General features: G+C 45.9%; 1 protein-coding gene across 3 annotated transcripts; it reads left to right on the top strand.

The window, feature by feature from the left end:
* Positions 1–17,935: 17,935 nt before the first annotated feature.
* CLMN (calmin) lies at positions 17,936–110,979 on the top strand. 3 transcript variants are annotated; one of them, XM_044271899.1, is made up of 13 exons: positions 17,936–18,135; positions 84,334–84,395; positions 91,775–91,870; positions 92,101–92,184; positions 93,791–93,883; positions 96,195–96,385; positions 99,349–99,542; positions 101,927–102,009; positions 103,442–104,629; positions 105,214–105,377; positions 107,181–107,241; positions 107,533–107,588; positions 110,780–110,979. In XM_044271899.1, the coding sequence occupies exons 1-13, from the start codon at positions 18,054–18,056 to the stop codon at positions 110,964–110,966; spliced, it is 2,541 nt and encodes an 846-aa protein (XP_044127834.1). In that variant the 5' UTR covers positions 17,936–18,053; the 3' UTR covers positions 110,967–110,979. The 3 variants fall into 3 exon arrangements, with proteins under 3 accessions (XP_044127834.1, XP_044127835.1, XP_044127836.1); XM_044271900.1 differs by lacking the exon at positions 17,936–18,135 and adding an exon at positions 48,597–48,680; XM_044271901.1 differs by lacking the exon at positions 17,936–18,135 and adding an exon at positions 74,017–74,068.
* The last annotated feature ends 8,997 nt before the right edge of the window (positions 110,980–119,976 follow it).

Raw genomic sequence — 119,976 nt, 5'->3', positions numbered from 1 at the left:
TTGACACAATATGGTGCAATTGCAAACGGATCCGCCCCCATTGACTTTCAATGTAAAGTCAGGAGTCCCTATTATACCATCGGATCGGAGTTTTCCATGGGAACGCCTCTATGTTAGAATATACCATCGGATTTGAGTTACATCGTGAAAACTCATATCCGACAGTATATTCTAACACAGAGGCGTTCCCATGGTGATGGGGACGCTTCAAGTTAGAATATACTACGAACTGTGTACATGACTGCCCCCTGCTGCCTGGCACCACCCGATCTCTTACAGGGGGCTGTGATCCACACAATTAACCCCTCAGGTGCCACATATTGGTGGCAGCGGAGAGTTCCGATCGGAGTCCCATTTTAATCGCTGGGGCTCCAATCGGTAACCATGGCAACCAGAACGCTACTGTAGTCCTGGTTGCCATGGTTACTTAGCAATATTAGAAGCATCATACTTACCTGCTGCGCTGTCTGTGACTGGCCGGGAGCTCCTCCTACTGGTAAGTGACAGATCATTAAGCAATGCGCCGCACAGACCTGTCACTTACCAGTAGGAGGAGCGCCCGGCCGGTCACAGACAGCGCAGCAGGTAAGTATGATGCTTCTAATATTGCTAAGTAACCATGGCAACCAGGACTACAGTAGCGTTCTGGTTGCCATGGTTACCGATTGGAGCCCCAGCGATTAAAATGGGACTCCGATCGGAACTCTCCGCTGCCACCAATATGTGGCACCTGAGGGGTTAATTGTGTGGATCACAGCCCCCTGTAAGAGATCGGGTGGTGCCAGGCAGCAGGGGGCAGTCATGTACACAGTTCGTAGTATATTCTAACTTGAAGCGTCCCCATCACCATGGGAACGCCTCTGTGTTAGAATATACTGTCGGATATGAGTTTTCACGATGTAACTCAAATCCGATGGTATATTCTAACATAGAGGCGTTCCCATGGAAAACTCCGATCCGATGGTATAATAGGGACTCCTGACTTTACATTGAAAGTCAATGGGGGCGGATCCGTTTGCAATTGCACCATATTGTGTCAATGTCAAACGGATCCGTCCCCATTGATTTGCATTGTAATTCAGGACGAATCCGTTTGGCTCCGCATGGCCAGGCAGACACCAAAACGACTTTTTCCTTCATGTCCGTGGATCCTCCAAAAATTAAGGAAGACCCACGGAAGGAAAAAACGGACACGGATCACAGAACTACGGAACCAGTTTTTGTGGACCGCAAAAAAAAAACGGTCGTGTGCATGAGGCCTTAAAATGATTAGCTAATTTTTCAGTTTGCATTATATATATTAGTGTTGATCGAGCATGCTCGGCCGAATACCGCGTGTGCTCGAGCGCGATGCTCAAGTCTACTCCCCGCACGTTTGTTGACTACAACGCAGCCAATAAACGTGAAGGTAAGTACTGCCATCACTGTAATGCCAGTAGCCATGTTGGCTGATGGTATTACAGTGATTGGCTGGCCGGAACGTGTCATCAGGTGCTATAAAGCACCCGATGACACGTGGTTCGGCCAGTCTTAGTCAGGGAGAGCTGTGCTGTAGGAGGAACAGATAGTGTAGGGAATTGAATTTTTTTTTTTTGTTAGGCAGAGTTGGTGTTAGAACCCAAAAGTCGTTTTAAGAACTATTGTTGTGTCCGGCAGCAATATATATTTTTAGCGCAACCTGCGCTAAATTGCATGCAATTGTTTGTCCAATGCAGACAGCGACATTATCTGCGCTACATCTCCAGTATAAAGTGTGCGCAGCCTAAAAATATCTGTGACATCCAGTGGACTTTTTCCGTAGACGGTGTCCGCTGTGGACGGTGACATTACCTGCGCTACATCTCCTGTATAACGTTTGCAAATCCTAAATATCAGTGACATTCAGTCTAATTTATTTGCACATACACTTACAAAACCTGCGCTTCTGTACATGTGACAGACTTGCAAGCATATATACCATTTAATATGAGGTAGGCGAGCAGTAAGGGACGGGGAAGTGGCCGTGCTGCTGATTGTGCACTCAGAGGCCGTAGTGAAACTGCCTGCTGTCAGAGCACAAGAAACACACTCATCCACGATACCTAGCTTCATGTCCCAGTTTGCAGGGCGGCACAGGACACCACTCTCAAAGTCAGACCAGTGCGACCAGGTGGTCGGTTGGATTGCAGAAGATAATGCTTCCAGTCGGTTAAGCACCACCCTGTCTTCCACAAAGTCCAGTGTCAGTAGCCAAGAGTCTGGTCAACAGAATCCTCACCCTGATCCTCCTTCCTCCCGCCATGGAGAGTCCTGCCAAACAAGTGATCCCACACTCGGATATTCCGAGGCGCTCTTTTCATCACCATTCCTTGATTTGGGCCTCTCGCCAAGCCCGCTTGAAGAGGGACATGAGGAGATGGTGTGCAGCGATGCCCAAACTCTTGAGCATCCACAGTCAGAAGAAGATGACGGTGGGAACGGCAATTAGTGTTTCACGAGGTGGATGATGATGATGAGACACAGTTGCCAATAAGTCAACATCAATTAGTGTCTCAAGAGGTTGATGATGAGGATGAGACACAGTTGTCAATAAGTGAGGTTGTTGTTAGGTCAACAAGTCAGGAGGATGACCAGAGTGAGGAAGTGGAAGAGGAGTTTTGTGGACGATGAAATCACTGACCCAACCTGGGAAGGGGACAAGCTGAGCGACGACAGCAGTAAAGATAGGGGGAATCTGAAGCACCTTAACAGGCTGTAAGAGGCAGTGGGGTGGCAAAAGGGAGAAGGCGGGCCACGCCAAACAGGCCCGCAATTGTTCCCCGGAGCACCCCCTTGCGGCAATCTCCCTTGCCACGGAGTAGGTGTTTCGCAATCTGGCTCTTTTTTGAGGAAAGTGCAGATGATAAAAAGAATTGTCATTTGCAACCTGTGCCGTACCAAAATGAGCAGGGGCGTGAACACTAGCAACCTCACCACCACCAGCATGATCCGCCACATGGCATCAAAGCACCGTGGGCCGAACGCCTGGGTCCACAATCAGTGTCTGCGGGTCACGCCATGTCCTCCTCTTCAACTGTGTTATGTGCTGGCCAATCCACTGTCCAAGACGCAGGCCCGGATGCCTCCTGCCCTGCACCTGGACCTTCGCAAGCACCACCAGCGACCACATCCACTTCTGTGTCCCAGCACAGCGTACAGATGTCCATACCCCAGGCCTTAGAACGAAAGCGCAAATACCCACCCACCCACAGGCCATAGCACTAAATGCGCACCTTTCCAAATTGCTGGCCCTGGAAATGTTGCCATTTAGTCTTGTGGACACTGAGGCTTTCTGCAGCCTAGTAGCGTTTGCTGTCCCGCTTTACTCAGTCCCCAGCCGCCACTATTTTTCCCGGTGTGCCGTCCCCGCCTTACACCAGCATGTGTCCTGTAACATCACCCGTGCCCTGACCAATGCAGTTATTGGGAAGGTTCACTTAACGACTGACACATGGACAAGTGCTTGTGGCCAGGGACGCTACATTTTCCTGACGGCACACTGGGTGAACATTGTGGAGGCCGGGAGCGAGTCTTACCCTGGGATGGCACAGGTGCTACCGACACCCAGGATTGCGGGCCCTACTTCCATCAGGGTTTCCGCCACCACCTACATTAGTGGCTGCAATCATTCCTGTGGTGGAGAGGACGAGCAAAATGGTGCAATACCAGAAGGTCCTTGTGGAAAAATTGCTCCAAAAATTTCCAGCTGACAACGCTGGCGGCAGAGTCCGTAGTTCCTTGGCCAACCGAGGAGGGGAGATGAGGGGAACACACAGCAGTTATTATTTTTACTATTATTTAATATTAAAGTACCATTCATTCCATAGCGCTGTACATATGATAAGCGGTGCACATACATAATACAGATAATTGCACTAATCATAAACAAGATGAGTTACAAACTGGTACAGAAGGAGAGAGGGCCCTGCCCGTGAGGGCTTACAATCTACATGGTATGGGAGAAGGACACAGTAGGTGCGGGTTGAGTTGGTCATGGCGGTATAGAGGCAGCAGGGTCACTGGTTGTAGGCTTGTCTGAAGAGGTGAGTTTTCAGGTTTCTTTTGAAGAATTCCACTGTAGGTGAGAGTCTGATATGTTGGGGTAGCAAGTTCCAGAGTATGGGGGATGCACGGGAGAAATCTTGGAGTCGATTTTGGGAAGAGGCAATAAGAGGAGAGGAGAGAAGGAGGTCTTGTGAGGATCGGAGAGTGCGTGTGGGGATGTATCGGGAAAGTAGCTCAGAGATGCAGGGAGGGGACAGGTTGTGGACGGCCTTGTATGTATTTGTTAGTACTTTGAAGTGAATTCTCTAGGCAATGGAAAGCCAGTGAAGGGATTGGCAGAGGGGAGAGGAAGAGGAGTAACGGGGGGAGAGGTGGATTAGTCGGGGAGCAGAGTTGAGGATACATTGGAGGGGTGCGAGAGTGCTAGATGGAAGGCCACAGAGGAGAATGTTGCAGTAGTTCTAGGCGGGAGATGATGAGGGCATGTACAAGCATGTTTGCAGCTTCAAAGTTAAGGAAAGCGCGGATGTGGGAGATGTTTTTGAGTTGGAGGCGGCAGATGGTGGAAAGGGCTTGGATGTGCGGTCGGAAGGAGAGGGCAGAATCCAAGGTCACTCCAAGGCAGTGGACTTTGTTGACTGGGGAGAGTGTGCAGCCATCAATCATGATAGATAGGTCTGTTGGGGGGGTTGAGCAAAATGGGGGAAAGATTATGAATTCTGTCTTATCCATGTTAAGTTTTAGAAAGTGAAAGGCGAAGAAGGATGATAAAGAAGATAGACATTGTGGGATTCTGGATCATAAGGTGGTGATGTCTGGACCAGAGAGGTAGATCTGTGTGTCGTCAGCGTAGGAGTGAAAGCCATGGGACTCTATGAGATGTCCTAGGCCGAAAGTGTAGATAGAGAAGAGCAGAGGTCCTAGGACAGAGCCTTGCGGGACACCAACAGAGAGGGAATGAGACGAGGAGGTGGTGCGGGAGTGGGAGACGCTAAACATCCGCTCTGTGAGGTATGGTGTGATCCAGGAGAGGGCCAGGTCAGTGATGCCAAGAGATGAGAGGGTTTGTAACAGAAGGGAGTGGTCGACAGTGTCGAAGGTAGAGGACAGGTCAAGGAGAAGGAGGACAGAGTAATGGAGAAGGAAGAGGACAGGTCAAGGAGAAGGAGGACAGAGTAATGGAGAAGGCAGAGGACAGGTCAAGGAGAAGGAGGACAGAGTAATGTTTTTTTGGTTTTGGCTGTTTGTAGGTCATTGGTGACAGTTCCAACAGAGGCAGGGCAACACTCTCCAAAGCCTGGGCCAGTTTCATGACACCCCGCCAGCACCCTCACCCTGATGTGCGGCCTAGTGTCACAAGGAGGGAAAAGTGGAATATGGTGAAGGAGTACATAGCAGACCGTGTCAGCGTCCTCAATGATCCCTCTGTGCCTTACAACTATTGGGTGTCCAAGCTGGACACGTGGCACGAACTGGCGCTCTACGCCTTGGAGGTGCTGGCCTGCCCTGCCGCTAGCGTTTTGTCTGAGCAGGTATTTAGTGCTGCTGGGGGCATAATAACTGATAAGCGCATCCGTCTGTCAACTGAAAATGCTGAGAGGTTGACTCTTATAAAAATGAACAAGGCCTGGATTGCCCCGACTTCTCTGCTCCACCAGAGGAAAGCGGCTGAACATAAAGGCAGTTTACATTTGTTGTTTATAATGTACTGAATACATTATAAACAAATTGTATGAGCTCTGAATGTGATTTCTGTTTTGAACTGATGGAGACATTTTGTTTCATTTATTTGTATTTGTTTTGTTTTTTTACAATAAAATTGCCTCCTATGTATAAGAATATAACTACTATAATACTGCTCCTATGTACAAGAATATAACTACTATAATACTGCCCCCTATGTACAAGAATATAACTACTATAATACTGCCTCCTATGTACAAGAATATAACTACTATAATACTGCTCCTATGTACAAGAATATAACTACTATAATACTGCTCCTATGTACAAGAATATAACTACTATAATACTGCCTCCTATGTACAAGAATATAACTACTATAATACTGCTCCTATGTACAGGAATATAACTACTATAATACTGCCTACTATGTACAAGAATATAACTACTATAATACTGCTCCTATGTACAAGAATATAACTACTATAATACTGCCCCTATGTACAAGAATATAACTACTATAATACTGCCCCTATGTACAAGAATATAACTACTATAATACTGCTCCTATGTACAAGAATATAACTACTATAATACTGCTCCTATGTACAAGAATATAACTACTATAATACTGCCTCCTATGTACAAGAATATAACTACTATAATACTGCCTCCTATGTACAAGAATATAACTACTATAATACTGCCTCCTATGTACAAGAATATAACTACTATAATACTGCTCCTATACACAAGAATATAACTACTATAATACTGCCTCCTATGTACAACAATCTAACTGCTATAATACTGCTCCTATGTACAAGATTATATTGTGAGGAACAGAAGTATTTGAACACCCTCCGACTCCCACTTAGAAATCATGGAAGGATCTGAAATTCACATTGTAGGCGCATTCCTACTTTGAGAGACAGAATTAAAAAAAACATTTTTTAGGAAATCACATTGTATGATTTTTAAAGAATGTATTTGTCTTGCACGGCTGAACAGAAATATTTGAACAGCTGAGAAAATCTGTGCTAATATTTGGTCCAGAAGCCTTTGTTTGCAATTACAGAGGTCAAACGTTTCCTGTAGTTCTTGACCAGGTTTGCACACACTGCGGCAGGGATTGTGGCCGAGTCCTCCACACAGATCTCCTCTACGTCTGTCAGGTTTCGGGGCTGTCGCGTAGCCCTTTCCAGCCTTGTGGAGGTCCACAATTTTGTCTATAGTGTCTTTTGACAGCTCTTGGTCTTGCCCATGGTAGTAGTTGGTGTCTGACTGACTGTGGGGTGGACAGGGGTCTGTAAAGAGCTCAGACAGGTGCTACTAAGTTAGATTAATGAGTGGAGTAGAGGTGGACTTTTTAAAGGCGCAGTAACAGGTCTTTGAGAGCCAGAATTCTTGCTGTTTCTCAGGTGTTCAAATACTTCTGTTCAGCCGCGCAAGACAAAGAAATTCTTTAAAAATCATACAATGGGATTTCCTGATTTTATTTTTTGATTCTGTCTCTCAAAGTGGGAATTTTAGACCCCTCCATGATTCCTAAGTGGGAGAACTTGCAAAATCGCAGGGTCTACAAATACTTCTGTTCCTCACTGTAAATACTATAATACTGCTCCTATGTACAATAATTTAACTACTATAATACTGCCTCCTATGTACAAGAATATAACTACTATAATACTGCTCCTATGTACAAGAATATAACTACTATAATACTGCTCCTATGTACAAGAATATAACTACTATAATACTGCCTCTTATGTACAAGAATATAACTACTATAATACTGCTCCTATGTACAAGAATATAACTACTATAATACTGCCCCTATGTACAAGAATATAACTACTATAATACTGCTCCTATGTACAAGAATATAACTGCTATAATACTGCCTCCTATGTACAAGAATATAACTACTATAATACTGCCCCTATGTACAAGAATATAACTACTATAATACTGCCTCCTATGTACAAGAATAATTACTATAATACTGCTCCTATGTACAAGAATATAACTACTATAATACTGCTCCTATATACAAGAATATAACTACTATAATACTGCTCCTATGTATGAGAATATAACCACTATAATACTGCTCCTATGTACAAGAATATAACTACTATAATACTGATCCTATGTACAAGAATATAACTACTATATTACTGCCTCCGATGTACAAGAATATAACTACTATAATACTGCTCCTATATACAAGAATATAACCACTATAATACTGCTCCTATGTACAAGAATATAACTACTATAATACTTCCTCCTATATACAAGAATATAACTACTATAATACTGCTCCTATGTACAAGAATATAACTACTATAATACTGCCTCCTATGTACAAGAATATAACTACTATAATACTGCTCCTATGTACAAGAATATAACTACTATAATACTGCTCCTATGTACAAGAATATAACTACTATAATACTGCTCCTATGTACAAGAATATAACTACTATAATACTGCTCCTATGTACAAGAATATAACTACTATAATACTGCTCCTATGTACAAGAATATAACTACTATAATACTGCTCCTATGTACAAGAATATAACTACTATAATACTGCTCCTATGTACAAGAATATAACTACTATAATACTGCTCCTATGTACAAGAATATAACTACTATAATACTGCTCCTATATACAAGAATATAACTACTATAATACTGCACCTGTGTACAAGAATATAACTACTATAATACTGCTCCTATGTACGAGAATATAACTACTATAATACTGCTCCTATGTACGAGAATATAACCACTATAATACTGCCTCCTATGGATTTGTATATAATTATGTTATCTTCCAGTCATTCTGTTTGTATTATATTACAGATTATTAATTTCTTTTTAATTAGTTGTTATTTTTGTGTTTGCGGCAGGAACATAGAGTTATTTCTGTGCAGAACAAGAAGGAAATTGCTCTCATCCATCAGTCGGATTCTTTTGGAGTTGTGGTGGTTTTTTGTAGCTTCTTTCTTTTGCGTTGTTTGGTTGTTGCTGTTTTGCATCTTCTCTTTGCATTGAGCCTGTAAGAAAATAAGGAGCCAGGAATAGACACATCGTCGCAGTCACATCTCCTCTTAATGGGAGCCTTACTAAGAGATGGTGCGCCTAATATTTAGCAAGTCCTTCATTTATTTTCATAGAGGCTCCTCTTCCAGCTTGCTTTAGGAATTGGGACTCTTAAAGTGGGTGTACCTGGAGGTTTGGGGGGCATAACTAAAATAATCATGAGACCCCATCACTGTATCTCTGCTACCCAGAATGGAAGGTCCAAGACTCGCCATTTTCCATTTGTTTTTGTATTGCAGTGTTTTTTGGTAACAGGGAGGAGCTCTATAAATATTAGCACCGCCCATGAGGAACATAACCTAAACTGTAACCTCTTTTTTTCTGAGGACCCTACACCATTCATAATGATATGCCCACGGTCAGCGCACTGCCTTACAGGATGGTACTGACACATAATGGTCACCTCCTACTAGTGACAAATTAAGCTCCGCCCACCTTTTAAAGGAACTTTAAAGCTTGAGTGTCTCTCCACAGTTGAATATGACCTATCGCTCCCTGTTAGCATTCATTTTAGGCTGCGGAGGGGCCTCTATGGTTAGATCCTCCAGAGACATATTTATCCATACGTGTTCATTTTATGGTAGGTAAGTGGCCCTTTAAGCCCCAGGCAGTCATCATGCCTGTCTGCCTATCTTATAATGCTTTCATTACTGTCACTATCACTCCGCCTGCTCAGAGATTTAGCGGGTCGGGGTGCTACAGAGGAGTGACCAGGGGGTATGATGGACATTGGGTACATACCTGTTGTAAATACTTATTCCTTGGCTCTTATGATAATTCCAGCTCCTCCACTGACGGCCGGTCTGTGTTACTTTGTTTCAGATTTCTATGCCAGAAATGTCACCACAAAAAGTTGCATCTTAGGCCACACCCATTCACGATAAGCCACACCCATTCCCATTTAAGCCACACCCTCTTTAGAAGTAGCAAAAAGATAAATAAATAAATTGAATAAATAGATATTCAGAGTCAATAGTAAAACTGAGACAATGTATCCAGGACGTGAGAAAGATGCTGAAATTACCAGGTTTAGATACACACGTGATAGGTTGAGATACACCAGCACAGTATGACATCAGATGCTTAGATACATCAAGACAGTATAGGGCATTATCAGGGTTATATACAATGGGATAATATTATTAATAAGCTTAGATACACCAGTACATTATTACACATAATCTTATATACAGCAGGACAGTATCACACATCATAAGCTTAGATACACCAGGCCAGTATTACACATAATCTTATATACACCAGGCCAGTATCACACATCATAAGCTTAGATACACCAGGCCAGTATCACACATCATAAGCTTAGATACACCAGGCCAGTATCACACATCATAAGCTTAGATACACCAAAACACAATCCCACATTGCAAGCTTATATCAGGCAAGACAGTGTCACACATCATATGCTTATGTACACAGTATTACACATTATAGGCTGAGATACAGCAGGACAGTATCACACATCATAAGCTTAGATACACCAGGCCAGTATCACACATCATAAGCTTAGATACACCAGGCCAGTATCACACATCATAAGCTTAGATACACCAGGCCAGTATCACACATCATAAGCTTAGATACACCAAAACACAATCCCACATTGCAAGCTTATATCAGGCAAGACAGTGTCACACATCATATGCGTAATATACACAGTATTACACATTATAGGCTGAGATACAGCAGGACAGTATCACACATTATAGGCTTAGGTACACCAGGACAGTATCACACGTCATAAGCTTAGATACACCAGTATTACATTTGATAGACTTATATTTACCATGACAGTATCACACATCATAGATAGACCAGGAACCTATCACAAGTCCTATCCTTATATACATTTGGACAGTATCACACATCATAGGTTTAGAGCAGGCGTGCTCAACATGAGGCCCTCCAGCTCTTGTAAAACTACAACTCCCACAATGCCCTGCTGTAGGCTGATAGCTGTAGGCTGTTTGGGCATGTTGGGAGTTGTAGTTTTGCAACAGCTGGAGGGCCGCAGGTTGAGCATGCCTGGTTTAGATACACCAGGTCAGTACCACACATGACAGATGTAGCCACACCATAAATTATTCTATAATGCGGTATATAGCGGTGTAATGTGCACCGTCCTCACAGCTCTCCATTACACCTGGCGCCATGAAACCTTCCACGTGTGATGGATTTATTAGAAATAATAACCTGTATAGAAGCCGTATTAAAGGACACTGCCCGGCCCCGGGATTAATAGGGAGAGGCCGCATCGGGCTGCAACCTGCTTGTTACATGATAACTCACTGCAGCCTCTATATACGGTATATACAGTACACATGGCCTCTATATACGGTATATACAGTACACATGGCCTCTATATACGGTATATACAGTACACATGGCCTCTATATAGAGCATACACTATATACACATGGTCTCTATATACGGCATACACTATATACACGTCCTCTGTATACGGTATATACACATGTCCTCTATATACGGTATATACAGTACACATGGCCACTATATACGGTATATACAGTACACATGTCCTCTGTATACGGTATATACACATGTCCTCTATATACGGTATATACAGTACACATGTCCTCTGTATACGGTATATACACATGTCCTCTATATACGGTATATACAGTACACATATCCTCTGTATACGGTATATACACATGGCCTCTATATACGGTATACACTATATACACATGTCCTCTATACGCAGGATACAATATATACAGCTTACTTCTATACACAGTATACAGTATATGCAACGGACCTCTACACTCAGTATACAGTATATACACCTGACCTCTATGCTCAGTATACAGTATATACACATGGTCTCTATACACAGTACACAGTATATACACCTGACCTCTATGCTCAGTATTCACTATATACATATGTCCTCTATACTCAGGATACAATATATACAGCTTACTTCTATACACAGTATATACACCTGGCCTCTATACACAGTATACAGTATTGGCCTCTATACACTCACCTATACCTGAACTGTATTCACCTGAACTACCCTCTGATCCACCGATTCTGCTGACTCCGCACTCCTCTCCACATCTGCATAAAAACGCAGAATAATATTCTGTCCGCGCGTCTCATCTCCCATCTCATCGCTCCCCGGAGTCAGGACGAGTCAAAGGATTCTTCTTGTTTACTTCTGTGTCTTCAGAAATGTGCATATATTTAAGGAAGATTAATGCATAAGCCTCATCTTCATATTCTATTATTACTGGTAGATGATGCTTATATTATACCAGCCGTACATATATAATTATATACAGGAGATACCCAGGTTATACCAGCACGCTCCATATCACTATATACAAGAAGATGTATAACTTATACCAGCTGTACATATACAATTATATACAGGAGATGCCCAGGTTATACCAGCATGCTCCATATCACTATATACAAGAAGATGTATAACTTATACCAGCTGCACATATATAATTATATACAGGAGATGCCCAGGTTATACCAGCTGTACATATACAATTATATACAGGAGATACCCGGGTTATACCAGCATGCTCCATATCACTATATACAAGAAGATGTATAACTTATACCAGCTGTACATATATAATTATATACAGGAGATGCCCAGGTTATACCAGCATGCTCCATATCACTATATACAGGAAGATGTATAACTTATACCAGCTGTGCATATATAATTATATACAGGAGATACCCAGGTTATACCAGCTGTACATATACAATTATATACAGGAGATACCCGGGTTATACCAGCATGGTCTATATCACTATATACAAGAAGATGTATAACTTATACCAGCTGTACATATATAATTATATACAGGAGATGCCCAGGTTATACCAGCATGCTCCATATCACTATATACAAGAAGATGTATAACTTATACCAGCTGTACATATATAATTATATACAGGAGATACCCAGGTTATACCAGCTGTACATATACAATTATATACAGGAGATACCCGGGTTATACCAGCATGCTCCATATCACTATATACAAGAAGATGTATAACTTATACCAGCTGTACATATATAATTATATACAGGAGATGCCCAGGTTATACCAGCATGCCCCATATCACTGTATACAAGAATATGTATAACTTATACCAGCTGTACATATATAATTATATACAGGAGATGCCCAGGTTATACCAGCATGGTCCTTATCACTATATACAAGAAGATGTATAAGTTATACCAGCTATACATATATAATCATATACAGGAGATGCCCAGGTTATACCAGCATGGTCCATATCACTATATACAAGAAGATGTATAACTTATACCAGCTGTACATATATAATTATATACAGGAGATGCCCAGGTTATACCAGCATGGTCCTTATCACTATATACAAGAAGATGTATAAGTTATACCAGCTGTACATATATAATCATATACAGGAGATACCCAGGTTATACCAGCATGGTCCATATCACTATATACAAGAAGATGTATAACTTATACCAGCTGTACATATATAATTATATACAGGAGATGCCCAGGTTATACCAGCTGTACATATATCATTATATACAGGATTTACCCAGGTTATACCAGCATGGTCCTTATCACTATATACAAGAAGATGTATAAGTTATACCAGCTGTACATATATAATCATATACAGGAGATACCCAGGTTATACCAGCATGGTCCATATCACTATATACAAGAAGATGTATAACTTATACCAGCTGTACATATATAATTATATACAGGAGATGCCCAGGTTATACCAGCTGTACATATATCATTATATACAGGATTTACCCAGGTTATACCAGCATGGTCCATATCACTATATACAAGAAGATGTATAACTTATACCAGCTGTACATATATACTTATATACAGGAGATGCCCAGGTTATACCAGCATGCTCCATATCACTATATACAAGAAGATGTATAACTTATACCAGCTGTACATATATAATTATATACAGGAGATGCCCAGGTTATACCAGCATGGTCCATATCACTATATACAAGAAGATGTATAACTTATACCAGCGTTACATATATAATTATATACAGGAGATGCCCAGGTTATACCAGCATGGTCCATATGACTAAGAATGTACATATAACCTATGTTGTAGCGATGATGATGGTATAATAAGTGTTTTTTCACACCGTCTCTTATATAGGTCAGTACAGTAAGTTCTCCGTCTCTTAAGTAACCATGTGTTTCCCTCCTGACAATGTGACTGCAGATACCCCCGGGGGGGGGGGGGCAGCATCGGCAAGAGATGAAGAAATGCTGCACAACCTGTATCTCCGTAGACAGTATATCATGGTGGATTCCTCTTAAAGGGGTTGTCCGGGTTCAGAGCTGAACCCGGACATACCCTTATTTTCACCCCGGCAGCCCCCCCGAGGCTAGCATTAGAGCAGTTCATGCTCCGATGCGCTCCCTTGCCCTGCACTATATTGCGCAGGGCACGGGCTCTTTTGTTTATCATAACACACTGTCGGGGGAAACTTCCGCCCAGCAGTGTGTTCGGTGACGTCACCGGTTCTGATGGGCAGGCTTTAGCGCTGCCCTAGCCATTTAACTGGCTAGGGCAGCACTAAATCCCGCCCATCAGTGCCGGTGACGTCACCGGGCTTCCTGGCAGCCCTATGGAGAGCCCCGGTACGTCACAGGAACTCCAGAAAATGCCCTGCGCGATTTAGCGCAGGGCAAAGGAGCGCATCGGACCATGAACTGCTCCGATGCTCAAGTCAGGGGGGTGCTGGGGTGAAAATGGAGATATGTCCGGGTTCAGCTCTGAGCCCCGACAACCCCTTTAAAGGGGCTGTCCACAAAGTAGGAGCACTTCATTATAGCTGCCCAAAAGTAGGCCACCCATTTCAGGGGAGGGTAGCCACAACAATATTTTTTAAAGGGCTACTCCCCTCCGTAAGGCAGTTGCTGAGAATTTACTTGGACACCGTGGATCATTTGTCACATCAGGTCTTATACTCCAGTCACACTCAGAGCTGCAGGCACAATTGTGCTGGTTGTCATTGAAAACAGGCAGCAATTAGCCCCCACCCATAGAGAGATGTTACCTTGGAGTTTAACTGTGATCGGCGCTCCCACAATGCACCGCTCCCCGGTAATCTGGGGAGTTCTGAACGGAGCTTTGGATGTAACTGGAGTATAAGCATCGTATTATGGAGATTTAGACTTTAAAATAAGAAAATCATATCATAAGTTGGATTCTACTTTTCTATCGCTCTCAGTGTTTCGCCGGCTTCTCTATCCCAGGCTAATAAATTAATAATCTGATCGGATGGCGTCCAGCGACGTGCATGGAATTCTCTATTAGGCTGCGTAGCTATAACCACTGTGCGCAATGTATATACAGGCTGTATATAAGACTGCGCACACTCCGTGCCTAGGGTCAGCTGAGACTAGGTGACATCCCTTCTTAACAGTTATAACCCATAGGAACCTATTGATATAATTTCTAGCTTGCAGAGCTGCAGTGTAAAGCATGGTGGCATCAATCAGGCAGATTGCAAGTTTTAGATTTCAGATTACATTAGACTTAAAGGGGTATTCTAATTAGATTACATTATTCCCTACAGAGCTTAGCTATCTCCGGAGCTCCCTTAGACATGAATGGACCGGCCTCTCTGTTTATTTCGGGGATACAGGGCTCCCATTTTTGTGATTGGTGGGGGACCCAGTAGTAGTGCCCTCATCGATCTAATAGTTATCACCTATCCCGTGTAATATAACCGAAATACCCCTTTAAATAGAGAATGCAGTGGAGTCATCGATCACAGCTGTGTCCTAGTGGAGCTGCAGTGTAAAGCATGGAGGAAGGAAAGAGAAGCGGCTAATAATGAAGAAAAGAAATGGCAGCATTCTGGGTGATTCCCTTCAGAAGTGACCACACTGACCACAGGGGGCGCCATAAAACAATGGTCAAAGTAGGAGTTAGTGGGCAAAATTTTGGGGAAAGTTGGGTGGCTGCCATTACAGTTACAAAAATGGCTGTCACCCAGCTTTTCTAGAGCCCTGAAAAGCAAAGTTACTCAATTATGTAGTGATAAAAGCTGTAACCGCAGCGGAAATGGAATTCAGGACTCTAGGAAAGATGAGTGGCATCCGTTGTGGTCACCCATCTTTTCCGGTACTTATATAGAATTCTTGTTTTGGGCAAAGGTAGGTGACTCTGAGAGGGTAGAGGTGGGCAGAGTACAGGAGGACACATAGGACAGAGAGGGTTCGGCTAGAGCTCAGGTGTGGGTTTGGCGTAGCAGTGTCTGGCAGGGGGTATATGGGGAGTATAATATGGGCAAGGTCCAGATAGGTGGGCAGCATTATGGGCAGAGGGGTACAGTCAACACTCTCCAGATAAAATTACAGGATAGGTGAGTACAGGGTGTAGGGTGGGCTCTGCCTGGGTGGATGGACAGGATATATGGGCAGAGGTTTATGGGGGGCACTGTCAGGTAATTGGGCAGGATACATGGGCAGAGGTGTAGGTGGGCACTGTCAGGTAAGTGGGCAGGATATTTGGGCAGAGGTGTAGGTGGACACTGTCAGGTAATTGGGCAGGATACATGGGCAGAGTTGTATGGTGGGTACTCACCTGGTAAGTGGGCAGGATACATGGGCAGAGGTGTAGGTGGGCACTGTCAGGTAAGTGGGCAGGATGCATGGGCAGAGGTGTAGGTGGGCATTGTCTGGTAAGTGGGTAGGATACATGGGCAGAGGTGTAGGTGGGCACTGTCAGGTAAGTGGGCAGGATATTTGGGCAGAGGTGTAGGTGGACACTGTCAGGTAATTGGGCAGGATACATGGGCAGAGTTGTATGGTGGGTACTCACCTGGTAAGTGGGCAGGATACATGGGCAGAGGTGTAGGTGGGCACTGTCAGGTAAGTGGGCAGGATGCATGGGCAGAGGTGTAGGTGGGCATTGTCTGGTAAGTGGGTAGGATACATGGGCAGAGGTGTAGGTGGGCATTGTCAGGTAATTGGGCAGGATATATAGGCAGAGGTGTAGGTGGGCACTGTCAGGTAATTGGGCAGAGGTGTAGGTGGGCACTGTCAGGTAATTGGGCAGGATACATGGGCAGAGGTGTATGGTGGGTACTCACCTGGTAAGTGGGCAGGATACATGGGCAGAGGTGTAGATGGGCACTGTCAGGTAAGTTGGCAGGATACACAGGCAGAGGTGTAGGTGGGCACTGTCAGGTAAGTGGGCAGGATACATGGGCAGAGGTGTAGGTGGGCACTGTCAGGTAATTGGGCAGGATACATGGGCAGAGGTATAGGTGGGCACTGTCAGGTAATTGGGCAGAGATGTAGGTAGGCACTGTCAGGTAATTGGGCAGGATACATGGGCAGAGGTATAGGTGGGCACTGTCAGGTAATTGGGCAGAGGTGTAGGTGGGCACTGTCAGGTAATTGGGCAGAGGTGTAGGTGGGCACTGTCGGGTACTTGGGCAGAGGTGTAGGTGGGCACTGTCAGGTAAGTGGGCAGGATACATGGGCAGAGGTGTAGGTGGACACTGTGAGGTACTTGGGCAGAGGTGTAGGTGGGCACTGTCAGGTAATTGGGCAGAGGTGTAGGTGGGCACTGTCAGGTAAGTGGGCAGGATACATGGGCAGAGGTGTAGGTGGGCACTGTCAGATAATTGGGCAGAGGTGTAGGTGGGCACTGTCAGGTAATTGGGCAGAGGTGTAGGTGGGCACTGTCAGGTAAGTGGGCAGGATACATGGGCAGAGGTGTAGGTGGGCACTGTCAGATAATTGGGCAGAGGTGTAGGTGGGCACTGTCAGGTAATTGAGCAGAGGTGTAGGTAGGCACTGTCAGGTAAGTGGGCAGGATACATGGGCAGAGGTGTAGGTGGGCACTGTCAGGTACTTGGGCAGAGGTGTAGGTGGGCACTGTTGGGGTAGGTTTCTGGGCACGGTGATGCCAGGAGGGGCAGATTCCAGTGTCCGGGCGGGGTTCCTGGGCAGAGCCGCGGGCACAGCTGGCAGAGGAGGCCGGGCACACGTGGGTTCTCCCCTCCTCCTGCCCACTCAGGGCTCGGGAGGAGGAGCCGCTCTCCCTCCGCTCGTCTCTCCACTTCCTCGGTGAAGTTGTCGCCGCTGCTGCCGGGTGCGGTGCGGACCTCGGGGGGATCGTGAGCCCGGCGCCCCCGCTGCTGCCCCCGCCATGGCCGGACACGAGTGGGACTGGTTCCAGCGAGAGGAGCTGATAGGACAGATCAGTGACATCAGGGTGCAGAACCTGCAAGGTACAGACCCCCGGCTGCTGGAGGGAGGGGGACACAGCAGCCCGCCCCCCAATATACAATGCACACATCCCTGCCCTGGGCACAGCTGCTGCAGAACATCCTGCCTGTCATCATCAAGCTGCTTCTCTTCCCTTCTCTGGGGCTTTCTCCACGGTGCCTGGTTTACCTTGGCATTGTAGGGGTTAAGACATAATGACTAATCAATTGAAGAATTATAATTTGGCCATGCTGAGAGTTGTAGTACCCCAGAGGCTAGGGGAGGGGGTTATATATGCACATATTGGGCGCTGCTGCGGAAACTCTTTAGCCTCAGGTGGCTTCCTATCAGGATGGGGCTGTAGAACTTTTGCCCAACTCTGTTCCCCTCAATGGGTTTTATTGGGGCATGGAGGGTGAGAAGGTTGCCCATGCTGCGGAACTACAACCCCCAGCATGACCATGGAACAATGTGGCTGTCTGTTTCTAGCCTGGGGCCCCTTGCTGCCTCTTGTGACCCGGGGGCTGCCAACAACCAAGACGGCAAACCTACCTGCTGCCATATGTATATTGTGTTGTGTATCTGTGCCATGATGGGAGTTGTAGTCCCACAGAAGTGTGACAGCATATGGTTTCCTACCTGATTTATAAAGGCAGAGACCAAGGTCAGCCAGCCCCCTGGAAAGGTTCTGCCCCCGGGCACAGTGTTTTCACGGATCCGCTGCCAAGTGCATAATGAGGCGGAGAAGGATCCGTGAAGTTATTCCTGAGACACCAGGATGTGACTACAACTCCGCTCGTCTTCATGGGACCTGCAGGCTTCGTACTAAGTGCAGAGACGTCGCCTCTCCTGTCCAATATCCATTCAGTCACTACATGTATCTGTTTCTGGGAAAGCTGGGTGACAACCAGTATGACCGCCATTACAGTTACCTAAGGGGTGCTACTTTCTGATGCCCCTGAAGGGCAGAGCTGCCTTGGTATGTAGTGATTTGGGGGTGCCCGGTCTCACCACTGTATACTCAGTCAATTCTGCTGTGTCCAGAAAAGCTGGGTGACAACCTATCACACTTAGAACTGACGAAGGGGTTGTCACCCAGCTTTCCCAGACACCAGAGGAGTACATTTCCCTAGATATGAAGGGATGCGCCCTATTCTCTATGACTAGACAGTCTTGCTGTTCACATGGAAAAGCTGGGTGACAACCAACAGATACCTTTAGAGCTCACTAAGTGGTTGTCACCCAGCTTTCCCAGACACCGAAGAGCCCATCTCTAGATATGAAGGCATACACCCTATTCTATATGAGGAGCCTTCCTGTTCATATGGAAAAGCTGGGTGACAACCAATAAGCTCACTAAGTGGTTGTCACCCAGCTTTCCCAGACACCAGAACAGCACCTACATATGACACCAAAGAGCCCATCTCTCTACATATGAAATAATATCCCCTATTCTATATGAGGAGCCTCATATGGGGGTTGACAACCAATAACCCCAATCAGAGCTCCCTAAGAGGTTGTCACCCAGCTTTCCCAGACACCAAAGAGCCCATCTCTCTAGATATGAAGTCATACCCCCTATTCTATATGAGGAGTCTCATATGGGGGTTGACAACCAATAACCCCAATCAGAGCTCACTAGTTGGTTGTCACCCAGCTTTCCCAGACACCAAAGAGCCCATCTCTCTAGATATGAAGTCATACCCCCTATTCTATATGAGGAGCCTTTCAGTTCCCATGGAAAAGCTGGGTGACAACCAATAACCCCAATCGCAGCTCACTGTGGTTGTCACCCAGCTTTCCCAGACACCGAAGAGCCAATTTCTCTGGATTCTAAAGGCATACAGACTATTCTACATCACTAGGCAGTCTTGCTGTTCACATGGAAAAGCTGGGTGACAACCACTAACCACCCTTAGAACTCACTAATAGGTTGTCACCCAGCTTTTCCAGACACCATTGTCCTAGCATTGAAATGCTACACCCTATTCTATATCACCAGGCAGCCTTGCTGTTCACATACCTGGGAAAGTTGGGTGACAACTCCCATATAAGTGTTATTGGTGGCCCTGACTACCCCTCTTTCCATGGATGCTACCAATCTGCCCACCCCAAGCCTTCCCTGGACAAACGGGTGACACTGACAACCCCTACGGAAGTTGTACCGATGACCCAGCTTTCCCAGAAACAGCTAAACAACCTGAACGGAATTTGTATAAACCGTGCCTCCTCGTACCAGTTTCTTCCTACGGCTATGTTCACACTTATAGCAGCTTTGTTGCAGGAAATTCTGCGACGATTGACCTATTCATGAATGGAGCTTGCAAAAATCCATGCACCCGCTGCAGAAACGTCCCCGTCCTCACGCATGGAACGGATTCGTAATTGCAGGGATTACCGTCCGCAACAAATCTGCCGCATGTGAACAGAGCCGAGTAGTAACAGGAAAAGGACGGATACATTGTTGCACTGTGCTCCGCACCCGGCTGCGAAGGGTTAATCAGCCGGGGACCTGCTGCACCATCTGTCTTGTATGGGTTGTTCCTGGAGACATCAAAGGGCGGCCGTTTGTGGGTGAGAGCGTCGCAGGCTTGGGTGTATAGGGGCCGACAACCCACACCTAGCCGCGGCGGGAACGTCGTAAACCGCGTTTTATTAAGTTGCATAAGTATTAGTCCCCTTGTGTACTAAGGGACGCAGGATGGAAGGGTGATTCAACGAGACAACCCCAGGCAGTTAAAAAGCACCTGTTAGCATACTGCCTGGTAGGGGTGATCCTGCTGCTTAAACTGGTACCTATGAAAATTGGCTTCAAAGCTTCAAAGTCTTTCTTTTTTTCACGGGAATATGGCAATAGGTTTTCACAAGAGTTTAAGCAGCAGGATCAACCCTATCAGGCAGTGATCCTACTGACAGATGCCATGCCAAGGACAGCCCGGGAAGGTTTTGGTGGTGGTGACTGTTTCGCCCTCTGATACTTGGTGACATTGACGTAATTGTGCAGGGGGGGGAGGGGGGCTGTATAGGAAAAGGGAAAGGGCGCGCTAGGACGAGCGTCTCCGTTTTTTATGGTCCCCAAAGCATCTACATGCACGTGTATGGAGCAGCAGCCATCAGCCTTCATAAGAAGCAATATAGCAGCAAATCCCTAATATTAAAGCGATTGTACAGGAAGATTAGGAAATCAGGGCCACTTTCTTCCAAAAACAGCGCCACCTCTATCCACCGGTTATGGGCGGTGTTGCAGCTCGGCTCCATTCACTTCAATGGAGTGGAGCTGCAATACCAGAAACAACCTGTGAACAAGTGTGGCGCTGTTTCTGAAGGAAAGCAGCCACGTTTAGTAGGGTTTCTAATCCTGTACAACCCCTTTAAGAGTTGTTTTTCCCCTCCCTCTGTGAATGTGTCAGCTGGCGTGCGGGGCCTTCTCCTGGCTATGGTCACGTGGGATCGGCTCCTGGCAAAGGTCAGTGTTTTCTAGTGACGTCACTTGATGTCCTTGCTATTTTATCTTTACCTGAGCAGAGTTTTCTACAGGAAGCTCCATGAGATCTGATAACGTTTGGTGTGATTTCCAGACTACACCTCCCAGCAGGCTGCAGACTGGGGCTTGTAGTTATCTGGGTAGCCATGCACTGCTATAACTCCTTCTGTTGAGATGTGTAACCTGATCACTGTGGTTTGTCTCTCCTGGGCTGCCATAGTTTAGGTTCTGCAGAAGGGGGCAGATAATGAGAGTGGAAAGGGAGGAGAGGGCAGGGGCTGTGCGGTTCTGTGAGGCCTGGGTGACTCTGTGACTACAGCATAGCTCCACAGCTCATAGAAATGGCTGCTATAACTTAGTTACCTCCTGGACCATGCGCAGGATAAGGCCTCTTGCACATGACCGTATGGCTTTTTCAGTATTTTGCAGTCTGCAAAAAACGGATCCGCAAAAAATATGGATGATGTCCATGTGTATTCCGTTTTTTGCGAAACAGAACAGCTGGCCCCTGATAGAACAGTACTATGCTTGTCTGTTATGCGGACAATAATAGGACATGTTCTATCTTTGAACGGAACGGAAAACGGAAATACAGAGTACCTTCTGTATACTACAGTTCGTATACAGAACGCAAAAAACGGAAGGTAAACGGAAAAAAAACTTTGTGTGCAAGAGGCCTACAGTAAAGATTTCATAGTCAGACTACTGTCACCCCCTGCTGAGCATAGTACAAATTGTAAAGAGGAATGTGGGTTAGGAGGTAGCAACTTTTCTGAACATATACTTGTCAGAGATGGAATCTTGACCTCGCATGGAGGGGTCTAGGGGGGGGACCAAAGTGGAGGAGACAGAGGAGTCTGAAGGGGACAGAGAATTCAGGAGGGGACATAGGGGTCTGGGCAGCACGAAGAAGACTGGAAGGCATAGAGGAGTCCGGAGGAAACAAAGAGGTCTGGAGGGGGTAGAGGAGTCTGGAGGGAGCAGAGGAGTCCGAAGGGGGTAGGGGAGTCTATAGGGGGCAGAGGAGTCTGAAGAGGTAGAGGTGTCTGGAGGGGGTAGAGGTGACTGGAGGGGGCAGAGGTGTCTGGAGGGGGTAGAGGAGTCTGAAGGGGGTAGAGGTGTCTGGAGGGGGTAGAGGTGTCTGGAGGGGGCAGAGGAGTCTGGAGGGGGCAGAGGTTTCTGGAGGGGGTAGAGGAGTCTGGAGGGAGTAGAGGTGTCTGAAGGGGGTAGAGGTGTCTGGAGGGGGTAGAGGAGTCTGAAGGGGGTAGAGGAGTCTGGAGGGGGCAGAGGAGTCTGGAGGGGGTAGAGGTGTCTGGAGGGGGCAGAGGAGTCTGGAGTGGGTAGAGGTGTCTGGAGTGGGTAGAGGTGTCTGGAGGGGGCAGAGGTGTTTGGAGGGGACAGAGGAGTCTGGAGGGCAGAGGAGTCTGGAGGGGGTAGAGGAGTCTGGAGGGGGTAGAGGTGTCTGGAGGGGGTAGAGGTGTCTGGAGGGGGTAGAGGTGTCCGGAGGGGGTAGAGGAGTCTGAAGGGGGGTAGAGGTGTCCGGAGGGGGCATAGGAGTCTGAAGGGGGGTAGAGGTGTCTGGAGGGGCAGAGGAGTCTGGAGGGGGTAGAGGAGTCTTGAGGGGGTAGAGGTGTCTGAAGGGGGGTAGAGGTGTCTGGAGGGGGTAGAGGTGTCTGGAGGGGGTAGAGGAGTCTGGAGGAGGTAGAGGTGTCTGAGGGGGGTAGAAGTGTCTGGAGGGGGGTAGAGGAGTCTGGAGGGGGTAGAGGTGTCTGGAGGGGGTAGAGGAGTCTGGAGGGGGTTGAGGTGTCTGAAGGGGGGTAGAGGTGTCTGGAGGGGGCAGAGGAGTCTGGAGGGGGTAGAGGAGTCTGGAGGGGGTAGAGGTGTCTGAAGGGGGGTAGAGGTGTCTGGAGGGGGTAGAGAAGTCTGGAGGGGGTAGAGGTGTCTGGAGGGGGTAGAGGGGGCAGAGGAGTCTGGAGGGGGTAGAGGAGTCTGGAGGGGGTAGAGGTGTCTGAAGGGGGGTAGAGGTGTCTGGAGGGGGTAGAGAAGTCTGGAGGGGGTAGAGGTGTCTGGAGGGGGTAGAGGGGGCAGAGGAGTCTGGAGGGGGTAGAGGTGTCTGGAGGGGGCAGAGGAGTCTGAAAGGGGTAGAGGTGTCTGGAGAGGGCAGAGGTGTCTGGAGGGGGCAGAGGAGTCTAGAGGGGGTAGAGGTGTCTGGAGGGGGCAGAGGAGTCTGGAGGGGGTAGAGGTGTCTGGAGGGGGCAGAGGTGTCTGGAGGGGGCAGAGGAGTCTAGAGGGGGTAGAGGTGTCTGGAGGGGGGCAGAGGAGTCTGGAGGGGGTAGAGGTGTCTGGAGGGGCAGAGGTGTTTGGAGGGGTCAGAGGAGTCTGGAGGAGACAGAGGAGTCTGGAGGAGTCTGGAGGAGACAGAGAAGTCTGGAGGGGGTAGAGGTGTCTGAAGGGGGCAGAGGAGTCCGGAGGGGGTAGAGGAGTCCGGAGGGGGTAGAGGAGTCTGGAGGGGATAGAGGAGTCTGGAGGGGGCAGAGGTGTCTGGAGGGAATAGAGGAGTCTGGAGGGGGTAGAGGTGTCTGGAGGGAATAGAGGAGTCTGGAGGGGGCAGGGGGTTCTGGAAGCAGTTTTCTCCATTCTCCTTGTCCAGGACACGTGTACAGAGGGGTTCGGGGAGATATAACTATTGGTTGAACAAATGTGTGTATCCACTGTGGCATAACTGACCCTCAGAGTTTACAATCAGTAACAGACCAGGAACAGGTCAAATATGTGAACAAAATGACAAAATTCCCCCCTAAACCCCAAATGTCCTATGTCCCATTTCTACAGAGAGACATATATATCCAGGAGTTATTACTGAGATACCTGCAATGACGTTCCTATAAACTGCCATTAATCGGCTGATCGCTGCCGGATTATCGGATATTCTGGATTATCATGGACCCTGAAATGTTGTTCCAAAATCTGCTTCTGTCCCTGGGATTTATCTTTCTTGAGTCCTTCCTTCTGCTCAGTCTTCTGCCTCTGCTTTACATAGCAGGTCTCTGCCAGATTATCAGATTTCCTGGATTACTGGATGCCGGATTATAGACATTTTTCTGTAGTCACCAATATAAATGTGAAATAAACACCTGAGCAACAATCATTTCCAGGCTTAAAACATCGCTACAATGTATCAGTGCAGGTACAATGTATCGGTGCATGTACAATGTATCGGGCAGGTACAATGTATCGGTGCAGGTACAATGTATCGGAGCAGGTACAATGTATCGGAGCAGGTACAATGTATCAGTGCAGGTACAATGTATCGGAGCAGGTACAATGTTTCAGTGCAGGTACAATATATCAGAGCAGGTACAATTTATCAGTGCAGGTACAATGTATCAGTGTAGGTACAATATATCAGAGCAGGTACAATGTATCGGAGCAGGTATAATGTATCAGGGCAGGTACAATGTATCAGAGCAGGTACAATGTATCAGAACAGGTACAATGTATCGGGGCAGGTACAATGTATCAGGGCAGGTACAATGTATCAGTGTAGGTACAATGTATCAGATCAGGTACAATGTATCAGCGCAGGTACAATGTATCAGAGCAGGTACAATGTATCGGGGTAGGTACAATGTATCGGTGCAGGTACAATGTATCAGTGCAGGTACATTGTATCAGATCAGGTACAATGTATCAGCGCAGGTACAATGTATCAGAGCAGGTACAATGTATCGGGGTAGGTACAATGTATCGGTGCAGGTACAATGTATCAGTGCAGGTACATTGTATCAGATCAGGTACAATGTATCAGTGCAGGTACAATGTATCAGCGCAGGTACAATGTATCAGATCAGGTACAATGTATCAGTGCAGGTACAATGTATCAGCGCAGGTACAATGTATCAGAGCAGGTACAATGTATCAGTGCAGGTACAATGTATCAGGGCAGGTACAATGTATCAGAGCAGGTACAATGTATCAGAGCAGGTACAATGTATCAGTGCAGGTACAATGTATCAGTGCAGGTACAATGTATCAGAGCAGGTACAATGTATCGGGACAGGTACAATGTATCAGGGCAGGTACAATGTATCAGGGCAGGTACAATGTATCAGAACAGGTACAATGTATCAGTGCAGGTACAATGTATCAGTGCAGGTACAATGTATCAGGGCAGGTACAATGTATCAGGGCAGGTACAATGTATCAGAACAGGTACAATGTATCAGTGCAGGTACAATGTATCAGCGCAGGTACAATGTATCAGATCAGGTACAATGTATCAGTGCAGGTACAATGTATCAGAGCAGGTACAATGTATCAGGGCAGGTACAATGTATCAGTGCAGGTACAATGTATCAGAGGTCAATGTATCAGAGCAGGTACAATGTATCAGCACAGGTACAATGTATCAGCGCAGGTACAATGTATCAGCACAGGTACAATGTATCGGGCAGGTACAATGTATCAGCGCAGGTACAATGTATCGGAGCAGGTATAATGTATCAGGGCAGGTACAATGTATCAGAGCAGGTACAATGTATCAGAACAGGTACAATGTATCGGGGCAGGTACAATGTATCAGGGCAGGTACAATGTATCAGTGTAGGTACAATGTATCAGATCAGGTACAATGTATCAGCGCAGGTACAATGTATCAGAGCAGGTACAATGTATCAGGGCAGGTACAATGTATCGGGGCAGGTACAATGTATCAGTGCAGGTACAATGTATCAGTGCAGGTACATTGTATCAGATCAGGTACAATGTATCAGTGCAGGTACAATGTATCAGCGCAGGTACAATGTATCAGATCAGGTACAATGTATCAGTGCAAATACAATGTATCAGCGCAGGTACAATGTATCAGAGCAGGTACAATGTATCAGTGCAGGTACAATGTATCAGGGCAGGTACAATGTATCAGAGCAGGTACAATGTATCAGAGCAGGTACAATGTATCAGAGCAGGTACAATGTATCAGAGCAGGTACAATGTATCAGTGCAGGTACAATGTATCAGAGCAGGTACAATGTATCAGTGCAGGTACAATGTATCAGAGCAGGTACAATGTATCGGGACAGGTACAATGTATCAGGGCAGGTACAATGTATCAGGGCAGGTACAATGTATCAGAACAGGTACAATGTATCAGTGCAGGTACAATGTATCAGGGCAGGTACAATGTATCAGGGCAGGTACAATGTATCAGAACAGGTACAATGTATCAGTGCAGGTACAATGTATCAGCGCAGGTACAATGTATCAGATCAGGTACAATGTATCAGTGCAGGTACAATGTATCAGAGCAGGTACAATGTATCAGGGCAGGTACAATGTATCAGTGCAGGTACAATGTATCAGAGCAGGTACAATGTATCAGAGCAGGTACAATGTATCAGCACAGGTACAATGTATCAGAGCAGGTACAATGTATCAGAGCAGGTACAATGTATCAGCGCAGGTACAATGTATCGGGGCAGGTACAATGTATCGGGGCAGGTACAATGTATCAGGGCAGGTACAATGTATCAGAGCAGGTACAATGTATCAGAGCAGGTACAATGTATCAGGGCAGGTACAATGTATCAGAGCAGGTACAATGTATCAGAGCAGGTACAATGTATCAGGGCAGGTACAATGTATCAGAGCAGGTACAATGTATCAGGGCAGGTACAATGTATCAGGGCAGGTACAATGTATCAGAGCAGGTACAATGTATCAGAGCAGGTACAATGTATCAGAGCAGGTACAATGTATCGGGGCAGGTACAATGTATCAGGGCAGGTACAATGTATCAGGGCAGGTACAATGTATCAGAGCAGGTACAATGTATCAGGGCAGGTACAATGTATCAGAGCAGGTACAATGTATCAGGGCAGGTACAATGTATCAGAGCAGGTACAATGTATCAGGGCAGGTACAATGTATCAGGGCAGGTACAATGTATCAGAGCAGGTACAATGTATCAGAGCAGGTACAATGTATCAGGGCAGGTACAATGTATCAGAGCAGGTACAATGTATCAGCGCAGGTACAATGTATCGGGGCAGGTACAATGTATCAGGGCAGGTACAATGTATCAGAGCAGGTACAATGTATCAGGGCAGGTACAATGTATCAGAGCAGGTACAATGTATCAGGGCAGGTACAATGTATCAGAGCAGGTACAATGTATCAGGGCAGGTACAATGTATCAGGGCAGGTACAATGTATCAGAGCAGGTACAATGTATCAGAGCAGGTACAATGTATCAGGGCAGGTACAATGTATCAGAGCAGGTACAATGTATCAGAGCAGGTACAATGTATCAGAGCAGGTACAATGTATCAGGGCAGGTACAATGTATCGGGGCAGGTACAATGTATCAGGGCAGGTACAATGTATCAGGGCAGGTACAATGTATCAGAGCAGGTACAATGTATCAGGGCAGGTACAATGTATCAGAGCAGGTACAATGTATCAGGGCAGGTACAATGTATCGGGCAGGTACAATGTATCATTCTGGAGTCCAGGCTGTTTACAGTAGATTATGTAGACCGGATACAATTGTAGGAAAGTCTGAGATATGAAAATAGTTAGGTTGGTATGGGTTTTCCACCTCTAGATGCAAGCAAAAATGTCCCCATTCAGTGACAGCAAGCATATATGTTGTAAATGGTAAAGCATTTCAGTTAGAACTCTGCTAATCTTTTCATTATACCAAGATCCCCATAAATGTAATTATTTAGAAGCTGATACTTGTGCTGTCTCCGATAGAAACCAAGTGGTAGTCAGGACCACTGCTTGCTGACACCCTGCTTGCATCATGTTGTTATTCCAGCCTGTGTTCTTTCCTGGGTGGTTAGAGGGAATGTTTGTACAAGACGGAGTCTGGGCCTGGAGGTCACCGAGCAGTCAACAGGCGCCTCTAGAGAGGTGACCCTCCTCATCTGTAGCCCCCTGTGTTACCCCAAGGCTAGGGGCCTATTGATGAAATCAGTGACCTGTGACACCAGCATCTATGGGGGAGGGAAGAATGAGGGTAGGAGTAGGAATGTCCCCAGTAACAATGGAGTCTGTCTGTGATGAGGAGGAGCTGGTCCTAAATAGTTCACATTGTTCCAGGCATCATGGCTGCCATGTAACACGGTGACCCCCCAGGAAGGGAAATCTTGTCGTATCCATAAGACTGAGTTCACATCTGCATCGGAGCCTTAGTTAGGGGACTCCATCACAGATTCCACCAAAAGTACAGGGCAAAAAAGGGTAGCATGCTGCCAGACTACTGAACGGAAACTCGACGGACCCCATTATAGTCAATGGGCACCATACATGTCCGGTTCTGCCGGATTTGGCACTTTCATTATTTTCTTTGTTCTGTTCTTATATCGGAGCCCAACAATGAAAATCATTAGTGCTGATGTGAAGAATCCTAATCCAAAATGTATTCAGAGTTTGCAGGTAATACAGCGATCCGTACAGGCTGCTTCATGAGCGGACAAGCCACAAAGGGCTAACACAATATGACCAATGCACAATCAAGTGCGCTAAACATTATTCAATTTATCCATTACTAATCCTGATTAACAAGAATTATACTTCAGAGCTCAACTCACTATTCTGCTGGTGCTGTCACTGCGTACATACATTACTTATCCTGTACTGATCCTGAGTTACATCCTGTATTATACTCCAGAGCTGCACTCACTATTCTGCTGGTGCAGTCACTGTGTACATACATTACATTACTAATCCTGTACTGATCCTGAGTTACATCCTGTATTATACTACAGAGCTGCACTCACTATTCTGCTGGAGTCACTGTGTACATACATTACTTATCCTGTACTGATCCTGAGTTACATCCTGTATTATACTCCAGAGCTGCACTCACTGTTCTGCTGGTGCAGTCACTGTGTACATACATTACTTATCCTGTACTGATCCTGAGTTACATCCTGTATTATACTCCAGAGCTGCACTCACTATTCTGCTGGTGCAGTCACTGTGTACATACATTACTTATCCTGTACTGATCCTGAGTTACATCCTGTATTATACTCCAGAGCTGCACTCACTGTTCTGCTGGTGCAGTCACTGTGTACATACATTACTAATCCTGTACTGATCCTGAGTTACATCCTGTATTATACTCCAGAGCTGCACTCACTATTCTGCTGGTGGAGTCGCTGTGTACATACATTACTTATCCTGTACTGATCCTGAGTTTTAGAATCCCCTAAGCTGGCGGTGGATCTTCCGGAGTTATGAAGAGGTGTCGGACTCTCCATATCTTTGGTGGATCCTCAGCCACTTCTAAATGTAAGACAGCTTCCTGCCGGCCGCCCTCTTCCCCGCCAACACCACGGCCACTTTTTTAGACCTGGCGTGAGCGGGGAGAAATCGCAGATTGCGGCGCAACTAACCATCTGAAATACACCTAATTTTGCCGTATTTGAGCTTGATAAATGACCCCCTATGTGTGTATCGTAGTAGATGCGCACTTTGTGGTAGTGCTTTGTGTATGTGTTGTAGTATATTTATTGTATATTACGTGACTGTCGCTCTTTATGTTATATGTTATGTAGTGTATGTACATTACGTGTAGAGGTTATGAACCTGTGTATGTGCATATTTGTGCTATGTGTATTAGGGCCTATGCACACGAACGGCAGATGGATCCAGACCCATTCAACTTGAATGGGTCCGTGACCTGTCCGCACCGCAAAAAAATAGAACATGTTCTATTTTTTTTTTTTGCGGTGGGTGTGGAGGCACGGAGAGAAACACCATGAGAGCACTCCGTAGAGCTTCCGTGGGGTTCCGTGCCTCAGTTTTGCACCGCACCTTCAGGTGAATGGGTCTGCATCCGTGACATGGTGCGCACGCGGCCGGTGCCCGTATATATTGCAGACCTGCTGTTTGCGGGCAACAATACGTGCCCAGGCGGGCAGCATGAGCCCTTATGTTCGTGGCATGCTGCGCACGTGTGAATGTATGTGTATATTGTATATGTTATTATTATGTATGTGTGTATAGTGCATGCATATTATGTACGGCACATGTTTTATAGTGTCCATGTATATTACTGTATGTCACATATTTTGTAAATGCTATATACATGTGTGTGATGTATTTACGTTGTGCGTGTGTACAGTATATATTATGTGCGTGTGTTTTAGTGCCTATGTGTGTATGTACATTGTGTACAATATGTGCTTAGAACTGTGTATATTATGTATTTGCGTGCAGTGTATGTATGTTATATACAGTACATGTGTGTAATGTACTTGTGTAGTGTATGTATAGGTTATTGTACATGTGTGGTGTATGTATATGTTATTGTACATGTGTAGTGTATATGTTTGCAGTGTATGTATATGCTATGTACATGTGTTTGTAGTGTGTGTATATTCTATGCATGTGTTTAGTGTATGTATATGTAAGTAGTTTATGTATATGTTATGTACATGTGTGTTTAGTGTATGTATATGTGTGTAGGATCTGTATATATACGTTATGTACATGTGTAGTGTATATGCTATGTACATGTGTTTGTAGTGTGTGTATATTCTATGCATGTGTTTAGTGTATGTACATGTGAGTAGTGTTTGTATATGTTTTTGACATGTGTATAGTCTGTCCTGATAGATTGTAAGCTCTTGCGAGCAGGGACCTCTCTCCTCTAGTTGACTTGTTTGTTGCTCCGCTATTTATGATCGTGTTTGTACTTGAACCCCCGGATTGTACCGCGCTGCGGAATATGTGGATTGTTATTATTATGTGTGATGCACGTTTCCTGCAGAGCGAGTTCTGCTCAGCGATGTGGACGTGAGCGCAGTCCTTCAGGGAGCGGTTTATTTTTAGTCTGCCTTTGGATCAGTCGCTATCGCCCGGCGCCGCTCTCCTCTCTCCGCCATCGCTGTTCTCGGGGATCCTGGGGAGAGACAGGTTCGGAGGCAGCGCAGGCAGATCTGACAGCCCGGCGGACACCGATAATTAGAGGCTGAGCAACATTTAAAAACCGCAGAGAAACGATGAGCTGAGAGGCAGAGCCCACCGGGTGCGCAGGGTCGGTGCGCAGGGTATCCTCCGCCAGTCTGCCATTCAGTTGCTGTATCTGCGGCTGCTGAGCTGAATGCAGATTTTGCTCGGTTCTAGGGTGGTTTGGGCCATGCTGGGTGCAGGGCGGTGGGAGCCCCGGATCATGGAGCATTGGGGGAAATGCCTCTTTTATTTTATTATTATTATTATTATTGTTTTATTATTATTATTATTATTATTATTCTATTAATATTCTATTATTTTATTATTATTATTATTATTATTATTTTACCCATTTTACCTGGGCAGTCCTAAGGTCGGGATCAGCAGCCTCCATCACTACAACTCCCAGAATCCTTCTGTCACTTCTATGGGGGGTACAAGAACAGCCGAGTAAGGCCTAGGTCACACGAACGTTTTTTTTGCGAGTGTACGGGCCGTTTTTTTGTGTTCCGTATACGGAACCATTCATTTCAATGGTTCCGCAAAAAAAAACTGAATGTGTTCCGTATGCATTCCGTTTCCGTATTTCCGTTCCGTTGAAATTTATAGAGCTTGTCCTATATTTGGCCGTAAATCACGGGTCGTGGCTCTATTCAAGTCAATGGGTCCGCAAAAAAAAACTGAACACATACGGAAATGCATCCGTATGTCTTCCGTTTCCATTCCGTTTTTTCTGAACCATCTATTGAAAATGTTATGCCCAGCCCAATTTTTTCTATGTAATTACTGTATACTGTACATGGCATACGGAAAAACGGAAAGGAAACGGAAACACAACGGAACTCAAAAACGGAACAACAGATCCGTGAAAAACGGACCACAAAAAACAATAAAAGCCATACGGTCGTGTGAACTAGGCCTAAATGTGCATGCTGGGAGTTGTAGTTCACAGCTGCTGGAGTCCTGGAGGCTGCTGTTCCCTGCCTTAGGGTAAACTAACAAAACAAGATATCACTGCCTTGGGCCCTCGAAGATTATCGCTGCCTTGGGCCCCCCCAAAAATCAATGATCTCTAGCCTACAGCTCCCCAGTCCGCGGGTCTCACAGGGTGCCCCCCCCCCCCCACATATTTTCTATATTGTCTTTTTGCCTGGCTGGGCGTTAAAGCAAAGCCTTTAGTAAATGTTTTCTGTAGAACACAAGCGGCTCATTTTATGTTAAATGTATGCAGCTCCAGTGCAGACCTATTTGTCTCCATGGTTACAGACTACAAGCAGACCCAGTGTGTAGTCGGATCCTGCAGTCATGGGTTACTTCTGCCTCCTCTTCTTTATAATCTCCACATAGTAGAGCGGTGAGGGGACGACACAGGGTTTATTCGTAGTCTGTCACCATGGAGACGCCTGGTCTGCACAGGAGCTGTATACGCAAAACGGTAGCAGATTTTTTAATCAATACTAATTGCCAGTATGCTATAAAAGCCTGGTTACATAATGCTCTACCCCCGACACTATTACTCCTATCAGTGTTACTATGTTTCTTTAGGCATTAGTGTATCTTGTGCAGTTTCCTCCGCTCTTGTGCCACTTGGCTCCTTTCCCTTATAGTAAGTACTAGTGACACCTTGTCCCTTGCGATGCCAAAGATAGAAGCTGGCACGGAGTGGAGAGAACCCTTCTACACCCGTTTAATAAGCGGATAACACAGAGAGCGGGCAATATTCCGTGTCAGCAGTTCGTCCTCCAGAGCTGAAAGCAAAACTCCAAGTGTCCAGTGCTGAGGAGGGGGAGCGCGGCCAAAACTGTGCAGATAATAGAGGGGCACATGATGGATAAACCGGTAATGTCCGCCGTTATCCCCTCCTAAGGGGGTTCTCACCCAGCTTTCCCACTATCCTGAATGACAAATCACTATGAAATGAAGATTTCCTATTCAGCATGGTCCGATGGGTGTGGGCCCCGTAGGAGATGTATTAGGGGCCCTGCTAGATGTCACTCAGCTTTCCCACTATCCTGAAAGGCTACAAATACAGATTTCCTATTCAGTATGGTTTGATGGGTGTCACCACCCCCCCCCCCCCCATAGAAAGTGTATTGGGGAGGGGGGTCTTTGATGTCACTCAGCTTTCACATTATCCTGAACGGCAAATCACTATAAAATGATTTCCTATTCTTCAGTCCGGTTTGATGGGTGTCAGTCCTCGTAGGAGCCCTGCTAGATGTCACCCAGCTTTCCCTAAACTCTGAATGGCAAGTCTGCCTAATGATGGCTGAATTTTAGGGAATACTTCACTAGAACTTAGGCCTCTTGCACACGACTGTATGGCTTTTCCAGTGTTTTGCGGTCCGCAAAAATACGGATCTGCAAAAATTACGGATGACTTCCATGTGCATTCCGTTTTTTGGGGAACGGAACAACCGGCCCCTGATAGAACAGTCCTATCCTTGTCCGTTATGGGGACAATAATAGGACGTGTTCTATCTTAAAACGGAAATACGGAAACGGAATGCATACGGAGTACGGCTACATGCACACGACCGTATGTGTATTGCGGTCCGCAAATTGCGAGATCCGCCCCAAAAAAACGGATGATGTTCCGTATGGCATCCGTTTTTTTTTTTGCGGATCCATTGTAATAATGCCTATCCTTGTCCGCAAACTAGAAAAAAATAGGACATGCACAATTTTTTGGGCGGAGCAACGGAACGGACATACCGATGCGGACAGCAATGAAAGGGTCCGCATCCTATCACGTTCGTGTGCATGTAGCCTACATACCGTTTTTTTTTTTTTTGCTGACCCATTCAAATGAATGGTTCCGTATACGGACCTTATACAGAACGCAAAATACGGAACGGAAACGGAAAAAAAAACCCTGATCGTGTGCATGAGGACTAAGCCAGGATAAAACCCCCTGCTGTAATGGCAGCTGTAGTGGTTGTCACCCAGCTTTCCCAGACTCCCGCATGGCACATCTACTTAGTCTGAGGAGGAGCTATAATTGTGATCATATCGGTTGTCACCCAGCTTTCCCAGGACCCTGAATGGCAAGCTTGCCTAGTCATGGATCCATCACTGTAGAACTAGGCAGATATTCGGAAGCCGATGGATGATGACCCCCGGCCATATTGGTTTTCACCCAGATTTTTCTGCAAGAAATAAAATCTTGACCGTTTGGGGGGAGGCTCTTTGCTGGGGCTTGCTGGCTGTTGGGAGACTATAACTCTCAGCATGCTCTGAGACTGGACATTGCATTTGGCCTTGTTTCTTTTTTTTTTTTTTTTTTCTCCGACGCCAAAGACCAGCAGCGAACAATAAACTACTGAAAAGTCGCTGGAAGAAAGGAGGGTTTTTTTTTCTGGCACATTCCTGGTTAGTGGTTCAGCCAAGCAGAAAATGATCCAGGGCGCCTCCAAAGTCCACTCTGTAGAGGCCCTTTAAGGGTTAAGGTCGTCTCACTCCAGCACGTGGCATTTATCATGTAGAGAAAGTTAATACCAGACACGTACTAATGTATTGTGATTACCCATATTAGTTCCTTCGCTGGCTGGATTCATTTTTCCATCACATTATACACGGCTCGTTTCCATGGTTACGACCACCCTGCAATCCAGCAGCAGTGGTCGTGATTGCACACTAGAGGAAAAAGCACCGTCCTATGGGCGCTCCCACGCTCGCTTTTTCCTATAATGTGCAAGCACGACCACCATTGCTGGATTTGCAGGGTGGTCGTAACCACTGGAAAAATTAACCAAGCCAGCAAAGGAGACAATATGGACAATCACAATACATTAGTAAGTGCCTTGTATTTAACTTTCTCTACATGATAAATTATATTTGCTGAAGTGAGACGACAACCCCTTTAAGAGCAATAACTATTTAGATATATTGTGCACCCTAAGCTTATTGGAGCATGATCATGAATAGAATGCCAGAACTGCAGTGAAGACTGACACACTGGCATAGCGGTCTGGGAGAAGGAGCAGCAAGGAGGCGGTGTAAGGCAGGTTTATATGCTGGGTATCTGGGAGATTGGAGGAACACCACACCCTCCATTTTTCCTGCCGAAATGGGGCTGAATTTCAGTTCTCTGCAATAGATCAGAAAGGGAGCGCCGCTGCGTAGAGAAAATGGGGCTGCAGACCCTCCATTGCCATGATTAGTGGGGGACCCCCAACTATCAGCAAGGATTAGCATATGCTGAGAAATAGTAATTTGGTGGAATATCCCTTTAAATGCCCGTTTTGCCCTTGTGTCTGTCTTTGCCCGTTGTATGTGGACACTGTGCAGTTTTCAGGGCTCCTACAGTAAGTACATGACTTCAGCACTGCTATAGAGAACCTTGTATCTCAATGGCTGCAGCTAACAGTGACACCTGCAGGTGATGTGCGGTACTACACCCGTGGTCTTTACGCATAAGATCTGTAACATCAGACGTCCTAGGATTAGGCCTTATGCACACGGCCGTTGTTTTGGTCCGCATCCGAGCCGCAGTTTTGGCGGCTCGGATGCGGACCCATTCACTTCAATGGGGCCGCAAAAGATGTAGACAGCACTCCGTGTACTGTCCGCATCCGTGGCTCCGTTCCGTGGACTGCAAAAAAAATATATAACATGTCCTATTCTTGTCTGCGCTTTGCGGACAAGAATAGGCAGTTATATTAAAGGCTGTCCGTGCCGTTCCGCAAATTGCGGAACGCGCACGGACGCCATCCGTGTTTTGCGGATCCGCAATTTGCAGACCGCAAAACACACAACGGTCGTGTGCATGTGGCCTTAGGATGACATTTTCTGCACCTGTTGCTGTTCCTTTGTTATTTGCACATGTGACTTGTTTTATTTTGATGTTTGGAATCTGCAGAATTGGATTTTTACTACAAGATTCGTTACAATGTTGCGACGTCATGTGACCTTGTGTCAGCGCTCAGCGGACATGAACAAAAACAGGATTAGTGTGCAAAGCGTAAAATCTGATTATGTATTATTATGTTATTTTCAGATATTTCGTCTTGGGCGTACCCCATCCCCCACAGATGGTTTCATTTCCCTTTTTAAAGAGACACTAACCTTTAAACAAAAAAAAAAAGTGAGGATTTTTGAGTGCAAGAAGTTATGATGGATACAGGGTAGAAGCGATGAAATCTTTCCGGATTACTCAATATTGCAGATTAGCAGATGGACGCTGACGATGTCTTGGGCTATGCACTTCAGTGCTCCCTGTTATCAGCAGGGGAGAGGCTGAGAGTCGAACCATTTCAGGCTATGGAGAACTGACTGTAGGTCAGGGGATTGGATCTATTGCTCCCTGTTATCAGCCATTTAAAGGGCATCTGTCAGCAGTTTTGTACCTATGACACTGGCTGACCTGTTACATGTGCTCTTGGCAGCTGGAGGAATCTGTGTTGGTCCCATGTTCATATGTGTCCCCATTGGTAAGAAAAATAAAGTTTTTATATATGCAAATGAGCCTCTAGGAGCAACGGGGGCGTTACCATTACACCTAGAGGCTCAGCTCTCTCTGCAACTGCCGAGGAATAATAAAGATGTATCTTTTTAATGACGTCTGAAAGCAGCGTGCTAATTCGGGGAAAGCTGGGTGACAATACCTTTGCCATAACATATATACCCAGGCTCGGGTTGAGGTGAACCCCCCCAGTGGGCCCCTGAGCAAGGTGGGGCCCTAGTCCCTAAACAGGCAGCGTATGTTCATGTAGATTATTTAAAAAAACACCCAGTTTATTACTATAGACATAATCGGGTAGCTGACTTAAAGGGGTATTCCGGTATGTAAACATTATCTCCTGTCCACGGTAACTATCAGATCGGCGGGGGGGTCCTACTACGAGAATGGGGTCCCCGTACCCCCTGCAAGCCCACGGCTGCTCCCCTGAGATGACCGGAGCGGCTGGTCACACATGCGCGTCCACTCCATTGATTTCTATGGGAGTTCTGGAGATAGCTGAGCTCTGTACTCGCTGTGCTGTGAATAAGGCCTCATGCACACGACCGTACGCAAAAAAACTGATCTGCAAAAAATACGGGTGATGCGCTTTTTTTTTGCGGACTGTATACGGAACCATTCATTTCAATGGGTCCGCATGTCCGTATTTCAGTTCCGGAAAAAAATAGAACATCTCCAGACCAGGATAGTACTGTTCCATTAGGGGCCAGCTGTTACGTTCTGCAAAATAAGTCATCCGTAATTTTTGTAAATATAAGTTTTTTGCGAACTGCAAAACACACACTGTTGTGTGAATGAGCCCTTAGGGAAATGGAATACACATGGAGTAACTCCTGTTTTTTTTGCGGAACCATTAAAATGAATGGTTCCGTATACGGTCCGCAAAAAAAAACGGAACGCACACGGAAAGAAAATACGTTTGTGTGCATGAGGCCTAAGGAATAACTTTTACCTATCGGAGTCCCCCTTTAAAGGTACGGAGGCAGCACAGCCAATCTCCTGTTTTCCCCAGGACCTGCCATAAAATTCTCCGTTTTTTTTCCCTCTGATGTCAAAAATGTCAAAACTTTTAAAGGGATGGAGCCCACGACCGCAAACTCCGCTTCTTCCCAATAATTCCAGGAAATGTGTATTATTTTCCTTCCCAGGCTGGGTCAGGACCTTCATTCTGACTGTTTCCATGGCAACACATGCCTTCTGAGCGCAAAAAACGACAGTGCCAGCCTTCTAGGGACATCTGTCCGTAAATTTTTCCTTCTAAGCGCTTATAAATGGCAAGAGCCTCCTAAACCCCCCCCCCCCCCTTCCCCTGTCCTCATCGTCCGCCAGCCTCTACGGCCCTGGAATCCATTAGGACTCAGTTCCCACGAGTGCTAATTTGGCGCGCCTGATATAGAAGCACAGACTTACACAGAAGAAGCGTTCGAGGGTCTGTCGAACACTGATCACTATAAAATCCTCTTATAAGGGAGACTAAAAATGTGCTACTGTGACTTTAAGAGAACCATTAAAGGGTTAAATCTAAATACGTCTGACCGTGTTATCCTTTTAGAGCAAATAGCGCCTCAGTTCTAGTAAAACATCCGGCTACGGTTTGCAAACATGGGCCACAGCAAAGGATTCTGGGAGAGCAGTGTAAACAGCGGGATATCGGTTATGTAGCATCCAAGTGCCTGATGTTTACTAATTTAAAGGGGACACGCACATAAAATACAGACAGGTGGCGATTCGTGTTATTACTAGTGTGAACGTTTTTCTAGTTGTTAATACTCAACCTATATCAGGGATCAGCGACCTCCGGTGCTCCAGCTGTGGGGAAACTACAACTCCCAAGTGTGCACATTTGCTTGGCTGTTTTCATAGGAGCAGTATTATAGTAGTTATATTCTTGTACATAGAAGCAGTATTATAGTAGTTATATTCTTGTACATAGGAGGTAGTATTATAGTAGTTATATTCTTGTACATAGAAGGCAGTATTATAGTAGTTATATTCTTGTACATAGGAGCAGTATTATAGTAGTTATATTCTTGTACATAGGAGCAGTATTATAGCGTTATATTCTTGTACATAGGAGCAGTATTATAGTAGTTATATTCTTGTACATAGGAGGCAGTATTATAGTAGTTATATTTTTGTACATAGGAGCAGTATTATAGTAGTTATATTCTTGCACATAGGAGCAGTATTATAGTAGTTATATTCTTGTACATAGGAGCAGTATTATAGTAGTTATATTCTTGTACATAGGAGGCAGTATTATAGGAGTTATATTCTTGTACATAGGAGGCAGTATTATAGTAGTTATATTCTTGTACATAGAGGCAGTATTATAGTAGTTATATTCTTGTACATAGGAGCAGTATTATAGCAGTTATATTCTTGTACATAGGAGCAGTATTATAGTAGTTATATTCTTGTACATAGGAGGCAGTATTATAGTAGTTATATTCTTGTACATAGGAAGCAGTATTATAGTAGTTACATTCTTGTACATAGGAGGCAGTATTATAGTAGTTATATTCTTGTACATAGGAGCAGTATTATAGTAATTATATTCTTGTACATAGGAGCAGTATTATAGTAGTTATATTCTTGTACATAGGAGCAGTATTATAGTAGTTATATTCTTGTACATAGGAGGCAGTATTATAGTAGTTATATTCTTGTACATAGGAAGCAGTATTATAGTAGTTACATTCTTGTACATAGGAGGCAGTATTATAGTAGTTATATTCTTGTACATAGGAGCAGTATTATAGTAGTTATATTCTTGTACATAGAAGGCAGTATTATAGGAGTTATATTCTTGTACATAGGAGGCAGTATTATAGTAGTTATATTCTTGTACATAGAGGCAGTATTATAGTAGTTATATTCTTGTACATAGGAGCAGTATTATAGCAGTTATATTCTTGTACATAGGAGCAGTATTATAGTAGTTATATTCTTGTACATAGGAGCAGTATTATAGTAGTTATATTCTTGTACATAGGAGGCAGTTTTATAGTAGTTATATTCTTGTACATAGGAAGCAGTATTATAGTAGTTACATTCTTGTACATAGGAGGCAGTATTATAGTAGTTATATTCTTGTACATAGGAGCAGTATTATAGTAATTATATTCTTGTACATAGGAGCAGTATTATAGTAGTTATATTCTTGTACATAGGAGCAGTATTATAGTAGTTATATTCTTGTACATAGGAGGCAGTATTATAGTAGTTATATTCTTGTACATAGGAAGCAGTATTATAGTAGTTACATTCTTGTACATAGGAGGCAGTATTATAGTAGTTATATTCTTGTACATAGGAGCAGTATTATAGTAGTTATATTCTTGTACATAGGAGCAGTATTATAGTAGTTATATTCTTGTACATAGGAGCAGTATTATAGTAGTTATATTCTTGTACATAGGAGCAGTATTATAGTAGTTATATTCTTGTACATAGGAGCAGTATTATAGTAGTTATATTCTTGTACATAGGAGCAGTATTATAGTAGTTATATTCTTGTACATAGGAGGCAGTATTATAGTAGTTATATTCTTGTACATAGGAGCAGTATTATAGTAGTTATATTCTTGTACATAGGAGCAGTATTATAGTAGTTATATTCTTGTACATAGGAGCAGTATTATAGTAGTTATATTCTTGTACATATGAGCAGTATTATAGTAGTTATATTCTTGTACATAGGAGCAGTATTATAGTAGTTATATTCTTGTACATAGAAGGCAGTATTATAGTAGTTATATTCTTGTACACAGGAGGCAGTATTATAGTAGTTATATTCTTGTACATAGGAAGCAGTATTATAGTAGTTACATTCTTGTACATAGGAGGCAGTATTATAGTAGTTATATTCTTGTACATAGGAGCAGTATTATAGTAGTTATATTCTTGTACATAGGAGCAGTATTATAGTAGTTATATTCTTGTACATAGGAGCAGTATTATAGTAGTTATATTCTTGTACATAGGAGGCAGTATTATAGTAGTTATATTCTTGTACATAGGAGACAGTATTATAGTAGTTACATTCTTGTACATAGGAGCAGTATTATAGTAGTTATATTCTTGTACATAGGAGCAGTATTATTGTAGTTATATTGTTGTACATAGGAGGCAGTATTATAATCGTTATATTCTTGTATATAGTAGCAGTATTATAGTAGTAATATTACTGTACATAGGAGCAGTATTATAGCAGTTATATTCTTGTACATAGGAGGCAGTATTATAGTAGTTATATTCTTGTACATAGGAGCAGTATTATAGTAGTTGATTTCTTGTACATAGGAGCAGTGTTATAGTAGTTATATTCTTGTACATAGGACCAGTATTATAGTAGTTATATATCACGACCGGCGTGCCGATCACATACGTGACACAAAGGGAGGGAAAAATGGTGACCCCTAACTTACCTTGAGGCACCTGACTGCCCTGATGTCCCTAGACAGGTTTCTCACCCGTACGCCGATCGCGGCTTTGGTACCACCCAATGTCGGGATCCAACCCTATCCTGCGCCTGGGAAAATGTGTTAATAGTAGATGGTGAACCACAACAACCTGGGGCAGAGTCAGTGTTTCCCCGTTTGGTGGTTCATCAGGATATGTTGTATCGGGTAAACCAACTACGGGGTGAGCCTATTAAACAGTTGGTGGTCCCCAAGGCTGATCGCAAGCTTGTGTTAGATCTAGCCCACCAACACGTTCTCGGGGGTCACCTGGGGCTGCAGAAAACTCAGGATCGTATTCTACAGCGGTTTTACTGTCCCAGCATATTCAAAGAAGTGGAAGAGTTTTGTAAGTCTTGCCCGACCTGCCAGATAACTAGCCCCCAGCCACATTTCCGTAATCCCCTAGTACCTCTCCTGATTATCGAAGTACCGTTTGACCGAATAGCTATGGATCTCATAGGCCCAGTACCGAAGTCCGCCAGAGGGCATCAACACATCTTAGTCATTCTAGACTACGCCACTCGGTATCCTGAGCCGGTGCCACTGCGACATACCTCGGCCAAACTCATAGCTAAGGAGTTAATGGAGATGTTTTCCCGAGTAGGACTACCTAAAGAAGTTCTTACCAACCAAGGGACCCCTTTTATGTCCAAGGTGATGAGGGAACTCTGTAAGTTGCTGCACATAAAACAACTACAGATGTCCGTTTACTATCCGCAAACGGACATTCTGGTAGAACGGTTTAACCAAACATTAAAAAATCTGTTGAAAAAGGTAGTGTCTAAAGATGGGAAGGACTGGGACCTCCTTCTGCCCTATCTCATGTTCGCAGTGCGAGAGGTACCCCAGGCCTCTACTGGGTTCTCGCCCTTCGAACTGCTATATGGCAGACAACCTCGCGGTCTCTTGGATGTGGCCAAAGAGGCTTGGGAACAACAACCCACTCCACATTGAGTACGTTACCCAGATGCAAGATAGAGACAGTGTTGACTCTTGTTAGGGAGCATATGGAGGCAGCTCAGCGAGCCAAGAGTCTGGTCTATAATCGGCAGGCTCGGGTCCGGATCTTTAACTCGGGTGATCAGGTTTTGGTTCTGGTGCCGACCGTGTACGGGTACAAATTGCTGAAAGCCTTTCCTCTAAACAGACTCAGGAGGCCTGGGAGTTCGCTAGTCGGAACATGTATGTGTTCTCGGACCTCCCAGGACGCACTTTCATAATCCAGCATGACATTGTCACTGAGCCTCAGGCAAAAGTCAGATTAAAACCATACGGGGTGCCCGAGGCTCGGCGACAAGCCATATCAGAGGAGGTGCAGCTAATGTTGCAGCTAGACGTCATTGAGGAGTCAAAAAGTGAGTGGGCCAGTCCTATAGTATTGATACCCAAACCGGACGGAACGTTGCGGTTTTGTAACGACTTTCGAAAACTTAACGAGGTTTCCAAATTCAATACGTTTCCCATGCCCCGGGTGGATGAGCTCATCAAGAGATTAGGACAAGCCTGGTATTTTTCTGTTTTGGACCTCACGAAAGGGTACTGGCAGGTGCCCTTAATGGGGGCTTCCAAAGAGAAAACTGCCTTCATCACGCCTGAGGGGCTGTATCAATATAAGGTCTTACCTTTTGGTCTGCATGGCGCCCCTGCCACTTTTCACCGACTGATGGACATTGTGCTTCATCCACATCGTCGGTACGCTTCGGCTTACCTGGACGATATTGTCATCCACAGTACCGACTGGGAAAGTCACCTACCCAAAGTGCAGGCTGTAGTGTACTCCTTTTGGAAAGCTGGCCTAACTGCTAACCAAAATAAATGTGCGATAGGGTTAGAAGAGACTAAGTACCTGGGGTATGTTATTGGGCGCGGAGTCATCAAACCCCAGGTGAACAAAATAGAGGCGATACGTCAACGTGGAGGAGCATCCCGTTGTCTTCCTAAGCCTCAAGCTCACCCCAGCCGAAACCAGGTACAGTATAGTGGAGAGAGAGTGCCTGGCTATCAAGTGGGCACTCAAGTCTCTCCGCTACTATTTGTTGGGAAGAATGTTCTGCCTGGTGACCGACCACTACCCTCTCAAGTGGATGAGCCAGGCCAAAGACTGGAATGCCCGGGTCACCAGATGGTTTTTGTCTCTGCAGAACTAGTACTCGGTAGAACACAGAGCAGGCCCTGGTGCATTGTCTAGCATGTGTCCACCCCTTCAGGGTTGAACAAAAGGGGGGTATGTGACACAGTGAGGGGTTGTGGCTGGCAAGGCAGGTATTTTCGTCCCAGCACGTGCAGCTGGGCTGGTTTCCAGCCAGGTGAGGTCAAATACCGGACCGGAGTTAAAGTGCCGGTCTGGGTTTTGGCAGCACCAGGCTGTCCTTAAATAGGCAGCTGGGCTCAGCAGAGATGTCTCTGTTTTGGGGATCTGAGGCTTTGTGCCATGCTGGAGGGCAGAGAGCCGCACGCTGGGGAAACAGGCCCCCTAAAGCCTGCTGTGGACTACTGGACGCAGAACTGCCGGCAAGGGGACTTGTGTTATATGAACTTTCCATTGTGTGTGAATTAACACCAAGACTGCAAAGTTACATGCTGTTTTGCGCAGTTGCCTCAAGTGTGAATAAACACTGATGTTTTGAGTTAAGAACTTGTATTTTGCCTCTGTACTGCGCCCGCTTACCCTATATACCAGAGCGAAACCTCACAGTAGATATTGATTGATGCACTAAGTATTGTTGTGACATCACAGCACTATGTCTGTAGCATGTATGTATGCAGGGCCGGCCTTTGGGGTGTGCGAGCTGTGCGGCCGCACAGGGTGCCATGGCAACAGGGGCGCCCGGCGGCCGACACAGCTCGCAGTCGGTCACTCTCTACTCTCTCTTACACAGGCTACAGCAGCCAGCTGGCCCGACCCGAGATTGTGTTAGCGGTGAGGCGACTAGGTGAGCCTGGGCCTGGTGAGTGGCGAGCTGAGGCTGAGCCGCTGGTTCTGGGGTGTGGAGGAGGAGCTTAGGGGCGCAGACGCAGCGTCCAAGTGCTTCGCACCTTCACAGAGACTAGCCAAGAAGGATCCGCCGCTCAATGTCTGACTGCGGCCGGACCGGCGGTGCGCCTCTGAAGACAGGGGGCAGGGAGCAGTCGCAGAAGACAGACAGTGTCAGTGAGTACCTACCTGGCTGTTCTTATTGTTTGTCTGTTTCTAAACCAAATATCTTAAGACTTTCATTAAATGGGGCCTGGGGGCAGGGTCTAATTAAGGGGGGCAGCCGGGCAGGGGACTACTGGATAAGGGTGACAGACACTGCGGTATGATTAAGGGGGCAGGGGACTGGATCTGGATAAGGTGGGTGACAGTGACTGGGTATGATTAAGGGGGCAGAGGACTGGATAAGGCCTAAGGGTGACACTGGGTATGATTAAGGGGGCAGGGGAGTGGCTTTGGTTGACACCGGGTATGATTAAGGGGGGTAGGGGACTTGGTAAAGGTGACAGGGTATGATTAAGGCTCTTAATCATACCCAGTGTCACCCTTACCCAGTCCCCTGCCCCCCTAATCATACCCTGTCACCTTTACCCAGTCCCCTGCCATTCTGAATCATACCCAGTGTCAACCGAAGCCAGTCCCCTGCCCCTTAATCATACCCAGTGTCTGTCACCCCCCTTATCCAGACCCCTGCCCCCTCAATTAGACCCTTCACCCCCTAATCATACCTACCCAGTATCACCCATATAGCCAGTCCCCTGCGGCTTAATCATACCCAGTGTCACCCTTAGGCCTTTTCCAGTCCCCTGCCCCCTTAATCATACCGCAGTGTCTGTCACCCTTATCCAGTAGTCCCCTGCCCGGCTGCCCCCCTTAATTAGACCCTGCGGCAGGGGACTGGCTATATGGGTGACACTGAGTATGATTAGGGGGTGAAGGGTCTAATTGAGGGGGCAGGGGACTGGATAAGGTGGGTGACAGACACTGGGTATGATTAAGGGGGGCAGGGGACTGGGCAAAGGTGACAGGATATGATTAAGGGGGCAGGAGACTGGCTATAGGTGACACTGGGTATGATTAAGAAAGGCAGGGGACTGAGTAAGGGTGACAGGGTATGATTAAGGGGGCAGGGGACTGGCTCTGGTTGACACTGGGTACGATTAAGGGGGGCAGGGGACTGGGTATGGGTGACAGGGTATGATTAAGGGGAGCAGGGGTCTGATTAAGGGGTGCAAATGGTTGATGAAGGGGTGCAGCCTGGGGATTGATGAAGCGGACAAGGTCTGATGAATAGAGGCAGTATCTGTTGAAGGGGGGCCAGTGTCTGATGAAGGGGGCAGGGGTTTTATTGAAGGAGTGGCCAAGGGTTTTGGTGAAGGGGGTGAAGGCGGCATATGGTGTGCCTGAAATTGTCTAGAGGGGGCCAAACAAAGACTTGGGTTGAAGAAATGAGGGAGAGGCTATACATGCTTAGTGTTGAAAAATGGTTAAATATAGTGTACTGACAACATTGCTCTTGTTTCTACAATACATAAACTGACTTTGTGGATTAGATTATCTCGCACAGGGCGCCTGAACACCTAAGGCCGGCCCTGTATGTTTGGACAGCAGAGAAACAGTAATCCCTATCACACTACCTAACACCCTGCACTGGAACCTATCAGCTGCACTATATCACTATCTAACCTACACTGACTATCTGTATTATATATATGAGCTTACTAACTATCTAATGTAATTGGATAATGAATAGGATCCAGATGAAAGCACAGAGCACAGCAATGTCACTGATCCCTCTCAGAACTGCTGGGGAGGTTCTTATATAGGAAGGGGTAGGCTGCTTTCCTATTGGTTGCTAGGGATGTTGCTAAGCTCAGACAAAGACACTGCAGCCTTCTCATTGGCCCACAAGCAAGAAGGGAGGTTACTGATGAAAAAAAATCTTGAATGTTCACAATAACGAATATATAGCACTATATGCTACATTTTCGCAAAATTCTCAAAGTGCCGATATTCGCGATAAAAATTCACGATTAGAATATTCGCATTCAACACTACTTGCCACACCTTCTTTCCCCAGGTGTGGCTATTATAGTCATTTAACCTTCTCTATTTATTGTTGTTTCTCCCACTATGCTATGCCATTTATAGCTTCAGTTTGAGTTGTGGATAGCTGGTGTGTGGATCTCGGCTGAGTTTCTGGTGCTGCCATAGCCACTTGAAGTTAAGTCTTTCCTTTCCCTTTTGTATTTTGTTTGGGTTTTGTGTGTTGCATTTCCCTATTGTTTGTATTAGGCCTGAAGTAGACTCCATTCGTTCGTCCTTCCTTTTGGGGGAACAGGTAGTCTCGTCCCTGCCAGTAGTGCCAGGGTCCTATAAGGCTACATAGGATTCTAGGTATTCCTGCATATGAACTCACCTACTTCTGGGGTCTGTTCATACTGGTAGTTAGTCAGGACTTTGATTAGGGTTTTGCTATGAGGTATCCATCTCCCTTCCCTAGTTTCCAGGCCTTATTACCTCACCCTTTTCCTTCCTATGTTTAGTGTGGTGTTTCCCTCCCACACCCGAACGTGACAGTATTATAGCAGTTATATTCCTGTACATAGGAGGTAGTCTTATAGCAGTTATATTCTTGTACATAGGAGCAGTATTATAGTAGTTATATTCTTGTACATAGGAGGCAGTATTATAGGAGTTATATTCCTGTACATATGAGCAGTATTATAGTAGTTATTTTCTTGTACATAGGAAGCAGTATTATAGTAGTTATATTCTTGTACATAGGAGCAGTATTATAGTAGTTATATTCCTGTACATAGGAGCAGTATTATAGTAGTTATATTCTTGTACATAGGAGCAGTATTATAGTAGTTATATTCTTGTACATAGGAGCAGTATTATAGTAGTTATATTCTTGTACATAGGAGGCAGTATTATAGTAGTTATTTTCTTGTACATAGGAAGCAGTATTATAGTAGTTATATCCTTGTACAGGAGCAGTATTATAGTAGTTATATCCTTGTACATAGGAGCAGTATTATAGTAGTTATATCCTTGTACATAGGAGCAGTATTATAGTTGTTATATTTTTGTACATAAGGAGCAGTATTATAGTAGTTATATTCTTATATATAGAAGGCAGTATTATAGTAGTTATATTCTTGTACATAGGAGCAGTATTATAGTAGTTATATTCTTGTACATAGGGGCAGTATTATAGTAGTTATATTCTTGTACATAGGGGCAGTATTATAGTGGTTATATTTTTGTACATAGGAAGCAGTATTATAGTAGTTATATTCTTGTACATGGGGAAGTATTATAGTAGTTATATTCTTGTACATAGGAGGCAGTATTATAGTAGTTATATTCATGTACACAGGAGCAGTATTATAGTAGTTATATTCTTGTACATAGGAGCAGTATTATAGTAGTTATATTCTTGTACATAGGAGGCAGTATTATAGTAGTTATATTCCTGTACATAGGAGCAGTATTATAGTAGTTATATCCTTGTACATAGGAGGCAGTATTATAGTAGTTATATCCTTGTACATAGGAGGCAGTATTATAGTAGTTATATCCTTGTACAGGAGCAGAAGGTGTACAGTAGAAGGCCCCTTCCTGGGTGAAGTGAATATAAATTATGTGCAGTATCCTGAGGCATGATGTGAGGGTCATTCAGAATAGTACATTGACATGTAGTGAAGTTTTTATGATAGCGTCTGCTCAGGAATGATCTCTGCACTGTTCATGCCCTCTAATAGCCGGTTCAGCTCTGCTGTGTTATCTGTATAGCAGCCACTTGTTTCCTGCAGCAGTCTGGCAGCTACTGTCAGTCACTTTGTCCCCATTGCACTAATTACTATTATATAAGTGACAAGTTCCTGCGCCGTTTATAGAGGAGAGGATCCTGGGAGCTGCTCCACTTTATTAATGTGCAGTAGTAATTGTGTCTCTGCTCATTAACCCTTATAGGTAAGCAGTGGGGCCAGTTCCGGTAACTGGTGTCGCACACCTATGGTGTATCATAGGGTGTGGGTGCCTTGATTAAACACACATCTCCGTGGGCAGGGTTACTGCAGGTGTACATTAATGTATGGTATTCACCAGGCTGACAACACCTTAATTCCAGGCACATTACCTGTGCACTGTGACTTCACCTCTCGGATCTGCTGCCTGTCTGGCCATGGAGCTCGGGAAAACTTACTGGGGTAGGAAAACTCTGTTACTTTCCAGGCCTGCGTGAAGACCATGGGGGTTGTACTGCGGGTCAGGTATAAACGTGGAGGTGTTGTTCTGCTCAGCATCTTGAGGGTTATTCTTGGAACTTGAAGGCATAGCGTCCCAGCATAGGAGTTGTGGTTAGGACACCTAGCTAAGCATGAGAGTTGTAGTTCCGACACATACCTCTTAGCTGAGAATTTTGGGAATTGTAGTTCTAATATCTACAGAAGTAGCTGCCACCATAAGCTGATCACCATAGGGGTTGTAGTCAGATGTATCATGTGAGAGTCACGTGAGTCCTAGTTTTTACACATGTAATAGTAGTTACATGGCCTATGTAAACATGATAGGAGTTGTAGTATGGATATATGACACAGTAGGTGTATTGCGTCGGAGTTGTAGTTCTGATATATCTAATAGATACATGGCTGCTCTAAACATCATAGGAGTTGTAGTTCTGACACATGTATTAGTAGATACATGGCTGCTCTAAACATCATAGGAGTTGTAGTTCTGATATATCTAATAGATACATGGCTGCTCTAAACATCATAGGAGTTGTAGTTCTGATATATCTATTAGATACATGGCTGCTCTAAACATCATCAGAGTTGTAGTTCTGACACATGTATTAGTAGATACATGGCTGCTCTGAACATCATAGGAGTTGTAGTTCTGACACATGTATTAGTAGATACATGGCTGCTCTACGTATCATAGGAGTCGTAGTCTGGCACATGTAATAGCTAAACGCCTTGTCCAAACACCATGGGAGTGGTAGTCCGGGCACATAGAGCATTGTATGTATGAAGGCTATTGATCAATGAGAAATGTCTGCATAGTATTTGTGTAAGGCTTCTATTCATGGACAGAATGGCGTAAATGAGTAATGAAGTGTATAGAGTAACTCTCAGTGCGAGAGCAGCACAATATATTTATAGAAAAATGTTGTTTTTATATTATGCTGCATCAGAACCATTACTTCTCATGGGATCCCCAGGATCAGCCCTTTCTGTTTTTCGTGAACTATAATGATGTTTAGATAGAATTGTAAACAGAAGAATGAAGGTCACATGTTCTCCGTGCTACATTGTTTCATCCATAGTCCGCTTCTTAGGATCCAGCTACCAGTGGAGGCGTCATCTTCTTGGAGTATTCAGGAAAATTATAGAGGAGCAGGGATAAAGAAAAACTGGGAAAAGTATTAAATATTCATAAATATTAACGACAAATTGAAGAGCCTAAAAACTGGATAAACTAATAAATATCCACAAATATTAAAGTGTTTATTACTGTTAGCTTATCCTCAGGATAGGTCTTCAATACCTGAATGGTAGGCGTCCGACTCCCAGCCCCCCTGCTGATCAGCTGTTTGAAGAGACTGCAGCCCTCCATGAGCCCCACAGCTTACCCAGCGCGGCGCCATCAACTGGATAGCGGCTGCGCAGGATATTGCAGCCCAGGTCCATTCGTTTGAGCGGGACAGAGCTGCGCCTAGGACATGGTCAGAATAATGGGACTCGCACGTGTTTATATATATATCCAGCATGCTGACAGTTTCCTTTGCATTATAAGACACAACTTATTTAGACCGATACCTCCCAGCATGGCAGCTCCCATCCAGTCTGACTGGCGTGTCCCACACTGCATGACATCCCTCATAGTATGTGAGTCACAGCGCTCAGCACAGATCACAGGAGTGGAAATGTGGGTGTATCCGGAATATCTAATGATTTCTAAACTTAACTCGTCTATAAAAAAACAACTGTTACACAACAAGCCGGAACAGCGCCGCCAATTATCCGGGGTTCAGTCCGTGGCTCGCAAGGTGTCGTTACTATTTAGCTTCTTTGTTATTTTTTTCTCTATTGCTCGCTGTTATCCGCCATGACAGGCCGGCAGGGGGCTTGCTGTTATCCGCCATGACAGGCCGGCAGGGGGCTCGCTGTTATCCGCCATGACAGGCCGGCAGGGGGCTCGCTGTTATCCGCCATGACAGGCCGGCAGGGGGGCTCGCTGTTATCCGCCATGACAGGCCGGCAGGGGGCTCGCTGTTATCCGCCATGACAGGCTGGCGAGGGCTCGCTGTTATCCGCCATGACAGGCCAGGAGCGGGCTTGCTGTTATCCGCCATGACAGGCCGGGAGGGGGCTCGCTGTTATCCGCCATGACAGGCCGGGAGGGGGCTCGCTGTTATCCGCCATGACAGGCCGGCAGGGGGCTCGCTGTTATCCGCCATGACAGGCCGGCAGGGGGGTCGCTGTAGGACAGGTGAATGCAATCTGTTCTGTCATTTCAGGCTGGTGCAAGGCTGAGCGCGAGGGCTCATGCACTGTAGGTTTGGTCTGCGTCACTTGCGGATCGGATGCGGACCCATTCCTTCTGCGGCCCCTCAAAAAAGATAGAACATGTCCATTTTGCGGACAAGGATAGGACATTTCTATTGAAAATGGCAGCATGCACACGGCTGGGACCCATGTTGTGCGTATCCGTGATTTGGGGACCGCAGAACGGATAGCTGCACGCTATACTGAAAGGCAAATCTGCTGGGACATACATTCAGGACTGACAGCTGTCTGACAACCCCTCTGGAAGCTGTAATGACGGCTCTACTTGTTGTCAGTCACCCACACCCCATGTATTTGTGTGCCCTCTATTTCCAGTGCATCAGATGTGGACGGGGGCCATAGGGTCAGTGTGATGATTGACAGCCTCGCCGCCGCATCCACCTCTTGTCTCAGTTGGACATCCTGATAGTGACAGATCCTCTGCGCTGCTGTGGCCCCCAGCCATAGAAGCACAAGGCTCGGCTTTCATGTCGCCCGGGGGGACACTGACTGTATATACAACATTTACATTCCTGCTCTTTCAGCCGTCCGATGTACGTACATTCAGCCATTTTCACATGGACTATGGGATCTTCACTTGTGTGACCCGGTGACCCGCTCGCCCCAATAGACCTCCTGTCCCCATTAGGTCTACACGACCACATTTGTCGCACCAATGTCGCGCAACAATTTTATAATGATAGTCTATGGCGTCGCACTGCGACATGCTGCGACGCGACAATCTTAAAAAATCCATATATTTTTGCGGTGAGGAAGCACAGAACGGAACCCCAGAAAGCACTCTGTAGGCTTCTGTAGTGTTCCGTTCCGCACCTCCGGATTTGTGGACCCATTGCGGAATGGCCACGGAACGGTGCCTGTGTATTGCGGATCCGCAAATGCGGCCTGCAATACGGCAACGGGCATCACACGTTCATGTGAACGAGCCCTTAGGCTACATACACACGACCATATGTGTTTTGCAGTCCGCAAATTCCGTTTGCCATCCGTTTTTTTATTTTTTTGCGGATCCATTGTAACAATGCCATGGCCTATTTCACACGAACTTGTGTGCTCCGTGGCCGTATTGCGGACCGCATTTGCGGATCCGCAATTCACGGGCACCGTTCCGTTTGCATTCCGCATCGCGGATGTGGACCCATTCACCCATCCGTGGGGTTTCGTTCCGTACTTCCGTTCCACAAAAAGATAGAACATGTCCTATCTTTTTGCAGAACGGCCGGATCGCGGACCCATTAAAGTGAATGGGTCCGCAATCCGCTGCGGCTGCCCCGTGGTGGGTGTTCGTGCATTGCAGCCCGCAATTTTCGGGCCACAGGACGGCCACGGGGCACACACGTTCGTGTGCAAGAGGCCTGAGACTGCGGCTTCAAAAAAAAACGGACAAGAATAGGCCATGTTCTATTTTTTTTTTCTGGGGATACGGAATGGACATACTGATGCGGACAGCCCACTGTGTGCTGTCCGCATTTTGTGCGGACCCATTGAAATGAATGGGTCCGCATCCTATGCGCAAAAAAAACGAAACGGACACGGAAACAAACAACATTCATGTGCATGAGGCCTTATTTGGTGGTTTTTGTAACTCCTATAGAAGTGAAAGGAGGATTCTGGGAGTTGTAGTTTCAGATCAGCTGGAGTGCCGGAGGTTGCTGATGCCTGCACTAGGATACACCCCCACATCTGTGAGACCCGCACCTATCTTTACATGGGAGCCTTGGGCGCATTGGGCAAGCGCGGCCGCCCTCCATTCTTTCCTATGGGAGCGCCAATAATAGCTGAGCAGTGTGCTCGCCCATTTCCGTCAGCCCCATAGAAGTGAATGGAGCAGTGCCTGCGCTTGCACAGTGCACTTCCCATTCATTTCAACAGGACTTCCAAAAATGGCACCGTTCTGCTATTTTCGGCGCTCCCTTAGTAATAAATGGAGAGCGGACACGCATGCTTGACTTTGCGGGGTCTGCTCTAAAGATAGGTGCGGGTCCCACCATGTTTGTTGGTAATAGGCGGTTGTTAGCGCTGGAGCATTCTGGAAGCCATTTAATCTCATTCATAGGCAGCGACGCGGATGGTAGTTAAGGGGTTAAGCTGGTCATACACATTGGATAAATGCCGCTAAACTGACTTTCAGTGGAACCAGGCGACCATCTGTTTTGTGTGGCGGTATCTGAGGGGCCACAGACCTCATTGCTTATAACGGGGGTCTGTCGGGTTTCCACGACGGTGTCGTCCTTCTGCATTTTTGACGGAATCTGCAATGCAGACCCCCTGAAGGAACCACGGCTCAGATGTGAACAGGGCCGTATCCTGCATTTTTTTGTATATTTTTCATATTCACACTGGCGTTTTGGCTTTCCGTTTGCGAGATCCGTTCAGGGCTCTCACAAGCGGTTCCAAAACGGATCCGTTTTGCCCTAATGCATTCTGAATGGAAAAGGATCCGCTCAGAATGCATCCGTTTGCCTCCGATCCGTCTCCATTCCGCTCTGAAGGCCGCCTGCAGCGTTTTGATGTCCGTCTGACGAAACTGAGCCAAACGAATCCGTCCTGACACACAATGTAAGTCAATGGGGACGGATCCGTTTTCTCAGACACAGTCTGGCACAATAGAAAACGGATCAGTCCCCCGTTGACTTTCAATGGTGTTCAAGACGGATCCGTCTTGGCTATGTTAGGCCTCATGCACACGACCGTTGTTTGCTTCCGCGTCCGTTCCGCCGATTTTAGCGTTGCGGATGCGGACCCATTCATTTCTATGGAGCCGTGTAAAATGCCATCCGCGTCCGTGGTTCCAGTCCGTCAAAAAAATTGTCCTATTCTTGTCCGCGGAAAACGGTCAATGGGACCGCTAAAAAACGCGAAGGCACACAAGATTGTCATCCGCGTCCGTTTTTTTCCTATCATTTGCACGGCAAACCTGTCTTAGACATTTTTTTTTACCTTCCTTTATGTCTGGTGGTTCTCCAAAAATAAAGGAAGACACACGGAACCAAAAACGGACACGGATCACGGAACAACGGAACCCCATTTTGCAGAACGGAACACAACAACGGTCGTGTGCATGAGGCCTTACAGATAATGCAAACGGATGCAGACATTTGTATTATCTGAACGGATCCGTCTGTGCAGATCCATCACGGATCCGCACCAAACGCCAGTGTGAAAGTAATGGATGTCCTCGCCGTCCATCGGCCTCTGTGCACATTGTATCAGCAGATCGCTCCTCTCCCTCCTGACAAGGCGCTGCCTCAGACATGGAGCAGTGTCATTCATTTTTCGGGTCGGGGGGCGACAGGGGTCATTTTTTTTACCGTCTAGTACTTAAGAACTTGGCAAACACGAACCCTTTGCTGTCAAAATATGCCCGTCAGCCCGGGCCTCGCTCACCTCCCAAAGATGACATTATACAGTACTGTACCTTTAAATAAAACACGCCGCCTGCGTGCCAGCGGGAGCGAATTGTTCAGGCGCCCTATTAAAACCATCAATTGTGAGCGGCGCGGCAGACGGGGGTTTATTTTCTCTACAATTTAGTTGTTTAAATCTGCAGTCCTCCCTGGCACTTGTGAGACGGAGGAGAAATAAACGCCCCCCTCGTGTTTATTGTGCTAAGTCACAAGACTGAGGGGGGAAGACCCTCAAAACCTACTCCGCGCGATGTACCTACCCGGGGAGACGCGTATCTCGTATACGTGTCGCATTCCATGTCTGTGCAAAACAATGGGGATAAGCGTTAAATGCCTCCTGCGCCACTTATCCTGGACGTTCTGGTTTTATGTAAGTAAGGGCTCATGCACACGAACGTTCCGTTTTTTTAGTGTTTTTTTGGTGCCCCTATGCGGAACCATTCACTTCAATGGGTCCGCAAAAAAAAAAAAAATGGAAATGCGTGCATTCTATTTCCGTATGTCCACAAAAAAGATGCCCGTGGACATAGATAGGCATTGTTACAATGCATCCGCAAAAAAAATAAAAAACGGACGCAATATGGATATCACACGGACGTCTTCCCTATTTTTTGCGGACTGGAACATCCATACGGTCCTAGGACTAAGGCCTCATGCACACAAAAGTATTTTCTTTCTGTGTCCATTAAGTTTTTTTTGAGGACCGTATGCGGAACCATTCATTTCAATGAGTCTGCAACAAAAAAAACGGAAGTTACGCCGTGTGCATTCCGTTTCCGTATGTCCGTTCCGCCAAAAGATAGAACATGTCTGCATTACGGACAAGGATAGGACTGTTCTATCAGGGGCCAGCTGTTCCGTTCCGCAAAATATACGGAATGCACACGGACGTCATCCGTATTTTTTGCGGATCCGTGTTTTTTGGACCGCAAAATACAGACAGTCATGTGCATGAAGCCTTAATCATTGTGCAAGAAGAAGTTCTGCAAGTTTGTGTTGCCATTTCCAAGACCTCTGCTTATGGTCAGTGAATGTGGACGCTTACTGGCTGACAACTTGCAGTACGTCTCACAGCTGAGAGTTTGTTACAGTTGTATCCAGTCTGGACAATCCTCTGTGATGTACAACAGCCAGGACTCCAGATTGATACATTGTAACAAGCTAGGGAGACAGGGGAGAGATTTGTGCTGCTGATGGGTTTAGCTCAGGGAGGATTGTCTACGGGATACACTGTAACAGCCCATCAGCTGTGAGAAGCGTTAGGTCTGCACAGGTTGCGGCCGGTTTTAATAGTGCCACCTTGGAATGGGTGCGGGCACCGTGGGTGGCTTTATTGGAGAGGGCACTGTAAAGGACAGAAGTGGCTAAAACCAGTGACCCTTCCTGGCCTCTCAATTTTTTATTTCTTGGACATTCTTTTTGTTTTTTCCCTTCTTTACATTTTCCCGGGTCGCCTCCCAGCAGTCGCATTTTCTGCGCGTTGCTGCGGCTGTAAACTACAGCTAATGACATGCAGGAATCAATATTGTATGAGATTAGCGAGCGCCCGGCGTCTGTCCTGTTGTGTGTTTGGTGATATCATCGCGAATAACAACATAAGCAGCTGCAGCCGAGGAAGGTGACCGATCACGGAGAGCGCGCCCCCGCCCCTCACCCACCCACCCGCATCGAGGTGATTAAAGGGGCTCGGGCATAAAGCTTCTGGGCTCAATGCAAAATCTGTAACCGACCCCCTTCCCTCCCCCCTCTATGTGTGCCATATATACCAGAGGGGCCTTAGGCTACTGCAGGTTTACAAACAGAAAATATACACAGAGTTCCGTCTTAGGGCTCTTTCACAGCTGCGTTCTTTTCTTCCGGCATAGAGTTCCGTCGTCGGGGCTCTATGCCGGAAGAATCCTGATCAGTTTTATCCTAATGCATTCTGATAGGGAGAGAAATCCGTTCAGGATGCATCAGGATTAGGGATGAGCGAACTCGAACTGTATAGTTCGGGTTCGTACCGAATTTTGGGGTGTCCGTGACACGGACCCGAACCCGGACATTTTCGTAAAAGTCCGGGTTCGGGTTCGGTGTTCGTCGCTTTCTTCGCGCTTTTGTGACGCTTTCTTGGCGCTTTTTGAAAGGCTGCAAAGCAGCCAATCAACAAGCGTCATACTACTTGCCCCAAGAGGCCATCACAGCCATGCCTACTATTGGCATGGCTGTGATTGGCCAGAGCACCATGTGACCCAGCCTCTATTTAAGCTGGAGTCACATAGCGCCGCCCGTCACTCTGCTCTGATTAGCGTAGGGAGAGGTTGCGGCTGCGACAGTAGGGCGAGATTAGGCAGATTAACTCCTCCAAAGGACTTGATTAACTGATCGATCTGCAGCTGTGGATCATTGAGCTGCTGATCCTCAATTGCTCACTGTTTTTAGGCTGCACAGACCGTTTGTCAGTCTCATTTTTCTGGGGTGATCGGCGGCCATTTTGTGTCTTGTGGTGCGCCAGCACAAGCTGCGACCAAGTGCATTTAACCCTCAATGGTGTGGTTGTTTTTTGGCTAAAGCCTACATCAGGGTGAAGCTGTCACACCAAGTGCATTTAACCAGCAATAGTCTGTTCATTTTTTGGCCATATACAAAATCAGGGGCAAGCTGCGCCTGTCACCAAGTGCATTTAACCCTCAATGGTGTGGTTGTTTTTTGGCTAAAGCCTACATCAGGGTGAAGCTGTCACACCAAGTGCATTTAACCAGCAATAGTCTGTTTATTTTTTGGCCATATACTACATCAGGGGCAAGCTGCGCCTGTCACCAAGTGCATTTAACCCTCAATGGTGTGGTTGTTTTTTGGCTAAAGCCTACATCAGGGTGAAGCTGTCACACCAAGTGCATTTAACCAGCAATAGTCTGTTCATTTTTTGGCCATATACAAAATCAGGGGCAAGCTGCGCCTGTCACCAAGTGCATTTAACCCTCAATGGTGTGGTTGTTTTTTGGCTAAAGCCTACATCAGGGTGAAGCTGTCACACCAAGTGCATTTAACCAGCAATAGTCTGTTTATTTTTTGGCCATATCCCAGTCTAATTCTGTCACTAAATCCATACCGGTCACCCAGCGCCTAAATACTAGGCCTCAAATTTATATCCAGCTAAATCTGTCCCTAGTGCTGTAGCTGGGCGAGTTATTTAGTGTCCGTTCAAGCACATTTCTTGTTCTGGGTTGAAATACAATTCCCAATTTAGCAATTTCATAATTTAGTGGTTCCTGCTATATCAGAGCTATTTGAAATCTATCCCAAAAAGGGTATATAATATTGAAGGTGCACATTGGGTCATTCAGAATAACTTCACACACACCCGCTACTGTGTATTTCCAAGTCTAATTCTGTCACTAAACCCATACCTGTCACCCAGCGCCTAAATACTAGGCCTCAAATTTAAATCCCTCTAAATCTCTCGTTACCCACCGCTGTACTGTTGTTGCTGGGCAAGATATTTAGTGTCCGTCAAAGCACATTTTTTGTTCTGGGTTGAAGTACAATTCCCAATTTAGCAATTTCATAATTTAGTGGTTTCTGCTATATCAGAGCTATTTGAAATCTATCCCTAAAAGGGTATATAATATTGAAGGTGCACATAGGGTCATTCAGAATAACTTCACACACACCCGCTACTGTGTATTTCCAAGTCTAATTCTGTCACTAAACCCATACCTGTCACCCAGCGCCTAAATACTAGGCCTCAAATTTAAATCCCTCTAAATCTCTCGTTACCGTTGTCCTGTTGTAGCTGGGAAAGTTATTTAGTGCCCGTCAAAGCACATTTTTTGTTCTGGGTTGAAGTACAATTCCCAATTTAGCAATTTCATAATTTAGTGGTTCCTGCTATATCAGAGCTATTTGAAATCTATCCCAAAAAGGGTATATAATATTCAAGGTGCACATAGGGTCATTCAGAATAACTTCACACACACGCTTCTGTGCATTTCCAAGTCTAATTCTGTCACTAAATCCATACCGGTCACCCAGCGCCTAAATACTAGGCCTCAAATTTATATCCCGCTGAATTTGAATACAATACATTGGGCCAAATAATATATTTGTTGTTGTGGTGAACCATAACAATGAGAAAAACATCTAGTAAGGGACGCGGACGTGGACATGGTCGTGGTGGTGTTAGTGGACCCTCTGGTGCTGGGAGAGGACGTGGCCGTTCTGCCACATCCACACGTCCTAGTGTACCAACTACCTCAGGTCCCAGTAGCCGCCAGAATTTACAGCGATATATGGTGGGGCCCAATGCCGTTCTAAGGATGGTAAGGCCTGAGCAGGTACAGGCATTAGTCAATTGGGTGGCCGACAGTGGATCCAGCACGTTCACATTATCTCCCACCCAGTCTTCTGCAGAAAGCGCACAGATGGCGCCTGAAAACCAACCCCATCAGTCTGTCACATCACCCCCATGCATACCAGGGAAACTGTCTCAGCCTCAAGTTATGCAGCAGTCTCTTATGCTGTTTGAAGACTCCGCTGGCAGGGTTTCCCAAGGGCATCCACCTAGCCCTTCCCCAGCGGTGAAAGACATAGAATGCACTGACGCACAACCACTTATGTTTCCTGATGATGAGGACATGGGAATACCACCTCAGCATGTCTCTGATGATGACGAAACACAGGTGCCAACTGCTGCGTCTTTCTGCAGTGTGCAGACTGAACAGGAGGTCAGGGATCAAGACTGGGTGGAAGACGATGCAGGGGACGATGAGGTCCTAGACCCCACATGGAATGAAGGTCGTGCCACTGACTTTCACAGTTCGGAGGAAGAGGCAGTGGTGAGACCGAGCCAACAGCGTAGCAAAAGAGGGAGCAGTGGGCAAAAGCAGAACACCCGCCGCCAAGAGACTCCGCCTGCTACTGACCGCCGCCATCTGGGACCGAGCACCCCAAAGGCAGCTTCAAGGAGTTCCCTGGCATGGCACTTCTTCAAACAATGTGCTGACGACAAGACCCGAGTGGTTTGCACGCTGTGCCATCAGAGCCTGAAGCGAGGCATTAACGTTCTGAACCTGAGCACAACCTGCATGACCAGGCACCTGCATGCAAAGCATGAACTGCAGTGGAGTAAACACCTTAAAACCAAGGAAGTCACTCAGGCTCCCCCTGCTACCTCTTCTGCTGCTGCCGCCTCGGCCTCTTCCTCCGCCTCTGGAGGAACGTTGGCACCTGCCGCCCAGCAAACAGGGGATGTACCACCAACACCACCACCACCACCTCCGTCACCAAGCGTCTCAACCATGTCACACGCCAGCGTTCAGCTCTCCATCTCACAAACATTTGATAGAAAGCGTAAATTCCCACCTAGCCACCCTCGATCCCTGGCCCTGAATGCCAGCATTTCTAAACTACTGGCCTATGAAATGCTGTCATTTAGGCTGGTGGACACAGACAGCTTCAAACAGCTCATGTCGCTTGCTGTCCCACAGTATGTTGTTCCCAGCCGGCACTACTTCTCCAAGAGAGCCGTGCCTTCCCTGCACAACCAAGTATCCGATAAAATCAAGTGTGCACTGCGCAACGCCATCTGTAGCAAGGTCCACCTAACCACAGATACGTGGACCAGTAAGCACGGCCAGGGACGCTATATCTCCCTAACTGCACACTGGGTAAATGTAGTGGCAGCTGGGCCCCAGGCGGAGAGCTGTTTGGCGCACGTCCTGCCGCCGCCAAGGATCGCAGGGCAACATTCTTTGCCTCCTGTTGCCACCTCCTCCTTCTCGGCTTCCTCCTCCTCTTCTTCCACCTGCTCATCCAGTCAGCCACACACCTTCACCACCAACTTCAGCACAGCCCGGGGTAAACGTCAGCAGGCCATTCTGAAACTCATATGTTTGGGGGACAGGCCCCACACCGCACAGGAGTTGTGGCGGGGTATTGAACAACAGACCGACGAGTGGTTGCTGCCGGTGAGCCTCAAGCCCGGCCTGGTGGTGTGTGATAATGGGCGAAATCTCGTTGCAGCTCTGGGACTAGCCGGTTTGACGCACATCCCTTGCTTGGCGCATGTGCTGAATTTGGTGGTGCAGAAGTTCATTCACAACTACCCCGACATGTCAGAGCTGCTGCATAAAGTGCGGGCCGTCTGTTCGCGCTTCCGGCGTTCACATCCTGCCGCTGCTCGCCTGTCTGCGCTACAGCGTAACTTCGGCCTTCCCGCTCACCGCCTCATATGCGACGTGCCCACCAGGTGGAACTCCACCTTGCACATGCTGGACAGACTGTGCGAGCAGCAGCAGGCCATAGTGGAGTTTCAGCTGCAGCACGCACGGGTCAGTCGCACTACAGAACAGCACCACTTCACCACCAATGACTGGGCCTCCATGCGAGACCTGTGTGCCCTGTTGCGCTGTTTCGAGTACTCCACCAACATGGCCAGTGGCGATGACACCGTTATCAGCGTTACAATACCACTTCTATGTCTCCTTGAGAAAACACTTAGGGCGATGATGGAACAGGAGGTGGCCCAGGAGGAGGAGGAGGAGGATGAGGAAGAGGGGTCATTTTTAGCACTTTCAGGCCAGTCTCTTCGAAGTGACTCAGAGGGAGGTTTTTTGCAACAGCAGAGGCCAGGTACAAATGTGGCCAGCCAGGGCCCACTACTGGAGGACGAGGAGGACGAGGATGAGGAGGAGGTGGAGGAGGATGAGGATGAAGCATGGTCACAGCGGGGTGGCACCCAACGCAGCTCGGGTCCATCACTGGTGCGTGGCTGGGGGGAAAGGCAGGACGATGACGATACGCCTCCCACAGAGGACAGCTTGTCCTTATCCCTGGGCAGCCTGGCACACATGAGCGACTACATGCTGCAGTGCCTGCGCAACGACAGCAGAGTTGCCCACATTTTAACCTGTGCGGACTACTGGGTTGCCACCCTGCTGGATCCACGCTACAAAGACAATGTGCCCACCTTACTTCCTGCACTGGAGCGTGATAGGAAGATGCGCGAGTACAAGCGCACGTTGGTAGACGCGCTACTGAGAGCATTCCCAAATGTCACAGGGGAACAAGTGGAAGCCCAAGGCCAAGGCAGAGGAGGAGCAAGAGGTCGCCAAGGCAGCTGTGTCACGGCCAGCTCCTCTGAGGGCAGGGTTAGCATGGCAGAGATGTGGAAAACTTTTGTCAACACGCCACAGCTAACTGCACCACCACCTGATACGCAACGTGTTAGCAGGAGGCAACATTTCACTAACATGGTGGAACAGTACGTGTGCACACCCCTCCACGTACTGACTGATGGTTCGGCCCCATTCAACTTCTGGGTCTCTAAATTGTCCACGTGGCCAGAGCTAGCCTTTTATGCCTTGGAGGTGCTGGCCTGCCCGGCAGCCAGCGTTTTGTCTGAACGTGTATTCAGCACGGCAGGGGGCGTCATTACAGACAAACGCAGCCGCCTGTCTACAGCCAATGTGGACAAGCTGACGTTCATAAAAATGAACCAGGCATGGATCCCACAGGACCTGTCCGTCCCTTGTCCAGATTAGACATTAACTACCTCCCCATAACCATATATTATTGGACTCCAGGGCACTTCCTCATTCAATCCTATTTTTATTTTCATTTTACCATTATATTGCGATGCTACCCAAAGTTGAATGAACCTCTCCTCTGCCTGTGTGCTAGGCCTAAATATATGCCAATGGACTGTTGCAGTGGTGGCTGACATGAAGCCTGATTCTCTGCTATGACATGCAGACTAATTCTCTGCTGACATGAAGCCAGATTGTCTGTTACGGGACCTCTCTCCTCTGCCTGGGTGCTGGGCCTAAATTTATGACAATGGACTGTTGCAGTGGTGGCTGACGTGAAGCCTGATTCTCTGCTATGACATGCAGACTGATTCTCTGCTGACATGAAGCCAGATCCTCTGTTACGGGACCTCTCTCCTCTGCCTGGGTGCTGGGCCTAAATTTATGACAATGGACTGTTGCAGTGGTGGCTGACGTGAAGCCTGATTCTCTGCTATGACATGCAGACTGATTCTCTGCTGTCATGAAGCCAGATTGTCTGTTACGGGACCTCTCTGCTCTGCCTGTGTGCTAGGCCTAAATATATGCCAATGGACTGTTGCAGTGGTGGGTGACGTGAAGCCTGATTCTCTGCTATGATATGAAGACTGATTCTCTGCTGACATGAAGCCAGATTGTCTGTTACGGGACCTTTCTCCTCTGCCTGGGTTCTGGGCCTAAATTTATGAAAATTGACTCTTACAGTGGTGGGTGACGTGAAGCCTGATTCTCTGCTATGATATGAAGACTGATTCTCTGCTGACATGAAGCCAGATTGTCTGTTACGGGACCTTTCTCCTCTGCCTGGGTTCTGGGCCTAAATTTATGAAAATTGACTCTTACAGTGGTGGGTGACGTGAAGCCTGATTCTCTGCTATGATATGAAGACTGATTCTCTGCTGACATGAAGCCAGATTGTCTGTTACGGGACCTTTCTCCTCTGCCTGGGTTCTGGGCCTAAATTTATGAAAATTGACTCTTACAGTGGTGGGTGACGTGAAGCCTGATTCTCTGCTATGATATGAAGACTGATTCTCTGCTGACATGAAGCCAGATTGTCTGTTACGGGACCTTTCTCCTCTGCCTGGGTTCTGGGCCTAAATTTATGAAAATTGACTCTTACAGTGGTGGGTGACGTGAAGCCTGATTCTCTGCTATGATATGAAGACTGATTCTCTGCTGACATGAAGCCAGATTCTCTGTTACGGGACCTCCCTCCTCTGCCTGGGTGCTGGGCCTAAATATATGCCAATGGACTGTTGCAGTGGTGGCTGACGTGAAGCCTCATTCTCTGCTATGACATGCAGACTAATTCTCTGCTGACATGAAGACAGATTCTCTGTTACGGGACCTCCCTCCTCTGCCTGGGTGCTGGGCCTAAATATATGCCAATGGACTGTTGCAGTGGTGGCTGACGTGAAGCCTCATTCTCTGCTATGACATGCAGACTGATTCTCTGCTGACATGAAGACAGATTCTCTGTTACGGGACCTCTCTCCTCTGCCTGGGTGCCGGGGCCTAAATATCTGAGAATGGACTGTTCCAGTGGTGGGTGACGGGAAGCCAGATTCTCTGCTATGGAACCTCTCTCCAATTGATTTTGGTTAATTTTTATTTATTTAATTTTTATTTTAATTCATTTCCCTATCCACATTTGTTTGCAGGGGATTTACCTACATGTTGCTGCCTTTTGCAGCCCTCTAGCTCTTTCCTGGGCTGTTTTACAGCCTTTTTAGTGCCGAAAAGTTCGGGTCCCCATTGACTTCAATGGGGTTCGGGTTCGGGACGAAGTTCGGATCGGGTTCGGATCCCGAACCCGAACATTTCCGGGATGTTCGGCCGAACTTCTCGAACCCGAACATCCAGGTGTTCGCTCAACTCTAATCAGGATGTCTTCAGTTCCGGACCGGAACGTTTTTTGGCCGGAGAAAATACCGCAGCATGCTGCGCTTTTTGCTCCGGCCAAAAATCCTGAAGACTTGCCGCAAGGCCGGATCCGGAATTAATGCCCATTGAAAGGCATTGATCCGGATCCGGCCTTAAGCCAAACGTCGTTTCGGCGCATTGCTGGATCCGACGTTTAGCTTTTTCTGAATGGTTACCATGGCTGCCGGGACGCTAAAGTCCTGGCAGCCATGGTAAAGTGTAGCGGGGAGCGGGGAGCAGTATACTTACCGTCCGTGCGGCTCCCGGGGCGCTTCAGAGTGACGTCAGGACGCCCCACGCGCATGGATGACGTGATCGCATGGCACGTCATCCATGCGCATGGGGCGCTCTGACGTCACTCTGGAGCGCCCCGGGAGCCGCACAGACTGTAAGTATACCGCTCCCCCGCTCCCCACTACTACTATGGCAACCAGGACTTTAATAGCGTCCTGGCTGCCATAGTAACACTGAAAGCATTTTGAAGACGCTTTCAGTACACTTGCGTTTTTCCGGATCCGGTGTGTAATTCCGGCAAGTGGAGTACACACCGGATCCGGACAACGCAAGTGTGAAAGAGGCCTTATTTGCGGTTTTTGATGCGGGTTTGTCGCAGATTTCCTCCCATGCATGGCAAAGGGTTAAATGTGCTTGCAAAAATAAATGACGTGCTGTGGATTTTAAAATCTGCATGGCAGGTCAGTTTCAACATATGCAAGAAAAAATGCGAAGTTTACATGAAATTTGTTTAATCTCATTCACTTTGCTGGTACTGTATTAGGCCTCATGCACACGACGGTTCCGTTTTTGCGGTCCGCAAAACACAGAAGCCGCTCGTGTGCCTTCCGCAATTTGCGGAACGGAACGGGGGGCCCATTGTAGAAATGCCTATTCTTGTCCGCAAAACGGACAAGAATAGGACATGTTCTATTTTTTTATTGCGGGGCCACGTAACGGTGTAACAGATGCGGACAGCACACGGAGTGCTGTCTACATCTTTTGCGGCCCCATTGAACTGAATGGGTCCGTACCCGAGCCGCAAAAACTGCAGCTCGGATGCGAACCAGAACAACTGTCGTGTGCATGAGGTCTTATGTTGCGGAAAAAACGCACGTAATCCGCACCATGTGCAGGCGCCCTTAGGGACCCCTCATGCACCGGTGTGACTGCTTCGTCTTCACCCCTTAGAGCTGTGTCCACAGAGCCCAGTGCTGGTTACTGGATAAACCCCTTGAATGAAACAATGTATCCAATGTTTGTAAATAACATCCTGCATGAGATACACAGCCTGGACTCCACACTGATACATTGTAACAAACTGCCATACCAGGAGGGAGGTTGGTACTGCTGATGTATTTAGCTCAGGATTGTCTGGGCTGGATACAACTGTGACAAACCCTCAGCTGTGTGATGCATTAGGTTTCAATGGCAGCAAGCAGAGATCTTGAAAATGACTTATAGAGAAGGGGTGACTGGGTAATGTTAGAATGAAAGAATGTCTCCAATAATTGCTCTGTACCGCGGATCATCAACCTCTAGCGCTACAGCTGTTCTGAAACTACAACTCCCAGGATCCTCCTTTCACTTCCAAGGGAGTTACTGGAACAGCCGAGTAAGGCCTCATGCACACGACCGTATGTATTTTGCGGTCCGCAAAAAAACACGGATGACGTCCGTGTGCATTCTGTATTTTGTGGAACGGAGCAGCCGGCCCCTGATAGAACAGTCCTATCCTTGTCCATAATGCGGACAATAATAGGACATGTTCTATTTTTTTGCAGAACGGAAATACGGACATACGGAAACGGAATGCACACAGAGTACCTTCTGGTTTTTTTTTGCGAACCCATTGAAATGAATGGTTCCGTATACAGTCCACAAAAAAAAACCCAGAATGGACACGGAAAGAAAATACGTTCGTGTGCATGAGGCCTTAGGGCTTGTTCACACAAAAGTTTTTTGAGTTCCGTACACGGTGTGTATACAGAACCATTCATTTCAATGGTTCCGCAAAAAAAAAGGAATTTACTCCGTATGCATTCCGTTTCCGTATTTCAGTTTTTCCGTTCAAAGATAAAACGTGTCCTGTTATTGCCCGCAAATCACGTTCCGTGGCTCAATTCAAGTCAATGGGTCCGCAAAAAATACTGAACGCATACAGAATGTACCCCATATGTCTCCCGTATCCGTTCCGTTTTTGCAGAACCATCTATTCAAAATGTTATGCCCAGCCCAATTTTTTCTATGTAATTACTGTATACTGTATGTGCCATACGGAAAAACGGAACCACAACGGAAACACTACTGAAACAAAAATGTAATCGTTAAAAACGGCCCGCAAAACACTGGTCGTGTGAACGAGCCCTTATACTGTGTATGTAGTAGGAGAATATCTACACACAGTGAACGTCTGTTAGTCCAGAACCCAATAGTCCAGAATTCCTGCTAATCTGCAAATACCAAATTACCCAGAAATCACCACATGTGGCGGTGGGGGGGGGGGGGGGGGGGATTTATATGGCTGCCATGTTTTTTTCTTATCTCACTATGAGGACTGTTCCCCCAAAACTTAGGGCTCATTACAAAAGGTATATGTGCCAAAAGTCACCCCTGTGTACGTCAAAGAAAGCATAACATTGTTTCCCAGCTACCAGAAGTGAAGGCGTCGTGCCAATGACGCTGGTTGATACTGACCCCCAATGAGTGGCAGAGCCGACCCTGGAGCTTGTTACGCGGATTTATCCTCCGTTTTGTCAGACGGAGCTTCCTAGAAGGTATTTGGTGCCTCTTTAATGAGCGCAGCCTTCGTCTGAGAGGAGCTCAGCCTCTAATCTCTGGAATTGTGCAGGCGCCATGACAGACAGGCGAAGCGAAATGAGGGTCAAGCGAGGCGTACGGTACAAATCCTGGATTGTGGCGAATTTAAGCAGATGGTTAAAGATTAGCAAAATACTAAAAAATAAATAAATAAAATCTTCACAGCTGCAGCGACGACGACTGGATATTCCACTATAAAAAGCCACTGCCGACCGTCCAGTCACCTGAACGCTCCATCTCGCCGTCACCTTCCGGCTTTCTGGATGCATTGCCTCAATCTGATTGGCATGAACACGTTAATCAGAGCTGAGCCGACACCTGAAATAATTTCCTCGTTTCCATGGTTATTCGAGTTTTATTATGGGAATAATTCTATATAATTTTCTTTCCCCCTCGAATTCCTGGACGCGCCCTCTTCTGTCAGGTTCAGGTTGTTTTTGGGAAAGCTGGGCGGCCACCAGTATGGCAGGCACCATAGTTGAGTTGTCACCCAGCTTTCCAGTCTCCTGTCCAGTTATGAAGGGACGCTGGGTGACAACTCTTGTGGCAACTGCTGCGGCGACCATATAGGTTGTCAGCTGGGTTTACCATGTACAGACGTATGTGAGGGTGTAATATTCTTTAGGGCTCATGCATGCAAACGTGTGCCGGCCGTGCCCGTATTGCGGCCCGCCAACAGCAGGTCCGCAGTACACGGGCACAGGCCATTTGCACCCCGCACGCGGACCCATTCATTTGAAGCACTACGGAGCGCTTCCATGGGGTTTCTCTCTGTGCCTCCGCACTGCAAAAAATATAACTTTTTGCGGTGCGGATAGATCACGGACCCATTCAAGTTGTGGTCCCCAATGCACGGAACAGTGATCCAACGGCTGTGTGCATGAGGCCTTTAAAGGGCTATCCCGTTTTATTAGGGCTTGTTCACACGACCGTGCCGTGTTTTGCGGATCCGCAAAACAAGGATGCCGCCCGTGTGCCTTCTGCAATTGACGGCCCTTTAGAAATACTTATTCTTTTCCGCAAAACGGACAAGAATAGGACAGGACTCATAATTTTTGCGGGGCCACGGAGCGGAGCAACGGATGCGGACAGCACGTGGAGTGCTGTCGGCATCTTTTGCGGCCCCATTGAAGAGAATGGGTCCGCACCTGAGCCGCAAAAAACGCGTCTCGGATGCGGAACCTAACCATGGTCATGTGAACGAGCCCTTAAGCTGGGGTGGAGTGACTCTCAATCTAGAGGTTTGCCCTACGTGGCCCCCCTGCCCTTAGGGCTGATGCACAGAAACATATTTTCTTTCCGTGTCCGTTCCATTTTTTTATGCAGACCGTATGCGGAACCATTCATTTCAATGGGTCCGCAAAAAAAAAAAAAAGTTACTCCGTGTGCATTCCGTTTTCGTATGTCTGTTCCACAAAAGAGTAGAATTACGGACAAGGATAGGACTGTTCTATTAGAGGCCATCTGTTCCGTTCTGCAAAATACGGAATGCACACGGACGTCATCCGTATTTTTTGCAGATCCGTTTTTTTGCGGACTGCAAAATACATACGGTCGTGGGCATGAACCCTGACAGTTTGGGCTTCAGACTGATACATTTTACCTATTCTGATACATTGTAACAAACTGCCAACCCAGGATGGGGATTTTTACTGTTGTGTAGACTGGATCCAATTATAACAAATCCTCAAGTGTGAGAAATATTAGGTTTCACTGCCAGCAAGCAGAGATGTTGAAAATAATGAGCAATTCAAACACAAAATACGGTTGCATTAAAAAAAAAGTAATTAATTTACATAAAACCGGAGAGCCTTTATACGCCCTTCCATCCGAGTATTGCGCCGTGCCCTCTAACTATAGAGAATTTGGGGATGTTTTTATTCACGATCAGTTCACTTCCAGTAAGTTTAGTATATGAGCGACTTGAGTGCATTGACTTGGAGCCGTAAAAAGTAGCAGTTTGTTCCACTACAACTCTCAGCATTCTTTGCTCTGCCGTCATTCCAAAACCACACATGTGACATAAAATTCTCACAGAGTTTAATCCCCCCCCATGAGTTCTCGTAGGTGCCAAGGTCTATAAAACCGTTATAGGATCCTATTCCCACTAATTCTGTTATTCCAGGTGTAGTAAGAGGAGGAATTTTGGTAAAATAAACATTCTGCGTTAAAGATTTACAGTGGCAAAAACTGGACACGAGGGACTCTTAAACCGGACTGTGTCTGTCAGCGGCCATATGGCAGGTGTAAGGGCGCGCCGAACATTAATGGTGGTCACCGCAGGGTTCAAATTAGTCTCAAATCAGGTGTTTGAATTTTTACGTGATTTTTTTATCATTCCGATTTTATGCATTTATTTTATTGCCAGGATCTCCCGAATGGAAACCTAACGGATCCTTTTTTTTCCCGTTCTTCTGCTCCTATAACGGAGGAGAAGAATGGAAATAAGTAGCGCTGATCTGAAAGCATCCTCAGATGAGCATTACATTCAGTGCCACTATAGAAGTACACAGCACTACATGCCTCCTATAGCCAGTTTCCTCATCTTCTCCATTCAGCCCAGACCGCCATGACTAATTCTTTCAGACACGTCTCTTCTCTGCAGAGTTTGGCGCGCAGACATCTTAGATTCATCACTTTTCCATCATCCCTCCTGGTCCCTCAACACTGTTATCCGGCTGCTATCCCCAATACTGTGCCCCCTGTGCTTCCCGATGCCCCCAAATATTGTACTGCAGAAATAATGGTGCCACACAGATATTCACCTGTAGTAATAGTGCTCCCAAAAGTCCCACCAATAGTACTAATTCTCTCCCAGAGTGCCCCCAATACGGATAGTGCTCCCTGAGACTGCCGGCATTAGTAGTAGTGCCCTCCAAATTGTTCCTAATAATAATTATTAGGAACAATTGTAGTAATAATACCTCCACAGTGCGGCCCCAGTAGTAACAATGTCCACTTTAGTGACCACTATAATGGTCCCAGTAGTAATAATGCCCCCTATAGTGCTCCCAGTAGTAATAATGCCCCACTATACTGGCCCCAGTAGTAATAATTCCCCCTATAGTGACCATTATAGTGGCCCCAGTAGTAATAATGTCCCCTATAGTGACTCCAGTAGTAATAATGCCCAGTATAATGGCCCCAGTAGTAATAATGCCCCCCCTATAATGGCCATAGTAGTAATAATGCCCCCTATAGTGGCCCCAGTAGTAAGAATGCCCACTATAATGGCCCCAGTAGTAATAATACCCCCTATAGTGGCCACATTAGTAATAGTGTCCCCTATAGTGGCCCCAGTAGTAATAATCCTCCTATAGTGCTCCAAGTAGTAATAATGCCCACTATAATGGCCCCAGTAGTAATAATCCTCCTATAGTGCTCCCAGTAGTAATAATGCCCCACTATACTGGCCCCAGTAGTAATAATGTCCCCTATAGTGACTCCAGTAGTAATAATGCCCACTATAATGGCCCCAGTAGTAATAATGCCCCCTATAGTGGCCACAGTAGTAATAATGCCCCCTATTGTGGCCCCAGTAGTAATAATACTCCTTAGTGGCCCCAGTAGTAATAATACCCTCTATAGTGGCCCCAGTAGTAATAATGTCCCCTATAGTGACACCAGTAGTAATAATGCCCACTATAATGGCCCCAGTAGTAATAATGCCCCCTATAGTGGCCACAGTAGTAATAATCCTCCTATAGTGATCCCAGTAGTAATAATGCCCACTATAATGGCCCAGTAGTAATAATACCCCCTATAGTGGCCACAGTAGTAATAGTGTCCCCTATAGTAGCCCCAGTAGTAATAATACCCCCTATAGTGGCCACAGTAGTAATAGTGTCCCCTATAGTTGCCCCAGTAGTAATAATCCTCCTATAGTGCTCCCAGTAGTAATAATGCCCACTATAATGGCCCCAGTAGTAATAATACCCCCTATAGTGGCCCCAGTAGTAATAGTGTCCCCTATAGTGGCCCCAGTAGTAATAATCCTCCTATAGTGCTCCCAGTAGTAATAATGCCCCACTATACTGGCCCCAGTAGTAATAATGTCCCCTATAGTGACTCCAGTAGTAATAATGCCCACTATAATGGCCCCAGTAGTAATAATGCCCCCTATAGTGGCCACAGTAGTAATAATGCCCCCTATTGTGGCCCCAGTAGTAATAATACTCCTTAGTGGCCCCAGTAGTAATAATACCCTCTATAGTGGCCCCAGTAGTAATAATGTCCCCTATAGTGACACCAGTAGTAATAATGCCCACTATAATGGCCCCAGTAGTAATAATGCCCCCTATAGTGGCCACAGTAGTAATAATCCTCCTATAGTGCTCCCAGTAGTAATAATGCCCACTATAATGGCCCAGTAGTAATAATACCCCCTATAGTGGCCACAGTAGTAATAGTGTCCCCTATAGTAGCCCCAGTAGTAATAATCCTCCTATAGTAGCCCCAGTAGTAATAATACCCCCTATAGTGGCCACAGTAGTAATAGTGTCCCCTATAGTAGCCCCAGTAGTAATAATCCTCCTATAGTGCTCCCAGTAGTAATAATGCCCACTATAATGGCCCCAGTAGTAATAATACCCCCTATAGTGGCCCCAGTAGTAATAGTGTCCCCTATAGTGGCCCCAGTAGTAATAATCCTCCTATAGTGCTCCCAGTAGTAATAATGCCCCACTATACTGGCCCCAGTAGTAATAATGTCCCCTATAGTGACTCCAGTAGTAATAATGCCCACTATAATGGCCCCAGTAGTAATAATGCCCCCTATAGTGGCCACAGTAGTAATAATGCCCCCTATTGTGGCCCCAGTAGTAATAATACCCCATAGTGGCCCCAGTAGTAATAATACCCTCTATAGTGACCCCAGTAGTAATAATACCCCCTATAGTGGGCCCAGGAGTAATAGTGTCCCCTATAGTGCTCCAGTAATTACAATGACCCCTGTAGTTCCTATAGTAGTTATAATACCCCCTATAGAACCCCAGTAGTATGTCCCCCAAAAGCGACCAAGAAAACAAAATGAATATACTCCCCTGACGCCATGCCACCACCTGCATTGTATGTCGCAGGCCTCTTCCAGCCGGTTGCCTGCGTCCCGGAGCAGGTGGTCTCACTGATGTCATCACACTGCATCTTGGCGCAGCGCATCGTGATGGTGTCATTGTGTTGCCTGAGACCCGGCGCAGAAGGTCATGTCATGCTTCACGACCTCCTGCGCCACCCAAATGCCTCATCGGCTTGCTTCCGTGGTGTTCCGTTTTTGCAGAACGGACGGATCGCAGACCCCATTCAAGTGAATGGGTCTGCGATCCGCATGCGGCTTCCCCGCGGTCGGTGCCCGGGTACGGAGCCCTGACGTTCGTGGACAAGAGGCCGAACTCAAATTTTTTATTACATAAGTATTCGATTCAGGTGCTGGTTTGAAAACTGTTGTATATTTTTCTTCTAAATCATCGCCTGACTGCACTGTATTTTTACGGGAGCAGCTTCCGTTTACGTGTCGGTCTTCACTGTGGTTCTGGCATTCTGTTCAGCCATCAGGAATTCGAGCTGAAAGTCATCGTTTGGCGGTAGTGCTGCACAAAGCTGCGCCAAAGCTGTCTCTCTTCATGGCGTTGTGTTATCAATTTACCCCGTGAATAATGTGGAATGTGCAGGATTTTGTAGTATTTTTTTATGCTGCCTTTTAGATACAGATGTAAATTTTGTAACAAATTTTTACAGAAACGTAGAAACGCTTATCTGCGATGTGTAGATACGTCGCAGCAGTCTTTAACCAATCGGTGTAGAACTATAATTCCCAGCATGCACTGAAAGTGGCAGTGGTATACTGAGCGCAGCTCTGCAGCTGTTATCAAATCATCCCTTATTTTATCTTCCCATTAGGCCTCATGCACACGACCGTTGTTGTGTTCCGTGTCTGTTGTTACGTTTTCCGTGATTTTCTGCGGACCCATTGACTTTTCACGGGAGGTAGGGAAGTGACCACTGAGCTCAACCCGCGCCCCTGTCCCTGCCTACTTGCCTCGCTAGTCCTAGCGACAAGGGACAACCGGACGACAAACCCTCAGCTAGGATAAGTGCAGGGAAGACTAACAACACAAGCAACAGAGTAGTCAAGCAAGCCGAGTCAGAAACCAAGAGAGCAGCACGGTACCAGAGGAGCAGGCGGAGGATCGTCCGGAGAAGCCGAAGTCAGAACCAGGAGGAAACGCCAAGACCAAGGGATGAGACGGACGGGCAATCAGAAGACAAGCAGGAGCAACAAGCCGGGTGAGTAATATCGCAGGAAGGACCTCAATAACGGGCAACCTGTGGCCAGCCGATTGCCTGTTTAAGGCCTCTTTCACACTTGCGTTGTCCGGATCCGGCGTGTACTCCACTTGCCGGAATTACACGTCGGATCCGGAAAAACGCAAGTGAACTGAAAGCATTTGAAGACGGATCCGTCTTCAAAATGCGTTCAGTGTTGCTATGGCAGCCAGGACGCTATTAAAGTCCTGCTTGCCATAGTAGTAGTGGGGAGCGGTATACTTACAGTCCGCGCGGCTCCCGGGGCGCTCCAGAGTGACGTCAGAGCGCCCCATGCGCATGGATGACGTGCCATGCGATCACGTCATCCATGCGCGTGGGGCGCCCTGACGTCACTCTGGAGCGCCCCGGGAGCCGCACGGACGGTAAGTATGCTGCTCCCCCGCTCCCCGCTACACTTTACCATGGCTGCCAGGACTTTAGCGTCCTGGCAGGCATGGTAACCATTGAGAAAAAGCTAAACGTCAGATCCGGCAATGCGCCGAAACGACGTTTAGCTTAAGGCCGGATCCGGATCAATGCCTTTCAATGGGCATTCATTCCGGATCCGGCCTTGCGGCAAGTGTTCAGGGTTTTTGGCCGGAGCAAAAAGCGCAGCATGCTGCGGTATTTTCTCCGCCAAAAAACGTTCCGGTCCGGAACTGAAGACATCCTGATGCATCCTGAACGGATTTCTCTCCATTCAGAATGCATTAGGATAAAACTGATCAGGATTCTTCCGGCATAGAGCCCCGACGACGGAACTCTATGCCGGAAGGAAAGAACGCAGGTGTGAAAGAGCCCTTAATAAGGCGCTAGTGGAGTCATGTGACGTGGCCAGCGCCACATGACTCCTTAGTTCCGATACAGCCGAATGAACCGCTCGGCGCTCAGCCTCATGCAGTTGACACGGGAACAGGCGACGCCCCCACCTCCCGGAATTCCGCACCGTGACAGCAGCTCTGGGAGTGACCACAGTACAAGTCAAGATAATGTTGATGGCGCAGCCAAGTGTCTTCGGCTGATGTGTGTGGTACGTTGTTTCCCCATTGTTCATCATAGGACAGCGATTAATTATGTGAGGTAATTTCAGGAAATCTTGTAAAATGACGCAATAGCGCAGTTTCAGATTCAAGTGCAGTCACCCGGGTGGTTAAGATGTAGACATTTGAATGAGAGGGAAGGGTTTGAAAATGTGACAGATCTGAAAGACAATTACATCGGGGAGCTGTGTACTGAGAGATGTCAGCGCCATGATGTCATCACACGCAGCTGGGACTCGTGGTCAGAAGGAGACTGTGTTCCATGTAGAGATGGCTCATTGTGTCCCTTCAGATGACAGAGACAAATTGTAAATGGGCATTTGTTTAGGTGATGGAAAACTAGGGAAGAGAAGGATCCCACTATATTGGTGACCAACTGACAATAGTATAAAGTATCACCTGGTCACAGCATCTCATAAAATAGATACTAATGATATGTATGCAGCTAAGATATAATACAGTAAGAATATAACTACTATAATACTGCTCCTATGTATAAGAATATAACTACTATAATACTGTTCCTATGTACAAGAATATAACTACTATAATACTGCTCCTATGTACAAGAATATAACTACTATAATACTGCTCCTATGTACAAGAATATAACTACTATAATACTGCTCCTGTGTACAATAATATAACTACTATAATACTGCTTCTATGTACAAGAATATAACTACTATAATACTGCTTCTATGTACAAGAATATAACTACTATAATACTGCTCCTATGTACAAGAATATAACTACTATAATACTGCTCCTATGTACAAGAATATAACTACTATAATACTGCTCCTATGTACAAGAATATAACTACTATAATACTGCTTCTATGTACAAGAATATAACTACTATAATACTGCTCCTATGTACAAGAATATAACTACTATAATACTGCTCCTATGTACAAGAATATAACTACTATAATACTGCTCCTATGTACAAGAATATAACTACTATAATACTGTTCCTATGTACTAGAATATAACTACTATAATACTGCTCCTATGTACAAGAATATAACTACTATAATACTGCCTCCTATGTACAAGAATATAACTACTATAATACTGCTCCTATGTACAAGAATATAACTACTATAATACTGCCTCCTATGTACAAGAATATAACTACTATAATACTGCCCCTATGTACAAGAATATAACTACTATAATACTGCCTCCTATGTACAAGAATATAACTACTATAATACTGCCCCCTATGTACAAGAATATAACTACTATAATACTGCCTCTTATGTACAAGAATATAACTACTATAATACTGCCTCCTATGTACAAGAATATAACTACTATAATACTGCTCCCTGTGTACAAGAGTATAACTACTATAATACTGCTCCTATGTACAAGAATATAACTACTATAATACTGCCTCCTATGTACAAGAATATAACTACTATAATACTGCTTCTATGTACAAGAATTTAACTACTATAATACTGCTTCCTATGTACAATAATATAACTACTATCATACTGCCTCCTATGTACAAGAATATAACTACTATAATACTGCTCCTATGTACAAGAATATAACTACTATAATACTGCTCCTATGTACAAGAATATAACTACTATAATACTGCCTCCTATGTACAAGAATATAACTACTATAATACTGCCCCTATGTACAAGAATATAACTACTATAATACTGCCCCCTATGTACAAGAATATAACTACTATAGTACTGCTCCTATGTACAAGAATATAACTACTATAATACTGCTCCTATGTACAAGAATATAACTACTATAATACTGCCTCCTATGTACAAGAATATAACTACTATAATACTGCCCCTATGTACAAGAATATAACTACTATAATACTGCCTCCTATGTACAAGAATATAACTACTATAATACTGCCCCCTATGTACAAGAATATAACTACTATAATACCGCTCCTATGTACAAGAATATAACTGCTATAATACTGCTCCTATGTTCCTATAACTATGGATTATCACACACAGGAGAATGATGGGAGTTGCCCCTCTGTGTACTCGCACAGTTGGTTCTATATTTCTATTTCCTGGGGGTTTTCCGGGCAGATCCTTTGGTTTTTATGGAGAATTAGTCCTGGGGGAGTCAGTGGTCCTGGATGGTGGTTATTAACGGTTCATGGCTGGCATCGCCCAGTTTTTATGTAGTGGCGGATTATGGAAGTTGATATTGCTCCAGCCTCGCTCTCTACAGGGTCCGCCATCATAAACACCACCCGGTGAATGGTTGGCAGCTTCGGGCGAACGCTCTTCCTATGAGCCATTGATGAGAACCATAATAACAGTGTGTGGTCTGCGGGCACCGGCGGGCACTTAAGGCATCGTCGTCTGTGCACATTTTTCCTACTTTATGAGATTTATCTTGCCATTAACTTTACTGCCATCTCGGAGTGCAGGTCCTCTGGTATGGCGCTGCCATGTACTGTGCAATGTGTGGGACATAAAATATTACAGCCTGATATTCCCTCTTGGCCTTTAATACTCCGTCCATGAAATGGAAACACATTTGGGGGAAGTTCATGTTACTAATGTTACCGTAATATGGGAGGTTGGAGGCCATGCAACGCCCCGTACCGCCAGACTGCTCTACACCAGGTGGACTGGGGGATGGATGTGAGGAGAGACTCCATCACATCCTGGGCTTCTAATGACAGAGTAGACAAGTATTTTCCACCTTAAAGGGGTTATCCATGATGAATCTAAAAACTAAAAATCAGATATCATATAGTGCATGAAAATCTCTTTTTAAAGGGGTTTTCCGGGCTTTAAATATCAGATCGGCGGAGGTCCGACACCCGACACCCCCGCTGATCAGCTGCATGAAGGGAAGACGCGCTCCGTGCGCTGGTCCGTCTCCCTTCTCTCCTCCTGCTTGCCGTAGACATAACAGCTGATAGACGAGAGACAGCACTGCAGAAAGGACACGCCCCCCCCCGAGCTGCCAGCTTGCCATAAGCGTCCGTAGAATGGGTCCGGATCCGTTGCGCAATTATGCGGAATGGGTGCGGACCCATTAATTTTCAATGGGGCCGGAAAAGATGCAGACAGCACACAGTGTGCTGTCCGCATCCGCATTTCCGGTCCGCGGCTCCGCAAAAAAATAGAGCATGTCTGCGGACAAGAATATAAATACTCTATCAAGTGCCGTCGATGTGCATCGTCAGTATTTTGAGGTTCGCAATTTGCGGACCGCAAAACACTACAGGCGTCTGGATGGACCCAATGAATGAACAATGAATAGGGACATCTTTGGACCCATGTGAAGTACAGGGCTGGTTCTAGGTTTGTGAAAGGGGTACTCCGGGCTTTTCATATTGATGACCTATCCCCACAGATCGGCGGGGGTCCAACACCCAGTCCCCCCGCCGATGTATGAAGCTGGCTATGCATGTCTATAGCAAGCAGGAAGAGAGAAGGGAGACGGCACTAGAACACGGCGTGTGCCTTCCCTTCATACGGATGATTGGCAGGGGTGCCGGGTGTCTTGAGGAGAGGTCATCAGCCCGGAGAACCCCTTTAACAAACCTAGAACCAGTCCTGTACCTCACATGGGTCCAAAGACCTCCCTATTCTTTGTTCATTGATTTATAGCAAGCTGGTAGCTCAGGGGGGTGAGTCCTTTCTGCAGCAGCTCTTTCCCTATCACAGCTCTGGAGGCAAATGAAGGATGGAACTGAGCATGTGCGTCCACCTTATGTGACGACCAGTGTGGGGGGTAAACTTCACACTGACCACAGGAGGGAAGGGGAACAGTAACTGAGCCTGGAAACTAGGGAAGAAACAGGTCACCTCCTAGACAACCCTAATCCGGGCCCTGACTACCTATCAATATGAATAGACCTTGAAGGTAGGAATATTCATATGCAGGATACCTAGGCCCTTATATCCCTATAAGGTCCTGGAAAAAGGTTAGGGCCAGAGACAACCAATTCTTCCCCAGATGGACGAATGGAAGTCTCTGTCTCAGGCCCAGATACAAACAGGGAATATAACAAATACAAACAAACGTGACACTTATAGGGAGTCTGTCAGCACATTTACCCCTTTTTAACAGTTCCCATAGCGCTGTAGCCGCAACACAGATGATTAAAACGGTACCTTTATATGCTTTTGTGGACTTGTAAAACTGCCAAAAACGAACTTTAATGCATATGTAAATGAGGGCTCGCAAGTGCCCAGGGGCGGCGTCCACCGCGTTGGTGCCCAGGCAGCTCTGCCTCTTCAGCTCATATCCCCGCCCAGCCTCTTCCTCTGCCCGCCCATCTGTTTTCTCTCTCCCTCAGCGAGAACCCGCGCCTGTACGCTGACTTCCTTGGCCGGGGCATGCGCACTGCGATGCCCATTGCTGGCACGGCATCGCAGTAGCCTATGCGCATGCGCCGGCTAACGGATCAAACAGATAAATTTATCTCTCTTGGCGCTCTGTGTCTCGCTCGGCTTTCCTCCTCTTCTCCTGCGCCGATGGACCGCCTCCTTTCTGCAGTTTTCGTGCTGTCAGCCGGCGCATGCGCATAAGCTACTGCCATGCCGTGTCAGCAATGGGCATCGCACTGCGCATGCCCCTGCCAAGGAAGTCAGCACACAGGCGCGGGATCTCGCTGAGGGAGAGAGAAAACAGATGGGCGGGCAGAGGAAGAGGCTGGGCGGGGATATGAGCTGAAGAGGCAGAGCTGCCTGGGCACCAACGCGGTGGACGCCGCCGCTGGGCACTTGCGAGCCCTCATTTACATATGCATCAAAGTTCGTTTTTGGCAGTTTTAAAAGTCCACAAAAGCATATAAAGGTACCGTTTTAATCATCTGTGTTGCGGCTACAGCGCAATGGGAACTGTTAAAAAGGGGTAAATGTGCTGACAGACTCCCTTTAACTTCTGTGGAGATGGAAGAACAGGAACACCAGAGACCACCTCACACCAGCTCAGCCAAACCCAAATGAAGCTATCTACCGCATAGTCAGAAGGGTGGGGTCAGACTATAAAGGGTAAAAGTGATGACCACTGAGCAACAGCTGAGAAAAGGGAAGTGGTCATTAACCCTATCAACACTGAATCAAAAGAAATCAAGGCGGCTGTTAGATTCCTCCACGCTCAGCCAATCTCCTTAAATTCCTGAGATCAGTCACCTGAGGCACCGTGACACCTTAGTGAGGTGGACCGAAAAATCAGGACAACAACAAACAGCAGGTGGCGCTATAATAGACACATATACTTAAATAATTACACGCAGTTACAAAAGTATTTGAATCCAGGAGCTGGTTTTAAAAAAGTTGAATTTCTTTTACAGGAGACAACCCCTTTAAGTAAAAAAAAATAAGTTATTTTTGTTTCTGGGTAATCTGGGTGACAACCAGTGGGGCTGCCATATTGCTTCGTAGACTGGAGCGTATCTAAGCAGCTTTGCATTCAGGAATCCAGGGCAGCTGGGTGACAATTGTACTTGCCGCCATATTGGTTGTCACCCAACTTTTCCAGTCCAAGCTGTTTAACTCGCAGAGGATTGTCTGGACTGGATACAACTGTAACAGACCCTCAGCTATGAGAAGCATTGGGATTATACAGCTTCTAGATGGAAAAAACTAAAATATTCTCATTAACTAATTATAAATTTAATTGCTGACCTTTTCAAGATCTCTGCTTGCTTTCAAGGAAATTAATAAGTACATTTCTGTTATACGGGGGAGAGGTATCTGAAAACCTTTAGAGACCTAATACTTTTCACAGCTGAGGTTTGTTACAGTTGTATCCTGTCTGTGAGGCTGATCTCCAGACGGATACATTTTACCTGCGCTGACACATTGTAACAGACTAGGACAGGAGAGAGTTTTGTGCTGCTGATCTGTTTAGCTTACAGAGGATTGGATACAATTGTTGCAAACCCTCAGCTGTGAGAAATATTAGTTTTCTACAGGGTAAGGGCTCGTTCACACAAACGTTTTTTGCGTTCCGTATACGAAACATTCATTTTAATGGTTCCGCAAAAAAAATTGAATTTACTCCGTATGCATTCCGTTTCTGTATTTCTGTTTTTCCGTTCCTTTGAAAGATAGAACATGTCATATTATTGCCCGCAAATCACGTTCCGTGGCTCCATTCAATTTAATGGGTCAGCAAAAAAAAAAAACGGAACACATACGGAATGTACTCTGTATGTCTTCTGTATCCTTTCTGTTTTTGCGGAACCATCTATTGAAAATGTTATGCCCAGCCCAATTTTTTCTATGTAATTACTGTATGCTGTATATGACATACGGAAAAACGGAACAGAACCGGAAAAAACTACTGAAACAAAAAACGGAAAAACTGATCCGATAAAAACGGCCCGCAACACACTGAAAAAGCCACACGGTCGTGTGAACGAGCCCTAAGGCCTCTTTCACGCGAACGCGTGTCCCCTTGTGGCCGTGCTGCGAACCGCAAAAGTCGTTGGCAGCAAGCAGAGATCTTGATAATGGGTGAAAGACCAAAAATTCTATTAGAAAGGTTCACAAGTTTTTATTGTGCAACAAAATAAGATGATGATTTACGTAAACGATTTACAGAAATTCAAAAATTCCTTTAAGGTGCTGGCGGGCCCCTCCCCCCCTCCCCCACAGGGCCCTGGCACATGGGATAGGCGGGCCCCTGCCTAGGTGCAGGTACATTACGCATATTTCCTGTAGAAGCAGTTCTGCCTCAGTTCAGCCCTGACGAGTCAAGTCACAACTTCAAAGGGCTGCACCCTGTGCCAGGCTGGCGTGCCAGTGTCGCCAGGCGGGCAGGGTCAGCGGGCGCGCGGCAGTCATAGGTGATCGGTGACATTAACACAGCGCCTTTGTGTGAGGAATGAAAGCTTCCATTGTCAGGATTGTCTAGTGTCAACATGGGCCGGTATTGTGGGTGCAAACACTTCCCGGTCTGTAACGCGTGTCGCACAGGGCACACCCAGTCTTGCCTGGCAGTCGTCTCACTGAAATATTTTAAGGGGCACTCCAGATATCATCAAGTGATCAATGGACAATCCAAAGAATTTGGAGCGGGATTGGAATAATAGGTGACTGGGCTGCTTCTTGCTGCCTTTATGACTTCTTCTCCATTCACATCCAAAGCAGCTGGCTGCTCTTGAAAGCAGACAGCGGTTTCGCTCAACCCTAACCCCCCACTGTGACCTAACGGCTGAGCTCCTACCGCGTCGGTGTCATCAGAGCTCCCATCATGCACTATGCCGGATTTAGCTTTAGACCTGATTGGAGAAGAAAACCTCACAAAGCTCAAAATCTGTGAAAAATGTGTCAGTGGATCGTGTGGGCGACTTCTAGTCCATATCTAATGAAATCGTCACGCGACATCCTCATGCCATCTCTGCGGTCAGGCAGAACCGTCTCCCCTATCGCCCTCATGTATCTCGCCCCCTACGGATCAGATAACTGTATTTACAGGTAACCGCTCCTAGGTTACCAATGACCCAGTCCTACAGCTATGGTGGGGCACGCACAGGTATAGCAGAGCCGAACTTGTCCTATAACTCTCTGTGGCTGCAGTCCTGTGTAAAACCACAGAGAACTCAATGACAAACTTAGCTCTGCTACATTGGCATATGTTTTTTTGATAAGTCTAGGAAGCTGTGATATAGGGAGCTGTTTTTGTTTTTTTGGGGACTGTAGAACGGTCATATATTGTCATTTTCTGGATCCAAATTTTATTAATAACTCTGACCACTAGGGGCAGTACACATTCAGATTCTGGGTGGCATCTATCCTACAGTGACAAGTCCATGGTACAGTTACCTATTTGTATGGTGGTATTAATGCACTGACACCTGGTGGTCAGTGTTGGTCCTGCATCCCTTTGTTGCACAGAGACTATTTAGGAACAGGGTGCACTTTTCCCAAACTGGTTGATGAACCTTTTACTCTTTGGTCCTCTTCTGCATTTTATGTAATTTATGTTGGAGGCAGTATATTGGAAGACCACCTACTAACATATTGGGGGTACTTTAGTGCTAAGTAATAAAAGCTTAAAGGTATTCTCCAGTTTCCAAATTTTAGTAGCCCAAAGACTGCATATGTTTCATGTCAGCGCTTTCCTTCCCTTGTTCTGAGCGTCACTGAATCCTGGCTGGATGTATACAATCATAACTTCCTCATCCCATCTGCAGATGTAAACAGGAAGTGCTGCAGGTTAACATCCTGCCAGCATACAACAATGCCTAGAACAGGGGAAGGAAAGCGGCTGTCGTGAAAAACGGGTTATATGGAACAAAAATATACTGTGTTTGTGGTACTAGGAGCAGATAAAAAAAATAATTTATTATGAAACTGGAGAACCCCTTTAAGGCTTTCTTTACATATATATGCAATTATAAACGTATTCAGATCCAGGAGCTGTGTTTGAAAAATGTAGCGTAACCCTTTTAACATTTGGGGGTCATCCACATGGTCCATTCTCAACCTTTGGAATAAAGGTGGACACGTGTGCATCCCTTTATGTCTGTATTTTCAGTTTCCGTGCACGACGTGAACCAGTTTAGTTTCCGATGAAGACAAATTATCAGTTAGTTCATCTTCGGGGGGGGGGGGGGGGGGGGGGAGATTTTCGCTGCCTTGATTTCCTTGGAGACGCTCATAACACGGGGTCAAGAAGAGAAATGCGTGAGAAGCTGCCGAGGAAATCCCTCAGGCCATGTCTTCTACCGCTTTAATTGTGTTTAACCCCTTCTTGCCTGGGGAGTCCGTCGTGATGACCGGTGCTGAGCAGGTATCGGGGCTGCCTGAACATTCTCATGCCCTGCGCTGCCTACACCTCCTCCCAAAATTTTCATTTTTTTTCCATTTTCGAAAACTGGGGGCCATAACTTTTTATTTTTCTGTTCACATAGCTGTATGAGGGCTTATTTTTTGAGATCTAAATCCACCATTTAATATTGCGTACAATGTAGTGGGGAGCTGGAAAAAAAAAATTCCAAATGGGGTGAAATTGGGGGGGGGAACGCAATTCCGCAACAGTTTTATGAGTTTTTTTCTTTACGGCATTCCCTATACGTTAAAACGGACCTGCTACTTTCATTCTCTGGATTAGTATGATTACGGCAATACTACACATGTATAGTTTTTCTTGCATTTTAATACTGAAAAAAAAAAAGTAAAACCTTGAACAAAAAGTATTTTTTCTTTTCGGCGCCATATTCTGACCCCTATAACTTTTTTGTAGTTGCGTGTACGGACCTGAGCGAGGGCTCATTTTTTGCAGGGCGGTCTGTAGTTTTCATTGATACCATTTTTTTGCAGTTTTTTATATAGTTTTTTTTTCAGCCAAGGTGGATCAGGCGGGAAGGATCCTTCCTTTTAGATTTCCGGTTCCTTCTGGCGCAAAAAAAACCTACGGTACATCAAAAACTGCGCCAGAAACGGCATGTGTGATTCCCACCTAAATCTCTTCCATCCACGGAGCTGTTTCCGCAGCGCATGCGCAGATTCCTGTACATCCCCCACAGATGTGCGGGACAGTCGCAGTAATTCCTGTACCAAATCTGCCTTGTGTGAATGCAGCCCTACAGATCTTCCCAGGCCTACCTGTATCTCGGAGTCCGGTGATACATTAGATTGTAGGCTCCGCCTCCACTTGATACATTGTATCCTTCACATAAATGTCACTTAAAAAAATATATATATTATGTAAATTCCGCATAAGGTGATGACGAGCTGGGCGAGACGGATCCTACGGCCGCGCCGTGTGCAGTTTACGGCGCCCAGTGGAGCCTGTATCTACATCCTGGACTATAATGTGATTTATAGGAAGGAAGGAGGTTTTCCGCACCGGCGACCAGACGGCGTGATCCCAGCTGCGCCGCCGACACCCGCACTTAACAGAGGCGATGACATCATTGCGTAATGAACGCTGCGGATGTACCGGGACCCGGCTTTTAACTGTGCTCATCACTTCTGTGTGACTGAGACCAGAGCGCCAGGCTCTGCAGAGCGTCACCCCTCATCTGCGATGCTCTGCAGCCAGTTCAAACCAGTTACATAAGCCTTACTTAAGTTACTAGAAGTTTTATGAAACTTTTTTTATCTGCTTCTGGGTAAAGCTGGGGGACAACCGATTGCCGCCTGCCTCTATAGAAACCGCGCAGGTGGTACCCAGCTTTCCCAGAGTCCTGAGGCAGATTTAATACATGACTGGTCAAATATAAAATACCGTATGTAAAGTTTATATTTATTATGTCTCTTTTATATTTTTACTAGTTGAACGAGAGAATGTGCAGAAGAGAACGTTCACCCGATGGATGAACCTGCACCTAGAGAAGGTAAGACTCACACCCGGGCCCCGGTGCCTGAGGGGCCCCCAAACCCCTCTGCTCTATAAGACAACAGTATTAGAAATTGCGCATGATAGACGGGACCCCTGTTTTTGCATTGGGGCCCAGGAACTTTGCGCTACGCCTCTGACTTTAGCAGCCCCTGCTGGTTCAGTGTCTGTTCAAAGCAGGCCCTGCTGAGGGATGGAGTGTCTGCAACAAAAATCTAACCCCCCCCCCCCCCATCCCAGAATACAAATGCCAACGAGGCCCTTGGTTGATATAATCATAAAGAAAAATCTCCTGAGATGTCTTGCCGATTCCAAGCAGAATGTCGAATGCTGCTTTGGAGGTAACCAGAGTGTAAGACATGATCATTTTTGGCCACTAGGAGGTGCTGTTTCATCTGCCCTTTATACAAACAAAGTTCATTCCTAGACTATATAGTATTTCAATATAGAATGGATTCGAAGCAGAATTCTGAATGCTGCTCTGGAGGTAACCAGCGTATAAGACATTATTATTATTGGCCACTAGGAGGTGCTGTTTCATCTGCCCTTTATAAAAACAAAGTTCATCCCTAGGCTATATAGTATTTCAATATAGAATGGATTCCAAGCAGAATTCTGAATGCTGCTCTGGAGGTAACCAGAGTATAAGACATGATCATTATTGGCCACTAGATGGCGCTGTTTCATCTAATCTTATAAAAAATGAACTCATTCCTAGACTATGTTTCAGGCCTCATGCACAGGGGCCGTTGTTTCGGTCCGCATCTGAGCCGCAGTTTTGGCGGCTCGGATGTGGACCCATTCACTTCGATGGTGCCGCAAAAGATGCGGGCTGTCCGCATCCGTTGCTCCGTTCCGTGGCCCCACAAAAAAAAAATATAACCCGTCCTATTCTTGTCTGCGTTTTGCGGACAAGAATAGGCAGTTATATTAAGGGCTGTCAGTGCCATTCCGCAAATTGCGGAACTCACATGGACGCCATCCGTGTTTTGCGGATCCGCGGTTTGCGGACTGCAAAACACACAACGGTCATGTGCAGGAGGCCTTATTTCGATATAGCATGGACTCCAAGCAGGATTTTAAATGCAGCCTTGGATGCCACAGTATAAGACATGATCAGCTTTGGATGTGATTGGAGTATAAGACATAATTTTTGTCCACTCATTCTACGGACGGTGCATAATTAGGTCTTAAAAAGCAAGAATGTCATAAAAAAAATAATTCCTGGAGGAGATGCATACTGGTTTCTGGGCCGCCCCGCCTCCTGGTGCTCGGCGGTTTGAGGCCTTACGGCGGGCAGGTCTGAGGTCGGTGTCTACCTGTCGCTGACGGCTGTCAGAGGTTTTATGAAGTATTTGGCTTCTGTGAAAGCCATTAGTGAGGAGATGATAATTAGATCATGCAGGAACGCTCGGCCCCTTCTCCCATACCCGGCCCGGGACGCCTCAGGAACGTTCCCGGCACAAGACTTGTTTTGTTTGGATACCAAATTTTTTATTATTTTTTTTTTTACCCAGTGCCTGGCCTGGCACCCCCTCCCCCATCACCTCTGGTACCCTTCAGCTGTCAAGTGAAATCATTTATTGGAACTTCGAGGCTGGGGATCGGCCGGAGCCAAAAACTCCCTTTGCTTCTCTTGGCCGTGGCGTTGAAATGGAACATAAAGGAGCATTGAGCGTCCGCTGAGAATTCCGTCCGGAGCGGCTGAAGGAGTTAATACCGCTCAGGACCTGTGCAGGAGGAGACGCTGCGGCTGGAGGTGCGCGGGTCCTTGAGTTCCCCTAGACTATAGTCACAAAGTGCGGTCCGATTGTCGCCGATCTGCAAAAAACGGATGCCGCCAGTGTGCCTTACGCAATTTGCGGGACGGAGCAGGAGGCTCGTTATAGAAATGCCTATTCTTGTCCGCAAAATGGGGCCACGGAATGGAGCACTCTGTGTGCTGTCCGCATCTTTTGCGGACCCATTGAAATGAATGGTTCCATATATACGGACCGTATGCGGAACGCAGAAAACTGCCCGTATACGGAACGCAAAATAGGTTTGTGTGAACGAGCCCAAAACCGTACGGTCATGTGAAAGAGGCCTAAGGGCTCACACACACGGATTTTACTTTGTGTTTTGACCCGTCTTCCTCTTCAAGATCTCTGCTTGCTGTGAGTGAATGGAAACCTTTTCACGCTATGTAGGGGCTGATAACCTTGCCATGACCTGATCACACAGCTATGGATTTGTTACATTGTATCGGTGCAATGGTTGATGCACACTTTGTGTTTCAATCCCTCGTCCTTTTCTAAATCTCTGCTTGCTCTGAGTGAATGGAACATTCTTCTAACTATGTAGAGCAGGGATCAGCAACCTTCGGTACTCCAGCTGTGGCGAAACTACAACTCTCAGCATGCACACCTCCTTGGCTGTTCTCAGAACTCCCAGAGAAGTGAATGGAGCATGCTGGGAGTCGTAGTTTCACCACAGCTGGAGTGCCGGAGGTTGCTGATCCCTGATGTAGAGGCTGATAACGTCACCATGACCTAGCTGATGGATTTGTTACAGTGTATCAGTGTAAGGGCTCTCCAGGCACATGGGGCTTTCACTGCACAGTCAGTGGGTTTTTCTGGAAAAATCGGGCTCCATCGGACCTTATATATAGAAAGGTAGGGCTCATGCACATAAACGTATTTTCTTTCTGTGTCCCGTTTTTTTTTGCGGACTGTATGCAGAACCATTTATTTCAGCAGGTCCGCAAAAAAAAAAAGGAAGCCACTCCGTGTGCATTTCCACAAAAAAAATAGAACATGTCCTATTATTATCCGCATTACGGACAAGGATAAGACTGTTCTATCAGGGGCCGGAAGTTCCGTTCCACAAGATACGGAATGCACGCGGACGTCATCCGTATTTTTTGCGGACCTCAAAATCCATACGGTCGTGCGCATGAGCCCGTATTCTCCTGGTGGAGCCTGTGCAGCAGAGCCCGGAGGTTGTGCGTTGCTGGGGATTTGTGCCTGTGTACATCGGCCTGGACTCCAGGACAGGAGAGGGATCGGGGCGGAGGATTACCTACACTGATACATTGTAACGAGCACATCAGCTGTGTGTGAAAAACTGGATCAAGACTGATGCCTAATCTCTGAACATTTCCAGTCATTGGCAGCAATCTATCTTCTTAAGGACTCCTGCACACGACCGTATGGCTTTTTCAGTGTTTTGCGGTCCGTTTTTCACGGATCCGTTGTTCCATTTTTTTTCTTTCCGTTGCGTGTCCGTTTCCGTTCCATTTTTCCGTATGGCATATACAGTATACAGTAATTACATAGAAAAAATTGGTCTGGGCATCAAATTTTCAATAGATGGTTCCGCAAAAACGGAACGGATACGGAAGACATACGGAGTACATTCCGTATGTGTTCAGTTTTTTTTTGCGGACCCATTGACTTGAATGGAGCCACGGAACGTGATTTGCGGGCAATAATAGGACATGTTCTATCTTTCAACGGAATGGAAAAACGGAAATACGAAAACAGAAGGCATACATTCCGGTTTTTTTACGGAACCATTGAAATGAATGGTTCCATATACGGAACTAAAAAAACGGCCCATAAACGAGAAAAATAAACGGTTGTGTGAAAGAGGCCTGAGTCATTATCTGTTTCTGGGAAAGTTGGGTGACATCCACTATGGCTGCTGACTTGATTCTGCCAAGGTCCCTCCTGCAGTCCTGCAGCACTCCAGCTGCCGAGAGACTACAAGTCCCAGCATGCTTAATCACTTCTATGGGGGTTCCAAGATTAACCAAGCAAATGTGCATGCTGGGAGTTGTAGTTTTGCAATAGCAGGTTGCTGACCCCTGGTCTAGGTTGACTGTATTACCCCCTTCTGCTTCCGTATTGGAGGCAGATTTCCCATTCCGGACTCTAGGAAAGTTGGGTGATGACATGTAATGGCCGACCTATCGGCTGTCACCCAGCTTTCTAGACTGTAGAAAAACAGAACATCAAGTCAGGACAGAATTCCTGCCACTTGATAAGAAAATAATGTTTCCAGTCACTGACAGCAAGCAGAGGTTTTGGATGAGTAATTAAAGATATAAGCTTTATATCCAGAAAATCACCGCAAATGACTCTTTTCTTAGTTAGTGGGAAGGTCCAATGCAGGGCTTGTCATCCAACTTTCCCAGACTACTGAAAGGCAACTCTGCAAGCAGTGGTTTTATCATTGAGTATCTTGGCAGAGATGCCATTCATGAGCCTGGGATGGGTGGAGGAGGGCAGTAACTAGCAGGAAAACGGGTTGACACCCAGCTTTCCCAGAAAAGCGTTTCTTAAAGGGCACCACGCGCCCAGGTGACTTTGAAGTCCTGACAGGTTTTCCACGGTTCCTGTGATCTGCGGAGTCTCACATTCGCTAATAGCTTTCCCCCCTGCACAAGTATTCATACCCCGGCCTCCTGGACTGTGTCACCTGCGGGGACTCCGCACTGAGGCTCATTTACCCCGTGTTTACACGACTGTCACAGGACGTTATCGGAGGCGGCGCTCTCCGCCCTCGCGGACAGTGATTGATCACATTAAGAGCTGCGGTATTTAACGTGATAGACCGACCGTGTCAGGCGAGGTCTGGGATATGTGAGAGCGCTGACATCGCCACCGCCATATGTTAGAACTGTTTACATCACAGGCGCGCAGGTAAATCCCGGAATTGACGCCAAATGTAAGGAAAATATTAGCGGGGGGTGTAATCATCCGTCACTGTACCCTGATGAATGACCGAAGGAGCAGAATGACCCCCGAGCAACTACATTTATAGGACCGGATACCTGCCCGTGTGCGTTCCGCAATTTTCAGACCGTACATGGCCGCCACTGCCATAGAAAATGCCTATTCTTGGCCGCAATTGCGGACAAGACTAGAACACGCTCTATCTTTTTTGCGAGGCCGCGGAACGGAACTATGGATGCGGACAGCGCACGGTGTGCTCTCCGCTTCTTTTGCGGCCCCGTTGAAATAAATGGGATCCTGTAAAATGCCTGATCAGTCAGAAAAATGCATTGCAATACCGGAACCGTTTTTTCTGTGTCATCAGGCAAAACGGATCCGGTATTTATTTTTTTCTCATTTCTAAAGGTCTGCGCATGCGCAGACCGGAAAGACAGATCCGGCATTCCGGTATTTTGAATGCCGGATCCGACACTTATACATTCCTATGGGAAAAAATGCCGGATCCGGCGTTCAGGCAAGTCTTCCGTTTTTTTTCGCCGGAGATAAAACCGTAGCATGCTACGGTTTTCTCTTTTGCCTGATCAGTCAAAACGACTGAACTGAAGACATCCTGATGCAAACTGAACGGATTAGGCTACTTTCACACTTGCGGCAGAGAGATCCGGCAAGCAGTTCCGTCGCCGGAACTGCCTGCCGGATCAGGCAAAACGTATGCCAACTGATGGCATTAGTAAGACTGATCAGGATCCTTATTAGTCTTAAAAATGCCTGATCAGTCGAAAAATTGCATTGAAATGCCGGATCCGTCTTTCCGGTGTCATCCGGAAAAACGGATCCGGCTTTTCACCTTTTTTTCAGTCTGCAGTAATACATTCCTATGGGAAAAAATGCCGGATCCAGCGTTCAGGCAAGTCTTCAGTTATTTTCGCCGGAGATAAAACCGTAGAATGCTGCGGTTTTCTCTTTTGCCTGATCAGTCAAAACGACTGAACTGAAGACATCCTGATGCATCCTGAACGGATTACTCTCCATTCAGAATGCATGGGGATAAAACTGATCAGTTATTTTCCGGTATAGAGCCCCTAGGACGGAACTCAGCGCCGGAAAAGAAAATCGCTAGTGTGAAAGTACCCTAAGTCCGCACCCATTCCGCATAATTGCAGGACAGATGCGGACTCGTTCGTACGGTGGTGTGAATGCGGCCTAAAGCTTTGCCTCTCTGCAATAAAAACTTCTGGGACCTTGTAATAGATTTTGGAGGATTTTTGCTTTAAAATTTTGCGCATTTGATACATAGGACTGGCGGAGCGTGGGTGGGGACCCTGGCACATTTACTTATTTTACATCAGGAAAAAGGGATAAAAGTTGGCAAAAAACGATGCCAGCCCCTGCGGATGTGAGGACTACCAAAGATGCGCCTGATTTATAATGAGGTGCACGCCCCCTGATATATTAGGTGCATCTTCCGCCAACGACGCCCCCATAAAAGAAACAAAAGAGAATGCCAAAAAAATGACAGTATTAATGAATGACCCCCTTAATGTTTTAACGCTGAATCTACCTTTTGAAGATCTCTGTTTGTTGTCAGTGAATAGGAATATTCTTCTGGAGACCTGTACAGCTTGTTACATTTGTATCCAGTCTAGAGAATCCCCTGTAACAATGGACTCCAAGTTGATACATTTTATCTGTACTATAAACAATGAGGGGCAGTTCACACGGCGGAATTTTGGAGCGGTACACAGCGCCAAAATACTGCTGGCGGCCATGTGGTGTCTTAAATCCGCGACCACGCCAAGAAGGGAAACCATATGGATGCTTCTGTATGGACTTCTAACTGTGTCCCCCTTAGGCTACTTTCACACTTGCGGCAGAGTGATCCGGCAAGCAGTTCCGTCGCCGGATCCAGCCGTCTGCATGCAAACGGACAGCATTTGTAGACGGATACGGATGCGGATGCGTCTTACAAATGCATTGCAAGAACGGATCCGTCTCTCCGGATGTCATCCTGAGAAATGGATCCGTTATGTATTTTTTTCACATTTTTAGACAGACGGATCCGGCTTTGCGGTATTTTTAATGCACTACATTTCAATGCCGGATCCGGCATTCCGGCAACTGATCCTGAGTTTTGGACGGAGATAATACCGAAGCATGCTGCGGTATTTCCTCCGTCCAAAACGCCGTTCAGTGACTGAACTGATGCATCCTGATTGGATTACTCTCCATTCAGAATGCATGGGGATAAAACTGATCCGTTATTTTCCGGTATAGAGCCCCTAGGACGGAACTCAATGCTGGAAAAGAAAAACGCAAGTGTGAAAGTAGCCTTAAAGGGGTAGTCCCACCATAACATCCACAGGATAAGGGCCCATTCACACGACTGTTGGCGATCCGCAAATTGCGGAACTGAAAAACACGGATACTGGCCGTGTGTGTTCCACATTTTGTGGAATGGAACAGTCCTATTTTTGAGGACGACACGGAACGGACCTGCGGACGCGGACAGCACGTGGAATGGGTCTGCATCTGACCCACAAAAAATGCGGTCAGAAAATACGCTTGTGTGCATGAGCCCTAAGCGCCTGATGTTGGGGTCCGACGGCTGTAACGCCCTGCCCTCTAGCAGGTGGTGACCCCCTCTCCCTTCTCCTCACAGTGCAATCCTCCGCTGGAAGTTAAAGATTTGTTTCTCGATATCCAAGACGGAAGAATCCTGATGGCGCTGCTGGAGGTGCTGACGGGGCAAAGTCTGGTGAGTGCTCCCACGTGCTGGGCTTGAAGGGGTTGTCCATTTGTATACTGAAAAGTACTGCAGCTTTCTATATCAGTTCCTTATCATTTTGAAGAACTCTGCTTGCTGTCGATGAATGGAGATACTCATAGCAATTCTAATCCTGATCTGGTTTAGCTCACATGGAGCAGGGCAGTCTGATAGAAGCTCCTCTAGTCGACTGTCTCATCCTACTCTCTGTCTGTTTCCAGCTCCACGAGTACAAGTCATCGGCGCATCGGATCTTCCGTCTGAACAACATCGCCAAAGCACTGAAGTTCTTAGAAGACAGCAACGTGAGTGTCAGCTCTGCGGTCATCTGACGTCTGGCTTTAATGGTCTCCTGCAGGTTGAGTGTACAAAAGTAATGTAATGTATGTACACAGTGACTGCACCAGCAGAATAGTGAGTGCAGCTCTGGAGTATAATACAGGATGTAACTCAGGATCAGTACAGAATAAGTAATGTATGTACACAGTGAGTGCACCAGCAGAATAGTGAGTGCAGCTCTGGAGTATAAACAGGATGTAACTCAGGATCAGTACAGGATAAGTAATGTAATGTATGTACACAGTGACTGCACCAGCAGAATACTGAGTGCAGCTCTGGGGTATAATACAGGATGTAACTCAGGATCAGTACAGAATTAGTAATGTAATGTATATACACAGTGACTGCACCAGCAGAATACTGAGTGCAGCTCTGGGGTATAATACAGGATGTAACTCAGGATCAGTACAGAATTAGTAATGTAATGTATGTACACAGTGACTGCACCAGCAGAATAGTGAGTGCAGCTCTGGAGTATAATACAGGATGTAACTCAGGATCAGTACAGGATAAGTAATGTATGTACACAGTGACTGCACCAGCAGAATAGTGAGCGCTGCTCTGGAGTATAATACAGGATGTAACTCAGGACCAGTACAGGATAAGTAATGTATGTACACAGTGACTGCACCAGCAGAATAGTGAGTGCAGCTCTGGAGTATAATACAGGATGTAACTCAGGATCAGTACAGGATGAGTAATGTAATGTATGTACACAGTGACTCCACCAGCAGAATAGTGAGTGCAGCTCTGGAGTATAATACAGGATGTAACTCAGTATCAATACAGGATGAGTAATGTAATGTATGTACACAGTGACTCCACCAGCAGAATAGTGAGTGCAGCTCTGGAGTATAATACAGGATGTAACTCAGGACCAGTACAGGATAAGTAATGTATGTACACAATGACTGCACCAGCAGAATAGTGAGTGCAGCTCTGGAGTATAATACAGGATGTAACTCAGGATCAGTACAGGATAAGTAATGTATGTACACAGTGACTCCACCAGCAGAATAGTGAGTGCAGCTCTGGAGTATAATACAGGATGTAACTCAGGATCAGTACAGGATAAGTAATGTATGTACACAGTGACTCCACCAGCAGAATAGTGAGTGCAGCTCTGGAGTATAGTACAGGATGTATCTGAATAACTGCTGTTCCTGTAGATTGTCAGATATTAGTGTACAGAGGTGAGGCTGCACTATGATGAGGGTCTGTCGTGTAGTATCCCCCCGCAGATCACTCATTGAGTTCATGCTTTCTGTGCACTGACCCCTCGCTGTGAGCGCTGCTGACTTTTCACTAATCGGATTTATGAGGTTTACGGCCTCCTTGATTCGGAATAAATGTTTGAGCCTGGGCTGTGGACGCGTTCCAGATTACGGAGGCTTGTTGAGGCGGCTCTGGACTTTGTAGTTGGTGTTTTGACCCGCGGCTCGTTATAAAGGGTCATTGTGAGGCTGCGGCCGGCGCTGGCGTCTCAGGATACCTTCGGTTTGGTGACATCAGGATTTTCCATGAATGTTTGTCTGTTTCTTGTAATGACCTCATAGACTATGTCTCCTGCAGGTGAAGCTGGTCAGCATTGACGCTGCCGAAATCGCGGATGGAAACCCATCGCTGGTTCTGGGCCTGATCTGGAACATAATCCTCTTCCTGCAGGTAGATCCCAGGCTTCACTTTAGCCCTTTTTATATTACATCCGGTTTTCTGCCTAATCCTCATATAATGAAACCTTCTGCAGATTTACAATAGACTTTGTGTTACAATTCTCTACCGCTTTCAACATCTCTGCTTGCTGTCAGCAAAAAGGAAATATCTCTGTTTGCGTCCAGGATCTGAAAATCTGTACAGAACTAATACTTTTATGGCTGAGGGTTTGTTACAGTTGCATCAGGGCTAGACTATCCTCTGTGAGCTAATCACATCGGCTGCGCACATTTCTCCCCGCCCTGAGTGTTTGTTACAATGTATCAGTGCAGGTAAACTGTTATCAATCTGGAGATCGTATAGAATGGATACGATAATAACAAACCCTCTGCTGTGAGAGGTATAAGGCCAGGCTAGGTTTTCCGCCAGTGAATGGAAATACGTATGTCCCAATTCCCTGACAGGAACCAGAACTCTTAAAACCGGTGAAAAATTAAAAGGCTGCGGAATTTTTCATTACGCAATGATTAAAGGGTTGTGCCACTAAAATGTTTTTCAAACCAGCACCTGGATCTGAATACTTTTGTAATTGCATGTAATTAAAAATTTAGCATAGCCACTGAGTTATTCAATAAAATCTATCTGTATAGCGCCACCTGCTGTTTGTTGTCTTCCTTATTTCTTGTCCACCTCACTGAGATGGTCGCACACGCTCAGTTTAAATCTGTTAGAAACTGTGGCAGTTACAGGGAAAGAGCTGTATCAGAAAGAACACACCCCCTGAGAAAGGACACCCCCCCTGAGAAAGGACACCCCCCCCTGAGAAAGGACACGCCCCCCTGAGAAAGGACACGCCCCCTGAGAAAGGACACACCCCCTGAGCTGCCAGCATGAAATAAATCTAGTAGAACAATTGGAGCAATGAATGGGGAGATCTCTGGATCCATGTGAGGTCCAGGGCTGGTTCTAGCTTTGTTAGAAAGAGGTTACCATGTACTATATGATGTCAGATTTTTTTTTTTAACATCAATCATGACATAGCCCCTTTAAGCTCTATTTGCATAAAATGGACAAACCCTTTAAAAGGGTTGTTCAGCATTTTGTTATTGATGGTCTATTCTGAGGACAGGCCATCAATTACTGATGGTCAGGGGTCCGACACGCGGCATCTTGCCAAAGTAGCATTGGTGTCGGAAGTTGGCTCTGGACCTGCACAGCGCCGCCCACTGCACAGTGGACAGAGCTTGTAACTGCAGCGCTGCTCCCATTGAAGCGAATGGGAGCACTGCTGCAGTAATCAGCTCTGTCCACAACCCAATGGATGGCGCTGTGTAGTTGCATCGCCAAAACAACTCTGAATCGGCGGGGTGCAGGGTGCCAGACCCCTGTCTATCAGATATTGAGGATAAGCCATGTATAGTAAAATCCTGGACAACTCCTTTAAGCTTTATTCCCATTGGTCAGCCACAAATGCAGAACAAAATGGATGCTATATAGTTTGTTCAGGCTCTATTGACTCCTATTAGAAAATATGGAGCTGATACAGATGACTTCATCTGAATGTTAAAGGAATGTGTCATGCCTAGCGCAGGGTCTAAGGGGGGCGGAGCATGACAAAGGACTTCAGAGACCCAAAGGGAGAATTTGAGTGTCACCATTAGACCCATAATCGTGATGCATTTCAGATAACAGTCTGTAAATAAGGACTGTGACCAAAATGCGCCAGCACTCTTGTTTTGTTTTGGGTCTTTTTTTGCTGGTATTTTACTTGACTGCGGATTAATGAATTCGAGTGCTGTTTTGGTTTTTTTTTGCACGTAAGCTGTGACCCCTCCACCGCAGCAGCGCCCATCTGTCATGGATTTTCCCCTTCATTTTTCCCAATGACTTTGATTTACACCAGAACAACGGTAATCCTGTCCAGTATAAGTCCCCATTACTGGGACAAACCAATTTGTATCATGACATCCTAGAGTGACACCCACTTAATGCCCCCTCAAGTGGTAATGGGGGGTAAAAAAAGGTTTGGCCAGGTTCTTTCTCTTTTGGATAGCCATCTCAGATATAACAAGAAGGTACACTAGACATAGTTCCCCACTCCTCGTGACTCTCCTTTCAGTCCTTGGTGGGTTGTACACCTGTCAGGTTGTTGCCCCGGGGGGGAGGGGGGGTGCAGTCAGTTACTGTATCTGCCTTGTGACTATTGCATTTTTTTAAAGCTCTCAGTGATCTGCATTTTCTTACATTTTGGCGGTGTTACATTGTGTCGTTCCCTTGTGTCGGTCATGCAGTAACAGTCCTTGCATTTTTTTTTTTCCTGCAGATTAAAGAACTCACAGGGAATCTAAATAGAATGTCGTCCTCTTCCAGCCTGTCCTCACTGCCCAGCGGGAGCGAGTCTGACACGTCTCATCCCAGCACGCCGAGCACCGAGAAGAGTATGTCCGTTTCAATTAGGGATCAACGCAGAGCGATCAAAGCTCTTCTCAACTGGGTTCAGCAAAGGACGCGAAAGTAAGAACTGAGCCACGGCTGATCTGTTATTATAGGCGTCAACGGCCGCAGAGTCTCCTGACAAATCATCAACGATAACACCTTACTGGTCCCAGTTATTCCAGGGACCATCAGCAGATGTCATATCACTAGTGGGTAGAGCTAGTAATGTTCTTGTACATAGGAGCAGTATTATAGTAGTTATATTCTTGTACACAGGAGGCAGTATTATAGTAGTTATATCCCTGTATATAGGAGCAGTATTATAGTAGTTATATTCTTGTAAATAGGAGCAGTATTATAGTAGTTATATTCCTGTACATAGGAGCAGTATTATAGTAGTTATATTCTTGTACATAGGAGGCAGTATTATAGTAGTTATATTCTTGTACATAGGAGCAGTATTATAGTAGTTATATTCTTGTACATAGGAGGCAGTATTATAGTAGTTATATTCTTGTACATAGGAGCAGTATTATAGTAGTTATATTCTTGTACATAGGAGACAGTATTATAGTAGTTATATTCTTATACATAGGAGGCAGTATTATAGTAGTTATATTCTTGTAAATAGGAGCAGTATTATAGTAGTTATATTCTTGTACATAGGAGCAGTATTATTGTAGATATATTCTTGTACATAGGGGCAGTATTATAGTAGTTATATTCTTATACATAGGAGGCAGTATTATAGTAGTTATATTCTTGTACATAGGAGGCAGTATTATAGTAGTTATATTCTTGTACATAGGAGGCAGTATTATAGTAGTTATATTCTTGTACATAGGAGGCAGTATTATAGTAGTTATATTCTTGTACATAGGAGGCAGTATTATAGTAGTTATATTCCTGTACATAGGAGCAGTATTATAGTAGTTATATTCTTGTACATAGGAGGCAGTATTATAGTAGTTATATTCTTGTACATAGGAGGCAGTATTATAGTAGTTATATTTTTGTACATAGGAGGCAGTATTATAGTAGTTATATTCTTGTACATAGAAGCAGTATTATAGTAGTTATATTCATGTACATAGGAGCAGTATTATAGTAGTTATATTCTTGTACATAGAAGCAGTATTATAGTAGTTATAGTCTTGTACACAGGGAGCAGTATTATAGTAGTTATATTCATGTACATAGAAGCAGTATTATAGTAGTTATATTCCTGTACATAGGAGCAGTATTATAGTAGTTATATTCTTGTACATAGGAGCAGTATTATAGTAGTTATATTCTTGTACATAGGAGCAGTATTATAGTAGTTATATTCTTGTACATAGAAGCAGTATTATAGTAGTTATATTCCTGTACATAGGAGCAGTATTATAGTAGTTATATTCCTGTACATAGGAGCAGTATTATAGTAGTTATATTCTTGTACATAGGAGCAGTATTATAGTAGTTATATTCTTGTACATAGGAGGCAGTATTATAGTAGTCATATTCTTGTACATAGGAGCAGTATTATAGTAGTTATATTCTTGTATATAGGAGCAGTATTATAGTAGATATATTATTATACATAGGAGACAGTATTATAGTAGTTATATTCTTGTACATAGGAGGCAGTATTATAGTAGTTATATTCTTGTACATAGGAGCAGTATTATAGTAGTTATATTCCTGTACATAGGAGCAGTATTATAGTAGTTATAGTCTTGTACACAGGGAGCAGTATTATAGTAGTTATATTCATGTACATAGAAGCAGTATTATAGTAGTTATATTCTTGTACATAGGAGCAGTATTATAGTAGATATATTCCTGTACATAGGAGCAGTATTATAGTAGTTATATTCTTGTACATAGGAGGCAGTATTATAGTAGTTATATTCTTGTACATAGGAGCAGTATTATAGTAGATATATTCCTGTACATAGGAGCAGTATTATAGTAGTTATAGTCTTGTACACAGGGAGCAGTAATATAGTAGTTATATTCTTGTACATAGGAGGCAGTATTATAGTAGTTATATTCTTGTACATAGGAGCAGTATTATAGTAGTTATATTCCTGTACATAGGAGCAGTATTATAGTAGTTATAGTCTTGTACACAGGGAGCAGTATTATAGTAGTTATATTCTTGTACATAGGAGCAGTATTATAGTAGATATATTCTTGTACATAGGAGCAGTATTATAGTAGTTATATTTATGTACATAGGAGTCCATTACTACAGTAGGTTTAGTGCAGTATTGAATTGTGGATGGAGCTGCTCTTTAATCGTGTTAATAATACTCTGGTGGCAGATGAATGAATATTATCTATGTAGTAATTAGTGATTTCACAATCAGTGGGGTCTCCAGTTGTAATATATGCAGCATAATAACTACCTCCTTTCTGGTGAAGTGACTGTTCTGCTTCCAGCTTAGAATGCAAATGAGACTTAAGACAAAGCGCCGAGCTTGTAATATTCACTTAGAACCTTGTTCATTAAATCCTTGAGTCCGTGGAACATTGCGTTCAGTATTTTCTGCAGATAAGTGCTGACGGTGGGTGGCCCTGGAATGTCTTAAGGGTGTATTACACCTGCCGATTCTTCTGCAGATGATTGCTAATGAGTGTTCGCAGTAACGTTGCAACTAGGGATGAGCGAAACAACTTCGGATGAAACATCCGAAGTCGATTCGCATAAAACTTTGTTTCAATACTGTACGGAACGAGCAGTATTAGAATGTATTGGCTCCGATCAGCCGAAGTTATTACTTTCTAATTACAATCTGCTCCCGGAAAATAATGATCCAGTATAGGGAAGAGCAATGTTATAACGGTCGCTTCTCCCTATACTGAGGAGGAGATCGCTTTATGTAATAGCAGAGGTCTCCTCCGCTAGCGAGCCGGCGACTGATGGGAAGTAACGCTAAATCGGGCTGATACACCCTTAAGTGTTGTAAGATCTTGCGTTAATTATTTCTGGAACCTTCTAGGAATGTGATGTCCGGTCATTAGTAAATCCATGTAACCCCCTCTGCTCTACTAAGGTACGGGGTCGCGGTGCAGGACTTTGCCAGCAGCTGGAAAAGCGGACTTGCATTCCTTGCTATTATTAAAGCCATAGATTCCAGCTTGGTGGACATGAGGAAGGCACTGGAGAGATCAACCAGGGAAAATCTTGAAGACGCCTTTAGCATCGCCAAGAAGAGCCTTAACATTCCGCGGCTTCTGGAGCCAGAGGGTAAAGTGCAGTGTAAACTATACAAATGAGTCTCTTTCCTTGTGTCCCATAGAGTATAATGGGCCGTGCGTGTCCAAGCATATACTGCCCTATCAGTCTGACAATGGGGGCTCCTCTAGAGTCCAGGGATGCTCAACCTGTGGCCCCCTATAACTCCCAGCATGCCCTTAGGCTGTCCAGGCATGTTAGGAATTGTAGTTTGGCAACAGCTGGAGGATCGCAAGTTGAGCATCCCTGGTCTAGACTGTGACATATTGTATCCTAATGCAAGGGTGCACCGCCAATGAGGCCATTGCCTTAGGCGGCGTGACCTAGAGACAAGTTGGGGCGGTGGCAGGGCCGCGGGAAATTAGAGCTTCATCTCTCTATAGTCAACTATATCACAGTATGCCTTTAACAGTAGGGTGGGGGGGGGGGTTGCCATTTCAATTTACACCCCCCCCCCCCCCCCGTAAATGGTCGTGTCCTATGTGATGTCCGATTTTCATTTTTCACATTAATCATGGGATAATCCCTTTAAATGATTCTACCTGTAAATAACTGTGACTCTCTAACAGACTTTGGGGAATACTAATACTGTCTAAAAAGACAGTGTAGCCTCACCTTATTTCCGCTAGGCCACGTCTTGTCGGGCGAGGCGTAAAAAGGTTAGAAAAGTGGCCAAAACCCTTGTTAAATGGCAAAGGAGAAGCCAGTCTGCCCGTTTTTAGAACCAATTTCTTTTTTTTTTTAAACTGGCACATTTACAAAAGTAAATCTGTCCCACTCCCTTTGTGTTTTAATTCTTTACTATTTTCAAGATTTCTGCTTGCTGTCAGGGAATGTAAACTTTTTTCCACTTGCATTGTCACATAGGTTTGTAGTTTTATTTTCACCTCATGCTACAGTCATTGATGTTGACGCCTAAGGCCCCTTTCAGACGAGCAAGTTCAACGCATTGTACTCGCAGCGTGAGAATGCTGTCAGTGTTATCCGATACGTTCCAGAACTGTACGGGCTCTTTCACACGAGCGGATGCCGTGCGGGTAATCCGCTGCGTGAAAGAGAGCCAAGCCCCGTTCCGGACAGCGGAGACACGGAGCAGTAACATGACTGATAAGGCTCCGTGCCGCTCTGTGACCGTTTTACTACAAAATCACAGTGAGATAAAGTTGTCACCGTGATTTTGTAGTAAAAAGATCACAGAGAGGCACGGAGCCTTATCAGTCATGTTACTGCTTCGTGTCTCTGCTGTCCGGAACGGGGCTTGGCTCTCTATTACGCAGTGGATTATCCGCACAGCATCCGCCCTAAGGCCCCTTTCACACGGGCGAGTATACCGCGCGGGTGCAATGCGTGATGTAAACGCATTGCACCCGCACTGAATCTGGACCCATTCATTTCTATGGGGCTGTGCACACGAGTGGTTATTTTCACGCATCACTTGTGCGTTGCGTGAAAATCGCAGCATGTTCTATATTGTGCGTTTTCCACTCAACTCAGGCCCCATAGAAGTGAATGGGGCTGCGTGAAAATCGCAAGCAAGTGCGGATGCGGTGCGATTTTCACGCACGGTTGCTAGGAGACGATCGGGATGGAGACCCAATCATTTTATTATTTTCCCTTATAACATGGTTATAAGGGAAAATAATAGCATTCTGAATACAGAATGCATAGTACAATAGCGCTGGAGGGGTTAAAAAAAAATAAAAAATTATTTCACCCCCCTTATCCACGCAGCCGTCATCTCTTCTGTCTTCGTTCTGTGCTGTGTGCAGGAACAGGACCTGTGGTGACGTCACTCCGGTCATCACATGATCCATCACCATGGTAAAAGATCATGTGACGGACCATGTGATGACCGTAGTGACGTCACCACAGGTCCTTTGACTGCAATCAGCAAAGAAAGAGACAGAAGAGATGCCGGTTGCGCGATCAAGTGGATTAAGGTGAGTTAAAAAAATGTTTTATTTTTTTTTAACCCCTTCAGCGCTATTGTACTATGCATTCTGTATTCATATAATTTTCACTTATAACCATGTTATAACGGAAAATAATACAATCTACAGAACCCCGATCCCAAACCTGAACTTCTGTGAAGAAGTTCGGGTTTGGGTACCAAACATGCCGATTTTTCTCACGCGCGTGCAAAACGCATTGCAATGTTTTGCATTTGCGCTGAAAAATCGCGCATGTTCCCGCAACTCACCCAACGTCCGTCTGAAAGAGGCCTAAGGGTTACGTAGCATCATAAATCAATATAATGCAATGCGACCCAATCAGTGCTGGTAGTTCAGGACAGGATCTGCCGCATACTCACGCCACAGGTCCGATGTGTTGAACTCGCCAGTCTGAAAGGGGCTTAAGTGACCCATCACTTACCTTCACATTTGGTTTGCTTGTAGACGTCATGGTGGCCTCTCCTGATGAACACTCGATAATGACCTATGTCGCACAGTTTCTTGAGCACTTTCCAGAACTTGCCCCGGTGAGTTACCGATCTCTTTTTTGTTTGTTTGTTTTTGTTTTTTTTACTGTATCACAATGTTTCAAAAAGTAACTATAGATAGTATATTAGTAGCTATATTCATCTGGAAGGGCTTCTTTCTGCAGCGGGTGCATGGACTTTTGCAAGCCCTATTTAGATGAATTGCAAGAACTTTGTTGTGTGTGCATACACCCTAACTGCGGTGCCAGGTCCACAGGGTACTAATCCAGCTCTATGTCATCACTGGCTGCTGATTATTGATGGTGCATCCTTAGGATAGGTCATTAATATCGGACCGCTGCTGGTCTGACTCCAATCAGCTGTCTGAACAGGCGGCTACGTTTGGGAAGTCACAGAACCAGCACTGCGCAGTAGTATGGGTAGTAAAGGTTAAGGGCTTATGCACGCGACCGTATGTATCTTGCAGTACGCTAAAAATACGGATGACGTCCGTGTGACATCCGTATTGCTTCCGTTTTTTTAATGCGGATCCCTTGTAACAATGCTTATTCTTGTCTGTAAAACAGGAGAATAGGACATGTTCTATTTTTATTTACAGAACGGCCATAAGGAAACGGAATGCACACAAAGTTATTTCCGTTTTTTTCTGACCCATTACAGTGCATGGCTCCACATATGGGCCAAAAAATTCACTGAGGGGGAGCAGCGCTGCGGTATCATTCCTAAGGATAGATCATCAATATTACAGTCCCAGAAAAGCCCTTAATCAATCTGATCATTGGTTTAATTTAAAAGGATATTCCCTTCTGGGGTATTGATGGCCTATTGCTAATATATGTCGTCAGTGTCAAATAGGTGCAGGTCCCACCTCTCAGACCCACTCCTATCTCTAGAATGGACCCCTGATGTGGAGGGACAGCCTCCAAGCAACCGCACATGCATGGCCTCCTTCCATCTATCTGACATTGACTAGGATATGCCATAAATGGTCGAGATGGGAATACCCCTTTAAGGCAACCGCATTCCTTATTAGGACACGTAGTCCCCTTCCTAGGACTCCCTCTGTTATCCAATATGGAGAGTAGCTAATGAATAGTGGCCAGCCTGCAATACAACATTTTGTATGCTGGCCCTGCTCAACATGGCAATGGCTAATTTCTTTAGTCTCCTATTGAGCCTATATCCATTAGATGGATTGGAGACTATGGGTGTGCCCCTCCTTTAAATGAGACTGTGGGGAGGAGCTTGTACACATGTTCAGTGAGTGCTTTAACCAATCGCATTCAGTGGTGGTCAACCGTTACCGCGAGGTCACCTGGCAGGCCAATCAGCCTTTAGCATTACATATGTATTCAGGGCTGGTCATGGGCATAATCCTTATTGAATATTCATGGGATGCCATTCAGGTAGCTTCTTCAGGATCACTTAGAACTTGAATTTTTCTCCTGATCTTTCTCTGCCTTAACTTCAGGATGATTTCACAAATGAAGAAGCTCCCCTGGAAATGACATATGTGCGGTATAAAGATGGGCCAACCGAGGAGGAAGGTAAAATTATTACTGTCAGTAGAGATGAAGATAAAGGCTACACAGTAGAACTTCAGACAAGGCCTCTCACACCACCGGAGACACACGACTATGCTGAAGTAGATATCTCATGGGATGATAAGCTGAGTTTGGAGAAAAGTGCGAAAAATCCATTCCAGATCCCAACCGAGAAGACGCTTAGGCAAGAGATAAAAATGGAAGCCAGTGGATTCAAGTTAGATGGCGTCTTACGGAGACTAGAAAAGTCCCCAAGATCTGACGTGACCAGGAAAATTCCTGGTGGACCTGATGTCAAGACTATAAATGGTGAAGGAGAGAATGAAGGTCCAGTTGACTCCTTCAACGTGATGAATGGAAAAAATGCTCATCCTCACGTGGCCTCTTTGAAAAGTGTCCAACCCAACTCTAATTCAAGCTTCAGGGATGCCAATAATAGCGAATCATCTTCACCGTTCTCTTCTATTTCCGATAAAGAGCCCAATGACATATTTTATCAGACACAAGTTGACTACAGTCAACTAAAGCCACGAGTGACCTCAGAAATAGTGACTTCTCCTAAGACGAGTGAAGACGATGACGCCTACAAGTATGTCCCTCATCAAAATAGTCCAGTGGACAACCACACCAAGCAGCTGACAGTCTTCCAAGCCTATAAAGGAAATGGGAACGATGGTTATGTCCAGTCTTCAGACAGTGAACCACATGGAGATGAGACTGACAGCCCACATCCACCAAAGATTTCCATCATCCCTCATGATTTATTCTATTATCCTCATTACAGCGTCCCCATTGCAGACGTTTTGCAAGCCTTCTCTGACAACTGTCCGGATAGCCTCCTGGAAAAGTCCTTCACTTTTGATGTTTCATCCGAGGAACAAGGAGGTGACAATGAGACTCTCAGTAGTGGAGTCTACTTGGACACAGAGTCCACAGGAAGCGATACTTCACTAGAAGAGTCTCATGAGATGATTATAGGTCTGGAGGACTCTGTTCTGGATGTAAATTATGTAAAAACAAATTCACAGGTGATAAATGGATCAATAGCTCAAGGTACTAGGGATGTCTCGAGCCGCGGTTTCTTCTTCGGTCCTGGCTATAACAGAACATTTCAGGTAATTTTATTTAAGGTTCGATCTTCATTAATGTTCTTGAATGTTCTGTGATCTTTGGTATTATTAGGAACCAGTTTCCAAGGTCGGAAAGCAGAATGTTAAGGAATCAACCAAGCAAATTCCATAACTGAGGTTCCTGATGATTTAGTCTCTTGGCTGCACCCATATTTCTGAATATGGTTGAGTGGTGTCCTGTTTGTAGGCTATACTACCACTGAGGCCATGGATTGGGGGCCTCAGAAAGTAACCCCAACTGCCTTTGTTATGAAGTCCCAATCCAAAACTGGCTCATGGTTGAGGGGGATTCTGCTGTTCCTCTCTACATAGGGTCTTTATTGCTGCTAGTCTTAGTTTGGAAGGGGGTTGACAGCAGTTCAAGGGTCTTCATACAAGGAAGAAAGCCAAATTAGATTTTGTGAAGGCCCTCTATTCTGGGAGGATGCCCCTGGTATGACCGGATTCAATATTCTTAGAGTCCATTGACTCTCTGCAATATGGGTTCCTTCAGCCTGTGCAGCTTAGGTTGTAATATCCCATCACATCTTACTGGATCATTTCAGTTCTGCTTGGTTTTCTTTCATCAGGATGATGGTACAGATAGTTCAGAGGAGGAGCGGGAGGAGGAATGGTTAAGAAGAGAAGAATTTGTCTGTAAACGAGTAGATCTGGAGGATAGTGATGATTTACCAGAGGAAGAGGACAGAGCGGACAAACAAGCTGCCAAAACCGAGGAGTCGTGCCTGTCAAGGTAACATCCTGTCCGGCTACAGCTTATACTGTTTCTGTGATAAAGATTGGGGCACCTCTCCTGAAATACTCTGTTCTGCTGGAGACTCTGCTCCTTCCACTTTGTAACTTTCACAGTGACCTCCCATATTTTCTGCAGACGCCATCCCTGACATACACTGTGCAACTGGAGATTCTGCTCCTTCTATTCTGTAACTTTCAGATAGTGACCTCCCACAAGTTCTGCACACTCCTTTCCTGAAATACTCTGTGCTGCTTGAGACTTGGCACTTTCCACTTTATAACACACATAGAGTGACCCCACCCCCCAACATATGGTATGCACATTAATTTCCTGAAATACTCTGTGCTGCTGGAGACTTGGCACTTTTCACCTTGCAACTCCCATATAGTGACCCCCCTCCCAATATGGTATTCACATTCCTTCCCCTAAATACTCTGTGGTGCTGAAGACCCTGCACCTTCCACTTTGTAACTTTCAGATCGACACCTCCCACAAGCTCTGCATACTTTGTTCCTGAAATACTCTGTGCTGCTGAACATCCTGCACCTTCCACTTTGTCATCCCCATATAGTTATGCACATTCCTTCTCTGAAATACTCTGTGCTGCTGAAGACCCTGCACCTCCCACAAGCTCTGCACGCTTTGTTTCTGAAACGCTCTGTGCTGCTGAACATCCTGCACCTTCCACTTTGTCATCCCCATATAGTTATGTACATTTCTTCTCTGAAATACTCTGTGCTGCTGAAGACCCTGCACCTCCCACAACCTCTGCATGCTTTGTTCCTGAAATACTCTGTGCTGCTGAACATCCTGCACCTTCCACTTTGTCATCCCCATATAGTTATGCACATTCCTTCTCTGAAATACTCTGTGCTGCTGAAGAACCTGCGCCTCCCACAAGCTCTGCACGCTTTGTTTCTGAAACGCTCTGTGCTGCTGAACATCCTGCACCTTCCACTTTGTCATCCCCATATAGTTATGTACATTGCTTCTCTGAAATACTCTGTGCTGCTGAAGACCCTGCGCCTCCCACAAGCTCTGCACGCTTTGTTCCTGAAATGCTCTGTGCTGCTGAACATCCTGCACCTTCCACTTTGTCATCCCCATATAGTTATGCACATTCCTTCTCTGAAATACTCTGTGCTGCTGAAGACCCTGCACCTCCCACAACCTCTGCATGCTTTGTTCCTGAAATACTCTGTGCTGCTGAACATCCTGCACCTTCCACTTTGTCATCCCCATATAGTTATGCACATTCCTTCTCTGAAATACTGTGTGCTGCTGAAGACCCTGCACCTCCCACAAGCTCTGCACGCTTTGTTCCTGAAATACTCTGTGCTGCTGAACATCCTGCACCTTCCACTTTGTCATCCCCATATAGTTATGCACATTCCTTCTCTGAAATACTCTGTGCTGCTGAAGACCCTGCGCCTCCCACAAGCTCTGCACGCTTTGTTCCTGAAATACTCTGTGCTGCTGAACATCCTGCACCTTCCACTTTGTCATCCCCATATAGTTATGCACATTCCTTCTCTGAAATACTCTGTGCTGCTGAACATCCTGCACCTTCCACTTTGTCATCCCCATATAGTTATGCACATTCCTTCTCTGAAATACTCTGTGCTGCTGAACACCCTGCACCTCCCACAAGCTCTGCACGTTTCGTTCCTGAAATACTCTGTGCTGCTGGGGATCCTGCTGTACGCACCTCTCATGTTTTTGTTTCCAGGACTCCTTGAAGGTTCTCTAGCTGTTCCATATATTAAGCACCTTTTCTTTAATGTTACAATTCTCTTGCAGGGATACAGAGAATGAGAGCCGAGCATACAGGAGGGGAGAGCGGAACGCTCCCGCACAGTCAGTGAGTAATGGGGGAAGACTGCAGCCCGAGCTGGGTTTGGGGGGCTTTCCCACAGACACTTGCAGACCTTCTATTTATAATATACAGTTGTGAACTTGCCCTAGATGACATGGGCTGTATAGTATTATAAATGGCGGTCCATTACTGCGGTATTGTCACTTCTTGTATCATTGTTACATTCCTTGTTACTTTGTATCTCCTCTTCCATGTTCTGCTCCTCGCTGTCATCACATCGCCATTATCTGATTTTCCCCGAAATGAAAATAATATTAATCTCTCCTCGTTTTCCAGAATTTTGCAGCTTATCACAATGTCAACGGAGAAGGAGATCAGCTTTTAGGATCCAGGTATGAATATTACTTCAATATTAGGTCCAAATTCTTGTACGGATAAGGCTCCATTCACATGTCCGCGGTGTGTTGCGGACCCGCAAATTGCGGATCCGCAACACACCCGCCCGGCACCCCTATAGAAATGCCTATTTTTGTCCGCAGCTGCGGACAAGAATAGGACATGTTCTATCTTTTGCGGACCCTGCGGATGCGGAAAGCACACTGTGTGCTGTTCGCATCCATTCCGTCCCCATAGAAAATGAATGGGTCCGCACCCGTTCCGCAAAATTGCGGAACGGATGCGGACCCATTTGCGGACGTGTAAATGGAGCCTAAGGTCTCTTTCACACTACCGTATGGCTATTTTAGTGTTTTGCGGTCCATTTTTCACTGATCCGTTGTTCCGTTTTATTGTTTCCGTTGTGTTTCCATTTCCGTTCCGTTTTTCCGTATGTCATATACAGTATACAGTAATTACATAGAAAAAATTGGGCTGGGCATAACATTTTCAATAGATGGTTCCACAAAAACGGAACAGATACGGAAGACATACGGATGCATTTCCGTATGTGTTTTTTTTTTTTGCGGACCCATTGACTTGAATGGAGCCACGGAACGTGATTTGCGGGCAATAATAGGACATGTTCTATCTTTCAACGGAATGGAAAAACGGAAATATGGAAACGGACTGCATACGGAGTACATTCAGTTTTTTTTGCGGAACCATTGAAATGAATGGTTCCGTTTACGGAGCGCAAAAAACGGAAAAAAAAACGGTAGTGTGAAAGAGGCCTTGTCATTGTATATATTTATAGGGGTAAGAAAAAACTAAAATTTCACATGGACATAAGTATTCAGACCCTTTGCTATGGCACTTGACACTTTGATCTGGGGCCTCCTATTTCTCTTGATCATCTCTGAGATGTTTCTACACCTTGACTGGAGTCACCTGTGGTAAATTCAGTGGATTGAACATGATTTGGAAAGACGCAGCCCTGTCCATATAAGGTCTCACAATGCATATCAGAGCAAAAACCAAGCCATGAGGCGGAAAGAACTGCCTGTAGAGCTCTGGATTGTGTGGAGGCTCAGATCTGCAGAAGGGGACACTGCACTGAAAGTTCTCAGGAGCACAGTGGCCTCCATAATTCTGGAAGAGGTTTGCAACAACCAGGACTCTTCCTGAAGTTGGCCATCCTACTCAGGTATGTAATCAGGGGAGAAGGTTCTTGTGATAGAGGTGACCAAGAACCCAATGGTCACTCTAGCTGAGCTCCAAAGATCCTGTGTGCAGATGGAAGGAACTTCCAGAAGGTCAACCATCACTGCAGCCTCCACCAATCTGGGCTTTATGGCAGAGTGGCCAGAAAGAAGCCTCTCCTCAGTAAAAGACACATGAAAGATGCTTGGAATATGCAATAAAAAGCACCTGAAGGACTCAGACCAGGAGAAACATTATTCTCTGGTCTGATGAAACCAAAAATTTTACTTTTGGCCTCAATTCTACGCGTCATATTTGGAGGAAACCAGTCGCTGCTCATCACCTGCCCAATACCATCTCTACAGTGAAGGATGGTGGAGGTAGCTTGGGACAGGCAAACTGACTAGGGTTGAGGGAAAGCAAGGTACAGAGATATTCTTAATGAAAACCTGACCCAGAGCTCTCTGGAGCTCAGACTGGGCCGAAGGGTCACCTTCCAACAAGACACTGACCCTGAGCACACAGTAAGGAGATCATAGGAGAGCCAGAGACCTGACTTGAACCCAATAGACCATCTCTAGAGAGACCTGAAGATGGCTGTCCACCGATGGTCCCCATCCAACCTGACAGATCTAGAGAGGATCTGCAGAGAAGAATGGCAGAAAATCCTCAAATCCAGGTGAGGAAACCTTGTCCATCATCCTCAAGAAGACTGGGGGCTGTAATCACTGCCAAAGGGGCTTCAAGTCCTGAGTAAAGGAGCTGAACACTTGTCGATGCAAGATTTTAGCTTTTCCTCTTCAATAAATTGTCAAAGATTTCAAACATTCTGTTCTCACTTTTTCATTATGAGGGACTGAGTGCAGAATTAACGCAATGAGCGGGATAAAAAAAATGAAAAAAAATGAAAGGGTCTGAAGACTTTCTAAATGCACCGTGTCTCCATCCTCCTCTACAGATTCCGGGTCATGTCTGAATAGGAGAATATTAGATGTTAGGTGGAGAAGGCCATTAATCCACCTGTGATTTTAATTCATCATTACTGATAGGAATCGGTTTATCCATTTTCCTAAGTAACTCACTAGCTCCCCCTGTCATTCTGATATGGAATCTCAAGCGGACAAATGTCTGACCCCAGTGTTCAAATACCAAGGGCACATTTATTAGGACCCACATTTTAGACACTGGTCTTAATAAACCCCTAAGCAGGCAGAGGATCCGCCGGAGTTATGAAGAGGCGCAGGCAGCAGGCTTACATTTACACCTGTATTATACTACAGGATGTAACTCAGGATCAGTACAGGATAAGTAATGTATGTACACAGTGACTGCACCAGCAGAATAGTGAGTGCAGCTCTGGAGTATAATACAGGCTGTAACTCAGGATCAGTACAGGATAAGTAATGTATGTACACAGTGACCCCACCAGCAGAATAGTGAGTGCAGCTCTGGAGTATAATACAGGATGTAACTCAGGATCAGTACAGGATAAGTAATGTATGTACACAGTGACTCCACCAGCAGAATAGTGAGTGCAGCTCTGGAGTATAATACAGGATGTAACTCAGGATCAGTACAGGATAAGTAATGTATGTACACAGTGACTGCACCAGCAGAATAGTGAGTGCAGCTCTGGAGTATAATACAGGATATAACTCAGGATCAGTATAGGATAAGTAATGTATGTACACAGTGACTGCACCAGCAGAATAGTGAGTGAAGCTCTGGAGTATAATACTGAGTGTAACTTAGGCCCCTTTCACACGGTCGAGTTTTCAGCGCGGGTGCAATGCGTGAGTTGAATGAATTGCACCCGCACTGAATCCGGACCCATTAATTTTTATAGGGCTGTGCACATGAGCAGTGATTTTCACACATCACTTCTGCGTTGCGTGAAAATCGCAGCAAGCTCTATTTTGTGCATTTTTCACACAACGGACAGGACTGGGACATATTTTGTACATTGCAATGTGATATCATTAACTCATCCTCATGTTCTTTGTAGGAAAGAAGGGTTAAATGAAGTCACCGTTCCTGGAAGACTTGCCATGAGCTCTGGACGTCCCTCCTCCGGTGGCCAGTTCCCGGACGTCTACTACCCGCTCATATTCCTGTGGCTCCTCTTCTACTTCCTGCTGATCCTTCCTGAGCTGGATATGAGCAAAGTTGCATTTTTTGTAGAGAATGAGTAAAGACTGTCCCTGTGGTGATGTCGGGTCATTTCACAGGGGCCCATGGGTGCACTGAACATGTTCTCCAGCAATAACAGCTCAACCTGCTTCTTCATTATAATGATGCAAAAAATAAGCAGGAAGGATGCATGGGTGAGGAGGAGGTCGTATTGTGCCTTTTGGGTAAAAAATGTTTAGTAATTTCTTAATGCTTTACCTTTATACACTCACCTAAAGAATTATTAGGAACTCCATACTAATACGGTGTTGGACCCCCTTTTGCCTTCAGAACTGCCTTAATTCTACGTGGCATTGATTCCACAAGGTGCTGATAGCATTCTTTAGAAATGTTGGCCCATATTGATAGGATAGCATCTTGCAGTTGATGGAGATTTGAGGGATGCACATCCAGGGCACGAAGCTCCCGTTCCACCACATCCCAAAGATGCTCTATTGGGTGGAGATCTGGTGACTGTGGGGCCATTTTAATACAGTGAACTCATTGTCATGTTCAAGAAACCAATTTGAAATGATTCGAGCTTTGTGACATGGTGCATTATCCTGCTGGAAGTAGCCATCAGAGGATGGGTACATGGTGGTCATGAAGGGATGGACATGGTCAGAAACAATGCTCAGGTAGCCCGTGGCATTTAAACGATGGCGAATTGGCACTAAGGGGCCTAAAGTGTGCCCAGAAAACATCCCCCACACCATTACACCACCACCACCAGCCTGCACAGTGGTAACAAGGCATGATGGATACATGTTCTCATTCTGTTTACGCCAAATTCGGACTCTACCATTTGAATGTCTCAACAGAAATCGAGACTCATCAGACCAGGCAACATTTTTCCAGTCTTAAACAGTCCAATTTTGGTGAGCTCGTGCAAATTGTAGCCTCTTTTTCCTATTTGTAGTGGAGATGAGTGGTACCCGGTGGGGTCTTCTGCTGTTGTAGCCCATCTTTCTTTCCCATTCTGACATACAGTTTGGAGTTCAGGAGATTGTCTTGACCAGGACCACAGCCCTACAAGCATTGAAGCAACTGCCATGTGATTGGTTGACTAGATAATCGCATTAATGAGAAATAGAACAGGTGTTCCTAATAATTCTTTAGGTGAGTGTATGTTGGTAATTAGTGGATCTTGATCAATGATCTGAAAGCCTAGCTAGATGCCTCCTGTGGATCAGCTGGTCATACGGGGCACACACAGCAGAATATAGAATGGGGTCCTCTCCTTGTGTTGCTTCATGTCAACACCACCAACCCTAGAAAGGAGGACCTGGATCTTGTTCACCTTTCCACTGCCAATCCCCCATTGGAGAGGATGGAGAACTTATTAGGATGGTTATTTCCACCTTTGCTGAAACTTGAGGTGGCCCCTCATCCTTCCCATGGGCCCTTTATAGCAAACAAGCCCCTCGGCTCTCTGCTGAACCTATTAGTATGTGGCAGCTCTTATAAGTCTTTCCATCAGCTGCCATGAACCTGATAATCTCATCAAACTACTGAATTTTAATAGTCGTTGACTACTTGAATGGGGCGCCCAGTACTTGACCACTGCTTCTACTGGGCACTTTCTCATCCTGGAGATGTTGCAAGAAAAGTAACAGAAATATTGCAGCTCCCTCAACCACAAACTGCTAATTTAAGGGTTTCCCCCAAACCCCTGTATTCAGCTTCTGAAAGACAACCTCTGTAGAAGCTCCGCTGAGCTATTCTAGTCCTGACAACCATAAGTCACTCTGTCTACCAGGTTCACATAGCAAAGCTCAACAGAGCAAAAGGAGCGTTATAGTAATATTATTATCAGTGCTGTACACCTTCAGATACCATTTATATATAGAACTAATCTACAGAAGAAAGTCACTATTACATTACTTACATCCTGCATTATACTCCAGTGCTGCACTCACTATTCTGCTGGTGTAGTCACTGTGTACATACATTACTTATCCTGTGCTGATCCTGAGTTACATCCTGTATTATACTCCAGAGCTGCACTCACTATTCTGCTGGTGCAGTCACTGTGTACATACATTACTTATCCTGTGCTGATCCTGAGTTACATCCTGTATTATACTCCAGAGCTGCACTCACTATTCTGCTGGTGCAGTCACTGTGTACATACATTACTTATTCTGTACTGATCCTGAGTTACATCCTGAATTATACTCCAGAGCTGTACTCACTATTCTGCTGGTGCAGTCACTGGGTACATACATTACTTACCCTGTACTGATCCTGAGTTACATCCTGTATTATACTCCAGAGCTGCACTCACTATTCTGCTGGTGCAGTCACTGTGTACATACATTACTTATCCTGTACTGATCCTTAGTTACATCCTGTATTATACTCCAGAGCTGCACTCACTATTCTGCTGGTGCAATCACTGTGTACATACATTACATTACTTATCCTGTACTGATCCTCAGTTACATCCTGTATTATACTGCAGAGCTGCACTCACTATTCTGCTGGTGCAGTCACTGTGTACATACATTACATTACTTATCCGGCACTGATCCTGAGTTACATCCTGTATTGTACTCCAGAGCTGCACTCCGTATTCTGCAGGATAATTAATGTAATGTATGTACATGGTGACTCTTCTCTATATGTAGATTGATGCCTGGTGTGAACAGTAACATGGTATCTGGAGGTGGACAGGGCCTTTATGTATGATTAGTGCTTCAGTTTCCCCTTATATTGCATAGCTCAGCATAATATACAGGTAGCAGCGCTATACTAATGTATCAGGGGGCAAAGGCTCCATGTAATTGGCTTTTATGGACTGTTACACTTATATGGTAGTGTGCACTGCTGGGGTTAGTAGGGATCGACTGTAGGGATCGACTGAACGTTGGGACATTGATGGGGATCTGATTGTTTCTCTGCCAGTGAAATATTTTTTTCATTGTTGCCCAAAAAAAAAAGCTAAAACCTTGGGAAGAATTTGGGGTTTTATCTTTGCAATACTTTTATGGTATTTTATATATAAAGCGAGGACCAGGAAGGAATTCTGTGTATATTAGATTGTTTTATATTTATACTTAGAGCTTCTATAATGACCGTGCGCATACCACAGGTATCATGGAGGAAGTACTTACAGGGACCTGCCCTTTAAATTAAGGATATCTGAAGAGGTGATCATCAGGGGGGGCAAAAACGTGTTATATAATCTATGCCAACCTGAGGCACTTGTAATGGACCTGTGATGGGTGCGGCCCCCATGTCACCCTGGGAGGTCAGTCGTCCAACTGTCTTTACTATTGCATCTTTTCAGTTACCCTAAGACCTCTTGCACATGATCGGATGTCTTTTGCGGTCCGTTTTTGACGGATCCGTTGTACCGTTTTTGGTTTTTAGTAGTGTTAGGCCTCCTTCACACGGGCTTCATGTTTTTTGCCCGGATAAGAGCCGGGTGTGTTGCGGGAAAATGCGCAATTTTTCCGCGCGAGTGCAAAACATTGTCATGCGTTTTGCACTCGCGTGAGAAAAATCGCGCATGTTTGGTACCCAAACCCGAACTTCTTCACAGAAGTTCGGGCTTGGGATTGATGCTCTGAAGATTGTATTATTTTCCCTTATAACATGGTTATAAGGGAAAATAATAAGCATTCTGACTACAGAATACATAGTATAATAGTGCTGGAAGGGTTAAAAAAATAAAAAAGTTAACTCACCTTATCCTCTTGTTCGCGTAGTTCGTTCCCGGTCTGTAGTTTGCTAGCTGTGGGCTTGGGCTAAAGGACCTTTGATGACGTCAGATCACATGCTCCAATCACATGGTCCATCACCATGGTGATGGAGCATGTGATCTGACGTCATCAAAGGTCCTTTAGCCCAAGCCCACAGCTAGCAAACTACAGACCGGGAACGAACTACGCGAACAAGAGGATAAGGTGAGTTAACTTTTTTATTTTTTTAACCCTTCCAGCACTATTATACTATGCGTTCTGTAGTCAGAATGCTATTATTTCCCCTTAACCATGTTATAAGGGAAAATAATACAGTGAATAGACTGTCACCTAGAACCCATGCGTGAAAATCGCACCGCATCCGCACTTGCTTGCGGATGCTTGCGATTTTCACGCAACCCCATTCACTTCTATGGGGCCTGCGTTGCGTGGATTATCGCACCGCAACGCACAAAGAGGAGCATGCTGCGATTTTTACGCAACGCATAAGTGATGCGTGAAAATCACCGCTCATGTGAACAGCCCCATAGAAATGAATGGGTCAGGATTCAGTGCGGGTGCAATGCGTTCAACTCACGCATCGCACCCGCGCGGAATACTCGCTCGTGTGAAAGGGGCCTTACTGTTCCGTTTTGCCATTTGGTTTCCGTTTGTGATCAGTTTTTTGCGGATCGGAAACGGAAGCATACAATAATGTTTAAACAGTAAATACATAAAAAAATTGGGCTGGGCATAACATTTTCAATAGACGGTTCCGCAAAAACAGAACGGATGCAGAAGACATACGGATGCATTCCGTATGCATTCAATTTTTTTTGCAGATCCATTGACTTGAATGGAGCCACGGAACGTGATTTGTGGCCAATAATAGGACATGTTCTATCTTTGAACGGAAATACGGAAACGGAGTACATTCCATTTTTTTTTGCGGAGCTATTGAAATGAATGGTTCTGCATACGGACCCTGCAAAAATGGAACAGGAAAAAAAAAACTTACTGATTTCTTACTGTGTTTGTGATTATACACAGCAGCCAGTGGTGACGGTCATAGCTGCAGTGTAAAGTATGGGGGAAGGATATGGCTTTTGATATGGTAAGCGTAGGCCTCATTCACACATACGTAGACTTTCACGGACCGTGATCGGTGAAAACTCGTCCTGCTGAGTGCACGGTGTCATTGGTTGATATGACGCCGTGCTCTTCGTGCCGCCGCCGCTGTACAGCAATACACTCGTATGATCTATCACGAAGCGCACGGCATCATAGCAACCAATGACGCTGTGCGCTTGTGCACTCAGCAGGACGGGTTTTCACGGCCCATAAAAATCCATGTATGTGTGAATGAGGCCTTTGGGTGCATTCACACGACCGTAGTTATTTGCGGTCCGCAAAACACGGATACGAGCACATGGCCGACACTGTGATAGAAATGCCTATTCTTGTCTGCAATTGCGGACAAGAATAGGACATGCTCTATGTTTTTGGCGGGGCCGCAGAACGGAACTACCGATGAGGACAGTACACGGTGTGCTGTACGCATCTTTTGTGGCCCCATTGAAATGAATGGGTCTGCACTCGTTCCGCAAAATTGAGCCCTTATGCATAAAAACATAGGAGCCTCAAAGGAGATAGATGGATTTCAGCCTACCGCAGACTCCAATAGGCAGTGCAGCTGAGCTGGAGTCACTGCTCATAGCTGTGGCCTCAGCACATGAGTTTCAGAGGAGACAGATGGATTTCAGCCTACCACAGACTCCAATAGGCAGTGCAGCTGAGCTGAAGTCACTGATCATAGCTGTGGCCTCAGCACATGAGTTTCAGAGGAGATAGATGGATTTCAGCCAGCCACAGACTCCAATAGGCAGTGCAGCTGAGCTGAAGTCACTGATCATAGCTGTGGCCTCAGCACATGAGTTTCAGAGGAGATAGATGGATTTCAGCCTACCACAGACTCCAATAGGCAGTGCAGCTGAGCTGGAGTCACTGATCATAGCTGTGGCCTCAGCACATGAGTTTCAGATGACACAGGTGGATTTCAGCCTACCACAGACTCCAATAGGCAGTGCAGCTGAGCTGGAGTCACTGATCATAGCTGTGGCCTCAGCACATGAGTTTCAGATGACACAGGTGGATTTCAGCCTACCGCAGACTCCAATAGGCAGTGCAGCTGAGCTGGAGTCACTGCTCATAGCTGTGGCCTCAGCACATGAGTTTCAGAGGAGACAGATGGATTTCAGCCTACCACAGACTCCAATAGGCAGTGCAGCTGAGCTGAAGTCACTGATCATAGCTGTGGCCTCAGCACATAAGTTTCAGAGGAGATAGATGGATTTCAGCCAGCCAAAGACTCCAATAGGCAGTGCAGCTGAGCTGAAGTCACTGATCATAGCTGTGGCCTCAGCACATGAGTTTCAGAGGAGATAGATGGATTTCAGCCTACCACAGACTCCAATAGGCAGTGCAGCTGAGCTGAAGTCACTGATCATAGCTGTGGCCTCAGCACATGAGTTTCAGAGGAGATAGATGGATTTCAGCCTACCACAGACTCCAATAGGCAGTGCAGATGAGCTGGAGTCACTGCTCATAGCTGTGGCCTCAGCACATGAGTTTCAGAGGAGACAGGTGGATTTCAGCCTACCACAGACTCCAATAGGCAGTGCAGCTGAGCTGGAGTCACTGATCATAGCTGTGGCCTCAGCACATGAGTTTCAGAGGAGACAGGTGGATTTCAGCCTACCACAGACTCCAATAGGCAGTGCAGCTGAGCTGGAGTCACTGCTCATAGCTGTGGCCTCAGCACATGAGTTTCAGATGAGACAGGTGGATTTCAGCCAGCCACAGACTCCAATAGGCAGTGCAGCTGAGCTGGAGTCACTGATCATAGCTGTGGCCTCAGCACATGAGTTTCAGAGGAGACAGGTGGATTTCAGCCTACCACAGACTCCAATAGGCAGTGCAGCTGAGCTGGAGTCACTGATCATAGCTAATAGATAAAACAGGTAATAGGTAGCCAACATTTTCTAATAAATATCCGGTAGTTATCACCCAGAGACCTCCAGAACAGATCGTCGGCTTCAGTAGATGCTCACTGGCTGCCTCTAGTACCTGTAGGTGAATGGTCCACTTTAAATACAGTACATAAAGTTTATTATATATATATATATGCGCAAAAAAGAAATAAAACGTATTTATTTATTGTGTATTTGGCGGTGGTGAGACATGTACAGTGATATTTTTCTACAGCGGAGGGCGGATGTACGTTTTGTATAGTAGATTCATATGATGTGCGTGATGAGGCTGACGTTTTAAGGAGGGCGTCATGTTTGAACGGGGGGGGGGTGACGTGTGACGAGGGTGATGTATGCAAAGGGCGAGACGGGCGTTGTTACTGAGGCAGCGGACACGCGGATCTGATTAAAGAAAATTTCTTGCACTTTGATGGACGCGGTTGGTTCTTGTGTGTGAAGCTCTGACCGCTCACCTGACTGGTGCAGAAGTGGAATAATAATCTTCACCAAATCTTATAGGAAGCAACAACTGAGATCCTAGTGTGTGTGAGCGCTGGTTTCTCACGCTTTTAGGTCTGTCGATATCCAGTAATACAAACCAATGCAGATAAATTCAGTATTCTGTGTGTTAATCTCATATTCTATTTGTATCGGGGTCTGAGCGCCATATCTCCTGCCTTCCCGTCACACATAGAGCTGCATGATGGAATTTTAGCATCCTGCAGCTGCCACTAGATGGAGCCCAGTGCATGGATTTATACAACTCCAAATAGAAAAAAATCTGTATGCAGTGTGCTCCCCCTACTGGTGGCTGCAAGGAAGCCAAGATCTCATCACCTAGCTTTGTGTTCCTAGGCATGTGCTTCCTGACAATGCCATTAAGGGGCATCTGTCAGCAGTTTTCTACCTATGACACTGGCTGACCTGTTACATGTGCACTTAGGCAGCTGAAGGCATCTGTGTTGGTCCCGTGTTCATAAGATGGAGAGAAGACGGCGGCACTCAATGTCTTCACAATATGCAGAGTTTAATTCGCCAACCGTGCGACTCCTCAGAGTCTTTCTCTTTGCTTGGGAGAGACTCTGAGGAGTCGAAACGTTGCACGGCTGGTGAATCAAACTCTGCATATTGTGAAGACATGGAGTGCCGCAGTCTTCTCTCCATCTTAAGGTTTCAACGGGCTAGGGTTCAACACTGCGGGCCAGCCAGTGTCACAGGTACAAAACTGCTGACAGATGCCCTTTAAAAAGACTGTGGGTGTTAATAGGAACCAGACAGGATTACCCTGCACCCCAGGCTGCACTATTAATCAGATGCTTCTACAGAATACCTTTAGATAGAGATACCCTTTAAGCAGTTATTCTGTCCAGTTCTTTTGGCTGTTTTGTGCCCTTGTGACATCACTAAGCGATGCACTAAGACGCAGCGCAACGCGCAGTGTAAATACGAGGTGATAATAACGATAGTCAATCTATTTCTGGAGCTACTAGAAGAATCTTGTTATAGAGCAATTGTATATTATGTTGTGTTACTAAATCTTAATAAAAGACACTGAATGAATAAAAGCTCTGTGTATCCTATTTGTTACACTACACGGAAGGAAAACCTCCATTCTTTACACTGCAGGCTGTATTCCGAGGAGTAATAATGAAAAGAAATTTGTATACAAACTGACAGTTTACATATAGTACAATCTAAGCTGTCTGTAGTGACATCAAGTCATGTGGCCGCATGATATCACACATGTACAGGCAGGGTATACAGTGGTATAGAGGTGGGCACACAGATACAGATAGGGTATACAGTGGTATAGAGGTGGGCACACAGGTAAAGGCAGGGTGTACAGTGGTATGGAGGAGGTGGGCACACAGGTAAAGGCAGGGTATACAGTGGTATAGAGGTGGGCACACATGTACAGGCAGGATATACAGTGGTATGGAGGAGGTGGGCACACAGGTACAGGCAGGGTACACTGTGGTATAGAGGTGGGCACAGAGGTACAGGTGGGGTATATAGTGTTATAGAGGTGGGCACACGGGTACAGGCATGGTGTATAGAGGTGGGCACAGGCAGGGTGTACAGTGGTATGGAGGAGGTGGGCACACAGGTAAAGGCAGGGTGTACAGTGGTATGGAGGAGGTGGGCACACAGGTAAAGGCAGGGTATACAGTGGTATAGAGGTGGGCACACATGTACAGGCAGGATATACAGTGGTATGGAGGAGGTGGGCACACAGGTACAGGCAGGGTACACTGTGGTATAGAGGTGGGCACAGAGGTACAGGTGGGGTATATAGTGTTATAGAGGTGGGCACACGG

This window comes from Bufo gargarizans, chromosome 11, assembly GCF_014858855.1.
Source record: "Bufo gargarizans isolate SCDJY-AF-19 chromosome 11, ASM1485885v1, whole genome shotgun sequence".
NCBI classification, from domain to species: domain Eukaryota; kingdom Metazoa; phylum Chordata; class Amphibia; order Anura; family Bufonidae; genus Bufo; species Bufo gargarizans.
Note: the sequence above shows the minus strand (reverse complement) of the source record. Positions and strands in the feature narration are given on the sequence as shown.

Excerpts from the sequence above, each read along its gene's own strand:
- CLMN (XM_044271899.1), top strand. The coding sequence starts at position 18,054 with ATGGCCGGACACGAGTGGGACTGGTTCCAGCGAGAGGAGCTGATAGGA. Across the intron at positions 91,871-92,100 it reads TGCTGACGGGGCAAAGTCTG|CTCCACGAGTACAAGTCATC; the intron begins GTGAGTGCTCCC and ends GTCTGTTTCCAG. Across the intron at positions 102,010-103,441 it reads ACTTTCCAGAACTTGCCCCG|GATGATTTCACAAATGAAGA; the intron begins GTGAGTTACCGA and ends CCTTAACTTCAG.